This window comes from Hippoglossus hippoglossus, chromosome 15 (assembly GCF_009819705.1).
Source record: "Hippoglossus hippoglossus isolate fHipHip1 chromosome 15, fHipHip1.pri, whole genome shotgun sequence".
Taxonomy (NCBI): domain Eukaryota; kingdom Metazoa; phylum Chordata; class Actinopteri; order Pleuronectiformes; family Pleuronectidae; genus Hippoglossus; species Hippoglossus hippoglossus.
The window spans coordinates 12,319,447-12,459,405 of record NC_047165.1 but is presented as its reverse complement, the minus strand read 5'-3'; the positions used below and the strand labels follow the sequence as shown (position 1 = coordinate 12,459,405).

General features: G+C 43.0%; 12 protein-coding genes, 1 long non-coding RNA gene and 1 other non-coding gene across 18 annotated transcripts; 5 read left to right on the top strand and 9 right to left on the bottom strand.

The window, feature by feature from the left end:
- Nucleotides 1-8,417: 8,417 nt before the first annotated feature.
- Nucleotides 8,418-12,996, top strand: gdf10a (growth differentiation factor 10a). The gene is made up of 3 exons (XM_034609305.1): nt 8,418-8,970; nt 10,648-11,801; nt 11,922-12,996. Exons 1-3 carry the CDS (start codon nt 8,727-8,729, stop codon nt 12,111-12,113), a joined length of 1,590 nt encoding a protein of 529 aa, XP_034465196.1. The 5' UTR covers nt 8,418-8,726; the 3' UTR covers nt 12,114-12,996.
- Nucleotides 12,997-16,469: 3,473 nt separating this feature from the next.
- On the bottom strand, nt 16,470-19,876 carry prdm8 (PR domain containing 8). Its single transcript, XM_034609411.1, has 4 exons — nt 19,677-19,876; nt 18,747-18,966; nt 18,140-18,368; nt 16,470-18,008 (listed from the first exon to the last, which is right to left on the bottom strand). The coding sequence occupies exons 1-4, from the start codon at nt 19,685-19,687 to the stop codon at nt 16,918-16,920; spliced, it is 1,551 nt and encodes a 516-aa protein (XP_034465302.1). The 5' UTR covers nt 19,688-19,876; the 3' UTR covers nt 16,470-16,917.
- Nucleotides 19,877-21,617: 1,741 nt separating this feature from the next.
- On the top strand, nt 21,618-44,440 carry antxr1d (ANTXR cell adhesion molecule 1d). Its single transcript, XM_034608675.1, has 18 exons — nt 21,618-22,012; nt 26,357-26,428; nt 26,522-26,593; nt 26,933-27,014; nt 27,673-27,703; nt 27,786-27,859; nt 28,583-28,651; nt 28,747-28,827; nt 28,934-28,994; nt 33,419-33,517; nt 34,192-34,261; nt 37,601-37,679; nt 37,941-38,036; nt 38,523-38,561; nt 38,677-38,775; nt 38,852-39,016; nt 39,107-39,187; nt 43,294-44,440. The coding sequence occupies exons 1-18, from the start codon at nt 21,855-21,857 to the stop codon at nt 43,606-43,608; spliced, it is 1,743 nt and encodes a 580-aa protein (XP_034464566.1). The 5' UTR covers nt 21,618-21,854; the 3' UTR covers nt 43,609-44,440.
- Nucleotides 44,441-45,331: 891 nt separating this feature from the next.
- Nucleotides 45,332-55,878, bottom strand: rrp12 (ribosomal RNA processing 12 homolog). Its single transcript, XM_034609011.1, has 34 exons — nt 55,657-55,878; nt 54,527-54,756; nt 54,229-54,312; nt 54,035-54,111; nt 53,840-53,945; nt 53,298-53,414; nt 53,076-53,214; nt 52,849-52,976; nt 52,642-52,740; nt 52,466-52,557; nt 52,251-52,362; nt 51,443-51,543; nt 51,240-51,354; nt 51,007-51,149; nt 50,804-50,925; nt 50,653-50,717; nt 50,405-50,567; nt 49,951-50,105; nt 49,709-49,776; nt 49,508-49,601; nt 49,262-49,420; nt 49,069-49,149; nt 48,861-48,966; nt 48,660-48,767; nt 48,411-48,568; nt 48,234-48,325; nt 47,786-47,941; nt 47,529-47,692; nt 47,318-47,422; nt 47,185-47,231; nt 47,011-47,089; nt 46,491-46,558; nt 46,281-46,363; nt 45,332-45,887 (listed from the first exon to the last, which is right to left on the bottom strand). Exons 1-34 carry the CDS (start codon nt 55,793-55,795, stop codon nt 45,785-45,787), a joined length of 3,858 nt encoding a protein of 1,285 aa, XP_034464902.1. The 5' UTR covers nt 55,796-55,878; the 3' UTR covers nt 45,332-45,784.
- Nucleotides 55,879-56,831: 953 nt separating this feature from the next.
- Nucleotides 56,832-63,438, bottom strand: ubtd1a (ubiquitin domain containing 1a). The gene is made up of 5 exons (XM_034608499.1): nt 63,193-63,438; nt 62,744-62,830; nt 58,626-58,853; nt 57,974-58,159; nt 56,832-57,755 (listed from the first exon to the last, which is right to left on the bottom strand). The coding sequence occupies exons 1-5, from the start codon at nt 63,242-63,244 to the stop codon at nt 57,541-57,543; spliced, it is 768 nt and encodes a 255-aa protein (XP_034464390.1). The 5' UTR covers nt 63,245-63,438; the 3' UTR covers nt 56,832-57,540.
- A 1,264-nt stretch (nt 63,439-64,702) lies between these two features.
- Nucleotides 64,703-69,945, bottom strand: zdhhc16a (zinc finger DHHC-type palmitoyltransferase 16a). 3 transcript variants are annotated; one of them, XM_034608496.1, is made up of 11 exons: nt 69,784-69,945; nt 68,213-68,470; nt 67,916-68,110; nt 67,740-67,828; nt 67,389-67,417; nt 67,155-67,288; nt 66,872-66,955; nt 66,697-66,782; nt 65,713-65,836; nt 65,484-65,554; nt 64,703-65,373 (listed from the first exon to the last, which is right to left on the bottom strand). In XM_034608496.1, the coding sequence occupies exons 2-11, from the start codon at nt 68,444-68,446 to the stop codon at nt 65,271-65,273; spliced, it is 1,149 nt and encodes a 382-aa protein (XP_034464387.1). In that variant the 5' UTR covers nt 68,447-68,470; nt 69,784-69,945; the 3' UTR covers nt 64,703-65,270. The 3 variants fall into 3 exon arrangements, with proteins under 3 accessions (XP_034464387.1, XP_034464386.1, XP_034464388.1); XM_034608495.1 differs by lacking the exon at nt 69,784-69,945 and adding an exon at nt 69,236-69,389; XM_034608497.1 differs by lacking the exons at nt 66,872-66,955; nt 69,784-69,945 and adding an exon at nt 69,236-69,389.
- A 119-nt stretch (nt 69,946-70,064) lies between these two features.
- Nucleotides 70,065-73,470, top strand: mettl18 (methyltransferase like 18). Its single transcript, XM_034608498.1, has 2 exons — nt 70,065-70,376; nt 71,800-73,470. The coding sequence occupies exons 1-2, from the start codon at nt 70,272-70,274 to the stop codon at nt 72,766-72,768; spliced, it is 1,074 nt and encodes a 357-aa protein (XP_034464389.1). The 5' UTR covers nt 70,065-70,271; the 3' UTR covers nt 72,769-73,470.
- A 5,008-nt stretch (nt 73,471-78,478) lies between these two features.
- On the top strand, nt 78,479-86,818 carry sufu (suppressor of fused homolog (Drosophila)). Of its 2 annotated transcripts, none has more exons than XM_034608489.1 (12): nt 78,479-78,852; nt 79,199-79,333; nt 79,646-79,782; nt 81,015-81,157; nt 81,974-82,059; nt 82,496-82,568; nt 82,875-83,028; nt 83,170-83,272; nt 83,651-83,785; nt 84,914-85,052; nt 85,193-85,261; nt 85,355-86,818. In XM_034608489.1, the coding sequence occupies exons 1-12, from the start codon at nt 78,704-78,706 to the stop codon at nt 85,442-85,444; spliced, it is 1,413 nt and encodes a 470-aa protein (XP_034464380.1). In that variant the 5' UTR covers nt 78,479-78,703; the 3' UTR covers nt 85,445-86,818. The 2 variants fall into 2 exon arrangements, with proteins under 2 accessions (XP_034464380.1, XP_034464379.1); XM_034608488.1 differs by having other exon boundaries at nt 78,480-78,852; nt 82,872-83,028.
- LOC117775399 lies at nt 83,709-95,437 on the bottom strand. Its single transcript, XR_004616261.1, has 3 exons — nt 94,529-95,437; nt 93,191-93,424; nt 83,709-83,837 (listed from the first exon to the last, which is right to left on the bottom strand). It is a non-coding gene; the product is annotated as an uncharacterized LOC117775399 (long non-coding RNA).
- LOC117775391 (E3 ubiquitin-protein ligase TRIM8-like) lies at nt 88,028-99,217 on the top strand. The gene is made up of 7 exons (XM_034608487.1): nt 88,028-88,381; nt 90,977-91,576; nt 96,446-96,541; nt 96,977-97,210; nt 97,524-97,555; nt 98,077-98,192; nt 98,303-99,217. The coding sequence occupies exons 2-7, from the start codon at nt 91,007-91,009 to the stop codon at nt 98,851-98,853; spliced, it is 1,599 nt and encodes a 532-aa protein (XP_034464378.1). The 5' UTR covers nt 88,028-88,381; nt 90,977-91,006; the 3' UTR covers nt 98,854-99,217.
- Nucleotides 99,218-106,139: 6,922 nt separating this feature from the next.
- Nucleotides 106,140-109,238, bottom strand: npm3 (nucleophosmin/nucleoplasmin, 3). The gene is made up of 5 exons (XM_034608501.1): nt 109,043-109,238; nt 108,774-108,859; nt 108,184-108,303; nt 107,993-108,086; nt 106,140-106,577 (listed from the first exon to the last, which is right to left on the bottom strand). Exons 1-5 carry the CDS (start codon nt 109,110-109,112, stop codon nt 106,471-106,473), a joined length of 477 nt encoding a protein of 158 aa, XP_034464392.1. The 5' UTR covers nt 109,113-109,238; the 3' UTR covers nt 106,140-106,470.
- A 1,916-nt stretch (nt 109,239-111,154) lies between these two features.
- oga (O-GlcNAcase) lies at nt 111,155-124,825 on the bottom strand. Of its 2 annotated transcripts, none has more exons than XM_034608485.1 (18): nt 124,281-124,784; nt 123,218-123,269; nt 123,007-123,104; nt 122,686-122,816; nt 122,429-122,600; nt 122,229-122,327; nt 121,588-121,872; nt 121,314-121,472; nt 120,973-121,163; nt 120,444-120,704; nt 120,127-120,330; nt 119,490-119,664; nt 115,785-115,870; nt 114,593-114,697; nt 114,147-114,238; nt 113,287-113,479; nt 113,019-113,178; nt 111,155-112,375 (listed from the first exon to the last, which is right to left on the bottom strand). In XM_034608485.1, the coding sequence occupies exons 1-18, from the start codon at nt 124,444-124,446 to the stop codon at nt 112,239-112,241; spliced, it is 2,766 nt and encodes a 921-aa protein (XP_034464376.1). In that variant the 5' UTR covers nt 124,447-124,784; the 3' UTR covers nt 111,155-112,238. The 2 variants fall into 2 exon arrangements, with proteins under 2 accessions (XP_034464376.1, XP_034464375.1); XM_034608484.1 differs by having other exon boundaries at nt 111,157-112,375; nt 120,429-120,704; nt 124,281-124,825.
- Nucleotides 124,826-126,298: 1,473 nt separating this feature from the next.
- pprc1 (PPARG related coactivator 1) lies at nt 126,299-137,361 on the bottom strand. Its single transcript, XM_034608482.1, has 14 exons — nt 137,115-137,361; nt 134,385-134,480; nt 134,118-134,267; nt 133,808-133,888; nt 131,678-133,718; nt 131,060-131,113; nt 130,058-130,118; nt 129,679-129,746; nt 128,743-129,451; nt 128,464-128,667; nt 128,297-128,369; nt 128,081-128,202; nt 127,622-127,773; nt 126,299-126,778 (listed from the first exon to the last, which is right to left on the bottom strand). The coding sequence occupies exons 1-14, from the start codon at nt 137,193-137,195 to the stop codon at nt 126,678-126,680; spliced, it is 3,993 nt and encodes a 1,330-aa protein (XP_034464373.1). The 5' UTR covers nt 137,196-137,361; the 3' UTR covers nt 126,299-126,677.
- On the bottom strand, nt 127,842-127,977 carry LOC117776103. The gene has a single exon (XR_004616401.1). It is a non-coding gene; the product is annotated as a small nucleolar RNA SNORA50 (small nucleolar RNA).
- Nucleotides 137,362-139,959: the final 2,598 nt, after the last annotated feature.

Sequence of the window (139,959 nt, the reverse complement as noted above, 5' to 3'; positions counted from 1 at the left end):
ACAAAAAGAGAAGAGAAGTCAGAATGGGGGGAAAAGCTGAAGGGTTGCAGTTTGGGAAAAAAGAAAGTCAGTTGCAAAGAGATGAACTTTGTAGAAAGTAAGAGAAAGAGAGAGTGAAAGAAAAGGGAAGAGAAAAAGTTGACAGTCAAAATAAGGAAGGATAAAACATACATTTTGATTTGACGTATTGGATTTAATTTACTGCCTGAAAAAACTGAAAGTAAAGATTTTACTAATATTTTTCATAATGATTCGATTTGTTTAACAGCATCAGTAACTCTCCCCACACTTTCTAAAACTTCTTGGTGATCTCCTCAGTGTTGGATCTAGGATTTTTCTAAATCAGGGGCCATAAAGGGGCCATAGTTTCCAAAAGGGGGCCAATTATATGTCCAGCATTCATGCACAGTTTCTGATTCAGCAAAGTGCACATTTACTGTTAGCTCTATAGCTTTGAGCAAAGCCACACATCATTGAATCATTTTATATATTAAAAAAATTGTTCCTTGTTTATAGAATTGTATTCTCTATACTAAAGTATATATCTAAAAAAAAAACGTTCTTATTTAGCTGTGATATGTAAGTGACTTGTTTACTCAAAGAAAAAACTGACAGGACAGGGGGACTTCAGGAGCCAATAAAAATTCCGTTGGGGCCAGTGCCCCCCTGGCGCCACCACTGGATCTGCCCATGATTCTCATTATGTTTTTAGGCTGCTCCCTTGTATTCATTTTTTAAAAAAGTACTTCCTCTTGTCTTCTCATCTGATAAAAGCAATAATGTAGATAAAGCCGAGAGTTCACTCTGTTTAAAACCAGGAAGTTATCAACAAAGGGCCTTCACTGGTATTAGTTGAACCTGCGTTCCAGTGAGATTAGCTACCGCTGCTCTGGCCTTGACCTTTCAGCAGGCTCTGGCTGACAATGTGCACGGGTCTCACTCTCTCGTACTGTATATTTATTCTGCAGGCTGACCCGCCTGTAACATCAACAGATAACAATGGACCTCAGTGGATGAAATGTTTGTACATGTATCAACGGCTGCCAAAACCGTGAAACATCAAACTGATTCAACATGACTTGGAAATATAAAAACACGTTTCTTTTTCGATCTCCACTTTCCCGACTTTCACTAATCAGTCACTTAACCACTATTGGGCTTTTCGCTTCCTGAAAAGCGCCAACATGACATCACCGCAGCAACGGTCATGTCCAATTAGAGGCCAGAGAGTGACGGGAGGCCTCAACCCCCCACTAATGGGAAATAGATATTGTAGTTATTACTCTGCTAGGAGGGCAAATTTATTGGGAAGTATCACACACCGCCTCGCAAAATGATGGAGACAGAAGCTAATTAGAGCAAGGGTCAGTCTGACAGATCCATCAAGCTATGAAAAGGCGCCGCCATCATATTCCCAACACCAATTACATATCTGCTTTCTTTAGAGGGCCGGAGCTCTGGGATAACAGGCTGGAGGCTGTTGGGTAAAAGTCAGCCCAACAGAAACAAACCCCATGTAAATCTCAGCAGGATATTGTAACGAATGTGTGTGGGCATATCACGTTGTGGTGAAACACTCATGCATGCACGAAGAAAATTATCACATCCCACTGAAGAAATACACTTTGTCCATTCTTCCCACCTCAGGAGTCAAGTTAAAGAAAACACCAGAAAGGTGAAGTGAGGAGGAAGTGACAAATAAGTGCCCTTTGATTTGTTTTACAGTTAAAACACTCAAACTCATTCCCAAGTGTTTCGTCTCTGTTTTCTATCAATATTATGAAACCTGCTGCAATTCCCACATCTCAAATAAACCCTCAAATTTCATTTGAATTTCACAATATTTTTTTAAAGCGTGGCCTGTCAAGGAGGCGAAACATTCCCGTCTTTGTCCGACACAGTCAGCGAGCGAAGGCAAAGTCACTCAAGACTTTGCAAAATCCAAATAATTAAAGGATTTAGCCAATCAATCTCCTGCATGGTGCAATTTCCTCCATCCTGGCTCCGGCCCAATGGGGTTTAAGGAAAGCCTGTGGAGGTGAAGGTCACAGGCCAATGGGACTTGTTCAGGAAGTAGCAGCAGCACAGCGCGGCCTGTAATGAATATCTTGGGCGTCAGAGTAAACACACCACCACCAGTCACAGCTCAAATCACACTGTCTGCAAAATATTCTGCTCCCAGCTCACACTGCACACTCAGTTGCTGCAGCGTGTGAGCGCAGAGTCACTCACTCAGTAAAACACGTCAATCTGGAGACTGTATTGTATGAATGCATAAGTAATTGCTGACAAACAACCTTTTTATGGTACTAGTGCAGTGGCTGTTTTAAACCTGCCTGTTTGGAATGGGCTGTTTGCTTGACCTGTGTAAATTCTGCTACAGAATTATTCCTTGCCATTAGTGAGTCCTCCACAGTCCATGGTGCAGAGTGAAGTTAGAAAACGTTGTGTTCATCCTTCTTGGTTTATCTGCAATGAAGATTTATCAGTGTTTTACATCAAATGAAACTGAATTTGCTTTAACACTGTTCACATATATACAGAATAAAGCTCTGTAATTCAGCTCAATATAAAACTTGAGATACAGGGGAACGGCTGCTCACACAGGAGGTGCACACGAGCACAGAGGTGAGGGCCAGCAGGAGATGACAACGGAACGGAATTTTACTTTGTAGACAATTTGCAAATTGCAACATTAATGTTGTTGCCCCTGATGAACCTCCACAACACCCCTGAATGTCTGTATCAGTGCGATATGGTTAAATAAAAATAATCAAATCATCAAAATGATCTGGTGGGGATTTTGATCTGCGGTTTGACCCAGCTATCGACAGCTGTAGTTTATCAGAGGACCTGGAAGAAGACGTGTTCAACTTGGTCTGCAGACTGAAGGCCCACTGCACCGCCCCCACTGACTGCTATACAGAGCGCTTGTTTTATTCAGGTTTTATTAATATTATTGCATGGCCAACTTGCATCAGATTTAACACAGCACGTCATCTGCCTCTTAACGATACACCTGCCAAGTTTGAAGCTGATAAGTTGAACGGTTCGGGAGATATACGTTCCATATACAGACAGACAGACAGACAGACAGACAGAGGTTTGTGGAATCAGTAGGTAGATCAGAAAAAGGCTTTCTTGGAAGTAGTTAGAGTTGACATGATAATTGGTGTCTGCACAGAAACATACTCAGATAAAATGAATGTGAACCACAAAAACAATAATAAGCTATTAGCAATTACTCAAGGTGCATAGTACAAGCTTGATATTTCTGTCAGTGAATAACATGGGCATTGAGAGATGGAGAGACAGAACAAAAGCTGTATGTCAGACCTGGGAGACGACATCAATCCTGCAAGGACACAGACACACACATATTCCATTTATTTTCCTTAATCACCAATCAGCTCTCCTGTCAAGTGGTTAGAGCCGTGCTCAGAGAAAATACCCCGTCAGTCAGTAAAGTCTCTTGCACAATACATCTCTATATACCTCGCCACGGGCTGTGAAGACAGAAGTGAGCAAAATGAATCTGAATCAGTCAGACGTCTATTACACATGAAACAGTCGTCCCACAGAGGCCCGTTGTGCTGCGGGGATGGTTTTTCCACACAAGAGTCAAGATGTCACACGAGGTGAAATTGTGGGAAGTCGGGTTCTTGCCCCGCAAATTGTCAGCCTCAGGTACAACAAGATGTCCAGCTAACCCCATCCGAGCTCTGAGATCAAATGACCACCTGTGTGTTCAGGAGTCCTCTGTCAAAAACAAAGAGCCGGAGGAGAAAGAAAACCCCAAAACTCAAAAGTATTTATTGAGACAAATTCGGCGCAGGAAGAGAAATATTTGGTTAGCTCGGCAGCGCGCGGTCGGCAGCGTTGGAGCAGTCCACGGTTGAAGTGGGGGGGAACAGCCGGCCCTTTGTTTGCGGACAGAATGGTGCACTCCGAGGGGTCACTGCAGGAGGCCCAACATCACAGACACAGGGACACATATACACACATTCTCCCTCTTTCACACACATAAACGCATGCACACACACACACACACAAACGTTTGCCAGCACATGCATACACATGCACACAAAAACCATAACATTCCTCTGCTTCTATGAATGTTTTATTAACCATGTGAATGGGTCACAGAGTTACAACCCCTAGCATAGCTGTAGACTCCATAGTCGCACACACACACACACACACAAAAACGCTCCTGCTCTTTCTCATACTCACACACCTACCTACACACTCAAGTAGATGAAATTCACATGGAGGGATTTCTGATCATTACACTGAAACCTGTGTCCCTCTGGAAGGTCAGGCGCTCTGATTCGGGCCAAAAACCATGGCGCCCTTATTGTGGTGTTTTACTGGACACTTGGATCCTGTAATCTGGTGTCAGTCTTACTGCAGGGCTTTCTTTGCTGTAAATTACCAGCATTAGTTCATGTGCTTTCTCAATTGCCAATGGTGGTGACCAGCCATGCACATACTTTTGGTTGTTGTAGCTATTTGCTATTCACTGAGATTTCTGCTTCTCCTTGTTTGTGGTGATTACAACATTGTAACATTATATTAAAAAGAAATCAAATTTTTTTCCAGAGACACAAGAAATTGGGAAATATGCTAATTTGCTTTCTTTCTCAGATTTATAAACAAGGATCACGGTTATGTCTGCACACTAAACACGAAGCTATAGCCAGCAGGAAGTTAGCTTGATATAAGACATGTTTGAGTCAGTTGCTTGTCCGGAACATGTCCAAGTGAGCCCATGTGAGAATACAGCAGGAAAATGTTCGCAAACTTCGTACAGAATGAGGGGGGGGGGTGTTGGTGATGTTCCTACGTGATGGACGCAAAACAAAAAGAATACAAATATTACAAGATGAAAAGGACAGTGTAAAAGACGATTCAAGAGCTTACAGTGATAAGGGCCAACGCCAATGTGCTGCAAACGAAAACACATGATTTCCAGAGAATGTTCACGTTGTGTCATGCTGTACCAGGCCCCCCCCCCCCCCCCCCCCCCCCCCCAGCCCCCCTCGCCTGATGGTTCCACACGTTTGTTGTTGTTGTGAACACGTCCGACCTTGACAATCTCCTGTTGCAGTAACCAATCTTCCAGTTTTCAGGTCTGAAAAGGGTTTTAAAGTGTAAAATAAACTGCTTATTTTTTGCATTTTGTTTTATTGTAAAGATTGAACAAATGAAAAATTTAGATTTGAACACATACGCTGCCAGATGTTCCTCCAGCTAAACTAACTGCCAGGCTGACTAAAGCGCACAAATAAGAGAGAAGTATTGTTCCTCTCATTTAACTCTCACCAATAAACTCAGCAAATATTTCCCATAACTTTTTTACTCAGAATATAGGTGAACCGAGCCTGTAGTAAACAGCAGCCAAGGAACAGAGCCAAACAGAAAACTCCTAAAACAATGCAGTGATTTAGACGTAGCAGCAGCTCTCGCCTGCATGTTATTGTCTGTTTAACAGCATCCTAAAAATCATAAAACAGCCTTTAAAGTGACGTTGGCGCTTTTCACTCGAGTTCCTGCAAATCCCGAGTGACCTCTTGTATGTTAGAGTGTGACCTGTTGGTTCGTCCAGTCATAAAATAATCCAGAGGTTCACAGGAAATTCGCTTATAGCTGTAAACATCCTGGTCGATACGCAACATGCGCAACATTTGACTCCAACTTCCCCCTGTTTATTTTTATGAGCCGGAGCCATTGCCAGTTAGTGTGTCCTCCATGTACGTGCACAGCCCAGTCCCTTTTTAGCAAACCGTGACAACTACAGGACAACTGGCCAATAGTTGATCCATATTAAATCCCCTGTGCCTATCCATAAACATCTCTCAGACCCCCACTGCTAAGCTCCAAAACCAGAAAGTCTTAGCCAATACCCCGGAAAGGTGTTAAACTAGGAGCGTTTCCAGAACCAACCATGAGTCCTTGCGCCACACACAGACAAACACACGCGGGCATGTTAATTCCTCGCGCTCCTCCACACCCCCACCGAGAGCAGAACACGACCCCTGTTTGGTTTGCAGGGCCCTGCGAGGGGACCTCCATGTTGAACAAACTTTAAAACACCGCGGCCCTGTAACGCAGCCCGAGTGGTCACACACAACAAGTTTCCCAGTCCAGTGCTGCTGCAGGGATCAATGTGCAGTATGACTCACATATCAGACGTCACGGATTATATAACAGTCTTTCAAATCCTGCATGGACAATCCACATTGCATGCATCTGGTATATTACACTTTGAGTCCGTCTCTCAGCCCTGTGGTGCACTGATGGATGCTGTGTACCATGGCGGCTGTACGGTCTCAGTTGTCCTATCACTGTGATTTCTGATCCCAAGGATCACACTGCTGCATATCCACATTTGGCCCTGAAAGTGGCTGTCGTGCATCTGATGTGGTTTTTATTCATGAAAATCAAAATGTGTGAGATTGTGATCTCAGCGTGAGCCATGACTGCTTCCACATGTGGCTTTGAAGAGTAGCGACACAAGAAAAATCTAAATTCGACGCACTTTGACCTGTCACTTAATACATGCGTGTGCTTCAGGCTGAAACATAAAAGTCATAGAGAAATGACACGTGTAACCATATCCTTAGATTATGCGCCTGTTGAGCTCTCTTGAGAAACATTTACCAGTGGTTTTTCTCTCCCCTGCTGTTTTTCATCTCATTCGATCTAGTCACGATTATGATGCTGCTGTCCTCCACGGTCACAACGGACAGGGGAGCATTATCGTAGATAATGCCCAACATTAATCTCACACTGCCCTACATATTCAGGGTTAGAGGTCAAAGCCATTTCATGTTGTCGTCCTCACGCTTGAGGTATTGGGCTGTCTCCTCCCCAGGAGTATTTATTAGGACCCTAATGCTCATGGTTTCAGATATCACCTCGACTCACCCTCCCTCTCTCCCTGCTCACACATATGTTGGCTTCAAACTTTTTTAAGGCATTCCAATAAAAAACTTGTTGAATAGATGATTCAAGCTGCTCGGTCTGCAGTGCAAAGGACTCCTTGTGGGCAACAAGATACTCCCTTGTTGTCATAATGACAAAGGGTTTTTAATGGCTTGTTAATAACAGAGAACGACCGCTTACTGTTGTGCAAATACTGTTTGGTTTTCATTTCTTATTTCTTCAAAAGAAATAACCGTATATCTTTCAATATTTGTTTGTGTTGCCAGGAGGTTTTGATTTACAGGAGTGGTCATTCTCAAAATGCCACTTTCAATACTCACTTGATTTCTCACAGTGTTTTTCAAAGATGACTCTTAATCAAATGGAAAACAGCCATCACATGTGTTCAAATAAATAACCAAAGCAATTAATCATATTTAGTTTTGCAACGGAGCATAACTCAGCATGGTATGGGAAGAGGCGAAGCATTTATGTGTTTGTGTGAAATGACAAAACCATAAAGGATGCCATTCCAGCCAACTCCTTCATAATGCTCCCCCGTTGTCACACACACACACACACACATACACACACATTCAAACAGATCTCCAGAGAAGTCCAGATTTAAGACCTGTCGCTGGTGTGGAACATAGTGAAAAGGAGTATCCTGTGGGGCCCTTGAGGGCCAAAAATGTACTAAGTAGCTCTGTACGTGTGCTCGTGCATGTGTGCATGTGTGTGTATGTATGTGTGTGTGTGTGTGTGTGTGGAGGGGAAGAGTGTGACCCGAGAGGCCCAGCTAGTTATAGCCTCTCTGCTGGAGACCACCACTTCCACAAAACAAGCATTGTTGGTACAGAGCTCCAGACATCAGAGACACACACTGGAAACAACTCGCATGCACACATTCGTACAAATATACATGTACACACCACCAGAGACAAATCTGTGCCGAGTCTGAGCCCTGCCGTCCCAGTGGAGGCCATGAATAAAATCACAGACAGTCCCTCAAAAGTGTCATCTCACAGCCTCTCACTCCAAAACTCTCTCTCACACACACACACACACGCACGCACACACACACTACTGTACAAAATGTGGATCACTGTTGCTAACAATAGCCCTTGGGTGGTTGGTCAGACTATTATTGTAGGTGTTTCCATGCTAATTATGTGTGACTGAGAGCATGTCAGAAGCAGTTACTGGAAATAATGTGGTGAGATGGAAATTTTGAGGTGGAATTACTTGCAAAGAAAAAAAGAGGAGAAAAAAGCTTATTGAGGTTCAAACGTGGCTTTGTGTGAACAGTGCTAAAGAAACGACAATCATTGTTGTCACTGTACATGGATGCAAAACTTAGAACGACATCATCATCATCACGATCATGAGAGAGAAGGAGGAGGGAGAGGGGGCAGGTCAGCATCATGACCTAAACTCCTGGCTGTGTCCTCTGCAGAGACCTCGTTGGCTGACAGGAGTATACGTCAGCGCCTCTCACCGCTCCACTATAACCCTCCTCAAGCCTCTGGCGCCCACACAGACGCAGAAGTAAGAAGTAGCAGCTCAAACTCTTGCCCGGACTAACCCACTCAGCATCCACGAGTGTGACGGCTCAGCGCGCACGAAGCGGACAGTGAGAGCGGAGCATTGGAACATTTACGCACAGCCTTTTCTTTGCGTCTGGATTGTTTTGGCGCATCTTTAAGTCCTTATTGGAGAGTTTGGGACATTTCTCTGCATTCCTTCCCTCTTTTGGATTTTGTATTCATTTCAGCACGCACACGGCAGCTCCAAGTACGATGCCCTCGCACCTGCTCCTGTTGATGTTGAGCTGTTTCTTGGGTGCAGCGTCGGTTAGGGACATGAAGGGGGGCGCCTGGAGCTCACGGGACAGCGGCTCTCTCCGGTCCTCGTCGGACCCGTTCTCAGATGGCGTGGATCAGGACATGGTCTCCCAGCACATGTCCAAACTGTACGAGAAATACAACAGGGAAAACCGCCTCAAGGAGGGAAACACAGTCAGGAGTGTCAGAGCCAGCCAAGGTGCGTGAACACATTCATCAACCTGCACACAGTAAATGATAAATAGGCATCGCCTCCTGCAAAATTACTCAAGTGCATTCTGATTTTCTTTTTTGCCAAAACAAAAAAACATATAGCCTTGGGTGCTAGTGTCTAGAAAGCCCCTTGATATTTTCCATGCATGGTTATTAAAAGTGGAAGCGCTCAGTGGGGCTGCGTGTCTCGGTCAGACGCTCTAAATAGGTGTGATTGTTTTGGAACAGTCTGAGAATGCATTAAAATGATTTCGGGACGCTGTGGATGCACTGTTGGTGGAAACAGCTGTGCCTCCTCTTGCGCACAGGCTGACCAATTACCGCAGACAGACGCGCACTGTGCGCAAGAATGCCTGCGATTCCCTGAGAGCAAATGCCCGGGTTCAATACCTCAGCGGTGGGTTTGGCGCGCTGCAAAAAGGGCCATTGTCGTGGCTTTCATGTTCCTGTTATGGCTACGGGACGTATGTGACTCCACGTCCCGGAGTCAAGGGGCTTAAAGCACAGTCGTCCCTCTCTGTCTGATGCTGTTTTTATAAACACAACTCACAGACATTTATAGCCCACATAGTTCTCATATGGCATATCATAACACGTGAGTATTTTTACTGCAGTGGCCCAGTGTAATCCAAGGAGAGATGTAAGAGCGTTTTCACAACAATGTAAGATCTGTTAAAACAGTTGATTATGTCTTGGTGTCTGCAGCAGACAGTGCCGGCTGTATTAGGCTTAAGGGGAAGCTTTAAGAGAAACTGAGGTAAGCATTTCCATATGCAGGCTGAATCCGAGGTAATGTATATCTCTTGAGTCAGTCCATACTTCCGCTGAACTCTTGCACAATGAACAATAACTCTGCTGTTGAAGTTAATGTTCATCATGAATATGTAGCTCCCCGCATGCTGGCCCCCACCACCCTACCGCTGCCAGCCCGAGCTCCAGAGTCTGGTTCCTCTTAAGGGCACCTTCTGAAATCCTACCAAGGACCACGGAGCCTCGCAGCAGCCACACAGCTCTGTCATGTAACACAGAACAAGGAGAGGAGTTAAACACTAAGATAGTGTTTTCTGCCACTTGGTACCTTTTTTGAAAATGCCTTTACTGTAGAACGTTATCATCAAATCGTTTGCTTCTTATTCAGACAATGCTTAATACACATGATGAAAATCAGTGATGAATAGTGTAGAAATGCTCAAAGCTGTGCGTTCAGATAAGGTTTAGTTGCTTGTTGCTGGTGTTTACATTGGCAAATGGTTCTCTATAGAATTTGGCTTCTCAGTATATTTGTCCAAGAACAACCAAAAACAGATTTTGAAATAACACACTAAGAGCTGCAAAACATTCTAATTGTTACTATGTGGATTGATGTTTTAAGAGGCTGAGGCAAATGTTTCAGAAGAAGTTTTGGTTTTAGAAACATACACATTTCGCAATGTCAAAGAAAGTGAAAAAAAATCCTCACACACATATTCAGTGGGTCCCTCCCTGACCTTTACGACATCTTACCACCAAGTTTTGTGGTAATCAGTTAAGTAGTTTATGTGTAATCCTGATAACAAACAAACACAGATTAGAACATAACCTTCCTGGCAGAGGCAATGAGAGAAAAACAGTTGTCATTGTGTTGTTCACCTGACTGACACTGATTGATTGATTGTCTTTTCAGACTCCTCTGACCACAGGGCGGCGTATCGATTAAACCTCACAACCCTCCAGGATTCAGAGGTCATCCTTTCTGCCACATTCCACTTCCTGCTCGAGCGGCGCCCTCACCAAAAACCCTGGTTCTGTAAACGCTTTGAGAGCCCTTCCTGTCGATCCTCGGTCGTCAACCCTTCTCCGTCCATCAGCCTGCTCTTTCGCTCTGTCTCCTCTGGGTCAGAGGTCACATCTGGGTCAATGGGGTCACTTCTAGGCAACGTGACCTTCCACCCCCACAGGAGAGGGGTGTGGCAGATGAAAGATGTGACCCAGGTCATAAAGGAGGCGCGGGATAAGGGTCATCTCCTGGTGTCAGTGGAGTTGGACTTAGGGCAGCACCACCAAAGGAAATCAGAGGAAGTGCTGTCCGCCGGCAGCCTGCCCTACCTGTTAGTTTATGCCAATGACCAAGCCCTGGAGGAGCCCAACAGCGTGGCTGCAAGTCTTCAGAGATATGACCCTTCCAACGAGGGAGGAGAGCGCTCACATTCCTCTCAGCTGCCGCACAGGCCTAACTCCTCACCAGAGTCCAAAGGACGCGTGAGAAGGCAGGCGACTCTTCCCACTGACCCCATCCAGAACAATGTGCTACCTGAGGTTGACTACAGGCCCGATGGATACAGGAAAGAAGACCTCTGGGAGAGCACTTGGTACCTCAAACCCAAGCCTAAATCAGGAAGGAAGGAGGAGAAGAGAAAGAGCCAGGATGAAGAAGTGGAGGGAGGAGGAGCACATGACAGAGAAGAACCCCAGGTTCTCAAAGAAGAAGAAAGAACATCACATAATGGGCTCAAAGCTGATGACTCAACTGTGAAGATCGACAAAAACGGTCACACGCGGACTATCGGCGATGGACGAAAGCATGAGCGGAGAAATGAGGGAAAGGATGTAAAAAAGCACAGGGGGCGCTCTAATGCACAGTCGCCTGTCCTGAGTTTCGATGAACAGACAATGCGTAATGCCAGGAGGAGGCAGTGGGGCAACGGCCAGCACAGAGGCTGCTCCAGGAGGAACCTCAGAGTGGACTTTGCAGATATTGGCTGGAGCGAGTGGGTCATAGCTCCCAAGGCCTTTGAAGCCTACTACTGTGCTGGTACATGTGGATTTCCCATGCCCAAGGTAGGAGTACAAACACGTTACTCTATATCATATAATTTGGTTTATACACAGCATTAACAAGTTATATTGAGTAACTATAGTGTGTTGTTCTTCTCCTTCTATCTACTCAAACTCTCCCAGGTGGCGAGGCCGTCCAACCACGCCACCATCCAAAGCATAGTCCGAGCCGTTGGCATCATCCCTGGGGTTCCTGAGCCCTGCTGCGTCCCAGAAAAGATGAATCCCCTGGCCGTGCTCTACCAGGACGAGTCCAGGAACCCGGTGCTCAAGGTTTATCCCAACATGTCCATCCAGTCCTGCTCCTGCAGATAGGAGGGGGGAGGGGGACAAGCAGGGTGGATGTGGGGAGAAACGGAAAACAGGACTAACGGAGACACAGAACCATACATCTGTTTGTCGAGTGGTTTCTTGATCCTGGAGAAACAGCGTCACTTTGGCCGTCATTATTCCTCGAGGAACGTAGGCTGTAGAGAAATCACTTCCATCTCTTTTGTCCTGCGGTAGAAGACTTGAAGAGACACATTGTCTGGCATCTGCCTCGGCGAGAGGAACAGAGTCGCACATGTAGAGTCAGGGCTCCACATGTCCACGAAGCCCCGGTTGTTTTGATTCTGTTTGAGATAATATTGAGGATTTCATGGACAGGAGCATTTAGAGAATGTTTTCTCTTTTATCTCAGAATATATCGGTTTATCAAAAAGCTCGCCGTGAGTTTGTGTTCATGTTTTCTTTGGACACAAAAAGCTATAAATATGAGACTTTATCAATGTGTCATCGGGCAGCTTTACACTGCAACACACAGATGAGATATTAAGAGACGGATTTCGTCATTTTTACATACTGTGTCCAGCTGTTCTTACTTTGGAGCTAATCACACGCCACTGTGTACATACATGCAGCGCTTAATTTGTTTGCAAGACGGGAAGGTTATTGTACATTCTTGCTCTCGAGGAAGTATCCAGTGAATTGTGGAGAGCATCTGGAATCCATTTACACTCGCCACCCCTTCAAGAATATTATAATGAAAACAGAAGAATGTTTCTATTTCGAATGTGACACTTGGTTAAAGATAATTTGTCATGGTTACTAGGTTTTGTATTATTATATTCTAGATGAGATGCTGTACATGTGTATTGTTTAAATTATGAAAAGGTAGCCTTGTGTAAGTTAGAATAAAAAATGTAATTTAATCCAATGCCCTTGCTGGAATATTATTGTTTTATACACTTAATTTAAACTGTGTTTGATTTTTGGGGGGGGGGAAGCAAAAAGGGCACCAGTGTTCCAGGAAGGTTCCACTCAAAGATAACCAACATTCCCCTGCAGCCCCTTGAACTCATTATTACCCCCACACCAAAGGCTCAGACGTTTTGTTGTCCGGCAAATAATGTGAGTAATGCGGTTGCGGCGCATTACTGGTTGACGGAGGAAGCAGGCACGCACCTATTAGGACGTCAGCCACTTGAACATCAAAACACGGCGCACTTCCCCTTTTTCTACCCATCTGTCTCCCTCCATTCAAAAGCAGAGCATCTCCAAGTGCAGGATGTTCTCCTTAATAGCCCCCCCACCAAAAAAAAACAACATATACAGATGGTAACAGATAGATGATCTCAACCACTTGAACTGCAGCGCTTGTCACTTTTATTCCCAGGAGGAAGACGCTGACCCGCGCGGTGCCTAAACAGTGTGTCATACTGACAGTGAAATGACAGAGGGAGCCTTGTGATTATTAATCCATTCCTTTGTGGTTGCTTTTGCCTTGAGCGGGAAGGAGTCGACACTGAGCGCCACATCTGTTTACAGACATGCTTTGAAGTTTGCCAAGACTGGACAGTGATGGTGTCTCAAATACAAACAGAGACATTTAGCAGAATAGGAACAAAAGACTGAGCCCTTGTACTGTTTACTGCAGCTGAAAATATAAGTCATCTTACATGCAATTGTGCGCTTAGAGCTAAAAAAAAAGGGAACCGTCAGCCAGCTGTTATTGTCTCTAAAAACAAATTCGGCCTCTCCTGTTGTCTGCATTATTAGATATACAGAGACTATATATATAGTATTTCATGTTTTACTGTCAGCAATGAATCAAAGGGGATTTTATTTCGTTTTTGACACAGAAGGGAAAAAAGCTCTCGGTGTGATTTCTAAATGTCTGCTGTGGTGCAAGTTCAGCTCACTCAGCTCACTCGAGATCGTAGCATATACACGTTATCGTTTTGCTGATTTCAGTTCGTGCTGGATGTCGTCCTCAGCTAAACAATGCTATGCAACACCTGGACTACCGTGATCAGAACTGTAAATTTAGACCTGTGAATAGGTCGAGGGAAATAAAATGCAGTGAATGCTCCCACCAATCAGAAATATTTTGTTTAGCGCTGTCTGACCCACCCCCCCAAAGTTCCTGAACTTCTCAAAAGTACTACCCCCTGACCTGGGACTTTATTGAGACCCTGGTTCCTGCAGTGGAAACGCAAGAAGTTCCTGCAAGGATTCCTACTTCCTGTGGTCAAAACACAGCTTATGACACTGAGAATTTGGACCTTCAAGATACAGTTACACACTCTATGAACCAACTTCCTGCATATGACAGTGATGAATTTGGTAATTTCACAAACAGAAAAGAATTGATTCAATTTGTACAGGACAATAAACCACAAAAACTCTGGGATTGGTGGGTGTTTGGTAATTAAGCCAGTGAATATGACATAAAAAAACCCCGAAATCCTATATTTTAGTTTTGTAATAATACCTGGGATAAACACTATTTCCCCATTTGTTATAACGAGAGCTTAAAACTAATTTTTAATATTTTAGGATGAAAGCCAGAGACAGATGAGAGGAGTGAGAGAAAAGTCTCAAAAACCAAAAACCTGGTTCTGTTTTCTCCATTTTGAACGAGTGGAAATGTTCCGCAGCTCGAAACCTTTTTCACAAATGTACCTTTTAATGGGGTCTATAACCTCCGTTTAAATTACAATGATGACTGTAATTAGGGTTATTATGAATCATGTTTACATTAATAGATTTCTGAGCTTCAAAGTAGGCTGACCCAATTGTAACGTATACATCCAGGTTGGTTTTTTCTTTTTCCTCATTTCCTGACTGATCCCTTACACAGTCTGTACCCACAGTCTGCTATTAAAAAGTGAACCCTGTGTCAACCACAATCACAGTCACAGGAGAGTACTTACCACGGTCAGTTCCAGTGGAGAAAACCACAGTAGTCTTAGGTACGTGCACGGGGCCCAATGTGCCTAAAAGCCAAAACGAGGCAAGCTGGGGAACCAAGAACAATATTTGTTTTTCCACATGATGACTGTTCAATTAAAGGAGAGCAATACGGCCATTATTAGACAACAGAGGATTTTCTGTCTGGGCTGAATTGGCTCTGTCCTCACGAACTAATGGCTCATAGCTTTAAATAGAGTGACACTGGGCCTCTTTATCATTCATTTAATCACGCAGGCCACAGGGTATTTGATTCAGAAAAGTGAAATAAAATATTCTTTTAATGGTTATTCATTCAGCCGGGAAGTTCATTCTGAATACCTAAAACTGAATGATGTTTTAATACTCGCAGAAAGATTAGAAACATGTTTCAGTGCTCTCCTGGTTTGTTCTCCCAGTTTCCACGTCTTTTTTAGGCTGCAGTCCCACTAATAAAACATATGAGTAATGATCTCCACCCGATCATCATCACAAGAAAAACACCCATGACATAAACCTGTTATATTTTACAAAAAATGATAAATGAACCTCCCAGAAGGCACCTGTTGGAGTCTGATCAGCTGGCGGTTTTGCTTTTGCAGAGACTGAGGAGGATCAACTCTTTTACCCGAACAAAAGTAGATAACAGCAGCATGGGAGGGTTTTACAGCCGTGCTTACGTTACAGGGCGCCCAAGCAGGGTCGAGGCTTGACTTTCCCATGAACTTCATGCCTCCTTCCCGCCTCATTTACCTGCAACAGAGATGGCTATTTATGTCCGTGTGTCCGGAGCCTGACCCGAATGGGAGGTAAGTTGAACATCATTGGTGGAGGAAACATAAAATCAGCAATTCAAAGCAGGGGGCCTGTGTGTGGGCTCCATCCAAGTCTGGTAATGGAGTATGAAACTTTTTTAACTCCAAATTGATTTCAGCCTCTTGGTGTTTTCCTATATCATTTTTCCTTTTTCACATAGCACGTAGAAATGTTGGATGAAATATCTCGAACAACATACTGAAATTGTAGTGATGCACCTTGGATCATTCAGCACAGTCTAATCACAACCCAGACAGCAGACGGATGTGCATGGGCCACTTCAGGCAATAATGTGACACTTCTGGACTTCTTGTGGCCTGGAGAAAACGGATGTGAGCCTGAAGTCGCCCACTTCTAAAATAGCAAGTGTGGCCAAAATATCCCAAAACAAATGGCAAACATGCAGTGCTCTAGGCAAAGTGTAATCTAGAGGTGAACCTAAAGTTTTTAATATGGGCCAAGTAGTACAAAACAAACCAGGCCACCTTTGGCACCTTGGTTGAGAGGTATGTGTGCCAGATGACAGTGTGGACCAGATCTGGGCCAAAACTATTTAGCAATATTATAAAGCAAACATGTTTGATAGACAATTTTGGTCTCAGTTGCTGCCTACTGGGACACAAAAAAAACCTGACACCATTTCTGATTTTGGGGAAAAAAATACTCGAGACGTGTGTTTGATTTTCATCATTTTAGATTTCAAAACCAATGTGCAAATACACCCAATCCATGTGTTCTGTACCAATCAGAGCAGAGAAAAGCTGATGAATAAGAGGGCATGCGTCCGGATATTTATGACAATCATGATCTGTTCTCTGTCTTCCTCCCCTCCTGAGTTCCATAAGGCACAAAAATAACCATCAACCTAATCAACAGGGCTAAAGGACAGACAACACACTGCAGTGAGATCAACACGTACCTCTATCGTCATCTAGTGGACAGGCTGTGGAGGCCATGTCTGTCCGTCTGGCTATTTTCTTTATAGTTACCTACATTCACTGTTATACACCAAATCAGGGGTATAAACATGTTAAATACGAGCATTTTCTAGGAAATAAATAGAGTGTCTTTTTTTCATCCCCCTCTCGTCTCAGTTGTGTGAGGTCATGTGTCTGGACAGGTGGTGGCGCTCCCGGAAGTATTCGTGGCAGATCGGGCAGGTGAGTTTCTCCTCCCGGCGCCTCCTCACTTGGGACTCCACTGCAAACTCCTTCTTGTGGTGGGAGCGCATGTGGAAGACGAGGTCGGAGGTCATGCGGAAGGACAGGTTGCACTTGGCGCACCAGTTCTGCACCGACACGCCGAAGGAGGTGTACGTCGGCGGGAGGATGGTGAGGGAGGACGCCGTCTGCAGCTGTGCGCCGACGCTCCTGGACCAGTGCTCCGGTGCGTAATGGAAAGTGTTGTTCAGCGCCACCGGGGAGGGTCCGCTTTGTAAGTCCCCGCTCAGGACGCTGGACGCCATCAGGTTGTTGTATCCCAAAACGGCCCTGGGGGTGAAAACGTCCGGCAGCTCCTCTAGGCGGCTAGAGGGGGCTGTTGCCGCGCTGCTGAGATGCACCTGGGGGTCGATGGGAGAAGTTCTTTTGCTCGGTTTGCAGAAAGCGCTTTTCTGTTCGCCCTGAATGTTGGACCTGACCAGAGAAAACGCACTGCTGCTGCGTGAGTGCCCCTCGGAGCTCTCTGCCATCTCTCTGCCGTGCGTAAAGGTCTCTTTGGCTCCCACCACGTCAACATCCTCATCCTCATCATCATCAGCAACCTTACATCCCAAATGATCCGGTTTGATCTTATCGCCTTTCAGTTTCCCCGCAGAGGAGGACGCGTCTCCTGCTGCCTGGTCGTACCCTTTAACCAGCTGAGTAATGTTATCATCGTTTGAAATATTTGTCTTTTCTAATAGAACAGTTTTCCGGCCTTTGGGATAAAGCGTTTCCTCGTATTTCCTTCTCTTGGGATAAATCACTGCGTCCTCGTTGCCGCTGGATCTTTTGTGTTCCAGATCTCGGGCGATGTTGTGGAAATCTGTCACTCGGCGTTGCCTCTTTATTTCCACGTGCTTGTGCGCGTAAACCTCGCGGCTCCAGGGGTCACTCTTTACTTGTGTGCAGAGGAAACGGCAGTGGGCCAGGAAGGGATACTCGTTCTTGAAGACCTGGTTACATCTGCAACATCTGTACTCTATAACAGACAAAAAAGACAACATATGATTAGGAACGAATAAATCCATATTTTATGTGACATATATTGTGAAGTGTACATCATCACTCAGACATAATGACACGTTGAAATGTAACAGAGCTGCACCTCACCTTCCCCTGATCCTCTGCTCATGTCTGTGAAGCCCAGTAGGTGAGACAGCTCCTGGTCGTACCACACCAGCAGCTCCTCTTCCTGCCGGATGTCCCGGGTGGTCCGCACGTACAGCTGACCCGCTTTCAGAAAGGCCTCGGTGTTCTGCTCCTCTCCGTTGCGCGCAGCCTGCACGAGCCGCAGCCAGGACAGCACCAGGGCAGAATTACGCATGGCCTCAGGGTCCACCTGTTGACGACAGGAGTACCTGACATTTTTACACCAGCTTCCAAATTATCACATTTCAATCTATTTTGTTTCCTGGAAATTACTAAAATAATGAAAAGGCAAATTGTTAATCATTTTCTGCAGGTGGCACTTGTAAGTGACGTTATTTAAATCGTAGTCATTTTGTTATGGCAGCTTCGTGAACATTATAAATAAAGCCAAATAAAATATCAGGCAAATTAATGTGAACATTTAAAATGGAGCCTGGTGATGTCATGAAAATGATGGTCACGAAATCCCCAGGCTCCTGAAAATATGGAAAATTCCACCAACTAACCAAAGCAAATCTGTTCGGAGAGAAGTTCAAATGACAGCTGAACACAAAACTGTGCAACTCACCCGGAATACGTAGGGCTTCGCTCTCCTGTCAAAGGATTTCTGCGCTATGAAGGCGATGGTGTCATAGAAAGTGTTTTGGAGCACACATGGACCAAAGCACGTGCCCGCGGGGATGCTGCGCGTAACGATCACGCTGCTGTAGAGATCCGCTGGATGCTGGAGGAATTTACTGTCACTGGTCCAGATGGACCGAGGCAGGAAACTGTGATCCATCGTCAAACTGTAATAAAATGCAAAGGGGTTAATGTCAAAGATGGAATAAATATTGTTATTTCAAGATCAAGTTAAAATCACGAGGCCTGATTTAACAGAATAAAAAAAAAATCATGAGAAACGTAAGAATACATTTTCATACTTAAAGTTTGTTTTATTAGAAGGGAGAAATAAGGCTACATGATATTATTGGACTGATATTGTTGGATACAGATGCTCGAAACCAACTCTGAATTGTCTTGCGAGCAATATTGAAAATAATAATTTCTGCCTCAGTATGTGTGTTTTTTTTTCTCCTGCTACAAATTACGCGTCTCAACTGTGTCGCAGGCTCAGCCGGTACCGAGGCAAAATGATCTCTAACGTCCTTTGTCTCAGTTGTTTCACCCGGTTTCTCCTTTTGTCTCCCCATCTGCCGTGGAGACCAACTGCCTCCCGTGCGCCAGGATAACTTCAATACGTTTTCTCCTAATTTATGAACAACATTAACGCACGGAGATTACGAGACTATTGATCCAGACCTCTCTGCTCAATAAAAACTATCTGATCTTAAAGGGCTTTGTCTTTTTTAAATGTTGACAGCTGAACGAGGTTGAATGACCTGCAGGTGCCAATCTGAAGATTCCTGTTTTCCTATTAATAAATGACGTTTGATAAAAAAGACTGTGCGTCCCAGTGACCTGCAGCGGAGCATCAGTAGTATGTGCATGGACTCACCCGGCGGACATGGAGGAGGCTGTTGGTGCCGTGATGTGGCAGCAAGTTGCAGCTGGTGCAGTGGACCTCGCTAATGATGATGCGCTCGCGTTCCTTGGTGACGAGTTACTTATCCGACTGAATCCTCCTCCGTTCTGTCGTCCCCGCTCCTCTCCCACTCCCACTTATTCCCCTCAGAGAGCGCACTGGAGCGTTGCGCATTGATATAAACACGTGCGCGCTCACGCAATCACACACGCGCGTGCACACACGCTTTGAATTTTAGACCCTTGGCAAAAGCGACCTTGTCGGATTTACAGTCCTCTCCACGAAGATGAGAGATGTGGGCGTTGGTATGGAGGGAGCAGTGATCATTTAATGAATATTTTGGGGTGTGTGTATTAATGTGATTAATTACAATACAACAACCATGCAGCTGGCTGACGTGGACATGCTGTGCACCACATGTGAACAAGAGTAATACGGGATTTTCAGGTTTGTATCATCATGTGTCCAAGTCCCTGCTGCGTAATTACGCAATTTAAGGTAATGCGCTGAACTTCCTGACGCCAGGAACACAACCTGAGGCAGGAGACCTCACACAGGCCTTCAGCATAGGTCAAATAAAAAATCCTTATTATCTGTTAGTGGACACATTCACACATCTTATTATGTGCATTTTTAAAAACAAAAGCCACTCCACCTTGCGCATCATCCACTTTGCGCTTCAAGCTATGTGGGGAATCCAGAGACAGTTTTCGGTCACGACTCAGGAAACAATGAGTCCAGCCACACGAGACTTGCACGAGCCCTGGAAATGATCCTGGCTAATGTGGGCGAATAGGAAATTGTAAAATTGGCCTCCATTACAGAACACGATGCATGCTGCCACCGGGCAAATGCATTATTCATAAACTAAATGTTTCTGTCTAATGAGCATTTAATGGATTATTCTGCATCAAAGCTTTGGTTTGGTTAAATGTGCTGGTTGTTATCGAGCCAACTTTGAGAAAGCAACACACAACAGAATAAATAGGGGAATCCTCGGGTCTGGTTCAATGTGTAATCACACTATGGGATGAACAAATATATTGTTTCATGTGTGATAACATTTCCTCGACATCCACAGGAACACGTACTTTAGAAAACCTTTCAGCATCGCATCCTGTCATGGGTCGATTTACATTAAAGGCCCGTGATTAAATTGGGCCTGTCTGTGCAGTTCCTCTGTTCGACATGTGGGGGCGAAATGTCTCAGACTGTGGATGTGAATTATTTTCAAAATACTCATTGATTTACTAAATTATTGACTATTCAGAACAAATGATGGTGGATTTAAATTTAATATGACTTTAAATCATCAACCAAAACTGTTTTTATTATTTCAATTCTTAATAATGAAAAACAATAAAGCAAAAAAATATTGAAGAGATGAAACTTTGCATCAAACAAGCTGAGCTTGAGTTTAATCAGCCATTTGTGATAAATGTGATAAATGGCCTTATTCTGGTGTTTAAGAAAATTTAAAACAAAACAGACTCGATGATATTTTTCTCCATCCTATAAACGCACCATAGGCCACCTTGTTATGTTGGGTTCATCCATTACAGCTGCAGGTATAGCAAAGTATTTTCCTCATTATTTTTCTTCTATTGGAATCTTACTTTTACTTTTACTTTTAGCCACAATATTGCAGTTATATTGAGTTGTATTGAGTCTCATGGATATGATGATATATCGAGACCACCACAATACATTTCATTTCATTTCTGAGAAATCAACTTTTTATGTCAAACCAACCAGTTTCCTCCAACTTGTATGTGTATTGAACTTTTCTGGGCTCACTGCTAGGGGCTCAGTAGGTTTTTTTTTCTGATTTGAGAAGCAGCATTTTTTTCCCCTCTTTGTAAAAGTGGAGTTTTGAGTTTCTCCTCGGGTGTCGCTCCTCTCCTCCATCCTGCCCTGCTCCATGCAGTGCGTTTTTTTTCCCCCTCTCTCGGCCGAAAGAGAAAGACTTGGCAGCGCCCGGCTCCAACCGAACGAGGCTCCTGTTGGCTGAAAGCGCGCGACCTAAGAGGACAAAACACCGATGAACGACACGACAGACGCCCACAGCCGATTCAGAAACAGGCGGTAGAGAGAAAATGTGAAGATTTTTCGGTTGTCAGCGTTGGAGCAGTCAACAGTAAACCGGGAAAGATGGCGAGGACGCACACTCGCGTGTTCCTCGCCTTGGCTTTGCTGGGAACGTTCTTTCTCGAGGTGGCGGTGAAAGGAGAGCTGCAACAGGCGGAGGAGGAGGAGGAGGTGGAGATGTCCTGTCAGGGAGCCTTCGACCTCTATTTTGTCCTGGACAAGTGAGTGTCCCGTTTTATTTATGGCTTTGTTACTTTCCCATCGCTGCGCATTGCCATGCAACCGCCCCAGTGGTTCTGAAACGCGGTGCGCATCGGTCTTGGTGTTGTTGTAACGGTGCGAGAGAAAAAAAGTAACATACACGTTGTAACTTCGACCAGAAGTCCAGAAACCAGGAGTCCGGACTTTGTTTTTGTCACCTATCACATCATCGGTGCTAAATAAGACAGCAGTTTCATGTTTAATGGAATGATTGAGCACCCAAAACCATTTAACCCACATTGTTTATCTTATGAGTGCCTTTGAGCACCGGTATATGTGAAGTGTGGGGATAATACTCGGAGCATTAGGGGTTTTCTCTTAGCCCGGCGAGGCAGGAGATTTTACCCACGGGATGTGGGCAGGGCGAGCCGGATGGATGGATAGAGTTTCAGGCCGATGACGCCTGCAGCGGACACAGCTGCAGCCCCACACTGGTGCCGTGTGGCCCGGTGATCCTTCACACTGCTCCTGCCTCCATCCACCGTGAGACGACTGCATCCTATATCCGGACATTTAGTGACGTAGAAGCAGGGGCTATTCTTTATTGTTTTCCTGCAGTACTCAATCTGGTTAGGTTGATGTTTCCCGATGGAACAAAGAGATCCAAAACAACATGACATAGGCTATATATTGGTACCAGTACAAGACTTTATAGGAGCTTATAATGATGTAATGTATGATAAAATGAGATCTTAATTAACATTTTGGGGGTTATTTACCATTTGTAAGAACTTTTGGGTTGCTAAGTTATGAAATAGTGGATAGTGTGCGTCTTTCTCCATCATAACTTGCTTCGCCTTTTAGATTTGCTCTTTAATCCACCGGAAAGACGTCTTCCAGAAACAAGCAACAGGATATCTGAAGTAAAATGTGTTTATCTTACAATTAGGAGAGTATTTTGAAACCACATGTAAATTCACTAGATCTGGATTTTATTTGGATCTGCACCAAATTGTACACACTCATTAATGCCTGTCCCCTAAACAGGTAATAATGAGGCCTACAATTTACAACCCCTATTAAAGTACACCTTATAAACTGCTTCATATACAAGTGGTACTACTAGCCTATATATCTTTAAAAATCTATGCATGAACTTGATCTGGGACTGATGCTAAAACTTTGTTTGATAGAAGCCAGAGAGGGTTTACTGGAAATGAGACGTGACAGAGGAAGAATGTAAAACAAACCAGAGCCTGATTTAGATCCGAGATTCTAAGATAACTTAAAGCTCTTGGAGCTCTAGACTGGCAGCGAGCGCATCAACCTTTTTCTAACATTAAAACCAACTCTCGATTTCCCCCAGATCAGTCTTTGAATATCTTTGTGTCATTTTTAGATGTTAGATTAAGACGAGTGGCCAACTCGCAGCCGCAAACTATTTTGACTTATTAAATCTCATGATATTTTTTCTGGCTTCCTTGTCAGCGAGGGTGTTTTGACCATCTTTTTGGGCTGTGACTGTACGTGACCTCTCCAGCCTTACACTGTGTCGCTGTTTATGTCTGCACACACATTATAATTGACATTTTTTGCTTGAGCTGCAAGGGGAGATTATGTACGTGGACACAGAACAATCAAACATGTCGAAACATGCTATGTGAGCAGAGACTGACACTCAAAGATCATAAGGTAGCATTAGGCTGAATTTCCCTGCTGGAGTAGAGGAATGAGAGGATATAATGTCAAAATAATAGAATATTTTTTGAAAAGAATGACTGAGTGTGTATAACATTAGGTATAAAATGGCTTACTGTATGTCCTTGGTTGCCCTGGGCTCTCCACCTATGCGCTGTGAGGACGCGTTGAGTGACATTTTGCTTTGGTTTTAATACATTTGATGATCTTTCAGACGCAGCATCTGTCAGCCGCTCTTCAATCTTTACCCTTTTGCTTCAAAAAGTTTAGGAGTAGCCTCGGGAGCGTGGCAAAGTCACGCATGGCCAAGCCTGTGGTGCGCCTCAGTGTTGTTGGACTGTCTGGACCTGCATGCTCCAGCAGGCCTCCAGGAAGCTGCTGATCTTTCTCCTGCGATGGCACCGACTTGTCTGATCTTAAATGACCTAATCTGATGAGAAAATCCAAGAGCAAAACACACTAGGGATGTTGTTAAGTGTCTACAGCCCTTCACTGTTTGACTCTCTTACACATTGAGCTGTGGCCAGAGCGAGGCATGCTGGGTAAAGAATGTGTGTGCACTCCACTGGAAGCATCACAGTGGACACAGAGTGAAGATTAGAAAAACTAAACTACCATCAGTTCCCCACATTCCTACACTCTGTGTCTGACCCACACCGAATACCAGGCTGCATTTTTCCGCTTCATCTGGTTTGCCCACAAATAGAATAATAGGTGTTGTGTTTTATGGCTGAGTGAGGAAGAGAGCGATTTGTTTTCATGGATCGAAGCACTTTGCAGGGCAAATATTGCAGCTAAAAGAGACTCTGCCCTCATATTATGCAGACTGAGGAATGCAGGTAGACGGCTGGGGAATAATTGCTGCATTTGTTGAATGATGGCAGTGATTTATTCCATATTTTGCTTTTCGGGTTTCCTCCCATTTCCCTTTAGTGGGTATTAGTACAGGCAAAATGTCCAAGTTAAAAAGTTCAAAGTCCACAGCAGAAGGAGTCTTTCTCTCCCACAGAAAATACTGAAATACCTTGTTTGCATCTCTGGCTTTTTTCTACAACGTGTCAATGTCACTAATAACATGTAACATGCCTACTGTCGTTACCGTGGCTACAGCAGTTTAAAGCTGAACAGGAAGCCTTCGCTAAGTGGTACTAACATATTCAACACACGCTCTTAGCAGTCGACCAATCACAAAGGAACCAATCAGAGCTGACCAAATGACCACTATGTGGACACTGTCATAACAATGAAAACTTTCATCCATTCAATTTCAATCAATTAATCAACCAATCATTTACACACAGAGGAAATAACTAATAGTGGTTATCAAGGTCACCTCCTCCTCAGTCATTCATACGCATAATGTAAATATATATGGAAGATGAACAACACATCACATTTATGTCAAACAAGAAAACACAACATCAAATAAGAAAGCAAAATCACAAAACACAAATCACATTATTTTTTCAATGTTCTCTTGATTGCTGTTGTGTTGTCTCACTTGTGGTGTTTTGTGATTTGCCGATGTGATTTGCACCTCAGGGCCACCGTACAAAGGTAATCCAGTACCTGGCATAGAAAGAAAAACTTTTTTTTACCAAGAAGGAAAGTTGGTTCTGTAGACTCCTCATAGCACAACATGTAAAGCAAGTGACTGTTTAAATTAGAGGGACAAAAGAGCCATCATGAATCTAACCAGCCCACACTTTCACTCCATTTATTACCCTCTCTCACACACACACACACACACACACACACACACACACACACACACACACACACACACACACACACACACACACACACACACACACACACACACACACACACACACACACACACACACACACACACACAGGGTTTGGTGCATTAGCTGTTTGATGTTGTATCCTCAAATAGCCTTGACCCCCTGCTGAGTGTTACTCCAGCGTCTCTGTGTTGTTCATGTCGCAGCCTTTACACTCTGCGGACCCCCAACCTGTTGTCAGACTGGCTGTGCTCACTGGGACCATCTGTTCCCCTTCCCAGTCGCGCACACACACACACAGACACACACGCTCACACAAACACCGATACTACACACACACGGACACGGACACATGGGCCAGCTGCCTGCTGCATGGTCCCTGCTAGAGGCAGACTGCTACATCTGTCCCTGTCTAACCTCAGCCCTCTGGCCCAGCAGCAATTAGCCCCCATTAGCAGCCCCCTGGGACCGGCTTTCATTAAGGAGACTGCCAATGTCCTCAGCAGCATGTCGCAGGCTAACCAGCACCTCTCACCGCTGACAGGTTACAGTCAGAGGGACTGAGCGTAAAGAGGAATGTCCTGAGATCACGAGGACATAAACTCTTACTGTTGCTCCTGAAACATACATAACATACCACTTTAACATTCTAACACAAAATGTGCCCGCCATCGACAAGCCTCGAGCGTCGCTGATCGGATGGACACACTGTCCGCGTGATTTGTTGATGTGTTTTCCTGTCTGTTGTGCTTTCTTTTTTGTTGTGTTTTGTGATTTGCATGCTGACACTAGCTCATAAGGCACTAAACAGAAAGTAAACTTGAGGCTGATGGCCATGTGTTTGTGCTGCATTCAATATAATAGGATAATATTTATGATCATAATCATAATGGAATCTTTTTTCCCGTTGTATTTTCAGATCCGGCAGTGTGAAGAATCACTGGATAGAGATTTACTCCTTTGTAAAGCAGTTAGCAGAGAAGTTTATCAGGTACAAGCAGCATGAGTCATTCGGGTTTTTGGGAGGTTTTCTTTTCTTTTTCACTATTTTCACTGTTAATGTGAAACAACTGTGTGTTTTCAGCCCCATGCTGAGAATGTCCTTCATCGTCTTCTCCACACGAGGGACCATCATCATGAAACTGACCGAGAACAGGTAAGAGCCACAGCTGACCAACACCCTCACCTCCTGTGGATCTCTCTGTACCTGCACCAGCCTTGGACGTCATCTCTTCTCCAATTGATGTCGTTTTTTCTAACTCAAATTTAATTTCACACTAATTCCATCCAGCTTTTGGCAGCGTACCGATACAAAGCATTGCATGAGTCTACTGAGGACAACTTTGGCAGGGGACTAACACTTCTCTAGCCAACTCCAACTACTCCCTACACCCTCTTTGTATCTGCTTCAGTGGGAATCTTTCCCATTCTTTCTTTTTTTTTCTGAGCAGCTTTCTTCCGTTGTTTTTTATCAGGCTGTGTGTTTACCCCACAGGGAGGCCATTACTGGTGGCTTAAGGGATCTGAAGGGGGTTGTTCCTGGAGGAGACACATTTATGAACTTGGGCCTGGAGATGGTAAGGCGATGTTTAAAGACCCAACACATGTGCAGAACCAGCCCATCTTAGTCTTATAAAATGTCCACTGAGGATTGATTGAGTCTGGCAGCTGGAACGAGGATGAATTAGAGAGGTATGAGGAGCGGCTCGAATTATTTCTGCCTCTTGAAACTGCCAAGCTTTCTGGACACATATTAAAGCAAAGCAGTGTAAATTCCACACAGCGTGATTCCACGGGTCCTCGTGGTCTGGTTCTCATTTTTATTTCAATCAGAGATTTGGCAACATTTCTAGATGACATCTTAAAATCTAAAACAAACACCAGTGACACCCCTGTTTTCCAGCCAGGTCACGGAAGGGTTCGTGTCCTAAAAGAGCACGTAGCAATCTTCAGTCATGAGCTTTTTCAGACAGGAACTCTGGAAAATAGGATTCGGACGTTTCCTTTCACACATGAAAAACGCAGCGGGAGATTGTTCAGGTCGGACGCGTTCACCAAAACAGGAACATGTCTGGATTTCCAGTCTTAGGTGCATCAAAGCAGCTATAGAACGTAGCTGAACTAAAACAAGTCCCGTGCAAGCCACACTAATGTTTTATAACAATACCAACAATATTATTGTTATTTTCAGTTCTTTTCTCTCAGGACTAACGCACACCCTCTTTGCATTTGCAGGCTAATCAACAGATATATCAAGAGAGGCATGGTAAGCTCCGCATAATAAGACGTTTGCCTACATGTAGAACAGTGTTTCAGAGACTAATAGAGTTGATCTGTGTGTTCCTCAGGGACAGCCAGTGTTATCATCGCTCTGACTGATGGAGAACTGAATGACTGGCAGGTTGACACGGCTCAGCGAGAGGTAGGATGTGTTTGTAAAGTTAAGGTGTTGGGGGGGGGGGGGGGGGATTGATCCTGATTCTTCCAGTTGATGTTGTTGTCTGGTTCTATTGCTGCACTTTTCATAATGTTTTTGATTATTGCACCTGCAAGCTGGGCACAAATAACATGGCCTCTTTCATGCTCCATAAATCAATTTGTATTACTTTAAAGATTTTTTTATTGAGTTTTTAATTCCATTGATTATTTATAGTGCTCATTGTTAGATTCCTTGCAAAGCTGATGTGAATTCATATTGAACTAGAACAGCACTCAGTAGAGCACATACCATACATGCCTGATCTGTTTCATCTTGATCCATGAATTATTCCCTGGGGAATTGGTGAAAATGTCAAACATGTCCTCTCTCACAATTTTTAAGTAAGTGAAACAAGAGACCTGGATCTGCCCCCTGATCCGGATTCATGCCAAAAATGTATTTGTTCTTTCTTGGGTAATGGTCTAAGCCGCCACAAAACTTTTATGGAAATTGTTTTTTTTGTGTGATCCTGGTCACAAACGCAGATAAAAAAAGGAACAGAGGTAATAAATATGACCCACCTTTGTGGCAGTGTACTTCAAATTCAGAAAACGTCCTCTGTGTAGACTGAGAATACCAGATCTTTGGGACATGTATTGCTCCACATGCTCGACCAGAGTTTCTTTAACCTCATTACATGCTGGTTTATTTGTTCTTCTCCTGCAGGCACAGAGGGCCAGGTCTCTGGGAGCGATTGTTTACTGTGTCGGGGTCAAAGAATTCAACCAGACCCAGGTAGGATCTGCAGGAGGATATTGAAGATGTTGCAAATGCCTAAGAAAGCAAACAGAATTTATTTATTTATTTTTTGCGTCTGTATGTTTTTCTAGCTCGCAACTATTGCAGACACGGTGGATCATGTGTTTCCTGTGTGGGGAGGCTTCCAGGCCCTCAGGGGAATCATTGACTCGGTACGACACACACATGTATAGTCACACAAAGACCCACACAGAAAGACACACAAAATCATATTATGTCATTGAATTAACCCCGAAATGTTTTTCTTTTCTCTCTCAGATCATCAAGAAGTCCTGCATTGAGATTCTGGCAGCGGAGCCGTCCAGTGTGTGTGCAGGAGGTAAGAGGTGTGAGGAGGAGCAAGGGTTTCCCCTCCTTGTTGAGACACCGGCGCAGTCGCGGTGTGCAATTGTGTAAGATGACAATCATCTAAAGCCTCTGGAGAGGAACATGAGGCTAAGTAATCGCATGGACGCTTATGACTGCGGAGTGACAGAGAGCGTATTGTCAGTCACGGCCGGGGGAGAATTAGCATTGCCGCTTCGGCACAGCGTGTGTGCAGGAAAAGAAAGAGGAGGGGTGGCGGGTGTTGGTCAGAGGAATTAGCTTTGAATGTTTAAGCATGGCTGCTTCTCTGGCCTAGTTTGCCACATCGTATATGCTAAATAGTCATTTTGGCATTTTGAACCCGCTCCTCGATCTCACCTCCTCTCCCCATGTCCAGCTCCTCTGTAGTAAAAAGCAGAATAACAGCCAAGAACGATTGCGAGACAGAGAGAGAGACTTTATGTGTAGCCAGCTGGATGGATGGGCTCTGACATGACCTTATTAGGACTCACTTAAGAGAGTGCATTTAGAGCTGGGCTACCAGGACGACCAATGTAGATTAACATCCATTATGGGGTATGAAGGACGGGGAAGGATACGAGGAGAGCAGTAGCAGCAGCAGCAGCAGCAGCGTTTCCCTAAAAGGATAAAAAAATAAGGAAGAAATTCTCAAGAATTACAGTTGACAGAGTCACAACTGTGATTCACACACTCTTGCCGAAGCCTGAGTGTGACTGTCTCACTCGACATGTGGACAAATAACATCCAGCCTCATTTATTATTCGATTGATGAGCAGCATAATGGTCAGTGAACTAAGAAGCGAGGGAGCCACTTGAACCAAAGCCTGATTCTGGCCTAATTAATGAAGATTGTAATGTGCTGAACCTATGCGTATAGTGCTTTGTTTGCTTTAGTGGGTCATGACAGGCATGAATAATGTACAGCTCTTATCTTAGACATCCTAAATTGCTCTAAATTCCACTGTGGATAAATATACAGAAAGTATTTCCCTTACTCAAACTTATTTTTGCAGTATAATGTAGAATAATGTGATTGTCGGGCACAAACACAGGTTAAGCAGGAGATGCTTTTATTTTGACTTAACAAGACTGTGAAATAGATTGTCCAGATGTTTGACTATAACCATCTGCCAACATCTGTCCATCCTGATGCATTTATACACACATATTACATCCATTCTGACATTTTGCATAGGTGTTATGACAGTCTCTCTGTCTGTCCTCATCTCTGCCTGCGTGTAGTCACATAGCATACATGCTCTACAGCAACACACACATGCTCCTTAAACACACACACACACACACACACACACACACACACACACACACACACACACACACACACACACACACACACACACACACACACACACACACACACACACACACACACATCTTCAAGCACGTGTACACACATGTCCCTCAAACTGATGTGAAGTGACCAGACCGAGCTGCCTGCAAACAGGCCATCAGACTGGACAGTGAACGTTGGGCTGCACTATCAGACGTGACAGCACTGATTTTCCTCACACACACGTGCACGCGTACACTGAGAGGACAGCGTGAGTCGGGCCTCAGATCTAACATGACAGCAGAGATTGCTGCTTTCATTAACGTCTGACCCTTTTCTCCCTGTTGTCCCTTCCTCCTTTGCCCCTCCCTGCCCTTCACTGTCCCGTCGCACTAACGTGATTGAAGAGCCGCTGTTCGGACAAGCCGTACACCATTTTCTCCCACACACACACACACACACACACACACACAAGACACGCGTTCAGATGCATGTACATGTGTACGGTCACACACAGACAAGACATTCATACAAATGTAATCCTCCTCGTCAAACGTTCAGGTGTAGATGTAAGTGGACGTGTGGCCACAGCGGCAGGCAGAGAGCAGAGAGGCGAGGGCAGGAGCATATGTGTTGAGCATGTCAGCAGGGCACCACCAGTCCCTGCCCACCATGTGTCTGACAGCACTGACCTTTTAGTCCATCAAGCCTCAGTGTGTGTGCAGTGGGTCAGGGTGCTCAGATTGAGACTTATAGCTGAATGCTAGTACTGATTGATTAGGGTTAAAAAGTTCAAAATAAAATGTTAAATTTTGGACAAATCGTAAGTATTGTGTAATTCAATGCACTTCATAATTAATAGACCAATAAAGCAAAGCCAGTAACAATTTTTTATTTGAAAATTCTTACAATTAAAAGAGACAGACTAATTTATCAGTTGATTAAAAAATCAGCCGATATGAGCCTTTCATTGAAATATCAGTATTTATTTTTGCCCATATGAAAACTTTTATTTTAGAAAAAAATAAACAATGTAAAAAAAGGATATGCAATTATGTTTGCCTTTTACGTTTACAAAAACATGTATTTTCTTATTTCAAGTTCTATATACTTGCTGGTATAAGTGTTTTCTTTTTTATAGTTATTTAGAATAAGGGTGATAGTTAAACTGTTTTTACTCCCTCAAAGTGGCACTGACCTTCAAAAATCCATATTTGTCGGGCTCTAATAATCAGAGTAATATCTGCCATGTTCAGCATTCTGTGTGTGTGTGTGTGTGTGTGTGTGTGTGTGTGTGTGTGTGTGTGTGTGTGTGTGTGTGTGTGTGTGTCTGTGCACATGTGCCCTGCTCTTTGATGGTAACGTTGGGTGAAAGGGGGATGACTGCTAAAGCAGCCAAGGCACTGAGCATTAGGAATAATTAGTGTTGAGTCCTCTCATTAAGCCGAATGTTATTGTGGCTGCAAACAACATATACACGTCATTAGATTATGAGAAAATTGAATACAGCCCATTTTATTTGATATAAGGTTGTACAGCTAACATTTATGGTTGATTGTTGTGGTGGTGTTTTATATAGAAATTATGGCAGAGGGAAGGAGAAGACATGGGACATGGTGCACAGTAAATGAATAGGCTGTCTGTGATGAGATGAGTGGTTAATCGGGTGATTTATATATGTGTGTGTGTGTGTGTGTGTATATACACATGTAGAATCTCTCTTACTGACAAAATGACATGAGCAGTACTGACAAGTTGCAAGTCGTTGAACATCTGTAATAACTGTGAACCCACACATGCAGATAAGTTGCATGAGGTCACCTGTGTGCACAAGTGATACGTATAATCAAATAACTGCATCATACACAGTATATCACATATTCAACTAATTCCTGTTTGGTAAGAGCTCGATTTCAGTTTCCATCTGTCTTGTCCATCACCAGTTTTCCTCTTGGAACACAAATCCACACTCGTCCACATCCCTTGCAGCATCTGTAAACATGTGGAGATGTGCAGGCATCTGTTAAATGCTCCGTCTCTGTGTGTGTATTTGTATTTATGGCTTTTCATGGCAGCGTGTTTGACCTTTAAGGAAACACTGTCACGTATACACTCACACCCCGTGATGTTTTTATCCAGTGATCTTCACGCTGGAGCTTTAAATGTTAAAGGTGTGGCAAATGTTCACTTCTATTAGCGAGGATAGTGCTGGAGGAAACCTCCGTGCACAGCCAGGGACCACGCACGTGCACACACACACACATGTTCAAACAAATGCATGCATACTGTAGGCATACAGACGATTACACATTCCTCAGAAAAACACAACGCAGAATGCAGAATGTACAGGTTACACACATATCCTCACAGACACTTCCACATAAACACACACACACACACACACACACACACACACACACACACACACACACACACACACACACACACACACACACACACACACACGCCGTTGTGCCACAGGTAAGGTCAGACCTACTTTGACAGTGCTGTGCTGTTGTCAGCCCTGCAGCCATGTTTTTAAGCAAGTGTTTTTCCCCACTCTCTAACATATGCTGGGTAGCAGCCACATAGACACTGCAGCATATGCTGGCAAGCCTCTGTCAGTGCGCTTTAACAGAGCCTGAGGGAGACGAAAGGTCAAAGACACACACACACACACACACACACACGAACACACACACACACACACACACACACACACACACACACACACACACACACACACACACACACACACACACGAACACCTTCTGGCTACAGCAGAGTCTTAAGATATTTGTGAATAGCAACACTTTAAGCATTAGCACCACTGGAGCATATTATGGCCTTTCCACACATACACGCACAAGCACCCAGATATAAACAAGCAGTAATGAAGCATGAACACGTTTCTACCGCTAAAGCTGAGCGCGCCAGAGAAACAGGAAGGTTCTCAGCCATGATGGGACACTGGAAACTAGTTCAAACCAAAATTGGAGACCAGTTTTGTGCTTGTACAACTTTCACACGCTGAAAATATGTGTCTCACTGTTGTTGTGCACGAGCGTGTGCATGTGGCTCATCATCTCTGATGCTGCTCGTTCCCTTTGTGTTTTTTGTCTCAGAGCGTTTCCAGGTGGTGGTGAGAGGCAACGGTTTCCTCCACGCCAGAAACACTGATCACGTGCTGTGCAGCTTCAAACTCAATGATACGTACACAGTGGGTAAGTCTACCACCTTGTTTGTTTGTTTGTTTGTTTGTTTGTTTGTGTGTTTGTCGTAGAGGCCAGGGGAGAACCCATTAGATATTGGTTGAGGATCTGGATCAGGGGGCAGATTATCTTTAACGTTGTAAGCTGGGGCAATTTTTTTCCATTTTTTTTAATTATCTAAAGAAGACAAAGATGTTGATGTCAAAAACTTTTAGGGGACTGATATCTATAAGTGTGTGTGCCGCTTCATTGAATTTAAGAGGACAGTTTAGCCCTGAGAAAGGAATGTGCTCTCTGAGTGTTATTCTAGTGTTTCCATCTGCATTTGTTTGTTATTAAGCAGAATTACGCAAAAACTCCTCTTGATTTCTATGACATTTTTTGGAGGGGTGGGGCATGACCCAAGGAAACACATATCAAATTTTGTTACGGATCTGGATGAGTTGACGGATACATCGCTGTGGAATATACATCCAAAGTAAAAATTGTCTGATTTCTGATGGATTTATGTCTTTTGCATGCTTCCTATTACTGCAGACATGCTGTTATACATTAATGTGTGAACCTAAATGGATAATGGGAATCTGGTTTGGCTTTCACATCTAAGAAAAATGTGGGAAGTGTTTTCTACACAGCAGATGTTTAAATTTCGACTTAAAAAAATTTGATTTTTTTTTACTGTGCAGATGAGAGACCAGCTGGAGTGGAGGATACCTTCCTGCTCTGTCCTGCTCCTGTTGTGGAGGAGGTCGGCAGGTAAGCTGGATGTTTCTTTTCAGCTCTCACCACCTTTCCCCCCCGCGACCCCACCATTGGTCGGCCGTTACAGTTCCCCAAGCCTCCGTGTGCAGCTGTTACACCGTGAGCTACGTACCCTAGATACTTGCCAGCTACACGCAAGTTTGGTGTGGACACAGAAGTCCTTGAACAAATTAGGGCCAAAGTCATCGAGTGTCTGTGATCAATCAGTGTTTGTCACAGCTAACGAAGCCAGACACCAATCACGAGGGGACAACAGGAGTAGAGCCCAGGAACACGACTTAATGAGAGCCTGCTGGAGAGGACTTTCACAACCGCGTGCGTGTGTGTGTGATGTATCCCAATCTCAGTCTGACACTTTAGGAGAGAGAAAGTGTGAGCAGAGTCGGCCGGGCCGTGTAAAGTTTCCTCTGAGGGGCTTCCAGCTTTGCTCCTGGAGGTCCAGAGCAGAAGTTTCTCGCGGGGCGGACGCGGCGATGCTGGCGGGCCGAGCTCGGAGAGGACAGAGGCCCCGGCAGCCTTCCCTGTCCCCGCCGCCTGCAGTCCTGTGAATAATTATACACTTCCAGCCTGCGGCCTCAGACACCTCCCAGTCATCATCTGTCTTGTTGCTGTCATTCAGATTTCTAGCGTGATTTGAGCTTGTCTTGTCCGCCAGTGAAAAGTGCTCCTCAGAGATAAGGGAAAAAGGAAATTTGTTTTTACTCTGTGGCTACAAGAAGATTTACGAGTCTTCTGCGGCATCGTTTATTTTACTCGCACCTTATGACAAAAGTTGAAGATAATTGATAGATGAATGTTTGACATAATCACAACATAAAAGTCATTACACAGTCCATCAGGTATCCAGTGCTGAATGTGCCTTCATGTCAGTGTGGCTTTGTTTGGCTGCTCCACCTCAGAGCAGAGAGCATCATTACTCACCACAATGGTGCCTGAAGGAGACGTCTTCCGTGTAACAGAGGCCCATTAGAGCAGAGTCAGCGCTGCCTAACACCCTCAGTGCCGCTTAAGAGGAAGTCAGCTGTGAATGGCTGCAGGGCCCAAGAGGAGGCCAACAGCTGGCTGGTGAGTTCTGGGCTGTGGAGCGGTGACGTGCACATGGATGTGGAAATATGAAGGGAAGCGAGGGCGCCACTGTGCAGGTTGGACAGGTGTTGGTGGTACAAAAATATCACCATCACACAAACGTTCTCCTTCTCAATACCCAATATCACCCGATTTTATATTTGACACGACTTTAAACTATATTCACAACCAGTGGTGGGATGTAACAAGTGCTTTTACTTTATTACTGTACTTAAGTACATTTTGCATGTATCTGTACTCTACTTATGTAGATTTACTATATATTTTTTTGTTATTGTGTTACTTTTACTTAGGTGAAATGTTTGAGTACGTCCTCCACCACAGTTTATAAGCATAAATCAACATAATTAATACATAAACATTTACGCCACTTATTAAGCAAAAACACCAACATTTTATGAAATGTCTTCTCAAATGTAGTGTAAAACTAAACTAAACAAAGCTGATTTTTCACTTTTTTTCTCCCATTTTCCATAACAAACTTCATCAATAATCAGAATAACCATTAGCTGCTGCCCTGAGATTCACCCCGACCTGTCAGATCTCATTATGTGCCTCTGGTTTTGGGGTAGTAACGTCTGTACAGGGGGTCTCAGGGACTCCAGCTCCCAGCATCACCTCCTCGCCCAAACCCCAAAGATCCTCAATCACCTCCTGTTCCACCCGAGCCTTGTCGCATATAATGAAGTCATTGACGCTGCCGTCACACAAATCTGTGTTGACTGGGAACCTTCCGGATGCAGCTAACCCCCCCTCCCCCCCCCCACACACACACAGGGTGAAGACATACATAAATATATATAGGCTATAGTGGGCAGATTGATGATTGATAGGGGCTGAGATCTCTGTGTCAGAGAGAAGCTGATAGCCCTGTGTCTCCCCCCCCCCCCCCCGTCCGCCAAAGAGGAGGGCTAAGCGTATGATGGGGAAAGAAGAGGGGGGCAGAAAAGGGGAGGGAAGGAGAAGTAGAAAAAGATGAACGGCACCTGCGATGTCAATTTCCTACTCTGGAGTCGGTGTGAGTTATGAGTGGAGCTGCAGCGGTATGAGGAGGATGCAGGGTGGTGGGGGTGGGGAGGGACAGTGCTGAGGGGATGTAGAACAGGAAGGGCCCCTCCTCCTACCATCCCCCACGCTGTTTCCTCTCCTCTGTCCCCCCCACCCCACACACACACCCTGCAGTGACCTCCCCTTTGTCGCCCCTCTCCTCAAATCTAAACCCAGAGCTCAATGGCCCCCTTGTCTCTGCCCCCTCTCCCTACCCCAAGACCACAACCAGAAGCCTTTCTCCATTCTTTTCCAAAACCCAGAACTCCAATCCAGCGGCCAAAACCAAAGCCGGTATCTTATTTTTCCTCATATTTCTGAAGAACTTCATAATTAACCTGTCAACTAAGTGTCTCTTTCACCATAATCCCTGGGTACGCCAGTGTTTATCGCATCTTTGGCCATGCAGTCATCTTCCCCCTCATCTCTTTTCCTTCGCTGCCCTTCCTGCAGATATATCAGCAGCGAACACTGGAGGAGAAAAAAGTAATTTAGCTGTCTGTGGTTTCCGCATTAGAGGTCTGGGTTTGATCCAAACAGAAGAGATTCCTTCTGAGGGTGGAGAACTCCCTGACCTCTGCAAAGACATTTTTTTATGTCTGCGTCAGTGTGTTTTTGTTTTGCTTTTTTAAGGCAGCAAGTACGGACAGAATAGATTGAGGAATGTATGCGACACCTGGGGCGAGCTTACAGTAGCCGAAAACAAGGCCGGGACTGGAGCGCACGCGAAGCAGATGTGTGCACTGAAATGTGTGGTGTGACTGCAACTCGGGCTGCTGTCAGACATGCACCTCACTCCGGATGATCTCCTGAAATTCTCAGGAGGAGACGTGTGAGAATCCAAATGTCCCAAGTGAGACCCTTTGGACTTTCTCTGGATTTTCGCAGGCCAGCTCCCTCATAAAATTTTTAAATAAAGATAATATCCGAATGAGCACATGTCAAAAAAACAGCAAGCAGCACGAGATCCTCTGAAAAAAAACAAAAAGAAAAGAAATATCTCAGGATGAACAAGAGGTGCCTCACACGTAGGATGTCAGGAGAGCTTTCGGTGATAAGGGCCGATGCTGTGATCTCTGTACGTTCCATCCTCATGTGGGAAAGGCAAACTCTTGAGTCCGGACCCCATTGTGCAGACATCCTCCGAAATTCATGTCTGAAAACGACTTGTGTCTGAGGATCTGCGTCTGTGTTTTGCAGGGTGATCTACCTGCAGGTGAGCATGAACCAGGGCCTCTCCTACATCACCAGCTCCGTTCACATCACCACCACTGAATGTGTGAGTACACCCCGTGTTTCTGAAAGCCGCACACTGATTTTTCCTTCTTAGCATGCTGCCCCCTATTTGAATAATCTTTCTTTCCACCTTCCTATTTTCTCTCGGTTCTCCAGTCTTCTGTCCTTCCTCTCTGACGTCTCCTCTGTTGTGTCTGTCATCAGAGGAGGCTGTGAGTACTGTCACTTTTCCTTTTCACCTTTTTCTCGTCCCTTGACTTCCAGTTCGGTTTAATCTTCATCCCGTTATTCTGTGTGTGTGTAGTTCGACGGCACCATCGTGTTAGTATCGCTGCTGGTGGTGTTCCTGCTGTTGGCTCTGCTGCTGATGTGGTGGTTCTGGCCTCTCTGCTGCACTGTGGTAAGTTTCCCCCTCGACATGAATGTCTCAGCCTTGTAGTCAGATTAAATTGTCATTTCACATTGACCCTGTTCAGACCTGGAATTAAGATCTGTCCGAGTGAGCCGACAGATGTTCATACCAGTTCAGGTCTGAACAAACACAAATGCATCCTGAGTGTGAGATCCAATCATTCAGAGCACATTCGGAGGTCACTCTGGGAAGCATGTCGCCATGTTCTTTTCACTGTGTGAACACAAATGCCTTCTGGGCCACGTGTGACTCTGCTGACGTCCTCCACAGTTTCACAATGAATCAAACATATGATTTGTGCTTCTCAGTGACCACATGCTGATTTGTTTGTGGCCAACGCCACAATATCAACACTGACCGACACATAATAATAAGTGATAAGTCAGAGGTCAGGAGCCAGGCTGAAGTATTCGAGCTTTGTTTCATGTTTTATTTACCTCCTGACACTTATGTTTTTTTATTTCCAATATTCAGGTTATCAAAGAACCTCCACCACCCCCACCTCCAGAGCCTGTAAGTCACCAGCAACATTTTGTTTCTATCATTATAAATTGGATATCCATACAAAGATAAAGGGATTGTGACAGTAGTAGTATTAGTATTGATAAGACTGAGTTCTGCCTCACAGGAGTCGGATGATGAGGATGGGATGCCAAAGAAGAGGTGGCCCACAGTGGACGCATCTTACTACGGCGGAAGAGGAGTGGGTGGGATCAAACGCATGGAGGTACCCACACACAAACTCAACTTTTAACAACCTTTACACTCAGAGACTGCAGATTTTTAAATATTATCTTTCCTAGGTGCGATGGGGGGAGAAGGGCTCCACTGAGGAAGGAGCGAAGCTGGACAAACCTAAAAACGCAGTCGTGAAGATGCCAGAGCAGGAATTTGAACCGTATGAGCCCAAACCTCGAAAACCACCCCGCCGCCCCCCCCAGCAGAGGAGGTGGTACACACCCATTCAGGTAAGTTTTTATGTCACTGCTTTTAGAAGCTGAATGCATGTTTACGGTTGTGTTTTCTTGTTACTGTGACATCTTCTTGTCTTCTTCCAGGGGAAGCTGGACGCTCTGTGGGCTCTGTTCAGGAGAGGTTACGACCAGGTGTCTCTGATGAGGCCGCACCCCGGGGACAAGGTGAGGCCGCCGTCTCCACGCTACCGTGACATTTCCTGAAACACGTGTATAAAATCAGATGGAGCAGAAACAACAGGCATAATCAGTGACAGACAAACTATAATTGGGTAATTATGTGTAATTTGGGGGATGGCTCTGTGGGTAAGAACCACTTAAAAAGCTTTTGAATTGCAAGTCGCGATGGTACGGGGGGTTCTGGAAAGTGTTGTTTTGTCCCTGTCTCCTTGTCTGTGTCTGTCACACGGCGTGAAGACAACACGTGTCAGTCGGCAACATGTACGGCATGATCTCCAACACAGCAGCCTTTCTACACACACACACACACGCGCACACAGTGAGTCATTGAGCTATTGATACCGCGCGGTTCGTCAAAGCTGCCATTGTCCACACACAGGGAGGACTGTATCTTCTGTACTTCTTCCTGTGAATCCAAGAAAAATAACTGGGTTTCTATCTTCTTTCCACATGAATAGCATGTCACACGTCACTGTCTACTTTCAAGTGATGATTATAGGAAGAAAAGAAATGTCAGAAAGGTTATGTCTTATAGGTTTCATCTAAAATTCTTTAACGTGTCGTATCACTGGCTCCCGCTTCTGAAAAGTCCTAAATCGTGACATCACTGCGGTCCCTCCAAGTCTGCGTGACAGAACAAGAGACAGCGGAGAGCGGCCCCCTTATCTGACCTTGACCCTCTGCACGGCATCCCACAAACCCCACCGAGATGTTTTCATCATCGCGCTGGTTGTCATGGTGAAACATCTGGTCCGTTGTAAATGGTCTCATTGTCGCTTTTCATAGCCGAGGCCATATCGCTGCAAAATTTATTGATTTGTTCCTTGAGTGACATGATTCATCATCAGTATGAGTGTATTTGAGTCTCTACTGTATCTGCAGTCTATAAAAATGGTCATCGTCATTGGTTTTATCCCGTCTTTCCATCTTGGGCTCTTTTTTTTTTCTTCCTGAAGCTGAACAATTCGTCCCTGTCAGAGCAGAAGTTTTGAGAGTCTTTGTCAGTGGTTCACACTCAACAACGACCCCCACGACTCGCTTTACGCGCCATTAACTGGGGAAAATGGATCACTGCCTCTCACATTGTAAGAAATGAAGGCCAATAGAAATCCACTTTTTTTGTAAGCGATAATAGAAAACAGCCATATTGGACATGAGAGACGACAAAGGTTTCTCATCACTAACACAAAAACTGCCACAAATCTAAATTCTCTAGAGCGCGACGCTGCAGCTGGACGACAAACAGCACAACATCGCGTCACAACAAGCCCAACGAGGTGGCAAAAAGCACAGCGATACGCGTCGTGGATCAGACTTCTCCGTGTGGATTACTAACCAGCAGCTCAGGAGGAGCTCGTCCTGCTTTCTCCCCACATTACTCCCACTTCACTGCCTCTGCAAACGGTCATCAGCGGCCTGCCAGTTTCTGCCACACTTTGCATTTCCATCTCTCTCTGCTCTGTGTGTGTGTGTGTGTGTGTGTGTGTCTCACTGTAACGTGTGTGTCAGCTCTCCCGAGTTAGTGTCACACAAACAGATGGGGAGTTGAAAGGCCACGAGCCATATTGTGACAGAAGAGATTCCCTTCTTTAGTCCCCAGAGCTGATGGCACTGATGGCCCCGTCACACAGCACACACCAGACCAGAGGGCGGCCACCGTCCCTCCGTCCTCACACACACAGACGGCACAAATGAGCACAGCAGCGCCTCCCCTTCTACAAAACACCAATCAGTTCACGAAAAGGATCAATTCACCCAAATTACAAAGGACCACAGTACTTTCTGACCTATTTCTAGTCATATCCAGCCATGTAGATACGTTTAGTTTCACTGAAGTTGTGAGAAATCTCGAATTTCTTCCACAAACACAATACTGACTAAACTATGTCAACTCGTGATCCACTTAAATCACTCGAGCATATCACACGACTGAAAAAGGTGCATTTCAAACTGTGTTAGCGACATCCTTTTTTCCCCAAGGTTTCTTGGAACAGAATAGTTGCCAGGTGCTACAGGGGAAGACGGTGGCTACATGGCTAAGCTAACTTGAAAAAAACGACAAATGATGACTTGTTTAGTTTTTTTAAATCAAAATTTTTATGTTAAGGAAAGTAAACACCCAAAAAAACTATTTAGCAACAAGCTCAGAAGTTGAAATAGATTCTTGCTTCAAACTTCAAACATCAACTTTGTTTGGTAGATGCTTGTATGAAGCAAGATGTTGGAACAATTCTCATTAATTAAAAATATATTATAGAACCAGAACAGCCCAGTCTCTGATTCTGGAAAAATGTCACTATTACTACGCTCGTTTGTCCGGATCCACTACAAAATATAATGTGTTTTTCCCATAATCGTGAACTCTATGAACTCTATGAAATTTCAAGGAAATCGGTTTTGGTAGTTTTTCTGTAATCCTAAATCTGCATGGCTGGATACTGCCAGGTCTGTTAAGTATCCTGGGCAGAAGCATATGTTGTGTAGAAACTGTGTTAAATCTTGTGAGTACACATGGAGCATTTTTCCTTTTGTGAGTGGATCGCTGTAATGTCATGCGAGGTGACAGGCGGAGCTGTCAGGTCAGATGTGCGTCTCCGCTCTCGTCTTTCTCCCCTTTTCTTTACTATAAATGGTGACAAACGCGTGCTCACATGTAGACGGGCACACACTGCTTTATGTGAGTGTGTGTGTGTGTGTGCGTATGTGTGTGTGTTTTATAGGGAAGGGCAAAGTCTCGGGGCTCAGACGGAGGAACAGACAGGGAAGTGGTGTGAAGAGGGATGCTTGAGGTGTTTTAGGGTTTTGTTTTTCTCCCATAAAAAAAGGAGTTGAGAGATTGAAGTAAACAGTCGCCGGGAGGGGAAGTGAAACCGTAGAAGTCGTCACAGCCGAAGGGGCACACGGGGGTCTCTGATCGTCACAAGTGACTCATCCCTGACCTCTCACACGACTCATTTATGTACATATTGTCGGCTTTAAAGTGGAAATATCTCTTTCCGTCGTCCATCTCCGGCTCTTTTCAGCTCCGGCCTTGTGTTTTTGGTGGTCTCCTGCAGCCCCCTCCTCCTCTAACTTTCCTCCTTCCTCTGTTTCTGTTATTCATGAGGCCGAAGCTTCATTCAGGCCATATGTCCTGGTGGAGGCTTGCTTACAGCCACACACACACACACACACACACAGACAAACACACACATATTCATGAGCTTGTGTTCTCATTGTGTCCATATGCTCGCTCTGGTGTTGCTCTGCTGCTCTGCTGCTCTCAAACTGGCCTTTTCACTCTGACCCAAGGAGTCACTGCACCCCCCCCCCCCCCCCCCCCCCCCCCCCCCCTAAACCAGGCTTCCCCCCCCCAAATCAATTACGCGCCCCTCATATGCAAACCCACAATGGGCCCCCTTCTAAGTCACAAAGCTACTGCTGCAGGGGCCCTCTTAATGGCCCCTGTGTGACTTTAGGGCCTCTCTGTTTAATAAGGTGTAATCAGACCACCAAGGATCAGTGACACAGAGATCTACTGCTCCATCCTTCACACACTGCCCGAGCGAGTGTGTGTGTGTGTGTGTGTGTGTGTGTGTGTGTGCAGAGGGATGCTATACAGGGAACAGAGAGGGTGAAGAGAAGGAAAACCCCTCAATGAGAACAATAAGAGAAGCGTTCCATTCTCTCCCGACTTGTAAATTATGTTAAATGCCGAGGGGCCTCTGTTAACTATTGTGGCGATGTTGAAATCAGCCCCTTTTACATTCCAACAAGTCGAGCACATTAGAGACATGAACCACTTTCTGTTCTGCATCAAGAGGCCCCAGAGCCTCCGAGAAGAGGAGGGGAACTGGGGCAGGCTTAAGCGTATGTGTGTCTTTGCTCGCATCACAGCTATTGTGGTGCAGGTGTGGACAGAAGCAGCTCTGTGCGTCCTTTCGAGGCCCCAAACACACGCGCCTCTGTCGGCAGATCTGGGCACAGACTCAAACAAAACCACCGTGGTGGATCTGAGACGCTCATTGATTTCCGCACAAAGACGGACACAGCGTTTTAATCTTCATTGAAATGATGATGTGTGTGTGCTTTTCTCCTCGTGTGTCTCACAGGGCCGCTGTATTCGCTTCCAACGGGTCAAAGATGAGGAGATGAACCACCGGGCTCCTCCTCCTCGCGCACATCACTCTCCCTCGCCTCCGCCCCCTCCTCATCCTCCTGCGCCCGCCGAAGAGCAACCTCTGGTCTCCAATTCTGTCCCCCGCACAAAACCACCATCCAGAGGGCCCCGCACCACGCCGCCCTCCCGTGCACCCTCCCGTGCACCCCCTTCCGCGGTCCAGTCCCCTCCGGGTCCACCCCCTGCTCGCGCACCCCCGGGGCCTCCAGGACCCCCGCCATCTCGACCCCCACCCAGGCTCTCATGATAAAGAATGGGGCTTCCAACAAACCACTGATACGTCAACTCATTCTATAAAAAATACATGTCCTCCTTTCACCCCAAAGACTCTGAGAAAATCTGAAAAGCCTGGAGCTCTTCCATGCAGCTCTGTGCTTTGTTGCTGGACAGCAAAATATTTATCTGATAAGAAAATCAGCTACTGAGTTCCATCAAGATAACTTTCTTTACTATGAAACATAGAAAAATGCATGTAGTTCCTTGTATTTAGTAGAGTTCACGTTGACATAAAGGTGCGAGTAGGTGCAAGTGTTTCTGGAGATTCGGCAGAAAGGATTTATGTGTTGTTGAAAGTTGAGTACGAACGAATGGTGATGATAAACACACCTGTTTCCTGTGGTTTTGCAGAGAATAATGTTGAGCGATGGTGAGAAATAACAGCATGTAGTGATGGTGATGTTGCCTTGGTTTTTAAATGTACACTATATTAGGTTGCTACGAATCACATGGATGCATCGTTTTACCTTTTTTAACCAAATCTTTTTCTACATCCTAGTTAAAAAAAAAATTAAGTTAGGGGATCTTATTGCAACTGCAGGGCAGTTTCACCATTTTGTATTTATTTTAACACGGGCCCTATCTGCATCTGCTTTCTATTTAGTATCAGGTGGATTTCTGGGTCTTTGAGGAGGGGGAGTATGTTGGTGGACAGAGGGAAGCTTTGTATCTGTGGTCTTGCATTGAAAATAAGTATCGTCAGGATCCTCCTTCATTCTTCATTTTGTGACTGAAATGATCATTGCCATTATTTCTATACTAACTTTTCTTCAATAAACATGTTTTTTTTTTTCTACATGTGACCAGGCAGTGATTTTCTTTCCCTCTTGATTTAAAGTGTTAAAGTTTAAAATTTTCAAGATTACTTTATTTTTGCACCGTCATTATGAATCAGCTTACAAACACATTTGAGCTGACGTAGCTCTGAGGAGATGGGGGCTGACTCTGCGTGAACTAATGACATGTTTATTAGTCCATTGAATTTACTGCAGGAACATTCGGAAATGTTCTTTAATTAAACTAATTACAGTTCCGTTGCTGTCAGGGCTCTAATACTCTATCCCTGGCATTTATATAGCCGCTCTACAAAGTTAATGACCGGATTTTAAGATTATCAATGGTCCCCTCAAAGTCATATTTCTGGAACACGTCGCTCTGATGTAAATCTTTTTGACGCGTGTTTTCATTTAAACCACCAGTGCAGACTCCGTGGCTTTGGAACAGATTCAAAACACATTTCTTTCATTATGGGCAGTGTGCAGTAAACATAAGTAAATTTTATACACTCAAATTAAAATCCTAATACAATTAAGTGTGAAAAAGCTAAAGGGTGTTAAGGTTGTTATTTAAAGTATGTCCATACACATAGTATATTACTGCACTGCCGATGACGTGAGGTCTGAAAATGTCCTGAATCAGCATCTACATCATCTGCTCCCCTTCCTGAGAAACGCTGAGAGACACAGTGAGGCTCAGACACAAAGGATCATGGTCAGTTTGTCACTTCATGACTCATTTTACTGCAATCTCTCACAGGACATGAATCACACAAGGCTTTTACATCAGCCTGCACCACAAAAATATATATAGCTTCTCTCTCAATGTCTGGAAGGAGAAGAACTGAAGGCACATAAACAATAATTGCATCTGGAGGTAAATGTGTGTTGCTGAAATGAGAAACAGGATTTTTTTTCACTTTTCAGCTTGAAAACTGTTTTAATTAAGTACAAAAATTAACTGATTAAAGCATTAATAATTGCTGCTATTCACTGTTAATAATTCAGAAGTCTACAGCGCCCCCAAGAGCCCAAATAACGCAACAACAAAGGGACACGTTACTCTTCCCAAACAGTATTTAATTGGTTAATTTGTCTGAGGGGTTTATTTGACAATCAAATGATTTTCCGTTTGATCAGCCAATATCGATCGAGTCAGGGACAGCACATTCAACACAATATTTGTTTGTTTGTTTACTTACTCACTCACTGCAGGACGTCAACAGTTTAAAAACAAACTGGTTTCACTTTCCATGACAGAAACACACAGACACACACACATCCGAGGTGTATGTTCACATTTCAGTATGAGTGTATGAACAAGCAAACACACACATTTAGAGTCCATTGGATTTATATAAGATGTGCCCCTCAGGCTTTCCTCTTTTTCTTCTGCATTTTCTTTCCAGACAGCGCCCCCTTTTGGGCTCCTTTCACCATGCCCTTGAACTGGCCCTGTATTTTGGCTCGCTTCCTGTGGGCAAACAACAATAAAAGAGGTGTGTCAGTGCCCAACTTTTGAAAATAAAATCTGTTATGGAGATCTACAGAGACATGTTGAGATCTACAGAGACATGTTGAGATCTACAGAGACATGTTGAGATCCACAGACACATGTTGAGATCCACAGAGACATGTTGAGATCCACAGAGACATGTTGAGATCTACAGAGACATGTTGAGATCTACAGAGACATGTTGAGATCCACAGAGACATGTTGAGATCCACAGAGACATGTTGAGATCTACAGAGACATGTTGAGATCCACAGACACATGTTGAGATCTACAGAGACATGTTGAGATCCACAGAGACATGTTGAGATCTACAGAGACATGTTGAGATCCACAGAGACATGTTGCTCGTACCTGCGATTGAGCTGAGCTTTCTTCAGAGGGATGTAAGCATAAGGATCAGGTTTTCCTTGTTTCTTCACGTCTCCTTTTCCTTTCTGTGAGAGGAAAGAACAGAAGCTCAGACTTCATGGTTCCAACCAACAACTGCTGCATTGTGTGTGTGTGTGTGTGTGTGTGTGTGTGTGTGTGTGTGTGTGTGTACGTGCACGCTGTTAGACTCACCTTTGATTTGTAATCATCTCCAAAGTCTTGTCTGCCTCCGAGGGGTCTGTGGATACCTGAACCTCCAGCTGAGTGGGGGGAAAAAAACAGTGTTGCTTAGTCTGAAATCACAAATCTTCATGGACCAACATATCATCGAGTAGAGCCTGAGCGATATGGACTTTTGGGGGATGATGCCAATACTGAGTGTAAAAAAAATCTATTGGCCAATATATGTTTATTGTTTTAAAATGTTGATTGAAATTGAATGATTCAAAAGATGTCGTCTTCAAATCCTCATCACAAAGAAAGTTAATGACCATTAACTTTGTTATAAATAACTATAAATAAAAAGAACTTATGCAGCCTAACTTATAGAGGTTAAATAATCAAGAACAATTTATTGTAACCTAAAGAAAATCCTGGGGGGGGTTTCATACTGCTATACAAACAGTATACCGTTTCATAATTACATTACATTTCATTTAGTTGACGCTTTTATCCTAAGCGCCTTACAATAAGTGAGTGATAATGATCATACCTTTATATTTCAACTGGGGTTCGATGTCCATGTCATCATCAAAGTTGTCATCTTGAATCTTCCTTTTCTGTGACTTTTTCTGAAGGTGAGAAAAAAAAGATAATAAATAAAAAGCAGCAATACATATAGCAGCAAAATTATACAACTCCTGTATCACAGGTGTTAAGAACTCACACTCTTGACTCCAGCCTCTTCTAGAATATCTTTCATCTCTCCCTCATCTGTGGAAACAGTAACGGGTCAGTGTCACATCCTGTTTAGACATAAAGAAACACACGCACACACGACAGTAGTTTCTTCTTCTCACCGTTATCACCTTCCTCTTCATCCTCTTTAATGACCAGCCGTCCATCTGAAGTCACTTTAAAGCCATGGTCAACCTTGGTGCTCTTTTTCCGCGCTGGGTTGGTGGCTGAGAAAAAACACAAACACGTTTCATCTCTGTTTTCTTGGGAAATCGACACACAAGCTGGAAGCGATTAGAGAAATGAAAGTAAGGAGGGTCTGTAGTCTGTTACCTAAGACTCGCTGGGAAACCTTCGGGTCCAGGAAGTTGAGAGGTTCATCTTCCTCTCCTTCTTTGAGCCAGGCCCGTCCTTTCTGCCGTTTGCCTGGTTTCTTCTTAGCCTTTCCTTCGTCCTCTGACAAATCGCTATCCGACTGTGCGAGGATGTCCTCAATACTTAAAAAGAACAGGAGACAAGGTTACAAAAGAGAAAAAGGATGAATGTATAAGGGATGGCAGAGCCACATGCATGTGGAGCGTTGGTCTAACCTTTCGCATTTTGTTGTAGGTCCCTCCTCTTCGCTCTCGGAGTCGTCCTGACCCTCACTGGCCTGTTTGCGTCTCTTGGTGCGAGAATCAGCCTTGCGGATGTTTATCAGCACCTTGTGGTGTTCTGCAGGCAGCATGCTCTTCACCATCTCAAAACTAGAAACACACCAGATGATCAGACACATACACAAACACACATCACACAGACGTAATGTAACGAACAATGTAATAGATATTTGTAGATCCTATATATTATTTTTGAATTACTATCCTTCACTTCTGAAGATCAGGCCTGGAGGACGTCTCGAGGTGAAGGCATCATCTGACTCAGCTCTAATTTAGTGTTGGATAATGTGACCTCACCAGCAAGTATAAAACACTGATACTCACTTTCCCCTGAGCTCATTCTCGTGTCTCATGTATTTTTAAACGTATTTCAAACACTCACCCAAACTTCCTGATGAACTTGGTGAAGATGTTCTTCAGTTTTGTTCTGAAGTGCCTCCTCACGTCGTCATGAATGTTGCCGATGCCCTCCATCTGAACACAAGGGTGAAACCTCCGTTAAATCAGTGCACAAACGTCTTTACACTTAACTCCAGTATTGACAATGTGCAATTCATACCATGGCAGTGGCGTGTGAAGACAGCGTCTTAGGGTCCATGATGAAGAGGATGACCTTGATGAAGCCTAAGGCTGCTTTGACGATCTCTCTCGTGCGAGATGAGAGCAGCAGACAAATGTTGTGCAGCAGCTGCTCCATGACCGACACCTCGATGGAGTCTGGGAAAGAGAAGGTGCCGCACTGAGTCCCATCCGCAAATACAAGCATTTAAAATAGCAACAGCAAACAGCTTAAAGTCATCAGGTTTACCTTTATACTGGAACACTAATCGAGTTAGTGCCAACACTGTGCAGGTGATCATGGTGACGGAGCCTGCGAATCCTGCGTACACCAATACCAAATACTGCTCCATGGCATCTGGATCAGAGACAGATGTTTAAAACCTCACAGTCCACACACACCCACCCACCCACCCACCCATACCCACATAGATGAGAACAAGAGTGTTACCTTTTGTGTTCCCACAGAAACGGACAAAAGCATTTCCCATTTCCACCAGCAGGTTGAAGGCGTTCTTACGAGCTCCAACAGAAACTTCCTTCGTACATATAATCACCTGCCAGAGAGAACATCGTCATGAAAATGATACACATCAGAATTCCCTGTGCGTTTGACACCACTTGATTGTGTCCATGAGAGTGTGTGTGTGTGTGTGTACCTCTGGCAGCAGTGCGGCGATAAAGTCTTTGTGCTCTTCGCTGAGCCTCTTCACGATGTGGGCCAGACACTTGAGTCTCGGCTGAGAACAAGCAAAAAATACAGAGAGAGATTAAAATCAGACAGCTCTGTAAATCAAGACAGTCAAATCTGATTGTTTATTTATTTTATTGCTCTCGGCGCAGCGGTCTCACCCTCTTCGCTGGCGACGAGGCGTTCTTCAGAGTCTCGAGCAGGAGGACTTTGAGCGTTTCCAGATTTGCCAAAACAAACGATCTGCACTCATCTCGCTCTCCACCGCAAATCTCCTCCAGCACTCGGTACGCCTTCTTCTGCATGCCCTGGTCTTTGGTCTGAAAACAAACGCAACAGACACAAGTTTAACACGGAATATACTTCGGTTCAATTAGGTTCGAACTGAGAAGACTGTGTTCCAATACCTCCAGATATGGCCGAATCAGCTCAAAGGTTTTAGTCATGGTGACCTCATCTACAAAGGGAGCCATGGCAACTATAAGGTCCATCATTGACAGCCTGAAGAGTAGAAAAGGAGCAAAAATTAGACAAGAGTAACTATATTGACATCTACCATATTTAAAAATATATAAGATACATTTAAATAATCTGTTTTCATATCGTACCGCGTGAACTCGTTGGTCTCGGTGCTGCTCAGTCGGTCTGTGGCTTTTTGCAGGAAAGTGCAGGTCATCTGTGGATGATAGTTTTGATTAGTGATAGGAAATGGGGCCTAGTCAAGTCAACCAATCATCATTCCTGTGTGAAACATGTATCACAGTAATGGCTCGGTATGCAAGTTAAATAATCTTATCAAACATGGCTTCATCACTGTGCAAATGAATTAAGCTCATTGAGCTCGACTCACGTCTATTTCGGTGACAGTCAGGTAAACTTTGATGGTGTCCAGCACGGCCATCCTGTAGGTGCCGGACTCTCCGGCTGCAGGCTGCTGGCCGTACACGTTGAAAAGGATGGGCAGGAAGTTCTTAGAGAAGCGGCCCACTTCAGCCTTTTCTTCTTCTGCAGACATAAAGCAAACATGTTTTTTTAACCCTGTGTTTTTAAGCCTCCTGTGGGCAGACCCTAACTGCTTTTTGTACTTTTTACAATTTACAACACAATTTCAGTACATTTATTATAGCTTATTCATCTACATTAGCTTTTCTACAGATTTTAGAGATGTGATTTGAACATTCTCAAAGAAGTGACATCACAGTCAGCAAAAATACCAATGTAGGCACTGTTGGACCATTTCTATTCACACAGTTCACAGGGTTAATGTATTGTATCGTCTTTGTCTCTGAACATGTGCGTCCTACCTGTGGAGCAGCTCTTGTTGATGATGGTGCGTAGAGCCTGGCACACCGTGAGTCTCAGGTCTGGCTGTTCATTAATGGCTACACCAATTGTGCGGGCGAGGCCTTTGAAAGACACAAGCAGATCCACGGGACACGTGCAGAAGCCAGGGAGCATGGTCCAAATCTGAAAATAAGAAGAGCACAGACAAGTACGTCTTAATAAAGAATTTTACTCAGGATACTGAGCGGTGTCGTGTTAAGTCCATTACCTGAAGCTGTAAAGTCTGGTAGACTTTGGCCTCTAGTTTCTGTCCTGCCTGCTCCAACTCTTCAGCTGCAACACAAAGACAAAGTCATTAGAAAAAGACAATCCACCTTCCGGGTAACATCACGGTCAAGTGGAGCACACATGATCTTTACCTCTCTGTTTGAGCGTAGACGCCAGAGGCAGGAAGTAAGAATTGAAGAAACCAAGGTGAGTGTTCTTCACGTGATCCCGTAAGACCGGGACCAGCCAACTTCGTGGGAACTCCAAGTCATCGCTGGTGAAAAAAAGACGACACAGTCAGTTAAACCACAGGGAGACGAGAGGGCTGCTCCACTGTGCGTCTCTGGGCTCTTACTTGAAGCCAGTGATGTTGAGAGGCACAGCACCAAGCACAACTTCAGGTCCCATGCTCTCCACAGCGCCGCCTATAGCCAGGTCCAACTCTCCTCTGAAGGCAAACTGAGGAGTGGAGCGCAGGTCTGCCAGGGACTGCAGGGACTGTCACACAGGACACAAGACAAAGACTCAGACCAAATGTTTTCACCATCTTTACTCCACACGGTGATCGATGACGTTGTGTGACTATACCTTGGCCATGACGGGGTGAGCTTGTTTCCCAGCAACCCGATAGAAGCAGCCCAGGGTCTGCATCACAAATGGCCAGGAGGCATGGAAGCGATAAGACAATCCTTCCTCTACGATACTGGAACAAACACACATACACACTCATCAGGGTGAGCGTTTACATGTCGCCTCTTTAAAGAAAAGTGAAACTGGAATTTGGAATTTACCGAAACATTTTGCAGATATAAGAGGGATTTCCTGCAGAGGCTGTGGCACTGATGATGCCTATTCCATCCAAGTAAGGGCCAACACATTCAGTCAACAGAGTCTGAAAAAGATAAGAAAAAAAGATGAAGACTTGAAAATGAACGACAAAGAAATGAACCTCTAAACACACATGAGCATGAATGACCTCATTCAGACGTGGTATTAACATCCGTCCTGATTGATCACAAGTGGTCAGCACTAAAGAGTCTTGAGATCCATTCAGACCACATTCAGAGGTTCAAATTCTTTTTGCTGTGTGAACATAAATGGATCCTGGGCCACATGTGAAGGACCACCTACTCAGCGGAGGTCCTCTGACCTACTACCGTTTCTTAATCAAGTATCTTACCACTTCTCAGTGTTTATACGTTGATTTGTTTGTGGCAGCCACCAAAATATCATCACTGACATGATCGATTTTTCAATGAGTAATTTATATATACTTTGATGGGTTATTCCATAGTTGAGCTACCTTCAGTGCATTGATTCACTCAGCCCCTCCTGACTACACGTTGTATATCTCACTGACACACATACAAATTGACATCGGATACATCTTTATCTCAGACTGGGTTAACACAGTATCTGTTCTTCACAAACACAGATAACGTACATGTTTATTTGCATACAGAGCAGGGAAGTGAGATCTGATCACATGTGGTCCCATTCAGGACGAAAGGCGAGCTCAGAGCCGTCAGCTTGTGATTGGATCTCTCAGGATGGATGTTAATACCAGGTCTGAACCTATCTGGAAGAGGATTCCGTTACCTTTAGTGTGTTGGCGGCTGCAGAAGCCACCTGCGTGTGAGGCGATAAGAGACAGGACATGGCAGCGGAGAACAGGCGAGGGAGATGACCGAAACTCAGAGAACTCTGCAAGCTGGACAAAGAGACAGTTGACACAATGAACTTAACTTGTCTGACCAAAAAACACAAACAAGCATCCTTACAAGATAACAGTGTTGCTGTTGTGAGTTTATTACCTTGCCAAGTGAATGTGTGCTTTCTCCATGACGGCGAGCCAGGCGAGCAGAGGCTGCAGGTCGTTCTCACTGGGCAGGTAATCGTACAGAGCCTGGAGATGAGAGATGACAAGTTTTCACACCATATTCTTTAAAGATGACTTTGGCACATTTCTTTTTTGTTTGTATTCCCTCACCGTGATGATCTGAGCGTTGAGTTCCGGCGAGAGGGTTAAAGTGTTCGGCTTCCCGCTGAACAGCTTATGGAAGGCCTGCATGGCACTCGCAGTCACCAGCTGCAACCGGAAACACAGCCGGCAAATTAAACAACAACTACGTTCGAGTGACCGTGTAGATGAACAAAGGGCATTTGGCTGCAACTATGCGTTTTTCTGAGTTCTCACCACATGGCTGAGTGTCATCACTCGCAGCAGAGTCTCACAACAGGGCTTGACGGCTCCCTGAGGAAACGTCCCAATCAGCTCCTTTAGAAGACCCAGCATGTGAAGTGTGGTGGTGTCCTCCTTGCTGCCTGAGGGGTTAGAGAAAAACAGACAGAGTAGAATCTTCCATTTGTTCACAGACAAAAATAATCTGTCAGTAAATTGTGTCAATAATCCTGGTGCTTTACCTCCTGCCTGGTCCATTTCTTTGATGCAGAACTTGGCCGTGGTCACTGCAGCAGGGTGATGGGCGGGGGCGTTTTCTGTGAACAGGAAATCACTTCCTCTGATGATGGAGCAAACACCTTGCTGTGCTGATTTACGAACCTGAAGAGGAAAAGTGGATGATGTTAGCATCTTATTCGATATTGGATTTAACACATGTTACTTCCGAGGAGGGTGAGACTGACCTTAGGTTTGCTGTGCACCGTGAAGCTGAGCAGGCCGTGGTAAACCTGAAGAGTGGACGGATAAGTCCACACAGACGCATCCTGCTTCCGTAACAAAGTGGCCAAGCATGACAGGATCTATAGCAAACAGTAAAGTAGAATTACCTCCCTGCGGGTGTATCCCTCCAGTGCAGCTCCAGTCTACATCCAGTTTGTCCAAGACTCATGTGAAGTCACTATGACCTTTGACCTCCAAAATCTAATTAGTTTATCACTAAGTTCAAGTGAGAGCTGGTCCATATTTGGATTCCCAATGAGTAGACATGAGATATCATGTTCAAGATGTTTTGTGAGGCTACTGTGACCTCAAACTTTTGACCACCCAAATCTAATCTGTTAATCGTTGGCCAAAACTGAACGGACAATCCCAAAACATAATCCCTCTGAACACTGGCTGTCACCAGCGCAGAGGCATTAAAAACTATATATATATATATTTGCTACAGTTTTACAGAAATGGCCAAAAAAAAGAGACAAACTGGTGCAGAAACAAATCTACTTACCCATCTGAGAGCTGAGCCCATCTCAGACGTGGCCTGTTTAGTCATGACGTCCATCAGAGCCTTGGTGGTGTCCGAGAACTTGGATATGAGCACCGGAGTAGGAACCCTGGGGAACACAATACACCAGTCACACATCTGAGGACATCACTGGAGGTTATTGCTTTGGGAGAAAAAAAAAGAGGTGAATAATCCAACCGTTTCATGACAAGGTTGAGGAGATACGCCACTGCAGCCTGCGACTCTGCTGAATCCACAACCTCCAGGGTGGTCATCTAGAAAAAACACACAAACATGCTTCATTTTCATACACCTCCTCTGACTAACACTTTTCAGCACAAAACAAGATGTTCATTATCTTAATGAATATCTAGAAAAAAGGCAGCACTCACCAAAGCAGCAAAGTACTCTGTTTCAGTCTCTTTCCCTCCTTGACCACGGATCACCTCGGTAACAGCTGCCAACACTGCACAAATCTGTGAGGGATTATATTTGCAATCAAAAATGTGTTAGTGGGGTTTATATCCTTGCATCAACTTTAAATCTCTCTTTTCGGTGCTACACGCAAATATGATGCCAACACATCAAAACTAGAGTCTGCAAACATGACACACACCCCACAATATCTCATAAATCTATTCATGAATGGGGTGCTGTAAATACATGATCTACCTTTGCTGTAATTCCTACCTCTTTGTGAGCTGCTGAGTTGGACTCCCAGTAGCGCTGCACCTTTCGGAAGGTGAGGTTGGAGCAGTCCGACAGGCCGCTGAGGAAGGTGCCCGAGGTTCTTTCCGAAAACGCCTCATCCGGCTCCTGTTCCATGAAGGCGTCTTTGCTGCGGCCTGCACCGAGCTCCAGCGGACCCGTCTGCAGGTCATTGTGAAGCTTGAGGGCATCGACTGTTAGATCACTCTTTTCTGCGGAGGAAAAAGACCATGACAAGTTGGTTTTTTTAAACTTTTTAAATTTACCTTTACAATGTTTTAGGATGAAGCTCAATGATTTCATTGTATTCTAATCTGGCCTGGAATCAATTTAAAGATTAACAGAGACCGACGTGGGAGAAGCAACTACTGCTGACCAGTCCATGGACACAGTCTACCTTCGTGGTTATGGCTTTGTTTCACCAAATCAGATTTTATAATAATTTCCTACACTGCTCATCCAGTGAAACACTCTGAAATTGTTTATTTCCTGGTTCAGTTTTCCGGAAAACTATTCATGAAACGATTAAACTGCAAAACCACAGTGATACCTGTGATTGGACAAACTATTATTACATTGTATATTAAAAAGGACAAACAAATTGAATTTTAGCCAAATATTTCACGACGTGTTTTGACCACAGATACTACTTTAAAAAAATCCATCCCTTATTCATGTTTGTTAACTTTTAGTAATTTTCTGCTTTATTCTATTGAATCTTTTGCACTGTTATAAATAATTGTCGGTTCAAGGATTAAAGTGTTTTATTGTTACACTTATTGTTGTATTTCCATTTCAGTTTAATTCAGGGTGTAACCCAATTGGACATCAGTGTTCATTTAAAGAGGACAAACTGAGGTGTCTCTCACACAAACACAGACACACTGCAGTGATGATCAAATGAAAACAGTCGGATTCAGGCTGTTCAAACAGACTGAAGGAGAAGTTAGGAAGACGTGAAGTTATTTCCCACTGACATCCTGACTGGTTTCACTGACACACACTGAATGGCGCAGCACACACACTTCCCCCGTGCTGCTAAAAGTTAAATGGTTAGCTTGTAGCTAAGTTTAGCCACTAGCCACAGACCCACGTGTAATGGGGAGTCTCACCGGTGGGTCGGCTGAAGAAGCGGCTTTTAGCAGCCTGCCGGAAGCGACTGGTCTCCGGGTTGGAGTCGCTGCTGTGTCCCTTCTTCCACCGTTTCAGTTTCGACCCCGTCCCGGACCGAAGTTTCCCCGATTTCACCATTTTCTGGGTTTAAAATAACAATCTGGTCCGATGCCCGAGCTGCTGCAGGCGGCTCTGTCGCTCAGGAGTGACGTCACAGGCCCTCTCACGTGTCTGGGGTGTATATCTGAGCTGTACATGGTGTTATTCTGCCGTTAGAGGGCGCTATCCACAGCACACAAACAAACTAGAAGTCAACCCAACAGTCCCCTGAAATAAAGCTGCACCAAATTCCACACATTCATAGATATCAGTTCAAATGTGCCTGATTTATTTCATCATTTTATTCTCTGGGAAAAAAGACAAACGTTGAAAAATACCCAGAGAAATGTCACCGATAAGAGAAAAATCTTCCTGGATCCACATTAAAGTTTGATGGCCTCTCCCCTGACTCGTACTGCATCCATCCACCTATTTTTCTGGATTTCCGTCCTGTTGTGTTTGTGTAATCTTCCTTAAAAACAAACAGACAGAGGTTTAAAGGTTCAGTTTGTAGAATTTAGTGAAATCTAGTGGTGGATTTGCATGTTGCAGCTGAATGCCCCCCCACCTCACCCTCCCCTTCAGTTGTCGTAAAAACTCAAAAAGTGTAAAAAACATGGCAGCCTCCGTAGAGAGGACCCGCTCCCGATGTAAATATAAAGTATTTAAATATAAAGTGCTCATTCTAGGGTAAAGCAAAAAACAATTCATACAGTTTAGATGATTACGCATTGGTGAAAACATCACTAGGATTATTTTAGATTTAATATCTGCCAATAGATCCCTTTCACCTGAATCTTACACCTTGGACCTTCAAAGATAACCACAATTTCTGCAAATTATGGCCGTAGTATGATCATGATCTGAAAGCAGTCGGTGGAGATGTCAGTAATATTTAGATACACTAGACACTAGGGAAAAAAGGGAAAACTGAAAAACTTTTGAATATTTTAAATTGTGCATCGCAGAAACATACTGTACCAATATTGCTTTAACATAGTTCCAACTTTTTCCTTTCTGTGGAGACATACATGTGGTGCTTAAGAGTCAGAAAAGTACATAATGACTTACACTTAACAATATTTATTGATAAGTTATCGAAGTACAGTGGAGCATCGTATTGTAAATAAAAATACAGTATCTTGTTTGGAGTGATGAGAATGATAAACAAAACTGATCATTCATTGCATTCCGTGACCTCATTATGAATAAAAGAGTGTGAATTGAAAATGTAGTGTGCATATAGTTGCAAGACCAAACAGCACGTGTGGGAAACTGATATTTACATGTTTCTTTTTCTATCATCTTCAGCCTGTTTCTTAAATTGCATGACCGAAATCTTGAAAAAAAAAAAAAAAAAAAAGAAATAATAGGAGAATGGATTTTTCCTTCTGTGGATCCCAGAGATGATTTAACAGATTTAGTTTATGAATAAGCACAAGTAAACACACGTGACACGGGGGGGGGGGGGGGTCCATGTAAACAACTAGTTAATGGTCAACACAAACACACAGACACACAGACAGACATTTGGACGCACATCTTAGGACTCTACTTTTTCTCTAAAGTGTTTCAGTGCTTTTCAATATTCTTACTTCATTTGGAAAAAAGGAAAATACAAAAAGGAGCAATATAAAAGCAATAATTTATTATATAAAAATGTACAGAAAATTCCACTGCAGTACCAAATGGAAAGTGATTTCAGGCCCTACTCCTCTCCCTGCAGCCCCCTGTGGCACCTCCTTCATCCCTTTCAGTGCTTCACAGCCCCCCTGTCTCCCCCCTCAGTTCGGTATGACTGAAGGGTTCACGTTCACAATCACTTGGACGACAAAGTCCTTCTGGATCTTGGTGTCCTGAAGTCGAGTCTTGTCGGTCAGGAGCTTCCCGGAGAAGAACCACCTCTGGCGAATCACATCGATCTCTTCCTGCTCCTCCAGCTGTTTCTTCAGCTCGGCGATGGAGTCCGCCATGCTGGCTGTCAGACGCACGTCATTCCCTGAGGGAAACCACAAGGCAAAAAATAAGAGTTGACACAGATTCATGAACAAGCTGCGAGACACTGAAAGGCTATAAATTATAAATCAGTCTCCAGCTGAGAAGAGACTATGTGATATTGTATATGCATGAGGAAAACTGCACAACATGTTGTTCTTTACATTTAAATGTCATTTTGTACGTGCAAGTATGTCACAGGTCATGGAGGGTATTTCTTACCTGTTGACAACCGCACCCGCAGCTGGAACTCTTGTCTGCACGGAGGGGGCTGGGCCTGTTTATGGGTGGATTCAGAGGTTTTGCTCGGGCTGGACGTTTCAGAGATGAGGTTGACAGGCGGGGCTAAAGTGTACGCCGGGAGCTGGTAGCGGTTTCCCAGTTCATCGTAACTCTCTGTCAGGGAGCCTGCGGAAGGAGGTAGGATTCACATCAGAAACCTGTTTCCCAAAACCTTCCAACCCCGACACATTAACCCTTCCTCTCCTCCAAAACCCAGGTCTGTCAACCAGGGGAAGTACGAGGCCATACATTTACATTATATTTACTTACAACACATTTACATTAACAACACTATTGAAAGTAGAAAGCACGAACACAGTGCATGAACACTGTCATGGCTCTGTGTGCACCAGGCCTCTCACAGCGGTCACGCAGCACTTTGACTATTATGTAACTACCACAGTAGTAATCTCTGAACAACTGATGCATGGGGATTGTGCAGAGTGTCCTTTGACAATTTCTGAATTATTACAGTGCATTTCTGCTGGAGGTTCCCACAACATTTACAGCTTACAATTCACATCTGGCTGAAGCACATTGCAATATCTGAGTGTGCGCGTTGGTGAGCATGTGCCTGTGGGTGTGGTCGTACCATGTGGCACAGTAATGCAGGCTCCGTCCACGATGGCCTGTGCTAGCTCCAGGTCATTGCACTCCGCAGCCAGAGCTGCAGCTCTGAGTGCATCCCAGATCTCTTTCCGTCCATCGAAGGCCGGAGCCGTGTCCCAAAACTCATCCCTCTTACTCCTCAGCTGGCCCTCCGTCATTGGGTATTCACTCTTCCACTTTGGACGCTCCTTCTTGAGGGGCTCGTTACGTCCTTGAAAGAAAAAAAATAAAAGGCAACAAAAGCATGAAAGACAGGTGGAAGACATGCAGCAAAGGCCTCCTCAGGCCTCTGTACACGGGGTGACCCCCCCCAACAAGGTGATCCACCGGGTGCCCCAACTTTTAAATCTTAAAAAGGTTCTAGATTTGCATTAACTTTTTGTAGTTTTTTTTATGACACAGGTAAAACAATGAGAAACCGGCCCAGTTTGTAGATGGTTGATTTGTTGGCTCAGGCCTTTATCACTTTATCTTGACCTTGGGACATGTGTGAATAACAGTAAATCATTAATTTAAATGTCTTGTCCCTGAGCAGAGTTATCAAGCTGAGGATGAATTAACTATGAAAAAAAATATTATGACAACAACAAATATTCCACAATCATATAAACTAAAATAAATGAAATACACAGTAGAAAAGTTACATTTTTGAAATGTACTCTCACTTGTTTCGGTCCCATACTAAAGTCTTTAGTAAAATCCTTGAGAAGAAGCTGTGTACATCCCCTGACATCTGTGATATCTTCAACTTCTTCATTTGCTACATGAGCTAAGCACAAGCCAATTACCACAATGCACGGAACTGCTCTTTGCCAGAAGTCCAACAGCAGACGGACAAAGTAACTTCACACACCTACTGAAGGTGTTTCCAAGGTGGAACATGCCGTCATATCCACTGTGACCACGTACCAAGAAAGTAAATTTGGTTTACAGGGAGAGGGAAATCAAAGTGATTATTTATAGTGCTGCAGATTACTGCAGTGGCTAGTAACACATAACATGTGCACTGACATGCACACGCACAAACACACACACACATACACACACTGCGGAAGATTATAGGCAGTAATCAGGTTCCACATAACAGGATTTATCTGCCCCTATCCCATAAGGCATTGGTTGGAGAGATGAGCACCCTTTGGCCAATGAAAGGCAGCGAAAACACATAAGTCTTCCAGCAGCAAGCACAACAACATCACAAACACAAATCCACTACACTTCACGTCATCATATGGTTTCGAATTGTAGAACTTTTCCAAACATGTACATAATTTAATCAAATGTACACTTTCAAAGCAATATAATAACAAGATGACCGGAGTCTGGAGACTATAAAAATATATTCAGTATTCCTTTTATCAATCCTATGCCAGTGATTATTCATTATGATTGTGCATAATCAATGTTAAAATATTCATTTGATTTCTCTTGCACAAAGATAGTTCTTCAGGGTTCATATCTGCTTTTGTTATTGTGTGTGTGCAGCTGCAAAGTCGCAATTGTGCGCATGAACATGTAAACCAAACAAATGCAAAAGTATTTCACGTCTGAGGATCCTAGAACAGACTCACGTAAGTGGAATATAAGTTATGTGTTGAAGGTTTAAAGGGTTTTAGTAAAGAGGTTTTGAGTGAATGAACAATGGGCAACAGCACAACAACACACACCTTTCCCTGGTTGTACATACTGTAATATAATATTGTAATGTAACCTTTTGGCTCTGTGTTTTCTAGAATGAAGCGAATGTCATCAGTGATGACAACCTGGATTATGTGACGATGGTTTTACCCACGTCACTGAGCCTGATTGTTTGTGTACACTGTGGATGCACAAGGTCAACTTTGCCCGTGTGTCATGAGCTGTGAGCCATATGTACCTGGAATCTGAGCTTAGCAATTTCTATTGAAGTCGGTGGCTCAAGCTTTTCACAGTGGATGGAAAAACTAAACCTGCACCTGAAAAGGAACTGACAAAAAATCCTTAATTTTTGGGCACCCATTAATGTTGCACCATTTCTTTATGCTATTTTGAAAACTGTTGTAGTAATAGTTCAGTGTTCTGCACTGCACTGTTTTCAACCTATGATACTGGAAAATACATTAACTCAGAAATATTGACATACAAGCAAGTAAGTCCTGTATCGGCTTTGCAACAATAACATCTTTAAAACTGATTTATAATCCATCAAAGTGATGCAAGTTTCCATGCAAGTTTAAAGAGGCAGCACTGTGGAAAAATATCAATAATTACGCATTATAATTATGTATATTATTAAATAAATTAAAGCTATAACCCCCTTAGAACAATAGTAACAACAGCACAGACGATCTTGAACTCTACACAAAACCCTTTGAGACAAGACATGGCACAACAAAGAGAGACACACAAACATGAAAACAGCAAACATGAAAGTATTTCTCTCACCCCAGACAAAAAAAAAAATCTATACTTACTTTTCAACAAAATCCTAAAGGGTGTATTCGGAGCATGGTAGTAGTTGTACTCTCTGGAGTTCGGCACTCCCATAGCTGCTCTTTCTCTGAGGTTCGAGTCCGAGTTGAACTACTGCACATCAAAAGTCTGCAATAATGAGCTACAGAGCCGGGGGCCTGAGGAGGAAGAGCACAACGCCAGCTGTGTGCAACCAGCTTGCTCCGCAAACACGCAGTGCAGTTGACGAGACAACCCCACCTGATCTGGATGGCCACTGCTTCGCCGATTTAAAGCTCAGCTAATGGTCGTGACACTCGCCCAGTTGACTTCAAATTACCACTATCCCTCCACTCCATTCTAATATCCATCACCCCCCAAAAATACCACAGGAATCGGTTCATGGAAGAAGGTGCAATTAATGGGGAGAGTAATTTGAGTGTCCGGGCCAGAAGAAGCCTTAATCCTATCAGCTGTATTTAGCGGCAGGATAGAAATACCCAAAGGCAACATGTTAAACCTATTAACAGACAATAAACCCTTGTCAAACTCTTATGGCATGTTTGAAGGAGAAGCTACGGTACTTCTGTGACCTCTCATGCAACAGGTGATGTTTTCCACATGAACACGTGCAAATATATCTTTTCAGATTTGCAAGTAGAGGTTTTGTGTGTTTGCATCTCACAAAAGTACAAGTGCTGAGGACGTGAGCTGAGAGTTGAGGTACATCATCTCTTCCTGCACCAAGTGGGTCAACGTCTGATGTGAAACCACCCTGTGCTGCTGCTGCTGCTGCTGCTGCTGCTCAATACATAATGCATGACAACCCGGTGCCTCTCTGTCACACAAGGAATGAAGTGAAAAGAGTTTAAACACCGGCCTTATCAGCGCAAGTTGCTCGGCACAGATTAGACACATGACTAAGCCGTGGCGCCTGGAATGTTTGAGCACCTGAGTCAGTAAGCCTGCAGACTGAGGCAGACGTCTACGCTGCAGCTACAGGAATCATTTTATCATGAAATGCCTGAATCTCTGAGGCTGCATCCTGTTGCCTATCTGCCTGCTGCTAAGTGAGCCAATCAGTTGCATAAATAGTTGGGAAAGTGCGTCCTGAAATAATTATTTCGTGTCTGCTGTGTCACAGAAGCAATTTCCACTTGACGGTAATGGAATAACGTTTTAATGGAACAGTGCAAGGCCTGCAGAAATTATTTGTAGCCTCTCTCAGGCTGAGACACTCTCTGCCTCCCGAAAGGGGCGTGGAGAGGGTCATCCACCAACCAGAAGGTCGGTGGTTCGATCCCCATGACCTTCAGTCTGTAGACTCCTTGGGCAAGATACTGATCCCCTGGCTGTGTCGACAGTGTATAAATAGTGTCTCATGGAAAGTGGTGGGTGAATGGGTGAATATGATTTGTGCTGTAAAGTGCATTGAGTGGTCGATGACACTGGAAAACCACCATATGAATACACTTAAACATTTACCGTATTGTCTAATCTGACTTCTAACAGCACCCTCTGCAAAAGCCAAGGCACAGAAACCACCTCACCCCCCACTTCCTGATTGAAGGACATCATCTCTTAAATCTTGAAGCACTTCTCTTGTGCATTCACTCAAACATGGTGCATGTAAACATGGAGTCACTTCGACGTGTGTCTCACAATCCTCACCTCCACGTTTCTTGCTCCTCGTGGAGCTCCGGGCACTCCCTGGTCCCTCCGTCCTACTCCTCCCCACACAGCCTCCCATCACGGCCCCTGCATCACCGCAGCCAGGAGACAGAAAACATCAGTGTCCGCATCACATCCTCCAGCTACACGTTCTTCAAAATGCATATGTGATGATAACGATGGTGTGAAAAGCGATGGAGGAATAATGACAGCTCAGCACTCCTTGTTCCTGTGAGGTCAGACGAGCCGCGATGTTTACGTCACGTGTACTGCCAGCTGACGGGCACACGCGCCTGAGCCACTGCCAGCCTCTCTCCAACGTCAGTCACGTTAATGCCACATTACACTTTATCTGACGCATGGTTTTAAATACACACATTCACGTGAGATGTCATTGATTTCACTTTCTACATATTTGAGAAATGTGTTTATTTATTTTTTTGCCATACCAGAAATCCAGTGCGCTAAGTTATGCATCCGTCTGCAGTTTGCCTGCCACATCCGAACTTGCTTCCACGGTGAAGTTGAATCTCTGGATCCTGACGCGACGATCAGCAGATGAGAGTCAGCAGCGGGTTGACAGGGGATCAGTAAGTGTGTGTGTGTGTGTGTGTGTGTGTGTGTGTGTGTGTGTGTGTGTGTGTGTGTGTGTGCGTGTGTGTGTGTGTGTGTGTGTGTGCGTGTGTGTGAGCTGCACAACCTCCAGCAAATCTCAACTGTTTCTCATCAAAATAAAATAAAAGCCGAAATCAATATCCAGATTCACCCCGAACCATGATGAACGAGACTTCACGCGCACGGACCCGTTGGTACCGAGGCTGGAATTAAATCCTGTTCAGTCTGCACGCATGCGCACTTCAGATAAATCTGCTCACCAGAATAAGAGCAGGAGCTGAGATAGGACTCCTTCACAATAAGAGGTCTGCTTGTGTTTAATTAAACCGTTTGCCAAAAAAAGTCAGAGGTCCAGATTGTTAAAAACATCATTTATTGTGATGAACTTGGGGAAAAAAGAAAGTAAAAAAAACACATAAGGGGCTATTGTGTAATAAATATTTGTGTTTCTGAACGAGGGCTTTAGTTTGAAATACAGGGCGGAAGTTGTTTTTATAGTCATTTTTATTATCTAATTAATATTAACAATAATAATAATAATGACAACAATAAGAATGGTCGTATATAAACAATATACATTATTACTATTTTCGCAATTAAGACACCAGCTGATGATCCTTGAGAGAGAGAGAGAGAGAGAGAGAGAGAGAGAGAGAGATTGAAGTTTCATTACTATTTAAATAGTTTTTCCCTATTTATCAGAATAAGTAATTACATCTAATAAAATTCTTCCAAAAACTGCAGGATTCCTTTCCCTTTTTCTGAGTTATTATAAATTATCCAAAGCTGATCTGCCCAAACCTGACATGTTGAACAGTGACACCTGCTGGAAGGATAAATATTGACACATGTTCTTGTCTGTTTCAGTCAGAGTGGGTGGGTGTAATGAGCAGTGAGCAGCGCAAGAGGGTTGGATTCAAACTGAAATCTGTTTTCATCCCTTAATCTCTTCTCTCTACCTCACAATAACTTTCTTTCACATTCCCCCATTTTAACCAACGCCACCAGGACCCATTCTCTCTTATGTTTTCATTTCACTGATGTGTCGACCTTTTTCTGCTATAATATATTCATGTGTATGTGCAGATCAAATCTGGCGTGCATCTAAATTAATCCACCTCCAGTGGCTGCATGTCTCTGAGTCTGTCTGTGTAAACAACCCTGTGACATAACACTGGAGATGGAGTTTGTCAGAATATTATGAAATGATCCTGGAGGAAAACAACTTAACACAGATATGAAGGCATAGAAGCCTACCAGAGTAAAAATGCATCTTTTTAAGGTTGCTGTACAATAATAAAATCTGTGTATGTGTAATAATAACAATACACTTCTTCAGTATTAGGTAAACACTGACAGTGTCAATGTTTTTAAATAAAAACAGATTTATTAACTTAACAGGTACAAAATACAGATAAATAACTCATTGTGATGGCACTGCAGTTTTGCTTGAATGTTCAAATCAAATGATAATATTGGACTGGGGTGCATGATACGGGGAGGAGGAGGTATTAAGATGAACCATTTTGTTCTAAAGATCATCTGTTTCAGAAAAATATATATATTATTTAACAAGTACTTCAGTCCAATGATATGTCAGTCAGTACGTGTCTTTTAAAAATATCAAATGATAATTTTCACAATGCTCATATTCGAGTAATATCCGTTTGTGAGTAAAACCCAGTCAAGTATTCCTGACACTTTGCTTTTCCACTGCTGAAAAACGTAGGCTGTCGAACCATGAGCAATGCCACAGAAAGTTTTTGAGGTATTGGAGGTTGACACGACCCCATTTCTTCCTTGTATGGAGCTGCCATGCACATATCCTTAAAGCCAACCACATTGAATGACCAGAGGGGGCTGGACACAGAAAAGACAACAATAAGCTACAAGTATTCCCAGGCAGGGTCTGTCATACAGGCATCAGGTCCTTTTTAAATGGTAAGATGTCCCACGTCAACCCATCACAAAGTGGAGGATGTCCAGATGGAAGGATAACACGGGTAAGCCAGTGACTAGGGACAAAAGATGGAGCAAATCACAGGTAAGAATAACTTGTATATTGTTCATAGATCATTTCAGGCAACATCAACAGAAAACCTCTACAAACATCAGAGAAACACACCTTCTCTTCTCCACGCCGAGGAAGACTTTCCAGTTATTCAGTCTGCCGTAGTTGAAAGGGTTTTTGTAAACCTGGAAGAGCCGTTAAGAGAAAACAATATGAGTAATTAAAACCTCATCATGTTTTACATTCAACATAAAACAAAAACTAATTTCCTTTAATTGAGGGTTGAGACCCCAGGTTATCACAACAAGAACGATTTCAAAATGTAATTATCGAACATAATTACCCTTCCCCGTTTTGCCAATCGCTTCGTTTCTTTGCTGTTGATGTGTTTTTCGATGCTGGTCTCTCCTCTGGATATGAGAACTGCATGCCAAAATGTCAGAGCTCCTAGGGCCACTCCCACTGTGCTGCGAGAACACAAGACACTTCATTTGATCCGCTGCCAAGGTAATAAAAGCAACAACCCTGTCCCACTTCCACACCCCTGTACTGACAGTCAACAGGATGTGATTTATGGGACACTGTGTAGAGTTAACATGGGACAAGTCAAAGCACTTCACAGTTTAGTAAGTACAGGAGGGGATAAGTTCTAATGGCTGACTAGAAGGATTTCACCCGTTATACTTGACAAAGAGGAACTCAAATGTTTTTTCAAAGGCTTGATAATAACCCTGCATGCTAGTGTACAACTACAGCACAGACACAAGCTAAAGCTCATTATAAATTAAAGAATAATTTATGATCATATGGTAGGGATGCTGTCATGATGTCACTGTGAAGTAGGAACTTTAGCAACCAATAAGAATAGAGACACGAACAACAGCTTACTTACATTAACCAATCATTTGTCATCATACGAATATTGTCATGATGACATCATTAAGAAATGGCTTTACAGTGACAAAACAATATTAATAAAGTAAGCCTAGCCTGATTGGGGTATATACTTGTTATACAGACCCCAACACAAATATAACCAAATATATAGACCTTGAATTAAGAAAATAAACAAATACATTTTAAGTAAAATATAAACATAAATGCAGATATTTTGTAGCATATTTCTTTGCGTAAATTATACATTTATAAATGTAAAAACTGATTAAAAAAGCTTTGCCGTTTCCTTGGTGGAATATGTTGTCACAAAAGCGTCCTGTTTTTTATCTACTAAACACATGAAACCTGCTGAGCTTGTTTTATGTATTAGGTAACATTGGGTGGCAAGGTTCTATACACTGCAAGTGACAACTTGAAATGTAGATTTTACCTGGTGAGGACCCACATGTAGATGATGCTCTTATTAATCATCTTTTCCTTAAAGGTGTAGTGTGGTGCAGGCGTCTGATAGTTGGTCTTGATCAAAATGAAAAGAAGAAATGTTAGACAGTGATAATAAACAAAGACAACAGTGATTGTATTGTGTGATTATTTAGAGACTGTACCTGGCCAGGGGGAAGCAGCCCTATGAGAGGACCCATCCCTGTTACTGGTACCCCTGGCTTATCCATATCCAAATGTTTAAAGTGCTAATGGAACAGCCCGAATAAACCCAAGAGTTGAAGACAGAAACATGAGATGTTAGTCAGTAAGGTAACATTTAAGCCCCACAGAGAGAGACACCTGACACGGAGGAAATGTAACCGAAAAAAACAGTCGAGAACAACATTAGAGCAGTCCTGCAGCCGATATCTGTCTAACAGTGGGCTGTCAGTCTGAGCCACTCACCTCAATAGCATTGTAAGCCTCCAGGAACAGGTTCCTGCCACTGATGCTACAGTAAACACAGCCCAAAGTCATGGAGAGACAGAAGGAGAAGAAGTAACGGTGGTTAAAATGACCCACACAGTTATTTAACCACGCTGAGACGCTGACATTAAGGCAAACCACCGTCTATTTTTTTTCACTGTCAAGTTATATGATTTCTGATACATCAAAAATGATGATAAGCACAAAGGATACGACAATGATGGTCCATTTTCAGAATGCACCTACAAAGGGAAGAGATAATTTTCAGTTTGATACTTATATAGACAGTGTTTTTTCCCTCCTCTCTTAACAGACAACATATAACTATAGTACCCTAAATGCATGTAACACCAGAAGGATCTTGCTAACCAGGCCTGGCCCCAGTAAGTCCGTTTTTCTACTAAGCTATTGTGAGTATAGGATCGTTTATCTTTGACAGTCAAAATAAGACACGGAGTCCATTTGAGATACATAGACATACAGTATATAGACCATACATCGGAATCTCCAAGGAAAAATCTCTCCCCAATAATGAGATTATAGAAGAGGAGAAGAATGACTCACCTGTTACAGATACCACAGTGGTGTGTTCTTGCTGGTTTGGGCATGATGCACTTTTTGCAGACTGCCACAAATGGACTGTCGTTTTTTACCTGGTAAAAAGGTAAATGTAAGTTCAGTTTAAGCCCATTTAGAAAAGTTATTTGTGCTCCGGCTGAAAAGGGAAGTTGAAGGCTTACAGTGGGGGGATACCCGGGTGAGGTCCTGGCAGATTTGTAGTAGTGGAAAACAATCATGACGAGATTCCAATGTCCATAACAAATGTGCCAAGCGATCCATGGAGGGGAGTACGTGTTGAGGACCAGAGGCAGTAGAATAATATAGACTATCGCCAGGATGGAGCTGGTCAGTATCACCACCAGACAAACAAACACCTTCCAGACAGAGACAGTGGTTACCCACAGAGATCATTCTCCAGATAGAAACAAAACTTGCTGTAACTAATTATATGAGCACACAGACAAACACAAACTCACTGTGCCAAACCAGCGGGTGACGTAGTCCACAGTCCAAAAAACTGGTTCAAAGACTGAGTCGAACACCACATCTGAGTCAGTGAGAGAGTTAAAGCAAAGTGACTGCACCAGCAGTAGTATGTACGCCCATGTTTCCCTGATCCACGGAGGCAGCCGGCTCTTTCCTCTCCTGGTGCAGGAGCGGGACCGTACACAGCGCAGCAGGTGCAGCACAGAGCTGGGACACCACCGCATCCTGCATCTGGGACCAAACTGCACCTGCAAGAAAAATAGAGAAAGAGTCAACTAAAGACTCTCACAGCAAAGTTGAAAGACATGCAACTTTGCAAATAGTAGTAGTAGTAGTAATAGTAGTTCTGTTTTAGTTAACTGTAAATCTGTCAAGACTAATTACTTTATTGTCAAATCAATAAGGAAATATGTCTCTGCGAGCCCAAACAAACATAAACATGGAAATACACACACACACTCTAAATACACCATAGAGTATGAAACAGAATATTAAAATATGAGCCCTTAAAATGAATGGAATAATAAATCCTAAAACCAATGTTAGAATGAATAAAACGTTCAAATAAATCAAACCATGACATATAAAATGTATAGATGAGACACTGGAACCGGTTGGGCAATAATCAGCAACACTTATAGGCAGCAGCAAACTGTTCACACCCCTTTGTTAAAAACTCAAAAACTCAAAATCTAATCTCATGGATAGTACAGCCATTTGCAACAAAATGGTCAAAGAAAATAAATTATATTAACAATCCAGAGTATGTGTGCTTTCACATTAAATTTGTTTCGGTCAATAAAAGATAGAAAATAGTAAAAATGCAAAGTTCTGTCAAGGTGTGTTTTTTCTTTATCTTGGATATTTAAATAACCCTTTTCAGATACAGAAAACCCAACAGAACATCCCCATTGATGGATACGTGTAAACATTGGCAAGAATTATAATAGCATCGCATATAATAGATAGATTAATCCTTTCACCTGCAACCCAGTACTTTAGATGAAACTTACCATATGAGGGTCAGTCAATTTGGATTTTTTTCTTTTTTATTAGTTAGTTAAGTTGTTCTCTCCATGATCAGCCAACACTTAAACTCCTCGAGGTACTTTTACAGTTTAGCAGACACACACAAAGAAGCCTGATGGTAAAACAGTAATACATAGAGGTGGTGTGTTCTGTATCCTGTCTCTCTACATTCCGGACAGGGTGGAGTCTGGGCGGAGGCAGGTGAGATACCTCAGGGTGGGTCCTTGAGGCAGAGCTCCGGAGGGTACTGGACTTCTTGGGAGCACCAGCAGCGTCTGGCTTCCCTCCATCCGACACTGACCGGTTCACAGACGCGTGGAGAACAGTTAGCTGTGGCTGCAGCTCCATGAAAGCCGTGACATGTAATGCAGCCATCCCACCCAGAGCTGTGGACAGTCCCCGCTGCACCGCTGCACCGCTGCCCTCCTAAATCTCTTTTGTTTGGATGTCATCCGAGGTTTTAAACATCTGACGCTGCGGCTCATTTCTTGACATTTGACTGGATTTCAGGGTTATTTCAGAAAATACTCACTGTTCTATAGAAGCCAGAAACCCGCCGACACCAACCCTCCGGTCGACATTTCCAAAAGGAGGTAAAAACCGGATTTATTCCCACATTTTAGCGAAGAACAGCAGAACCCGAGCTGCTTTGACAGTTAACTGGATCCTGATCCCTGAGGTGGTGCGCATGCGCGGGGGCGAGAGGCGCAAGGCATCATGGTATTCCGAGTCAGGAAACGATTCCAAACAATCAGTGATTAGTTTCTCGATTATCTACCCTCATTTTACATTGTAATAAATATCTACACTTAATTTTACACAAAATGTATTGTGTTGTCTACCTTTATTCATTTTGAATTACTTTAATAACCTGGTGTTGGGGACTCTGGCTCTAGGAATTGTGGGACTTGTAGTTCCACCACATAGCGGCTGTGCTAGCTTCACTCGCTCGGCGGTGTGCTCGCCATGTGGATACTGAAGTAAACAGCTACAACCTGAAGCTACTCGTGTTCTGTCATCATGTCATTTTGTTTTAACTTCGACGTCCCGACACAAAGTGTGAACTCGGACGAAGCGCGTGGACCCGAATCGCAAAACAGCAAGAAAGTCAATGCTGCTCCAACTGTAAGTAATGTTAGTCCAGTGATTTAATGTAGTTTAATAATGAGTAACTCAATATACTCGAAACTGTCAGGTAGTGACGTCAGATCGCAGTTTTCAGACTAATGCTAAGTTGGAAAAATTCTGCACAGACAGTGGCGTGTATAGCTTCGTGAGGTCTGGGGGCTGGAAGAGGAGGAACAGGACCCTCAGTATGTCTGTGGTGGGTTTTTCCACTGGAACAGCTTTATGATTGTAGAACCAACAAAGACAAATATCAATCAACAAGTCAGATGAGGAGAGCAGAAAAAAACCCACCCAAATAATAATATAATTTTACATAAATAAGTGCATAAAATATGAGATGAATAGTAGACAAAATAAATATTGTCTTTGTGGTCTCGGCTATAAATATATAAACTAGCTTTATCCTATCTAATGGTATAGAAATAAACCATGGTGCAAAGTAAAATTAACTTGATATGGCAGGTGTGTTGGTGAGAAAACCCTAGAAATAAAAGTAATTACTAAATTCAGTGATAAAGTAGGTTTTGGTATTTTCAACTTATATTAATTAATAATTCATTTTTTAGACAAAAGTCTAGAATACGTTTTTCTTTATCCAACTCTAAACACAGACCTGTGTTCTGGTCAAAACTTTTTGTGTCGTCTCTCAAATGGAGCACAGAGAAAATCCACAGGGGCGCACCCCCTCACTAATACGCACACACACACACACTCGTCATATATGCAGGTCATCTTATAAATTTCCCCTGTGAGTAATTTCATCTCTGTTTGTCAACACTGAAAATTCTCCTGTTCATTTAACCACTAGAGAGCGTAGGTTGACAGGCATTGACATCCCAGAGCACCTTCGTGTCAATACAGTCATTGTGGAAATCATGTCCACATTGATGGTGTATGACTGTATGACTGTATGAGCTGTTATTGTACGTCCGACCGCAAAGTACATAGGGATGTGATAAATTAGTCATTTGACATTTGTATCTATACTGTCGGGGTCCGTTATGGAGGTATGGGGAAATGAAGTAACTAGTAAATACATATAACAAAGTAAGGTAGATTGTCTGTAGAAGCTTTAAAGCAAGTAACAGTTCAGGTCTACATGGTTATATTTTGTTTGACCTCACAACTTTCATTTACTTGAAATATGAATTTGGAACCCTTTTTACTAATTTATTATGTAACGCAGCAAACACACAGCATTCTTAAAACATCCACATTTCATTACTAAATCCCAATGTTGGTCCAAAGGCACAATGATAGTATTATCCCAAAATGTTTTTGCCTCAACCCATTGTACTGTCAGCTTGAAACCAGTGTAGCTCCCATGTTGCACAGTCATACATTTGCACAGAGACGTCAAGCACGTACATAACCACAGGAGAAGTCTTTGTTCCCTAACCCACGATACTGTATTTTTCAGAACCAGGACAATACCAAACCAGCAGAGCCAGTAAAAGAGGCCAAAGAGCACCTTCTACCAGCTGACCCTCAGTTCCTCCTTGTGGACGCTGTCCCTGAAACAGTCACTATCGGAAGTCTTCCTCCCCTCCACTTCCTCAACGAGACAGTTTTCGAGAAGACGGCCTCGGAACGAAAGGATGATGAGAATATCCTCTCTCATACTTCAGAGCAGATGTCTGATCTCATCTCCGGTGTGTACGAGGGAGGGCTGAAGGTGTGGGAGTGCACTTATGACCTTCTGGAGCTCATGGAGAGAGACGGAGAGACATTTGGGGAGAAGGCAGTTTTAGATCTGGGCTGTGGTGCGGGGCTGTTGGGGATACTAGCTCTGAAGAGAGGAGCCAGTCACATCCACTTTCAGGATTATAACAGCACAGTTATTGAACAGCTGACAGTACCTAATGTAATACTAAACTGCCAGGAGGATGATGACATAGAGAGTGAAGATGACAAAGAAGGGAGGGGCGACGGAAAGTTACAAGAGGAAGAAAGTTGTCGAAAGACATTGAAAGAGAAAGAAGCGTTGAAAGATGGCAGCACGCCTCCAAAGAAACAAGCCATAGACTTATCCCAGCACCCGCTTTTATCGAAGTGTCGTTTTTTCTCTGGTGACTGGAGTACGTTTCTTGATTTGGTTCTAAAGGCGAGCTCACAACCCAAATATGATATTATATTCACCTCAGAGACAATCTACAACACCGCTTACTACCCCAGCCTCCACGAGACCCTCCACAAACTGCTGGCACCAGATGGACTCGTCTACCTCGCCACCAAATCCCACTACTTTGGTGTAGGCGGCGGACTCCACCTGTTTGAGACATTTGTGGAGCAGAGGGGGACTTTCTCTGTGGATCACCTGTGGGAGGGGGAGGAAGGACTTCAGAGACACGTAGTAGTCCTACGTTTTAAAAAAACAAACGCTACTTGAATAAGGTGTTTGAGAACCTTATGGGTTCTGTTAACCCATTAAAACCAAAGCATTGTTTGAAATCCACCACCTAAAATCGGAGGAGCTGACAGGATTACAAATGTCTACGAAAACCTATTTCTCAGGCTTTGAAGCAGATAGAGACATGAAGTAAAAAACATTTGACAGCTTAAACATTTGGCTTTCATTGCAAACCATTGTCCTTTCCCTAAACTTTGTGAACATGTTTTGAAAAACCAATAAAGTAGGCAAACTCGCCGAGCTAGCCCATTTTGTTTGTCCTCCTCCTCATACATGTCTCTTACTGACTGAGCCTTGGTCAGTGGATCACAAGTAACGTCTACTTTAATATTTGTTTGCCGGCTCACAGCGCAAACAAACGTAATTACATTTCGACCCTCCCATGAGTATTTCAGCGAATTATGTCTTTCATCAGGCACATGTCTTACACAATGGCATTGTGGATGAGATCCACGCAAGAGAGACGTACCCAAATGGTCTTAAAGGTATGTACACGCATATATTGCATTTGGTCTAAATGGGTTAATGGATTTATTGCTGCAGAGTTTAATAATTTGAATAAGAGCTTAATAAAACAGTCAGCATTGTTTTCCAGTCCTCAATTTAATGCTTGTATGTTTTATGTTACAGCAACATTGTCAGAACATGGAATAGCTGTAATAAAAACAATTCAGTTTCATCTCTCTGGTTACCTCCACCTTCTTTCACTTCCTATATAGACATTTGAATATCTCTGCTAGTAACTGAAGTGCAGTTGAAAGGGGCTGTTACAGGTCTTTAGATGCACAGGGAGGAAAGAAAGGAAATGGGCTCAGTGACCTTTTGCGAGTGATTTCCCCAGTGTTCAAACAGCAGCATGAAAGCCAGGCTTGTTTCTGAAGTCTGGCGCAAAATGTCAATTGCAACTTATCCCACCAGCCCAAGGATGGAGTTTGAAAGTGGATTCTGGAGTAAGTGCACATCAATGGTGGGACTCTATGGGGTCTCTGTATCTTCTTATTTTTAGTCCTCTTGATCCTTTCGGTTTCTACCTACAGTTAAATTTAGTACGTCATCTTAAGCGTTGCAACACATAAAGTCATGACATGGATGTACACGTCCTGGAAATATGCACATTCACATACCAGAAGAACTATGCTGTAATTATTCCAACACTGGTGAATCTCCATTTCAAGGAAATCTATTGAATTATTCTAACTGGGATTTTTTGGGAGGAAGTATGAATAAATTCCAGGGGAGTTTACTGTACTTTAACTGACTAGTCAAAGGGAATGAGGAAATCCTGTTTTTTTTATGTGGTCACCGAACAGTTAAATTGTTTGAATATTACTGTGTGCTGCCTTGTTTAAAAGCAGTGGTTTTACCCTGCTGACCCAGTCCTGCCACGTCCATGTGAGTGAACAAGATCAGTGTCACATCCCTGTCACGTTGGACTATGAACACAGGACAAATAAAGTTATTTTAGGAAGGTTTTGTTTACGATAAAACACTCTTATCAGACCTGAGTAATGACGACTGCAACCACAAAAAATATTCTTATTAATCAGTCTCCTCCTAAATGTGCCCATGACGCAAGTGGTGCCCTTTTGATAAATATTATTTAACAAAGATAAAACAGTTTTCTAGGAAACACTGTCACCAGCTCAAACATGACTCTACATTTCAACACCCGCAGCGTGGGGACAGAATTTCCTGTTACAGGTTATGTAAATATACTGTTAAGTGTTACTTATTTCACTGTTGGGTACATACAAAGCACCTAACACAGTTTCTGTTTGCATATGCTCGCCCGGCAAACTTCCAATGTGTCTGCTTCGTCATCGCCTCTCATCTCGACAGCTGTTCATGGCCTGTAGGGGAATTCCTGATTCTTCGAGAAGACGCAGCCTTTCCCCCACTTACTTTATGGGAACAGGGGGCAGGGCCAGTCAGATGGTTTTCCTCAGAAACTATTATGTGTTGATTCATTGTGAGGGGGTGTGCTGCTCACTCCCACTGTTTCCTTGTTACTGGGAAGTGACACTCGGGCTTACCGTACAGAGGGAGTGCATAAAAAACAGAGGAGGGAGGGAGGCTGATGGGCGATATGAAAGGTGCTGGTATTTAAGGTTCTTTTGCTCTGAATGTCAGACAGTGTGCTGTATCCTTACCCGGGAGCTGGAGGACGTAGGACAGTGAGCTGAACATGCAGGTGAACTGGGGAGGGGTGTCTTCATTCAGCTTGGAAAGATTGATTCTTCTGATTCAACACTGAAACTGCGTTTTTGCTGAGATGGGACTGCTGAGGTGTGTTTAAAGTTTGAATCCGCTACAGCACAGACCTAGGAGGCCTTTATGATGAAATGGATGAGTGGTAAATCCAAGATCTGGAAACTCTTAAATGAATGACAAGGGTATGTATATAGGCGGGAACTCTCTCAAACTGGTCAAATCATGCTGACATTTTTGAAATTATTGATGTAAATAATTACTAAATTGTCTGATATGCTGACACAAAACTACAATTTATACATTTTTAACTTGTTTTAAGATGTGATTTTTTTTTGGTGTCTGCCAGTCTGCTGTTTAATTCAGTGCAGGCTGAAATACATGGCTAATGTCCTCATTCTCGTAAGCAAGAGTCTGTAGAACTGGTTGTTTCCAATTCCAACGGCCGGAAAGATAGTTTCCTGAATGTGTTCAGGTGTGGCCTTCATCAGAAAGTTCATTGTCCTGAATTGCATGTGTCCTAAAAGAATGTACTCTCCAACTGAGTCAACCAGTGACTGAGATAACATTGAGGAAGTATCTCTCCCTCTCTCTCTCTCTCTCCCTCTTTCTCTCTCCCTCTCTATGCATATATATGTATATACTGTCACGATAAGAGACCTTGAATGAGGGTTTTTTATCTGAGAAGACCGTAGAGATCCTGTAATTCAGTGGATGTTGGTTAATATCAAACTTAGGAGGGCTTGGGGGCGATTCGTTGACTAAAAGTATTTCAGCAATTACACGTCCCAAAGTTCTTTTCCTGGGAGTGTACTGTGATAACTGATGACTCATTTCATGCCTTGATCAGAGCACTATCAGCACCATGATCTGCTTCAGTGCTGCTTGCATCAGCCTGGTGGACAGACTTTCATTTCAGTGGTTGTGAAGCATTTCCAGGAATACTTGGATTAAGAAGACCGTGGAGCTCCTCAGATGACCCCGAGAAACCCTCCTCAGACTCTTTCTATAACCACAGAGCTGGATCCACAAATCACAACTGCAGTCTGGAGGTTTGTTTTTCCACATTAGTTTTGTTTCACATAGAATAAAACGCCTCTCAATTTGTAGCCAATTTCAGAAAATGTAGATTTTTTTTAATTGAAATATCCGCTGTAGTTAGTAATGGCCTTCTGCTCAATCATCTTAAGATAGAAAAAAGTAGTGCTGATGACATCATCTCATCATCTGAATTTCTTGAGAAATAGGGATGGTTTCATCAGTTACGCATCATATATCTTTAACCCGCATTTGTTTTTAATCACCATAGATTTTATGTTTCCTTATTTTATATAGATTACTTTAATTGTGTATTGTTCCATTATTACATAGACAAAGAGCTGAGTTGAGAAATATACACTAAATGAACGATGGGTTGTGTTCAAGAGATTAAGATATTTTTGGATTAAGAGTTTCCCGGGGACCACATATTGATAAGTGCTCTACTATGAGAACTGAATTCCATAGATGGGGGCATCTTCAGGTGTCATCTATGGGCTTAGTTCTTTTGGTAGGGTACTGGTTTGTCAGCCTAACTGCACGGCATCACGGATTGTTCACTTCATTGTTGTGTTCAAATGACGCATGATAAGTTAAATTGAAATTGTTTATAATATTACTATTTGGCAGTAAGTTTGTCAACGTTCATGTTAATCATGTTGTATGTTGTTAATAAAGCTAATCAAAATCATTTTGTTCCTCTGTAATTGATTAACTTTCACATTTTATTTTAAATGTTGCTACATTAACATTGCAGCAAGAAATAGAAGCTACCATGCTACATACTGAAGCCACATGCACATCTCATCTTTATGTAGTTTCATAACATCCTTAGCCATGGTGACGGCAAGTTGTTGGGTTATCTATAAACAATATATGATCAAATATGAAAATCATCATCCTTTCCTTTTAAAACATAATGGTAATCTGACAAAATTCCAAGCTACATCAACTTTTAAATGTTGTTATAAGGACTTTTATGAGAATATATCTCTGGTTAAAAGCAGTTATTTTGAGGTACCTGTGACACCACAGGTAAAAAGTCATTTGTGTAATGTACCCAGGACCCTCCTGTCCCCCTCTGTTAGCTCTACAACTGGATTAGACTCTGTCCAATCTACCCTAACACTGTTTGCCCTCAGTCCAAACCCCGTTCTGGGACTGCAGCCACGAGGACAAAGGTGCTTTGGTTTATTCAGTTTATACACTACTACGACATGGGTTAAAGTATAGCACTGGAGGAGGCCCATAGTGGTTAAATTCTTCACCATCATGGTTGAATGCTAATTATTTGGTAAAGCCAAAAAAGCTTGTATTGAACCATTGCCCTGTTCTAGTATATAAGAAAGTAATATGTGTAAGAAAATCCAGTTATGAAGACACCCTGATGCCTGACAGTTAGGATTAAATTATCCTTTCCATGCACAAAACCATAGGCTAATAAAAAAAAGGGTGTGATTACATGCTGTGCTCCACTTGTGAAAGATGCCATGACATGCCATGTTATCTCTTATCAGGGAAGTAATGATTAAAAGATCCACCCTGAAGGTCCTTACCTTTTTAAATCTCATGATAAGGGTCTGCTGACTCATATTCAATTTGTCCGTAATAAATTCTTTGAAAAACACTCATGTGGGATACAATAAGGCCTTTGCAATGTGACCCAATTATTACAGTATCCAGGCAGCAGGAAAACGGATGAAAATAAATCCTCCTTATGTTTGATGAATATACTCAAATGCCGACATTAAAGATGTTCTAATGTGTACATCTCTATAATATAATGTAAGACTACTATATATAAATAATTAAGTAACTCATAATGTTACATTGGCTTCTTGGCTATCACATTAAGTAATAATGATTCTCAAGCAGAGTTTGATTACAATCTTTCACTCTATATGAAATGTTATTCACTTTATGCGGAGGTTAGGCCCTTGCAACACTTTTTGAAGATATGTTTACTTGCAACTTGCGACACTAATAGTTGTTCACACGTTCATGAAAACACGAGTTTATGAAACTATGACAAATATGACAAAATAATTACTTGATAGAAAATCTACAAAAATATGATTTTGATTGCAGTGGTAGAAATTAGTTGCTGGTAAAATAGGCCTGATACTTACAATTGAAGTAGAAAACATGTAATACAGGACTTTTAGCGTATTTTTTACATTACGTTGTGTTAATTATACTTAATTAGATACTTTTAATACTTCTTCAACAACTACTTTGGCTACTCGATCTTTTCTTTGAAGTTCCATCTGGCTCCAGAAAATCTCACAAGTCGCGACTCTGGAATTACATCCGCCTTCTGTTTGATTGACAGCGTGTGGGCCAATCAGAATGATCTAGAAATCCACACAAACCTTAGCTTCCTTGTTCATTGGCTGACAGGAGCCGTCGGTCAGTGACGCAATAAGCTCCGTCCAACCAATGGTAGTGGATGGGTGGGTTTTGTAGAGGATGAGCAACAGGCTGGCTCCTGCAGAGTGAAGCACAACGAGCTAAGTTAAAGTTGTTTACCGTCCGGCGGCAGCGCCACCGTGGAGCCCGCATGGTTTGATTCCCTCTCCTGCTAGTTTTGACTGGGAGCGGACAGCGGAAGATCGCTGCCTCCGCGGTGTTTTTAAAGAGAATAAGCGGATTTGTTCGAGACCGTGGCATGGATGAGGCACGGCCTACCAGTGGTGCTCCAGCCCACGGGCTGGTGCCGCTGTTTCCCCCCGGACTGCAGGCTATCTACGGGGAGTGCCGGCGACTTTACCCCGAGCAAGCGAACCCGCTCCAAGTAACAGCCATCGTCAAATACTGGTAGGTACAGCCCAAGTTGTTGCTAGTCCGCCATTTCTGTCGCTGAGGAGTTAGGGGAACTAGTTTTTGTAGTAATGGCTAAACGTTTAGCCAACTGTTAGCTTAGCCGCCTTGCTAACGTTTCAGCCAAATAAAGGCAGGAGCCACATCGTTTTCTGGGGTCGGGGGGCCCAGCACCAGCGTCATAACAACTTAATATGAGTGTACTTACTAGTTGTGTAAAAGTGTATGCCTCCTTGATCAATCGCAGATCTGTACATCATGTGTACTGAGGTGTGAGTGCAGAAACAGTAAAACACGTTGATCTTTGGTCCGGCTGATGGTTTTCCTGTCTTGCTCCTCACAGGTTAGGGGGACCTGACCCGTTAGACTACATCAGTATGTACAGGAACTCGGGCTGTTCAGCTCAGGACATCCAGGAGCACTGGCACTATGTCAGCTTTGGACTGAGTGACCTGTACGGGGACAACAGGGTTCACGAGTGAGTACTCTGCTGCAAATACTCCACTACCTGTTGCTCAGACAGCTTCAGGGATCCTTTTCATTGAATTCATTATACATTGTGAAAAACTGTGGACATTGGGACATTATATTGCCTAAGTCAGAATTCGTTAACATACCATGAACTTCTAACTAACACTGGACCTCTATGACCCTCTCTTGTTGTTATTCTTTCACAGCATGTTCAGTGTGTTGATCTTTTCAAGCAGTGGGACTATCACAATCCCCATGTATATAAAAGAGAGTAAAGTGTGTGTGTGTGTGTGTGTGTGTGTGTGTGTGTGTGTGTCAGATTCACAGCTGCAGATGGACCCAGCGGGTTTGGCTTTGAGCTCACCTTTAGGCTCAAAAGAGAAGTTGGAGAGACGGCACCCCCGACCTGGCCAGCTGAACTCATGCAAGGCTTGGCTCGCTACGTGTTCCAGTCAGGTAAGAGCACAACACAGAGTGGTATTTATGTTTTCTACCAATGCTTGGATTAAACACCAAGATCCCATCATTTAATCTCATACGCAATATTTAAAGAAATCTATTAATTAATTGTAACAACTTAATTATGGCCAGCAACAAATATGAAGAAGGGTGCTATTTTATTACATAAAAAAAAACAAAGATTTGGTTTTAGTTTAATTTTTAACCATTGATCTAACTGAACAAGCAGTTTTGAGACATGAATTTGGCCTCTGGAAATGTCATTTATCCCTTTATACTCTTTTAGACATTTTAAGAAGGAACCTATTAAGGTTTTAATTAATAAAACTCAAAGGGTTATGAAAGACATTTGTACAGCTCCTCATTCTTCAGACTTCGCTTGGACACCTTTTGATTTGTGTTAATCATTTAGTCAAAGTTTGTTAATAGTTTAGTAAATGATTTATCTGCGCTGGTTTTGATATAACAATTTCCGAATGTATTCTTTGTAAAGGTAGTGTATAATTCCACTGATACAAGTTTTGAATACACTATTTGTGTTTGTTGGAGCGCTCTGTTTTTAGGGGAGGTCTATTTTCAAATTTTTTCCTTAAGCATTAAGCAAGGCTTGTTTTTTTAATGGATGACATGACAAATAAGATCATTGTTGTTGTGTGCGAATGTGTATCATGAGTAAGATAAATAAGTATACACTATTCTGCTACATTCTTTAAATACTTCAGTTGTGTATATAATGTTCACAATGGTTGAGAACAGAGGGGGCATTTAAAAGCCACGCAGAAAGAGAAGAAGGCTATTCTCTCTCCTCTCCTCTCCAACCCTTCTCTTCTCTCCAGCTGGGGTCAATTTGCGCGTGGGTGGGCTGGGCCCTTGAGCTAAATGAATGCTGATTCCTGGCCATCTTCCCCCTCACTTTTCTCCTACAGTAAATCTAGACTGGGTGGATGTTACCTCCCAAGCAGATTCCTCAGATTGAAGTGTAGTTTTTATGTTCTTCATATGGCATTTGGGGCTTGATTTCTCTCGCTCACTTGCATTCTCTCACCGATCTGTGTCCCCTCTTTTGCTGTTCCTGCACGTTTCCCTCAGCAACTCTGTGTTATCAAACTATTAAAAGAAGTAGTAAGTGAATACTTCTTACGGCTGCTTTACTTATTGTAGACGCATTAAAACAGCATCCCTTTTCATCCTTTAAAATTTATATTTCCTTTTTAATCTTTCTTCTCCAGAAAACACATTTTGTAGTGGCGACCATGTATCGTGGCACAATCCACTGGACAACAGTGAATCTCGTATCCAGCACATGTTGCTCACAGACGACCCACAGATACAACCAATTCAAACACCTTTTGGCACAGTGAGCTTTCTCCAGGTGAGTTCAAAATATGTATAAATAGCTTTACATAATGCACTTTTGGGACATTACTGTAGTAACCTGATATCATAATATCAATGATGTTAATTCAGGACACATACTTTTATTAAAATTTAGTTAATAATTTAACAATGTAGGAAAAACCTTTGAGCAAATTAGTTAAAAGTTATATTTTATTGTTCAGTAGATAAATAAATCTTGGAAGCCCAACAGTGTTTGTATTTGTTCTTTAAGTTTAAGAAAAGTAAGTTCAATAATTATTAGGGATACGGCTGTACACCATTTTTTTCCCAATACCACGATTTAAAAACTGATGGTTACCAAACTTACATATGTACATGGCTGGTATTCGAAAAAAACATGCAACCTAACAGAACATCTCATCGGTGTGTGTGCATCTCCCCCTCTAAGTAGAGAAAATTAACTAGAGAGAACTAAGACTGATGTCACCAGTCTTCTTCCCCCAGAAAAGAAATTAAAAGCAACTTTTGATATCCAAAAAACAAATGTGGTGTTGTCCTCGAGGACCAATATCTGGTTTGCTGGCATGTGTTTTTACTGTTACTGACACACACACACACTCAATCAAACACTTCCTGGCTCTCCTGCACTTTAATTCTCTTTAATGGTGACTCTGGGGGGCAGAGCTTTACACACACTTACACAAAGAGGATGTCTACGTATCATTGCTGCTGCCCAACAAGAGAGAGTTGAAGTCAGTATGATAGGTTGTAAGTAGCGGTTGTAAGAAGGACTTAGAAACTAAGATGATTGAAGACCACACTCCTCATGCTCTTTCTTTGTCTCGTTCAGATTGTGGGTGTGTGTACAGAGGAGCTACAGGCGGCCCAACAGTGGAACGGCCAAGGGATTCTGGAACTGATGCGTGGAGTCCGAGTGTGAGTGGACCTGTGTTGGCTTGGATAGATTAGAGTCTTGTTTTAGGTTTTTAAGTCGTATTTTACATAAAAGACTATGCTATTTCTCAATGGTTTGGTTTTTGCTTATTTTTGTTTCACAACTGAAATGATAGGTTAGGGTTGTTTCATAATTTAGGATTGCTACGTCTGTATAAATGTCACAAAGAGAGAAACTCATCATTTAGATTGGCTTTAATGTTTCAAGTCGTTATGTGGCTTTTGTAGATGCATTTGTGTCGTTGAACTGAAATTGAAAGACTATCATCGGTGCCACTGAAAAATACCGGAGTTCGGTCAACACATTATGAGCAGCAGATTGAAGAATGTAGTTACTGTTTAATTTATTAACTGTCTGTGTGTTTAACCTGTGGTTAATGTTGTGCTGGACTAATGCTAATGATTTCCCTGTGTACAGAGCTGGTGGCCCTTGGCTAATCACAGATATGAGGAGAGGGGAGACCATTTTTGACATTGATCCACACCTACAAGTATGGCTTTATTATTTATTATACTCCACAGCTGCTAGCTACATGCACTACATAACTACATACAAAAAAGTGAAATAGCAGAACTAGTAGAAATACAAAGAGTAATTTTATGAAATGGCCCTTGATGGGTTCCCCACCCCTGTTTGACAACAACTTGTCCATTATTTTTGCTCTTTCGCTGTATTTAGTGCCCCCTGTTGGTACATCATTGTGCAGTGTCCACGTATTTCTGAATATGTTTAGCTTAGGTGAGTTTTATTTGAGTTAGTGTTAATGATTGCGTATATTTCTTGCTCTTCTAAGCAGGAGAGAGTGGACCAGGGAATCGAGTCAGAGGGCTCTAACCTAAGTGGGGTCAGCGCCAAGTGTGTGTGGGACGATCTAAGTCGACCGCCAGAGGACGAGGAGGACAGCCGATCCATCTGCATAGGATCACAGCCACGCAGGCTCTCCGACAAAGGTTTGCCAAGTCCCAAAGGAAAGAAAAGAGTAGATCCTCTAATTAAGACTGAGCAGACCCAAGAATGCTTAACCATTCTCTCCGCGTGCTGTCAGGAATGCATGGTGGGATAATTCCACGCTGATCTTTGTGTGTTGACAGACACAGAGCAGATCAGGGAGACCCTGAGAAAAGGACTGGAGTTTAATAGTAAGGCAGCACTACCACCAATCAGCAGCCAGAGACAGAGCCATGAGAGGCCCCAGTAAGTGTTCCTCCCACACACCAACACACACACTAACATGGGTTCAGCTCAGCACAGAGGTTGCACCAGGATAACTCCCTCCACCATGTGCAGTGACTCAGAGCATTTGACATTTGAACTGTTACCAGCTTTGTTTCTTAGCTACCAGCATGATGTTGTGGTTTGTCACTATCCTGTTGCTATTTTTCTCGGGAAGTGTTTGCGTCTTCTGCAGAGTCAAGTAACGCTTCACGGACACAGTCCAAGGAGCGGCAGTTTCCTTCACAGTAGCTGTTTTTCCACAGACACTCATCCTATAATTGCTGAATGTACTATTTCAGACTTCCTCACTTTAATTTTCCTTCTACCTTTCTTTTCTCTTCTTCGTCTGTTTCTCAGGAGTCGGAAGGACAGTTTGGAGAGTGAGAGTTCGGCGGCCATCGTTCCACATGAGTTGGTCCGAACACGTCAGTTGGAGAGCGTCCATCTGAAATTCAACCAAGAGGCAGGCACGCTGCTGCCCCTCTGCCTGCGGTACGACACCGTTCTCCTGCACCCACATACAACATCTACAGCTTTGGAATCTCTGCAGGAAATAGAACAAATAAAAGACCAAACAGAGTTTAAATAAACACGAGAACAAAAACACCAGTAAAATTACGATGCTGGATAATTATTAAAATGTCCAGTGCTATTTTTAAGAAAGTAAAAGTTCAGACTAAATATAACCTGTCACATGAATAAGAACATTATGCATCTATTATTGGATTCTGGGTCGACTGTATATCATTGACTGATATTGATGATTGAATCACTAGAGGCAACAGCTCATACACAGGCACGTGTTTTTTTTTCTTTATATTCTCCTTATCTTGTGGAATTGACACATGTGGCTGATAACCACCTGGGCTTGGTGTTCGTCTCTATCTGGAAGATTATTTAGATGTTATTTGAAATGTGTTTTTTCAGACCAAATATAAACTAAGCGATAACTAAACAACACAAACTGTTATTTTTCAAAATTTTGCTCTGCACACGCAGGAGACAAAGAGGTTTGTGTGAGAGAGGGAAAGACGTGTGGAGAGTTAAGAGTGAGAAAACGGTGTAAAGGGATGATTATGTGATATTGGCATTGAGTGTGACTATGACTAATGTTACTTACATTTGCAAATGTTTTCCACTTGAAACTTTTATTATCCCCAAAAGATGTGGAATTAAATGATAGTTTCACACCATGCAACAGACCCAGCTAGACCTTACTGAAGATGTGTCTGTCATACTAAAGTACGACAGAATGTGTTGTATGAATTGGTATGTGTCGCAATTTTCATTGTAATTTAGGGGAATTTGTTATACGTTTTGTTTTATTTTACTTTATATTATTTAATAATACATTTTTATTTGATGGAAAATTAAGTCTATAAAATCAAATGTGGAAAGATTGATCATGAATTTTAATTCTGATGATAATAATATAGAAGCATATTTGTTCTTATATTGCCTTTGCAACAGAGAACTCTTTAAACGTTTTCAAAAGCTTGCTAGTAGTTTTCATATGGAACGAGAAATATTCTGTTATGGCCAAAATAACTGATATTACATCCTCATGCACTTGTAATTACCCTTTGTGGCTCATACTGTGCTGTATTCAACCCTTTGTAGGGGTCGGTTGCTCCATGGAAGACATTTCACTTACAAAAGTATCAATGGAGACACAGCCATAACGTTTGTGTCTACGGGAGTTGAAGGAGCTTTTGCTACTGAAGAGCATCCATATGCAGCCCACGGCCCCTGGCTTCAGGTACACACACGCACACGCACGCACACACACACACACACACACACACACACACACACACACACACACACAGAAACTCACAGTTTCCATGTAGCACTTGCATATTGAATGCATATATTGGAATTTCTGTTTTCCCTGTCTAGATACTGTTGACCGAAGAGTTTGTAGAGCAAATGCTTGGCGATTTACAGGAACTGAACACTCGTGAGGAGGTAAGTAAAAGCCCCTGTTTAACTTTTGTTTTCAGTTTTGTTTTGTTCAACTGCTTGCCTGTTTAAACTCATGTACCCTTTCTCTTTGTATAGACAAAGTTACCAAAGGAGTACAGTTGGCCAGAGAAGAAGCTGACGATCTCTGTCCTACCAGATTCTGTGTTTGATAATCCACTGCAATGAGGCAGAGACATTTAATCACTAGAAAATACCATCGGAAAATACCTGCAATCACACATTTCCAGAGTGGACCATCATGAACTGGAGGCCTCCCAGAACATGCAGCGACCCCCAAGCTGCTGGGGCGCACAGATGTGTTGTTCCTGCAGTGGAGAGCCTGAGACTGTTTCATCCCAGAGGACTATCTGAAGACTTTTGACTGTTACTGCATTCTCAGACTAACCCCAGTGTTAACAACATGAATGCCTCTAAAAATGTCAAATCCAGCCTGTCCAGATGTTAAAACAATCATTATAGGTGACACACTAGCTGACGGGCAAAACCGGATGCCCATTCCTCCAGTAAGGCCAGGTCTGACATATATGTCACAAATGTAGTTGAGGATGAATCCTGCAGACATGAGGTCCCAAGCAACGACTGAGTCACAGTTCTCATAAACTAGTTCTATTTATTCCAGTGGCCTTAGAAAAAGGCTGAATAGTCACATGTTGAACCATTTTTGTCACTATTGTTTTCAACTGAGCTAACGTGTATAGTATTTACAAATGCTGGACATTTTTCTTATGTTTGTGGTCATACCAAAGTTATAACTGTTGGAGGTTCCCTGCCAGAACTTTCCGTGTCTTAAAAGTGTCATGATTCTGTAATACGACATGACAGGTTGAACTATCATTAACTACCATTCACTGCCTGTTTGTCTGGGAAAACCAAACGAGCATCTCAAATCTTTTGTAGATATTTGTCAAGCGCTACAGGTAGAACCACCTCTATCCCCTGTGCCAAGAACACAACTCCTCTATTGAGTAATAGTTTTTTGAATGTGTCGTTTTTCAGTTTTCTCATGCTCGACTCTGCATGTGTTAGTTATGAAAGTAAATCTATCAACTCTGTACATTTTCAACAACTAGGAATATGTGTTCAGCGTCCTCTCTCAAGTGTCCTCCCCAGTGGCCGATGAAATGTAAAATGTGTATTTTGATAAGTAGGACCTGCTTGGAGTGAAATTCCACAGTGCCTTGTATTGACAAGTTCCACATACTCGCTGTCGACTCTTGCCTTCAGCTCTTGGATTGTTGAGAAACATCACTTTGATTCAAGGCTGCTGCGTTCGCTGTCTTTTTCTGATACCGTCAGTGCATTCCATGTTAACGCCAAAACTAAGTAAAGTCTACTTTTACTACCGTGTCTCCTTTAAAATTATACTCTTATACAATCTTTTTTTTTTTTTTTAACTCAAGAGTGTAAAATGTAACGTTTAGACGTTGTTGATATGGCATTTTGTAATTTCTATCTTATTGACTGAACTGGCTGATTGTAATCCCAAGTGCATTAAAGAGTGTAGATATTTACACAAATAAAGCTGGTGCACTAATGCAGTATTAAAGAGGAACTTAATCCTTTAAAAGCCTTTTTATGTGAATACAAGTCAATATTTACATGTATACTTGATTCCTTATAAAACAATGTACATGTGAATAACCGGGAACCTTTTATTGTGACTCTATAATGCAGAAGCATTGCTAATGGGTAATAAATCGCATACTAATGCTTCACACATCTATTAGAAGCCATTAATAAAATCAAGCTTTGTTTGCACACATTAATGTCTAAAACTGACCGTTGGCTGTAGCTGACTCATTCAAGGTTATAAAGCTTGTCGCACTTTCTAATTCACCATCATGTCAGCGATTATAAATAATTGTCGGTTCTTGATTAATAAGGGTCGTGGGGTTATCACTTTATTTTAAGAAAGCATTCAGCCTTAAGTTGTTGATCAATAGATTATACTTCAGATACAATACAAAACTGCTGAATCATTAAAGGGCCCCATGTTCACTGCATTTTGTTGTTTTTTGTAAGTTGATTGGGTTGGATTTAGGTTTGGGTTCTTATTAAAGGTCCAGTGTGTAAGATGAAGGTAAAATGGATCTATTGGCAGATATTTAATATAAAAATCCTAGTGATGTTTTCACTAGTGAGTTTCATCTAATTTGTACGAACTGTTGAACTTTACCCTAGAATGGGCCCTTTATATTTAAATACTTGATATATCAGGAGCAGATCCTCTCTACGGAGGCCGCCATGCTTTTTACAGTAGCTAAAACTGGACAAACTAAACCCCTTTTGAGTTTTTACGACAACTGAAGGATAACACAGGTTCTCTTTCGTGTTTGGAAGGGGAGGGTGAGGTGAGGGGAATCAGCTGCAACATGCAACTTTACCACTAGATGTCACTAAATTCTATACACTGAACCTTTAATTGATTGTCATGTATTTATAAGCATTAGTACCTTATTGAACCTTAGACAAAACTGCATAGAGTATTGGTTACATTAAAAAAAAAAGGCTGTCTCATTTAGAAGAGGTACCAACTCTGCACACAACATTAAGATGAAGTGTATCGACATCTTTCTGTGTGTGATTCAGTGTTTCACTGCCCCAGGAAGCCAGGACCCCACTTTGGGTGTCACATATGTGCAAAAGGCTGTCAGGGACCACAGTCAGGGACACACTGTTGTTTTCCAGCCATGCACATGTGCAGTCTCTCCGGTAGAGTTTGCTGTGTGGCCGCTGCTCCTCCGGCCTCCTCCGGGCTCCTCCCCCGTCTGTGTATCAACTCTGTGACGGGTCACGTTATCTCAGAGGAGGGGGAGCGAGGGGAGAGAGGGGGAGTCGGTGTGTGGAAGCACTAAGCTCCCTTCCGACGAGTCACAAGCTGCCTGCACTTATCATCAGATATTAGTCAGAGTTCACGGGAAAGCGGAACCAGCCGAATAACAGCCGGGAACCGTGTCAAACCTTCCCCCCGGCACCGAGCGATGTATGTCGGACACCCTGCTCCGATCTCACGGCAGGAGCTGGATCAGACCGCGGGCTGGATGCGATAAGCTCCGAGGGCATTAGAGGTGCACCGACGACATGGGCAGGAATAAATAGTTGGTAACGTAGCCTTTCTTCCTTCAATGATGCTTCCAATGTGTCTCAGTGGACTGTAATAAGGCTTTTTCACAGAAATCCGATGTCACTGTGACATGTTGTTAGTCCCAGCTCCGGAAAAACCTGCTTCAAACAACCTTTAAACCAAGTATTGAATCGACGTTGACACCGGAGCCAGATTGAAATGATGTTTTACGTTGAACGAACGCAGGGTTTTCGACCATTACTGAGACTAAATCAATGTTGATTCATCCACCTTCTAAAAACTCAATCCGCAGCAGGATGGGGAACTGTTATTAAAACAACATTGACTCATCCATCATTTAAAAGACTGTCTACATTACAGTTCATTAAAAAGTGAAACAATATTGACATATACATATTTTTTACTGCTTTTAAATATTCTGCTCGATATATAATAAACATATTAATGGTTTAAGAAATACTAAGACCTTTACAAAAAGTTGATGTTTTGCCTTTAAAAAATTAATCTGAACACACTTTTGAAATACAATTACAGCATCCTCAGAATACTGTTCTGTATATGAAGTGCTCCAAACTTGTAAATATTGTTTAAAATGGCATTATTCATTTGTTCAAAATTATATTTGGATACATTTCAATATGAATTTAGAACAATGTTTCAGAAATTGGACCTAAAACCTTGTAATAATTATAACATTTTGATTTAATGTTGAAAGTGTCCAAATTCCTTATTGTAATATCACAAGGCACTTTTATTATTTTGTGCTGAGGGCAGGTGGAACAACTCTTGGTCAAAACAGAACATTTACACACTGAACTGCTTAGTCTGCTTAACCTGTGATGTCACACCTATTGTGTAAAGGTGAGTGGCAATCAGCCTTTGTATGCATGTCCCGTCATTATGGACCATTATCATTACAAAATGTAGACAACTGCAATGCAGGTCATTGATGTATATCAGTAAGAAGTGAAACAAATGTGCCAACGAATCAAGTGAGCATCTTCCAAAATAACACTAGTAAAATGAGACGTACATTGAGTGGATTTAAGTTTGTCATGCTCCCATAGCATTTGCTTACCAATATATTGGTTCTGTTATGGATGTCTGTACGTCTCAGTGGCCAAAAGTCACCTGACTCCTGTCACTCTCATCCTGTGGCATAATTACTTATCTGACAATCTAACATTATTCACACTTCACTCTTTTTGAGCACGTCGTCTGTGACAGCCGCATTTCTCGCCAATTTCATTTCTGCAGGAAAGACGCAGAAAGAGTCATGAGCTCTTGATAAATTAGTTTCAGACAGTAGAATATAGCAGCCTTCAGAAACACCTTTTAAAGCTTATTAACTGTGAACAACTCACGCCACAACACCTGCTAGCTTAGCAATATTAAACAACCCATAATTTAACTCTGTAAAAGACCTTATTTACATATGGTAGTCGCTACATTCAGAAATAATGAATTGTCTTGAAATATCAGACAACCTCAATTTTAAAACCTATGTTTTAGAAAACTGTATTTGTATTTATTTTTGTTCATTCAGTTTAGTCTTATAATGGTATAGAAAATCCTAGGGCTCTAGGCATTGGCATTTTTTTACTCAACTGGGCTTGATAGATTAGTAAAAATGTCCATGCTAAACCCCATTAGTAAATAGTTCAATGTTAGCAGCATCATGTTTAAGCTAACGTGATCTTACCTCCACATTAGTTCAGCAATGTTTGCATTAGCCTCTACTACATTAAAAAAGTTAGTTAAATGCATTACATTTAAACTAATATTAACATGGTCAAAGACTTGATATGGATGTATCTATAATAATATAGCTTTCATACCACACTTTTCTTCCTCTGCATAAGTAATATTATGAGTAATGAATAATCACAGATAATAGGCTTATGTAAAACTTAAGATCATTAAAGCTGCAGTTGATTGGTTTTTGAAAATAAAGTAGAAAGTACAAGTACAACTTCCAGGCCCCTCCCTCTCATTTCCAAAACCGTCTCCAAAGCCCCTGCCCACATCACAGAGCAGGCTGCGGCACATGCACAGTATAGTAAGTACAGCAGCAGAAGAGGCTATAAAAAACAACATGGAGACCACAACTTTGAAAATGCAATAACATGATGCAAACAACCAGCAACAGTTATAATTGTAAACAAGCTAACATTAGCCCAACTGCTTCATCACAGTATCATGAGAGCTGCTGCTAACTGGGCTAATCGCCTTTGGAGCATCGATGTGGCTAACTCATGCTACGCAGTAAACCATAATTGCAAGCACAAACTTAAAAATAAATATCAGGACAAACACCAAACTGGCAACACAGCTAACTACGCACTTCACAACTTTCAAATAAAAAGATGCTGACCAGAAGCCTTCATCAGAAACAAGCTAAAATTAGCCGGATCACAACATAACAGTCATATAAGATCGGCTGCTGGCAGGGGGATTGCCTGTTTGTGTAAAGAGTTAATTTCCCTGCTTAGATCTTTCTGTTCCATTTCAGACAAGATAGAAGTGGCAACACTCGAAGGCTTAACTGTCACAAGGGTATTTTGTTTTCATATGTCAATCTGATCTCTCTTTCTCGCTTTTGACCCTTGTAGAAACACATCAGTTTGGATCCAGCCTAAGTCATGGATGCAAGCTGGAAAAACAGCTTGGAAGAGGAGCTCCTCTGTCCAATTTGCCTGAATGTTTTTGTTGAGCCCATCCAGCTGCCATGCAAGCACAACTTCTGCAAGGATTGTATCTCGGAGGCCTGGGCCAAAGACAATGCTGCAGTGCGCTGCCCTGAGTGCAACCACAACTATAACCAGAAACCAGCACTGGAGAAGAACTTCAAGCTTGCCAATATTGTCAAGCGGTTCAATGCCTTGAACACTGAGAAAGCCCCGGTTGTCTTACAGTGTGTCCTCTGTCGACGAGGCCCGCCACTGCCTGTGCGGAAGGTCTGCCTGCGCTGCAAGGAGCCCTGCTGCCAAGTTCATATCCAGACGCACCTACAGCAGCCTTGTGCAGCCCCGGGACACCTGTTAGTTGACGCTGACGAGCTGAGCGCTTGGACCTGTCCCACACATGAGGAGTACAGGCTGCTCCACTGTGAGGAAGAGCATGTGGCTCTATGTCCCTTCTGCTGCATCTCGCACTGCACGAGCCAAAGACATACAGTCTGCGATGTGGATATGCAACGCATACAAATGCAGGTAGATTAATCACACACACACACTCCTACTCACCAATTCACTTTAAACTGTCAACTGAAACGCAGGTGACAGTCAAAAAATGTGACAGGTGAGCTTTCTTTCATTGGTTTTTGTTTGAATTTCATGGAGTCAAATATTCCTCTCAGCTCACTAGTCTGTGGCTTCCTTTCTTTGTCGCTCCCTTTAATCTCATGTGATGTGAATGGACTGGACAGGTGAAAAGCCACCACTCGGGGAAGATGATAGGCACACACGCACAGACATGTAGGCATATGTCACACACTGCTTTTAACCTTGATCATAGCACTGCACAAAACCACGCCTACACACCGCCACTCCACACATAAGCCACCCTGTGCCCTCGGGTAAGTGCTGTGATGCAAGCTGCATCCACCAGAAATGATAAACCCTGTGCAGTGGGGGGCGGACCCACATGTACTTTGTTTAACTGCTTGGTTAGCTACCCTGATCAGTTTCAGCATTTGCTCATGGGGGAAACACACACTGGCGAGGCTTTGGAGGCTGATAAATGAACTGACCTGCGGTTTTTTAGAATAGAAATGTGATGATTTATGAGACAGTTCACAAACCAGAAAGATTATTATTATTACAATTTCAAGCATTTGCAGTTGTTGAAAAGTGATTCTAGTGAAATTTCTCATAAGAAAGAAGAACATAGATTCTACTTTTGTTCATCTACCTGACAAGAAGTGAATCATGATCTAGCTTGGCAGGGTTGACCTCAGGAGGTGAAGGTATGCGTCTCGCTTAAGGCCTGTGTGTCATGGCTCTGTGCACCTCTGTATTTTCCTCATTTCTACAATTTTTTTTAAGTCTGATGTAAGAAAAAACAACCAATTGCACTGCCTTACGTATATACGGATTGCTGTTGTAGAATGACTGAGAGGGAGAATAAGATCAATTTGGCATCTTCCATGTCTTGTTGATATGCTTGATAATTGCATTATTCCAGTTGGGAATGTTACAGACACATTTTTTTTCCAGTGTGTAGATCACTAAGTTCTAAATGGGTAGAAGTCTTTGGTCCAATCTGTTGCTCTGGTTCAGAGCTATTATTGGGACAAAAGATGTCTGTTCAGCCCTTTCCAAAGCTGCTCTCTCTCTACACACATGCACACACCCACCCATTTTTCTCTTCTTTCACAACTGTATGTTTGCAGGGTAAAGAGTTCCTGGCTCTTCTCAAATTAACACTCTCCATGCTTAGGCCTTTAGACTGAGTGCACATCAATGGTGATGAATGTGACAAAACCCCCAAAGTAAGACTTCTTCTTGGATGCTGGGTCATTTTGTTAAAGTAGTTTTAGGCAGGAGTTGCTTCTCATCATTTCTTTCTGAGCGTTTGTCCTTCTTTACTGAGCTGTGGTCTATTTTGGTAAGAGGATTTTCAATCCCCCTGGCAGCACTATTGTTGGTTTTTGGATAAACAATGTAGCTGTGTTCATATCTTTAGTTACTTTGGCTCTCAAAGGAAACTTTAACAGTAACCCTTTGCAGGTGTGTGGGTAATTTTGGGACGAGAAAGGAAGAGTAATATAATAGTAATGTCATTCCTGGGACAGGCGGAGGAGGAGTCCTCCCACACAACCTCACCTTGGTTTTCTCAGGCATCTCAGCAGGAAACCATCGCTCATGGGAGCTCTTCAGTTTGCAGTTTCTTGTATCTGGGCTGGTGTGAGTCAGTTCCCCAGAATGCTGAGGGCAGTCCATTGACATCAGACGTGGGGAATAGTTGTCAGTTGATTGTGAAAGAGGCTCTCTGTTCATTGAGCCTGAGGCTCCTCATTTAAACATGAGCTTCCTGGCAACCCGCGGGTGTCTGAATGCCTAAATAGGACAGTAGGGAAAGTGATCATTGGCGGGTTTAATCTTGATAAAGGTAGGCATTCAAACTGTAACAGAGAGATCAGCAGATCAGTTCTTTCCTGTCCCCAAAAAGGGAATTGGTGGAAACATGGCAAAATGAGGAAGACAAGGTTGTTGAGCAGAAGCATCTAGGCAGAAAGAAACGATACTATAATGTGAAACCAACTCACACAGAGATGCTCATGCAATGTTTACCATTGCAATAACCCAGGAAGTGTTCTTCCCTGATTTTGTCTATGGGCACCACTGAGCTGTGCTATGTTATGACAGTGATTATTAATGTGAGTGTACTGTCTGAAAGGTTTTAAACACACTGTACCTAGAAAAACTGGATTTAACAAGAAACTGTGCCAACGAACTAGGCACCATGTGAGTTTGCAGGGCAGAGTCAGTTATCAGATTGTTTGAAAAGAGCTGGTTAACTGAAAGTGCCTCTTGTATAACAACATGTGGTGTGGGGATGTAGTTCAGGTGTGGGATGCTGATTTCCAACAAGAATGCTGCTAGTGGAAAACCTTCCCTCATGTGCATGTGTCTCTAGAGTGGGCCACCACCCTTTTAGATGCACAACAGTTATGCATGTAATGTTAGCTAGATGCTAACAGTTAGTTAGTCTAAACAGGGCCTACTTGTTTCAATCTTGAAAGCCTGACAAATATGTTAAATGCGTGAAAAGATATGGCCCCAGTGCACAATTTACACGAGTTTCTTTTACACATATCAGTATACATCTTAGAGGTATTTATTTAACCCTGCAAGTAAAATGCACTAGATTTAACCACATCAATTTTCTCAATTAATGGCTCTTTTCATCCACCCTCAGAATTGCTCTGGTAGTAGGTAGGGCATTTAGCATTACAATTTTTAATCCAGTGCTTTTTACCCTCAGGTTTAAATAAATGTGTCCACATATTGATATTGATTGATTGATTGATATTATTGATATTTCAGAAATAAAACAACCGTCCCATCATATCATTAAACAGCATCAAACCAAAGTGGCTGAATGCTAACTTTAGCTGTTGTCTAACAGTAGCTTATGAGCTAGCAAATATATTGTTTTACCTTGAAACATGATCCGATGTTCGTCCAAATGTTCACCATCCATTGTCTCTTCAGTTGCAGTTATCAGTCAAGGAGCAGTGAATGATAACAGATTGTCAGATTCCTTACGGGTTTATTGCAACCTGATCTTTAACCTGTTGCTAATAGCATTTTAGCTTCCCACCCTGAGTGTGACATCAGAAGAAAATGGCCGCCGTGTGAATATGGTGCGTTTTCTTCTCAGCACTTAAACTGCGTTGATCAATATTTCTGAGGATCATTGTATGTCGTGGATTCATTCATCGAGACCACCCCACAGACAAATATCTGTAGGCTACTTCCCATTTAGTTCTATGGAGCCTTTTAGCCGGTTTCAGTTCATTGTTTTGGTTTCATGGCCTTGTGAGTTTTATCTAAGTTAGCTAAAAGTTGGAGACTTGCTAGCATTGAGTAGCATTAAGCAGTTAAGACTGCAGACAGGAGATGGTGAAGACCAAAACAGAGCTAAAAGACTGAATATTGGACCTAAAATGGATGTGTGGTGAAAAACATAAATACTAATATTGGTCTGTATCTGCAGGATGTGTAATTAGGCTAAATATTGCTAACACTACAGCAACTGTAACTTGCTAATGTTGGGTTTACAAAATGGTCCTGCTCTAAAACTCAATTAAAATGCTACTTGTGCCCTTTCTGTTTATCAGTGTATCTAATGCCAGAAGCCATCATCCAAATCATCTTAAATAGTGAAACCTGTTTCCCAGGTGATAAAATTGTCAGCTGTTGAAAGGATAGCTTAAAAGAAAAAGCAAACTAAAGGATCTAATATTGGCCAGTGTTTTATGTCATTTAGAGTCGTTTTACAGTTTTGTTTTAGGAGCTAGATGGACGAGGTGCACCATAGTGGCCAGCCAGTTGTCGTGCATAAGACTCCATGAGTGTTGTAAGCAGCTGAAGAGGCCTGTTGCTGTGATACCACAATGCAGATACCCTGAAACCCGCTCACTAGAGACCGCAGGAATGTCCTCATTCTCTCTTCTGCGCTTCAAACTTTCCCTCTGTTGGTTTCACTCTCCACTCTCTTCTTTTTTTTTTTGTATGTCTTTCTCCCTTTCCTTTCTGTCCGTTGTTGGCATGTGCAAGCGGAGCCCACGGCCCTTCGCCTTTCCTCCCGTTCCCTTTCTCCCATGCACACTCATGCGGAGGGAGAGAGCAGAGCCCAGCGCTGTGCACACAGACGCGACAGTCTGTCACTGACACAGAGGCCAATGCAAACAACGGGAGCAATGCATGTGGCAAAAAACGAGAAGGCAGAGAAGGGGGTAGTGAAACGCCCCCGACTTTTAACTCCCCCACAAACACGGTACACATTAGCTGTCACTTATAAATACAGGTGAGGTTTCGTTGCCATGACAGTGGGCAGGGTGCCTTTCCCCATTCAGAAGCAGTTCATTAAAAAAAGGTACCTGCCCTCCCCTCTTTGCAGTCGGCCTGTGACTGTAGATTGATTAGCATCTTGTGCTGTAAATGGAGAAGGATTATGTTTACCGGCTCTTTTAATGGCCTGTGGCTCTTTCTGCACTATGCCTCAGCCCACAGAGGAAGTCGGCAGGTCCCAACAATGGGCTCCATGTGATGCAGCAGGATCCCTGATAAACTTAGAGGCAATCAGAGATGGATTTGTGTTGTTGCGTTGGCCTTTGCTGGTGATCTCCTAATGGATAAATGCATGTGGTTGTCGCTGGCAGCTGTCGTTTCCTCCGTCTAATCAGGATTGTGGAGGAGGTTGTCTCAGTGAGTCATGAATAGCAGCCAGTGTTTGCTGATGGCCGCAGCAGAGTTTTTAAGAAACTTTCCCAACATGTATTTTTCTGTTTTCAAAGACTCTGGTCCGGGTTCCTCTGTCTTATCCATCTCTTGTTTGTCATCTCCCTGCAGGCCACGTTAATGAGGCAGCAAGACCGACTGGAGGGTCGTGTCCAGAACATTGATGAGCAGCTCGCCAAGCTGGAGGCTGACAAGACACTGATGAAGGTACAGTACAACACACACAATGCATGAGACACAGATCTGACCACTACCAGCACGGCTTTATTCGTCTTCATGTAGATTGAGAATGTCTTTATTTCTGTTCTGTTGGAGACTATTTTGCTATAGTTTAGTAGCTTCTGCTGGGAAATTCAAGAAAACACAACACAAAAGGCCAAATTGTCTGTTTAAATTGGCATTCCAGCAATTTAATATTGTACTTTCAAGAGACAAAATGTTCAGACTTAATAAAATTAAACTATTTTCCTGAGCCACCAAAAACATTGAATAACCACTTTCTGAATAACCACTTTCACCAGTAAAGTAGTACTTTCCATTGCAAGGAAATAATTTTGACTTGTAAAATACAGCTGTTTTATATGCCTGTAGAATTTGTGTGTTTTGTAAATCCACCCGTCCTCTCTCTCTCTCTCTCTGCAGGACACAGTGTCTGACCTGAAGGAGCGTGTGAGAGCCCAGTATCAGAGGATGCACAGGCTGCTGGAAGAGAACCAGTCTGACACCATGCAGATGCTGGAGAGCACCTGCTCCGTGTACGGGAGGAAACAATCCCAGCAGGTGCTGCAGCTCAACGAGAGGCGTCAGGAAGCAGAGAAACTCCTGAGCTCAGTGCAAACGTTTCTTCAAAAAGCCGACAACATAAACTTCATGAAGGTCAGAACAAAACAAATCTACGCAACATCTCTCCACATGGAATTTGTCTGTACAGCCACACAGACGCATGCAATACACACACCAGCAGAAGTTGTTTTACAGTATGTGATTCCAGCCGTTCCACCGAATTAAATGTTGGATTTTAAAGAACACAAAAAGCATTGTCGCCCACAGATCTCATGTGTAACCCACACTGATGCGTGTAAACAAGACAGACGACAACATTGTCTATGTTTTCTTTTGTTCTCTTAGCAGCCGTTAGCGAAGCAAATGTTGCATCTGAATACCTCTTGTGTCTTGTTGTCTTCTTCAGAATACAAAACCATACCAGATGCTGATGGACAGGTGAGCCTCGTTACTTCTATTCTATTTCATTTCACAGTACATGATGGTTTTGAGTATTCATCATGATTTATACAATCACAATGAGAAGAAACCTGATGCAGGAGAACTTTGTGCCTGGAATCCTTCTCAAAAGCAAAATGACAGTAATTATGGTATTAATGATTTGTTAGGTATTGTGTTCATCTAGTATTCCTGTGCCCTTTTAAGTCTTAATGCTAATAACTTCTTTAAAATACATCTACGATGCTTTCCTGCACACGTTTTGGTGCAGTGACACATAATCTGATGTCATCACTGTTTATTTTTCATAAAAACTGTGCAATTCTTCCCCTGTGTTTTTTAAATCAAGTGAATTGTCTTGATGGAAGTTTGCACATCAGTTGATTTGCAAACTATCCTTGTAGTCTTTGAAAATTTAACCCAAATCTCAAGGTCCAGAATGCGTCTCAAGCTAATGTCTTACCGAGTCTGGTTCTCATGGTTTTACGTGTGTGTGTATTTCGGTCTGTGTCTTTTTCCAGGTCAACCTCTCACCTGATTAGTGCCATGCCTCCACTCGGACTGGGCCAGCTCAACTCTGATCATTTGCTATCTGAACTCTCAGCGAGAGAGAAGAACCTGCGGAAAATGCTGGAAGGTAAGAAAGAAATGCGACGAGTGGATGTGCTGATTATAAAATATTTAACTATTTCTGGGAAATGATCAAAATGAACTGTTATCTCATCCTCCTCTACTTTCCATTTTCAGAGCCGTTGAACGAGTCAGCCATTGTTGAGATCGTCCAGTCTCGCGGCGGCTCTGCTGGCTCCCAAATGGGGACGAGTTCAGCACCACAGAAGAGGAAGTACAGCATGGCTTTCATGGGAAGTAAAACAGAGAACTCCACCTCCCAGAATCCTCACACTAGTTCCAGCCATATTCGGCTCCTTGACTCTCCAGCCCATCACATTATGGGTGTAGGCTCCAGCTCTAGCCACCACTCAGGGACTATATTCCCCTCCTCCCACTTCCCCAGTGGAGGTGCCTCGCAACAAGCCATGTACGAAGGGAGGAAAGTTCTTATGTGCACTCTGAACAACTGCTGCTGCTCCAGGGCCCCCGCCGCTCGCGCCCGGCCTCCGTACCCGCCGTCGGGCTCCTTCGCCCCCATGACCTCTCAGGAGTTTCCCCCACATGCGAGCCAGCCGCTGCAGCATTTCCCAATCGGTGGACTGATGGTGGGCTCGCAGGCGGCCCGGCACCCTGACTTCTACGAGCTGTACGGCCAGCCTTCAACCAAGCATTATGGGACCAAATAGTGAAGCAGAGTCACTCTGTTCTATTTTTTATGCAGACTTGGAATCAGCATTTCCATATTTCCTTTTTATTTTATTGAATTTCCACCTTGCATCAGTGATATGTCGTCAACGTTGTGTCTCACTAGATTATTGTACGTGGAATAAATTAATGGACGCACACATACAGACTCACACATCTTCATGAATTATTTTGACATTTACTTGACCATATTATGGGAAACCATGTCCTGTTCACTTTCCGAATCACATATACAGCAGTGATGCTCTAATTTTAAAGCATTCTGTACTTGTATTTATTTTCTGTTTTATTTTCGACTGGAAGTGCTAATGTGAACAACATAGTCTTAAATCCAGTCAAGCAGTGAACTAAAAGAAATGACATATCCTTCATTATGGGTTTCCAGAGACTTCAGTGCCTAAAAAGACTGTTAACTCGCTCTTAATGTACTTGCAAGTTCCGAGCTCTTGATTATTTCCTGTTTGCGGCTGAAAGCATGCAGGGAGCCTCCCTGTGCACTCCAAAGTCCATGTGGCTTTACAAACACACTGGGCTACATTTGCTTGTCAGGTTTTTCATGGATTTTTTAATATATACGATTATGAATAAACCAAAAAGATGTGGAAAATATTGAATAAACAAGCATATTAAATCACATCTTGTTGTATTTCAAGCTTCACTTAAATGGAATCTTGTGGGCTTTTAACACTCCAAGCTAGGTGAGACATTTATTATTTTTTAAATGTTTTATTATAGCTTTGGGTCTGTTTATACTGAAAAGCACACTTTATGATTTGTTTGGATGAAGAGGTTTCACTGACTCTCTGGGTTACAGTTGAAATGTCAGAGCTTCCTGTAGCTTCCAGTGCAGCCCACCCTGCAGCTCGGCCTCAGTCTATTCATAGGCTCAGGCTTGCAGATGGAAAAGGGAGACACTGGATCGCCACATGTTTGCTGCATTCAGAGGAATCCCAGAATATGATGGAGGAAAATGATTTGTTAAAGAGCGGGCGGCAGCAGTCGGGACGCTTATGTTCCGTTTTAGGGACAGTTCACTCCCCTTGTCAGCATCCCGGTCTCCTGGCAAAGTCTGCGTCTCATCCCTCTTTGTCTCATTATTGGAGCTGGTTGTCAAGTTGGGTCAGAGAACAGGAATAACTGATGAGCAGCACCTCCCTCCCCTCTCTCTCCTCCTCTTCCTCTCCCGGGGTATCATTTGCCAGGTCCTGATGCAGAGCAGGAGGAGGACGAGGAGGAGGGCCGCTTGACAGAAGCGCAGAGTTTTAATGAGGGCTGGGACAGTGCAGTCATCTACTTATCTGTCACTCATACCCCTTTCATTGTTCCCCTCCCCCCTCCCCTGTGCAATACGGTGAGATAGGGGGAGCGGGCCGAGGGGGCGGAGTGGAGGACGGAGAGGGAGGAAGAATGGTTAGGGGGGTGGGGTGATGGGCGGAGAGATGCGGGGAGCAAGTGAGGCACATCACTTATTTATGGGTGATAAAATGTTCTGCCCTCCTGTCTCATTCTCCCTTTCTCTCTATTATTTTATTTTTTACTTCAACTGAATTCAGGAAGGTGAATACTCAAATGTCTGATATCTCAAGAACCCAGTTTTCATTAGAAGCTAATCTAATACATGAGGCAGCGGAGGAGGAGGAGCTGAGGTTTAGTTACAGTGTGGCATCAATTTGACATTTATTGTGTGTGTGTGTGCACCTATTAGCATTCCCCTTGTGCACCGTTCCGTCTGTGTGTGTGTTATTAATAAAACATACAGTATATATAAAAGGGACCGTACTATTAATTGAATCCATATAAATAACTTAATTTATAGCTGCGTATTCATATCAACCAACCATTTTTAGAGCTGTAAGGCATTTAAATGGGGAATTAAAAAATAAATAATGAAAAGGACAAAACAGTGGAAATAACAGCAAAACTGTTTAAACTTAAAAATCCAAATGTTAAAAAAATATTGAAATGTGTCACATTCTATCGTTTGTAGATTCTGTGTGTGTTTTCCTCTTTGAATGCCAGTGCAGATCAATATGCTGCCCAGTGGTGATTTGATCAATCTTACAGCATTAGCACCAACATTAAGCTTGAGAAGAAGGTGCGTGGCTTTGTGAGTGTGTTTGCTGTGTGCTGCCTCGTGTGCAGACTTGGAGAGCATCGAATCCTGTTGTGCAACTGAATGTGTGCTCAGGTGTCAGCGGACAATCAGCCAGTCGGTGTGTTTCCTCATATGTGTGCAGAAGTAGACTCAGGGTGTGCGTGTGTATGTGTGCGTGTGTGTGAGGTTGAGGTTACATATAGGGTGAAGGGTGATGCACTTGACAGCTGTGCTCTGTTGTGGCAGGTGTGTTGGAGCTGTATATGTATGATTACAACACGCCCTTGCCTGCAGCAGGATTGTTGGCCTGCTTTGAGTTTGTGTGAGTGTGTGTGTGTGTGTGTGTTTAATGCATGGGGAACTGTCAGCTGTTGTGCAGCTGTTGTTTGTGTGCTTTATCCAGTGGCTAGTGGCTTGAGGTACTGTCCGAGAGTGGGAGTGAGAGTGGGCACTATCTCTGATTCACACACAGTTTCTTACCCATTATTTACTAAACTATCTTCCTTCAGATATATTTTATTTAAAAACATTAACTGTAATGATTCAATGGGATAGTTCACCCAAAAATGAAAATTCACTCTATCTACTCACCATTATGGCGATGGAGGGGTGGGTGACTTGTTTTAGTCCACTAAACACTTTTGGAGTCTCAGGGGTAAACAGTGTTGCAGCCAAATCCAACACAATTTAGGTAACTAGTGACTCCTTCTTCAGACTTAATAAAACAGAAAAAAAAACATGAAATCCCTCCATACTGCTCCTGTGGTGTCATAGACATTTAGGTTAAAAACAGGACGATGACGCCATTTCGATTCGAATTACGTTTTGTTGTTTTATTATGTCTGAAGAATCGGTCACCATTTAAATCAATATATCAACACTGTTTACCCCTTAAACTCCAAAAGTGTTTTGTGGACTCAAACACTTCACCCACCCCTCCATCGGCACAGTGGTGAGTAGATAAAGAGTGAATTTCCATATTTGGGTGAACTAACTAAAGGAGAAATTCATCCTAAACACTTAAGATTTTAGTGTCAGTCCCTGGAATTTAAAGAAAGGGGCTTCGTAGATGAATCGTTTTGCAGAATTAAATAAAAATACATATACTAGTGAGTATTCTTTCTCTATAGCTCAGGCCTTTGATAAACATTATTGATGTAAATCCCAGTACATTTACAGCTTGTGTTTCTGTCCCATCAGTTCAGCAGTGCATGTGAGAGGTGGCCGGCATGGCAACACTCAAGTATTACACACACACACACACACACACACACACACACACACAGTCACACTGACAGGAACATGGACATATACAGCATAATGCATACAGAGCAGTTATTCGTCAACCATGCAGAATGCTAACCTTCATCTGATAAGGCCTTTGAAATCTGTGCCAAAACTGCAATCCAGGGTAACAAACACACACACACACACACATCAAAGACAAAGATCCATGGCTGATGTTTATTGATCCTCAGATCTATTTCTGCGGTTGGAAATGGTCGTAACATAAACCAGCCCTCTGCCAAGTTTGAGCTGCAGGGAAACAGGCGACATTAAAACAATGTATATGAGTGAAATGAGCAGAGACGGGAAGGGTGTGTGCAGGTGAGCCGTACCAGTGGAGCTGTGTGTGTGTGTGTGTATGAACATGTCAGCTCATAATTAAAGGGCATTTCAGAATCCCACTGTGGAGAATAGCTGTATCCGAGTGAGAATACAAAGTGCTTCAGCTGTTGCCATAGTAACTTTGGGCCATAGAGTGACACATGTCAGAAGTGTCTTTACTGAAGTACAGCACTTTAAAACTTTTTTTTAAACTTTAAACTTCAGAGAGAAGATTTACTTTTACTCCACAACATTTCAGAGAACCATATTTTTACTGCACTGCCTTTCTCCATAAGTGGCACTTTTTAAAAGTAGAACAGTTTTGCCTACGTGACAATTAGTTCTGCTACTTGTGCCTCTGTTGTCTGCCACATGGACCAGCTCCTGCGTCGCTGTGGGCCAGATGAAGCTGACAGAATGTGAGCACAGTGTCTCAGTGAGCGCAGAGGGAGCGTGTTGCAGCAGAGAACTCAGACAGACACCGTCAAAATCTCCAGTCAGCTGTCATTGAGACTTATTGCTCAGGCACCGGAAAATCCACCAGCTTTGTCTCCTCTGGAGTTCAGTTTGGAGACACAATGTTTCTCCTTCTGTTTTAAATAACTGTAACTTTCTAAAATCGTCTTTATATCAACACTTACAAATCAACTGGATGGATGAACAGCATATGCATGTTAAAAAATGCTTGTTTTTATATCTAGAGAGTTCAAACATATACTCTTAGTATTTTTGTTTGAAATCATACTGTTTATAAAGATGGACGACGCATCTCTACTTCCTCCCGCTGTCCAGAAATGAAGCTAAAAGATCCCAGATACAAACGTTGACATTTTGTGCATGGACTGGTGAGTCTGCCTGGTGGTAATGGGGGATTGAACCGTGGTAACAGGGTCCCGTTGATACACGCTTTCGACCAATCACGAGTAGGTCTCAGCTGTCAATCATGACGGTTCACCCCGTCTTCATAATTTTGAATAACAAACTAAAGCCAAACTTACACTTGAACGAACAACTGCCTAAAATGACAGGAACCATCTTTAAGAAAAATGTATTTGACCTGTACTTTGACTTTTTAGTTTGGTGCCAGCCATAAACATGGAGGAGGCAGGGTTTATGAGCTTTACTGCAGCCAGCCACCAGGTGGCTTCGGCTTCACTTTTCGGAGCGGTCATGTCGTCCATCTTTATTTACAGTCTATGTTTGGGAACTAGGCCACTTCTCTTATAGCTGTGTTATGCGTCTTTTGATGAATGTTTTATAGCCAAGAGTGTTGACTATAGATTTACCAATATGCATAAGCATATTCACAATTGTGTTATTGTTTTTAGTAGTTAAAAACATAACTAATCTTTCCCCAGTGTATTTCATGTTGTATGTTAGGGAGTTGAGATATTGTGCTGCTGATTTCGTGTTTCAGGCCACAATAGGCAACATTATGTAGCGACCGGCAATGAATCTGCCCATTTTTCTCCTGTTTGTCGCTACAGTGGATTTAACAATGAACCTAAGCTGCTTTGACAATGCCTCTCCCCAATGGATCAGAGTTTAGTGACGAGCTGACTGGAACACGTGGACATCCCCGGCTGTCGTACTGACCTAACGCCACCAGGACCAGGTCAGAGAGAAGCTTTTCTGTTATTTAATGAGCCAAAATAAAAGAGAGACTCAGCATCAGCCATATTTGTGAAGAGCCACCCTCTGGTAAAGATGCTGCTCATACTTGACTACACTCACTGTGCTGCATGGTACTTTTCAATCATCAGTCAATTGTATTAAAGCTGAGATGAATAATCAGGCAATGTGTGCTCCCACAGATCAGCAGTTCTAACCCCTCTCTTAATGTACTGAAATTAATGAGGCCATCTTTTTCTTTTACAGATAATAAAACTTGGAAATTTGGTCACAACCCAAAAGCACTGTGGCAAAAAAATAAATTCACCTCATATATTTGATCGGTAAACGCTGTAATGGGAGATTTTATCCTCATTTAAAGAGGTTAAATTGCGATGCACTCGCTGTCACGAGCAGAAATATAGGACATGGAAGTAAAGAATGAAATTTATAAAACACGTCGTTATAAATATAGATTTTTACTCTGCAAAGGAGGATATGTTTTTATCACTGTTTGTTTTGTTAATTAGCAGCAGTACACAACAACTACCAGACGGATACGACACTTGGTGAAAGATGATTTAAAAGTCAAAACACTAAGGATTCAATTTTGGAGCAGATCCAGATCAGACTAATATCTATAAGTGTGTGGAATTTGGTGCAGCTTGATTAGATCTACTGCCTTTCAAGAAGTGTGCTCTCTACTGAGTTCCATTCTAGTTATCCATTACATATACAGTGTACAGAAAATGACTGGAATTTAAAGCTAAATTATGCACAAAGCAAATATAAAGCTCCAAAATGTCACAGAAATCAGTGCAAACTCCTCCTATACAACAATGTTTTACTTGGTGATCACTGCTTCGATTTCAACCCGCGTCCCCATGTTGCTGCTTATGCTACAGACTGGAGCATCTGCTCTGGACACATCTGTCACCTCCACACCAAGGTCACACAGACACTGTACCATAAAACCCTTATACCCAATAAAAGTTGTGTAAAGGTTCACAAACTCCCACTCAGCACACAGCAGATGGATGTGCTTTATGAGTCAGAAAATAAGAAGCAGCGGCACCTGCTCTCAGCGGCATTAACTGTTGGTGGGATTGTTGCGCGTTGATTTGCTGACTGGTCACGTGACGCTTTCAGGGGTTTAAACAGTGCGGCACTGTGGGATACAATGAATCGTATTCCCCCGGAAGAGGCGAGCTACTCCAACACCATCACAGTCCAGAGGAGGTGAAGCGATGGGTTTGTTGTTTCCCTCTCGTCGCCCTCCCCTCACAGTTGACATTCCCGTCGCAATAACAACGCCCAACTGAGGCACTCGAGGCTTTAAAGAGAGCTAAAAAAAAAAAAATCCCTGATAATGCACCATCATTTATTTAAGCTTCCTCTGATGAAAGCATCCCTGCCCTCCTCGTCTTGGAGCCTCCTCCCTCAGTCCCGTCTCCTCGTTAGCACAAAGCTGCCGTCAAGTGCAACACACAGGTGGTGAGTGCATTCCTCGCGTTGCCATGGCAGCACCCGGCATGACCAAGTTGTCTGGTTGTTTGTCCCTACGTACGTCCCAAATTGTCAAGAACACACTGTGGTCATAAATTTATTTAGGTGATTTTGATTTCTTCTTCTAGTCTTTTAAATTACAACCTATCTACTTCACTGTGTCCTATGAAAACTTGCACTTAACTTAAGTCACCATGTGGATACATACATTTTACTTTAATAGGCAAAAATTTTTTTTATTTGTGTGATTTCAAAAAGGGAGATAAAATGAAAACAAGCTGATGCGTCCACTACGTGTACAAAGTTTTCACATTTATGTCACATAGGAAAACCGTTTTGAAAATACAAACAACTGGAAATGGAGAGATTCTTGTGAAACATTTAATAAAACTGTACGAATGTAAACTGCACCATTCAGCTGAAACAACATCATCCGGAAACTCTTCAAGCACAGGTGCAGTAAATCCATGCATCATATACAGTATAAAACACCGGGTGTCATTTGATATTAGAAAAAAACAGTTCTTCTATAAGCGAATGTCTTAAAACGCAGTTAATTACACTGCTCAGACTGAGAGGAGAGGCGAGAACACCCGAACCCGTCGTGATGCTCCTTCCTCCCACAGCGTGTGTAGCTGCCGCCACGCTGAGCGGTCACGTGACTGTGTGGAAGAAGTAGCAGCTCTGCAGAGTGAGTCCGTCTGGTACAAAAATCTGTGGCGTCTCTTAAAAGTGACCAGAGAGTGTGTGAGTGAGAATCAGCCACCTCTCTCTCTGCCTACTGCTTCTGCTGCTTCTTCTTTGCTGGCTTAATGGGGATGATCTCCTCCTCCTCGTCATCTTCACTCTCCTCCTCGGACAGATCAGAGTCGTCAACCTCTGAGGCTGCACAGGAACAGAAGACAAAGTTAAGCCCCCTAAAATTTAATGGAACTGCAACAAGTCCATCATGTTCATTTGGACAAAGTTATTAAACTGTTGAGCAAACATATAAACTGATGATTCCTGTTGATTAATCCACATTGTCTCAGCTACAGTTTGTGGCTCTATTTGTTAGGCCCCGGTCACACTTTTCGCAAATATATCAGGGGTGAACCTCCCGTTCACTTTCAACCTCTGTGAGCGACAAGGCAAATAAAACATTTGCTTCCTGTGGAGTTTAACTTTGATGAACTTTGACCAATGATATTCTCTTCCATTCGCGTAGGTGTGACCGTGCCCTCGCCGGACAGCAGCTGGAAAAAGCCTGCGCCCTATGAAATCACTTTTAAACCCTCTAGATACATATTTTTATCAAATAGCACACACTCATAAATATCAGTCACCTAAACATGCCTGTTTTTTTCCCCATCGAGTTCCATGAATAATTGTGAGAAATCTGTAAAATTGTCAAAAGATTCTCTCCCACAATTTCCTTGATCTTCCCTTGGAAGTTCTGTGGAAATCTGTTCTTTAGTTTTTGCGTAATACTGCTGACAAACATACAAACCAATCAACCAAGGGACCAAGAGGTGAAAACATAACCTCCTTGGCAGAGGCAACAACTGTCTTCGTGTGAATCTGAGTTAAAGATCAGTGAGGCCGCTTCATTTAATCTGCCCCATCAAGTGACTGCATGTTAGTGACGGTTGTTAGTGACGGTTGCACACGTTCATTCCAACCAGCAGTGGGTTTAAAAGAACAGGTCTGGTCCTGATCACGGAGCTTTTCCCTGCAGTGATAACTGCATATTTCACACAGCTTCAGTCGACTTTAAAAAACTCATTCGCCTCAAACGTGTCAACGGTCTTCAATTTCATTTCAAGGTGAATCTGACATTTTATTTCCCTCAGATATGTTTAACTTTTTATGCCGTCGGGTCAAATCCAAGGGAAACTGAATAAAGAAGAAAAGTTTTTCAATATTTCAGATTCTGAAGAATCACAGCAGTTGCTTAGCGACTGCTTTCTCATCCACATGCAAAGGATTGATTTATCTGCTGATGATTTTCTTGATTTATTGATTGACCAAATTATTTTTTATGTTGTTGGACCAGTGTTACATAGTGAATTTAAGAGGTATTACCTTCATTTATTAGAATGTTTGTTGGTTGGTTTGTTTGTCAACAGGATTACAGAAAAACTATAGCACGGATTACTACGAATTTTAGTGGGAGGATGTGATATGGGTCAAAAAGGAAGGATCACATTTTGCATCATGGTGCAGCTTGACTAAGAAGTTAGATGCAAAAACCGAGATATTGGCAGTGTGGTGCATTAGTGGTTTGAAAGTACTGGGAGAGTTGAAATGATTTTTGTTACCAATAAGGTGCAGCCCGCTGACACTAACCGGCCCTGACCCGGCCTTGAGTCGGATCGTCACTGGGGCTTTGAGCTCAAACTCCCCCAGACTCACCTGAGGAGAAGAGGAAAGATAAAACAAGGAGATGTAAAACTCAGGCCTCTGCTGCCTCATCTGATCTGTAGAATTTAAGCACAACAGTGCACGGTACCATGGGTAGACAGCTGATGTGGAGGTTGGCGATGGGCACTGAGGTGGTCTTTCCCTGGTGGTTCATGGCCGTCACCTCCACCACGTTGCTCTCCTCCTTGGCGCCTTCTCCCAGACAAATCTGCGGGAATCAGATGAATTTAGATTAAGGTGTTTTAAAACGGTCGTTCTCCGCATCAGAGTACGACCCTGTTCAGACCTGGTGTCTACATCCATCCTGAGAGAGCCAATCACAAGTGGACAGTCAGTCTGTTCACACCCAGTGTTAAAATGTGTCCAGAATGAGTTGCATGTGTGACTTGTCCCCTAAACACCTGAACTCATCACGAAACAGAACTTTGATTCAGTTGAGATGTGAAAAGGCTTAAGATCAGTCGTTGTGGTCCAGGATGTGACTGGTGTGAGAAATATAAATGGCCCCTCTCTGTGACATGTGGCCCCTGATTTAAAAAAATCCTACATCCGCCACTGCTCCATGCTGTTACCACATCAAAAATTAGGACACAAAACTGCAATTAATGGATCTGAGGAGTGTGATCGCCTCAGTTAACTGTGATGTGGACTTCTTGTCGCACGCCTTCAGGTACATACCGTTCTGAGCTCGAGGAAGTGCTCCAGGTCTTCCTCTTCGTCCGCCTGGAAAGTGTAGAAAGGGACTTTGGAGGACAACTCGCAGGCTGCAACACAAACACCACAACCAGGGTTAAACACCTCACACTTTCTTTTCCTTCACGTGAATCCGTGCAGTGTTTCACAGCCTGGAACACACAGGCTCGTGTCTTCTGTTACCACGGGGCTCCGGAGGGAACCCACGTGTGCCCGCACGGAGCGGTGGAACGCTGAATGAAAACGTGTCTTACTGAACAGGAAGCTCTCCAGCTTGGATTGGCCTCGCAGGTCGTGGTCGGAGCACTCTTCGTGACAAGACATTTTGTTGAGCCGATGGAATAAAAGTGTGTTTAACTGGAAACACGTTTCAGCCGAATGAGCTCCTCACGAAAAATAACAAGCGCGTCGCAGAGTGTGATCCGGGCTGACGCGTCATCACCGTGCGACCGACGCTCGCTCATGTATGTTGTTTCCGACCATGGATCAAAACTATTATATTAGATATTAATTACTAAATAACTTTTGGAGGACATTATATTAATTGCTTTTCTTTGTTTTATCATGATTCGTTTTTATTTTGTTTAATATTGACAATTATATTCATTACAATTTATTCTTTTCTTTATTCTTATATATAATGTATTTTATTTACGTCATATTTCGTTATTATGCCTTAAGTTTCTATTTTTATTCACTTGCTTTTAAGCATTTTATTGTTGATTAAATTATTTAAAAATATATAGAATTATTATATCATGATATATTAGTCGTGTTATATTATATAATCTTCTATTACTACAACTTCAGTATTGCCGAAGACCTGAGGATCCTCTGGCCCAGCTGAAGAATATCTGTGTGCACAGGCGTAACCTTTGCTTTCTTTGTCAAAACTAAAAACAAGTAGTAGATTTAAAACACCTTGTGAAGCGACACAGAAAACACAAAGCAGCAAAGTAACATATCATGGTTTATTACTTTTTAATCTTATGTATCTTACATACAAATTTTACATTGGTAAACTGACACTTTTATGATACCCCAAACTCAGGAAAGGAAAATGTACAATTGGAGCCCTTTCTCTCAGTCACAGCCCATTTTCTATCAAACCTGGTTGCCAGAGGAGAAAGCTCGAGCATCGGCAAAGACTGCAAAATTTAAAACAAGAATGAACGTTCTGCTGTCGTTTAAGGAGACGAACATCAGATCTGTAATTGAGTTTCACATCTTCCAGAAAAGAAAAAAAAGAGAAGCCAGTTAGGACGGATGTACAAAACATTGTGATGTAACAAGTTCCTTCAAGAAAAACAAAATGTCAGCCACAGTCCCTATAAGGATATACAAAATAATAACACTTTATGATTGACAGTGTCAACAGACTGTCTATATTCTACAGTATTATGCTCTTAGAGGTGAATGGCATGCTTCTTCCTCTTTGTAGCGTAAGATGAGGTCAATCTAATGCCACAGCAAATCCAATACACCTCATGCACATGATGAATGTACACAGTATAAAACATCACATTGGCAGGCAGCTACTTAAGAGCAACTGATGATCCTCAGGTAACCAACAGAACACTCCTATCTATAGTCAAAGTGCTTTTTTAATTTAATCAACTATATAAGATTTACAAAAAACAAAATGGGAAATGAGTCAGAATATGAAACATTCAACGGACACGTCTTAGAAGGCCCAGGAATTTCTGCTTCATACTCCCATAGCTACATTTCAACAGTGCGGGAGCCAGTGCCACTTTGGTGACAAGATTTAAGAACCTCGGTGAGGGTTGCGCTCGCCGAGGCTCGACTGAGGACATTCATTTGAGAATGTGCGATGTTGGAAACAAAGCAGGGAGGGAAGACGGATGACACACAACAGTGTAAACTGATCATAAATGATAATTAATGGTGATCTAGAAACTGCAGATTTAGTGGTTATGAAGACGTGAGCTGCTTTAGGACAGTAGGAGCTTAAAGCTTCTGTATTTTTTAAATTCCTTTTATTATTTAACCTGATGTAAGTAAACTGTGGAAAATGTTTTTTAATAGATTAAAATATCAGGATTTTGGTCACACTGGGTACTGCTATCAGGAAATGTCGATTTTCTCAAGCAGAAGAGGAACGCAGATGAACTAAATATACAAGTAAACAAGTAAATCTTAACTACTTACACTTATGAAAGACAAAACTTAAAAATTGTACATATAGTAAATGCATAATTTTACATTAGTTAACGAGACTATGCTCGTCAGAGCTTCCTCTGCCAGTATAAACCTTGTCAGTCAGCTTAGGTTTACTGGAGGATGTCTGTGACCGAGTTTGGGATCTGGTGAGACAAAACTAAGACAAGTGACTGTCAGTGTCGGGCTGTGTCTCTTGAATTTGAGCAACAACAAGCCTGATGTCCAAACTAAACCTTGTGTTTGACAGCCCTCCACAGAAGACACCGGAGGTCTGCAATATAAACCGAAAATCCAAAGGCAATGAACCAAAAGGCAATAATAGCTCAAAGGGGAAATAAGCAATAAACAGCTGAATGATAAAATACAAAAACTATTGGCCGAAAGCAAAGCGCTGAACAAAAACAGGCCGAGAACCAGGTCTGTAAACTTGTAGAAGCTTTTATATTGTTTTCCAAATGTCTACTACTACTAGAAAGCAAATTCAGAGGGTGTCCCAGCTGAGTATTTCACAGTCTCAACAAATACTTTACTGGTCTGTAACGATTTTTTATCACAAACCCCCAAAACTACAAGTCTCCACCCTTCATGTGTGCAGACTCTGCATCACCATGTTTGGTTAGAAATAAGCCACTAATAGGCTTTGCTGGAGGAATTGGAAATATCATGATGTGTTGATGAAAGAAGGCAAAGTCTCACATAGCACCTCACATTCTGTATAAAGGTGTCCTACTTATATCGACAGCTGTGCTATTCTCTGCGTCAAAGCTGGGAAAGCAGGACGTGGGGGTAGTGAGACACTACCTGAGATACAGGCTGCCCTCATTTCACAGCTCTGCCTCCATTTCAGATACAGACTCTTTGCGTCCGAGCACACGGGCGATATCCATGTAATGGCGACTAGATGAAATCAGAAAAAAAGGCTTACAGTTATCGCCTTCTGCCTCCTGGAGGTCTATGAGAGGTGAGACCCCAGAAATCTATGCTAGAGCCCCACTCTTCTATGTCGGCTCAAATCAACTGACTACAGATCACTCCTCAACCTTTTGGCTTCTTTTCTGCTGAATCCAGCATCTGAGGGCAGCACAGGGGAATTTGTGTGCGACTGCTGTGCTTCTGTACACAAATCCTAAAAAGAGGTCTCCCGGGGATCGCCCAGATGGTAATGTAGTATAAAATCATCATGGAAGTTTTTCTCACGAAGGTAGCAAACATGTTTCAGCCACGTTGACTTGCTCTCTCTGTCTTTTACTGGAGCAGGGTGACTCTTCATAAGCTGCGTCCCATGATGATGATGTCTTTGGGAAAGCCCTCCATTTTAGCCACTTCAAAGCATCCCAGCTTACTATAGAAGTCCAACATTCTCTTGTCAGTCTGGCGGACCTGACAGAAAGCACCCTGGGACCCTGGGAGTCGAACAAAAGAAAACAAGTCAGACAAAAACAAGTTTGGGCAAACATGGTGTTCAGCTGACAATAATCTCCTGTGTCCCTGACCAGTAATGAACCTGTGCCAATGTCACAGGGAAGAGAAGGTTATTTTCGTCCGTGCTTTGAAGGTTTCGGGTTCATTTTTGTACTTTGCTTTCAATTACTTGCTCCATGAACATTATTTATTATTTCTATGGGATAAATTGTTGCCCAAATATAATGTTATGCTATGTTTATGTTTTTACTGCATGTTAAATGTAGCCATTGAGACACATAATTAGCATTTTCAGTTCATTGGGTTCATGATACAAACAGAATGTCTAAACATATGGTCTTAAATAGAAGCTTCTTACCATAACATGGATTAACTATGTGCTATGAAAACTCAGCTCAGTAAAAGGCTTGTTGTTTTGGACTCTGGTCTCATTTTCACGGTTCAACTAGATAAAGATCTGTGAGCTTCTTTTAAACTTCAGCTGCAGTGACACTGAGTAAACGTTTTGGGGTTAAATTTAATATTTTTAAACCGTGTTCCTAATGAAACTAATACAATATGTTCTTTCTGTAGTTAATACAAGTAACACCACAGACCATTGTTGTCAAAACTTCAGACACCTACCATTGGCTTTAAGAGAAGATAGAAGACACGCCATCATGCTTTTGGCCACACTGGGGTCTGTCACCTTGGCGTGAATGTCAACCTTGATGAGAGAGGGGAAGTTGGAGAGGAAAGAGTCTGGAAGACCCTCCTCCTCTTCGTGGAAACTCAACATCATCTTCTGCAGCGACATCAGAGAGAATAAAGGTGGTTAAGTCAAATTCAACAATAGGAGACACTGCACCTGGAGTGGATTAACGATACTAGGAGAGATGGATTGAGATCCTACCTCGGCCTCTGTGAGGTCCTTCTGGCAGTCAGGTTTGTGGTATTTATCTTGCATGAAGGGAATCCAGTTCAACTGGCATGTCTTGATAAAGGGCTGGACATCCACTGTACCGAGAGCGTAGCCACAGATCCCTTCATCGTCCTCGAGCACAAAGCCGTAGTCTGAACTCAGGCTCAGGAGACCTCCCACTAACCTGTGAGGAAACAGTAAAGCTGCTTTCAGACATGCACTCTGTATTTGGGTGTTTGTGTGAGTGAGGCCAATGTCAGAGTGAGGCGCTCCGCCTGGCCTCCTATCGTAATGTCAGTAGAAGTCGAGGAGGAGTCGATGTGAGAACAAAGCATCGAAGAGAACAAAGAATCCTGCTGGATTCCCCACAAGCGAGCGGGGGGGTTGATTATGCTTCTAACAGGTGACAGACGCAAAAATGAAAAACAAAAACAAAAACAAAACAAATATCTCCTGGTTGAAAAGCGGTGACACACACACACACACCCACACACACCCAGATGTCAAGAGTTTGTGTTGATAAGAGCCGACAATGGTGTCTGTCTGTTGTCAAGTAAATCACGTGATCTCCGCAGCGGAGCTAATACGTCGCTTCCTGCCTCTGTCTGCTGCATCCGGCTGCACCACCTCTCGCCTGAATAATGCGGACGATTTGTTGCCGTTTTTAAACACGCCTGTGCAGAAAATCTCCCACTGTGTTGTTCATGTGTGAAAAGCACACTGCGGGTAAACTCCGTAGCCAATCCTCTTTTCAGACAGGACATTTCTGAAAAGAGAATTGTCAGCCATGTTGATTTGTATTCAGTAGTTGGTCATGGCTGATTTTAAACAAATACATCTCCATGTGTTACCTGTCTCCTATGAGGTCTGGATCGTCATCCGAGAAAGGAGCCTCCTCCGTCCCTTCAGAGTACATTTCTTTACAGATTTTATAAACAGCACCCTGTCAAAAAAAAAAAAAAACGACCAATATAGCCGTTATTGTGGTGGACGAGTTGAACCAAAAAATGTCAAAGAGAAACTCAATATGCATAAAGAAACCGTTAAAAGTAAACATTCTGAAGCTGTCTTTACATTCAGCACATATATTCATTAACTGCAGTGGCGGATAACATTGTGGGACTCAGCATTCCCAGCTTTAACTAGGCCAGGCCTGCTGGGAATACTTGTAACTAGCCAACATAATTTCCGCTGCCATACATTCATAAACATTATTAATGTGCAGTAATTGTTGGCACTTAAGGACGAAATACCTCAAGGTGCATGAGGACATGCCTAAAATGCACAAACATCTTACCTCATCTTTGGGAAAGTAGGGCCTTAAGGAATAGATTTTGGAGGTTGGTATTGAAGGTGGTGGTTGGTAGAAAAGATCGTTTGCCCCATCTATTGGCAACAATCTCTGTGGGCATCAAAAGAAACAGGTTCAGTTTCACTGAGACCAGGTGGGGGGCTGCTTGGGCTGAATGCCTCACTGTGCATTTGCTGCAGCTGAGCCACTGTCAAACCAAAAGGAACTATAGAAGAGAGCAAAGCACTCTGGAGCGGCATGTATTAAAACAAAAAAAATCATAATTATGTAAACTGATGTTCCTTGTTGATCTGACAGTAGACAACGAGAGCAAACATCACGTCTTTCTCAATTTGCTAAAGGAACATAGCACAACAAGTACAGACATTATTGGCTTTTCAAATATAATAAGACAAGGGTGGTATTTTGGTCTGACTAAGGTTTTACTGGCTGAAGGAGATGCTTCTTTTCCTTTTGTAAGGCATCGCAATATTTCGCTGCGCGGGACCCTCCTGTTGAGAAAAATAATGATGCTGGCGCAGAGAGGCAGAGAGAACTCCAGGAAAAAAACCAGAGGGGCAAATTAAATGTGAGCTAACTGAGTCATTCAGTAGCAGATCAGTTGCTATCATGAGTGTTGCTACTCTCCAAGTATGGAGGTTTGACTTTGAGACTGGACAGCTGCGTTTGATCATGGAGTTTTCCCGTTGCAAACAGGCTTGCGTACTCGCTGGCGCTGCGATGCTGGCGCGTGCGCTTGCAAAGGGTTGGCTTGGTAAATTGTGAGCTGTGCTTTCCTGCAAAGAAATGAGATGTCATGAAAATAAAAACCTAGCCATGCTCGCTTGCGCTGCGTGCGCTAGGGAAAAGCAGCATCTCCTTGGGCAGTTGCTGAAAGAAACTGAAATGATGTCAATCAGAAAAGGCCAAACCGACTGTAACCTGTTTTTGTCAGGACGGGTATCAGGGCACCAATTCCCCTCACACTCACTGACAATATCCCAAAGTAAAACAAGGACATGAATGTGTTTGGAGAACAAGTGAAAGGGAAGGAACCTCGTTGTTATGAAGCCCGACCCGTTCTTATCAGCTCACCTTCGACAGACCAAAGCCCTTCATACCTCCGCACATATTACCATCGCCTTCTTTGCCCACAACACTCTTTTTTCCATAGCTGTACATTCAGTGCATTAGATACCTGGAACTCTCCTGCTAGACCTCCCCTAAAGGCCCAGGGCTCTTGGTCTCCTCTAAGGAATTGTGCTGAGGACTGACTACGACACCCTGTTAGGAGCAGAGCCAAGCGGACATTGTTACCACAAGATGGGGCTCTCTGACACAGATGAAGGGAGCAGGGAGATGGGGTCATATGTGTCTAATAGCATGATCCATATAAATAAATCTATTTTGGTTTACTCATTAAAAAATAAAAAGGGCCTAATTTTGGAATTTTATTCAGAGGAAATATATTTGATAAAATAGGGGCTCCAGCAACTAAAGCTTACTTGTTTTCAAGGCGGAATCGGATTCGAGATATAAGTTATTTTTTAAAAACTCGACAAATTAAGACCTTCGCTGTGTCAATACAACTATTCAAACTGTTCCACAGAACGCGGTATGCAGGTCTTTAGAGATAAGTTCTTTCATGCACGCACACTCTCCAAAAACTGGAAAGAGAACAGAATTGAGTGCAGTTCAGCCCACTTGGTGTTATACTTATTTGATAAGATGACAGGCTTCATAAATATTATATTGACCTTCAGAAACAAAACCCACACTCCCTATAGACTACAAAGGTAAGCTTCAGCTGCCGTCACCCCACTGATCCTAGCACCCCGTGTGAAGTCACATTCTCATTTTATCTGCCTCGTCATATGACGGAGTCGTCGAACCAGGGAGACGGAGCGAGAGGGGATGATTGTGTGAGCAGTCCCTGAGTTAAAAGGCCTCTTGGCTTTCTGTTAAAAGCCACAGAGAAACCAAACATCATGGAATATGTAGAAGGGACAAAGCATATAAATAGCAGTATATATATAAAAGCACTCAGGGCTCATAGAGGTCGTATACAGTTTTGATGCTGCTCTAACCCTGGTTGACGAGGACTCCTGTCATGTGACCAGACACATGCAGCGCGCGGGCAGGACATCCACTGCCTCACATATGAACTTCACTATATCGCTAAAACAATTCCTCTGTCGACCTGACGCAGTCCAGCACGCAGATGCACCCACAGGAGGGAACTGTGAACTTGCTCACCCCAAAGTGAAAACCACAAAATGGACAAAAGAATGATCTCTAAGTGGTTTACATCCACCCGAACGATCTATTCAGTCGGCATTGTTTTAACACAATCACAGCTCTGCAGAAAACATGCAACTCTACCTGTTGCACGGTCCAATCCTGCATGTATGTGAACACACAGACTGTAGCTACACAGTCAGAAATATATCCCTGTGTAGTTTGAGGATCATGTGCCCCGATTAGATTTTAAAAGCCAAGTGTAAATTCCCTTGAGTATGTGCATCGGGCTGGTCTGCGCCATTTCTATGGGCCTACTGACAGAAACAAAAAAACAAGTTAGAGAGAAGCTGCCAAAGGGAGAAATTTGGGAGTTAACACTTCAAAGCTAAAAATCGCTGCCCAAAATGTGACTTCATCCGGAGGGCTGCTTCCTTTCCTCCAAATCAAATCTTTTTACATTTAAAGAAAAAAAATTATAAAATAAATTTGCTAACACAAACAAAAGGAAGGGACAACGCCTGCACTGTGCAGACATCGGCTACTGTCGATCCAATAGCAGTAGAAACTTGTACTGTGGATTCTTCCATCTGTACATGGTGAAGGGAGAAAACAGTAGAAAATAGTTATTAGTAAGTATTCTCAATACAATAACCAGGGAGGTTGTGACTAATTGCCGGCTGCACAGCTTCTATAAAGGGGAAAACATGTGGACTGATGCAAAAACCTGCTAATGGCAACAACAGAAGTCAGCAGTTAGGTACTTAACAATACTCCACTTGTTAATAAGAATATGACTTTTTATTTATACACTCAATTTACTGATGTTTTTATCCAGTAGTGTGGGTCTTTCATGTGGTTATGCCAGTGTGGGTATGCTGCCTGCTGTGTACTGTGAGCTACAGTCCTCAGCTTTACCATAGTTGGACAGAAACCTGTGAATGAAATTGGGTTACGGGGAGTAACCTACAGGCCATGCTGGTGCTTCGGACTAGTCAAAACAACACTCCAGGAATAAGATGGAGATGTGATCACAGGGCTGATTGTCACTCAAACTGCATCACTGTGCACCATCGAATAGAGGGAAAGAAAGAGGGAGGTGAAGGGAGAAGGAGAAAGTGAGAGACCCCGTTCAGACCTGGTATTAACACTCGTCCTGAGTGATCCAATCACAAGTGGTCAGCGCAAAGTAAAGGTGTGAATGCACCCAAAGGTGGTGGTCTGGGACGCATGTGGCCACATTCCTCTCACTGTGTGAACACAAATGCGTCCTGGGCCACATATGAAGGACAGCCGACTATAGCTGATGTCATCGGACCCTACGTTGATTTGATTGTAGCCACCGATACACTATCTACTGCTACCACTGACCAGCACTGCTTGATACTTTTCTTAAAATAAATCCAAATTTCTTCATAGATGTACACATTAATTCATTAATTCAGTCCCTTCTGACCCGGCTTTCTCTCTTTCTCACTCGCACCGACACACAAACATTTTCCTGGGACACATCGGGAAAAAAAACTGGATAAAAACAACATTATTTGGTGTTTGAGAACACAAATGTATGTGTTTATTTGAATATAGAGCGGGGGAAGTGAGATTTGATCACAACGCTGTCCACTTGTGATTGGATCTCTAGGGAAAGATGTCAATACCACGTCTGAACAAGGAAACAATATCCTTGTTTTTATAAGGTGATGGATCACATCCTGATACAGTTTGAGCGAATGATTCAGCAGATATTATTTAAATTATTCCACAGCCTCATTTTAGAGAAAACTTAGTGAGGCAACAACACAATATATATATATATATATATATATATACACTATATATATATATATGGATATATTACAGTCTCCTGTAATATATCCATATGGATTGTGTTAAAACCAGCTGAAAAGACAAATTCAGACACTTCAGTTTATGCACCAGAATGGCCTTCCACAGTCAGTCAGTCAACTTGCTTTCCAAGCTCGCGTGCGCACTAGGGCATGGAGGAGGGGGGCGCCCCCCCTGGCGCCCATCCCCACAGACAGAGGGATGGAAGCAAGTGTTGTCTGTGTGGGAATGCAGCAGTGATGTTACTGGATACACAGCAAGCAGCAGTAACCCTGCTGGGATGTTTGCCACAGAGACCCAGTTTAGATATCGCTAACATGGAGCAGCTTGTTATGGAGTGAATCAGGACGAGGCTGGCAGTGCAAGCGGCATTCAGTCAGACAAAAGAAAAAAGAAAAAGAAAAAACAATCGAAATGTTCTAAATAGAACCATAACTATTAAGGTAGCGATGCATTTGCCCGTAGGTGTCTATTAGCCACTACTTGGATTCTCACCCTGTTGGCCAAAATCACTAACAGCCGTATTTCTCTACGTCTTTCATCTGTAGTATTATCATCCGTTAACAGACTGTGCAACATGTGCGTGTTATTAATTTGCCTTGCATTACTACATAGCACTGGACTGCAACACAATCCATGCAGCTAAATAATCAATCATAAGTGTTTTCCTTTTTAATAATTTGAAATGTCTTTAAAAATATGATTGTGAGTAAGTATGTTTTTAAAATTGTAAAAGTCAGGATTCCCTGACTTAAGATCAGACTACTGCTATGCTACTGTGTTCTAAAAGTAAGCACTTTATGGTTGACCTCATACATACCTAACCACTGGACAAAAGACTTGACCATAGAAATGATGCTCTTGATGTCCCAGATGTAAGGGTAGAGGTCGTACAGGATGGTGTGGTTGGCGGAATTGGACAGACGTGTGAACATCTGGATGACGGAGCAGCACATCTCCTCAAACGTCTCTGCTCTTGTCTGCCATTCTTCTACCTGTCACACAGCGATTGGAAATGTAAACAGATAATGTTGACAAAAGCACAACACTAACTCATTTTGGTTTGTAATATTTGTTTTTGTACAGCAGACATTTTCACAAAAAGCACAGGTGTGCCATAGTTCGGTTTTATTTAAGTAGGCCAGGTTGTGATGACAATTGTGACGTGACATCTATAATTTTATTGTTAACATCTGAACTTCTGACTTTGACCAGCAAATATATCTTTAGAGAAAGGGCTCTATAAGGGAAGCATAGAACACCATGATCTGTGGTGCCAGCACACTCCATCTCCTGTCATAACCACACCACCCAATGGGCAGTATGGGTAGTACACATCCACCATTTTGTTTTCAGCAAACATCACAAGCAAGTTCAGTTAATGATGAACTAGTCTTCACAGATAAGACTCCCGCCTCTTACTCAGTTCAAGTGTTAACATCAACGTATTAACCCACCTTTTCACTTTCCGTCCCCTTACAGTTCACACTGACGACGCTGCTGTTGGCTCGCAGCCAGTCGAACTCCTTCAACATCTGCATGGCCTTGGATCCGTGTTCGTAAGGCAAGTAGAAGAGCTCTGCCAGCAAGCTCAGGTCCTCAATTGTGAGGGGCTCTGCTGTGAACAAGGGCGTCTCGTTGGGCCCAGGCACAAACACATCCTGAGGACACATGCAGTCAGCGTTAATATAACTTTGTAGGGAATTCTAACTTGATTTTGTCTTCAATTTCAGACAAGTGAAGAAAAAAAGAAACTCACAAATGGTAGTGGCACCTGTTTGAGCTGGTCGTCTGTCTGCATAGGGGCAATATCACTTCCACAGTCTTCCTGGAGAGACTCTTCAGGGGATTTTGACTCTGACAGACTCTCCTTGTCTGTATCCATGGGCTTCAGGTCCTCGGCCATCTTGTCGGCCAAAATAGGACCAACATGCTTCTCCTCAGCGTCTGCTTCAGCTTCTGGCTCCGGCTCATCCTGCTTCTCAACCACCATCTCCATGGGCTCCTCATCTGAGTCCTTCTTCTCCACCTCCACCTGCACAAGTGAAGTTGAAAAATAATTGTAAAACCAAATACAGACGTTGTCCTCCCCAATAAACAAATCTGTGAAGATAGGAAGTGAATTTAAAATCACAAAGCTAAAAACAAGCACAAGAACTTGATCAGAGAGAATGAAATCCTTTTAACTTCATGAATGAGACTTAATCCACATAAACAAGAAGCCTTATTCATAAAGGAAGCTTGCAAGTATATGGGTAATACAAGCGCTACAGTTTTCTAATGGTAACAATAATCCTCCTTACTTCCTCTTCATCCTGAGGTCTTTTGGCCAAGGGATGTGAGAGCGAATCCAGACAGAGAGGCGGCATGGCTGGAGACATGATGGGTTGCTGGAACACAGTTGTGACTGTAGTGGAGGAACAGAGAGACGGCGCAGCCATGGAGGACACGTCTATAACTGTGCTTTTGGCACCACTCTGAGGCACCTGTCTGCCTGAAGGAGACAGAGAACAAATTCACTGCATTGTTCTCTTCAGTCCAACAAATAGATATATATATCAAATTTGAGGCTACAAGCATATTTCAACTTGTACAGCTAGACAAAGGCATTGAGTATATAATATAATAATGAGACTGCTCATACTGTTGTATTGATGAGGCACACCAAATTCCCCGAGCCATTCTGTTAGAGCCAGTTTAAGAGCGAGCTGTGGACTGTAGAGCATGTCTGTCTCCAGTTCTTCATCGCTGCCTTCATTCTCTAACTTGATCTGGATGGACACTGTGCTGTCCTCACTGTCAGCTGGTGAACGGCAAGATGGAGAAACAAACACAGAAATGATGAATGACCTGCATTCCAACATATGAACACCACACAGAGACATCACACTTTAGTACATGTATGGGCTCATACTTACTCATGACCACATCCTTGCGCACCCCGTTCATGTTAGACTTGTACCAGGTGGCCAGCGTGTGGATCGCTATAAAGTTGGACTCGAACTCGCAGTTGGGATTGGTGAGTACTCCTTTCAGTCTGGGGATGAGCTCTGTGGAGCGGCCCTTGTATGGACCCAAGAAAAGCCTCTTCTGGTCATAGTCATTGGCGTGAATGTTGTCCCAGATCACTGGGGCCCTTTTGAGGATTTTTGACACCTCCTCAATTGATTCCACTGTGATATCTTTGGACACAACCTTGGGGCCTTCGGAAAACAAAACATATCTCAGTTAGACATTTTATCTACTTCAGTAATGTGTGTTACGGTTTGCTCAACAGAAGTAATGGTGTTAGTCAGCTGACAGGAAACTGTGTTTAGCCTGGTCTATATGCCCCCATCAGATCATGGTTAATAAAAGTGTTTACAGTAGCTTTTTGGAATGTACTGCAATAGAGAAAAGAGAGAAGACGTCAAAGGAGGTGGTGTGTATACTAATTGATCTGATGAGAAGGACGATGAGTTTTGTTGAGTGCATTTCTAGGAATGCTGTATGGTACACGGCTAAGCCATACCTATGGTGTTCATTCAGTGAAGAAGTACAAACTGCCCCCCAGACTCACCTGTCCACAGGACATCAATACCAGGCAGTAGCTTCTCTCCTACTGTGTGGAGGTAGGGGGATTGAGGGACATTTGGGTAGCAGAAAGTTCCACAGTATTCTGTATTCCGAGGCACAAAAGCAAACAAAGCATGAATAAACACGTGGATCAAAACAGGTTTTTGACATAAGTGCAGGATTTAGAGCTAAATTGTGAAGTACCTGTGGGACAGAATAGAAAGGATTCGGGCTCTCCCAGGTACTGGTAGATTTCGTTGGTAATGGAAACCTGAGCGTGTGCAAATGAGCTGAACACTTCTTTGTCAGCGGGGCACATGTTGTGGTCGATATCATCGAAAAGTAAGGCAAATGACTTGCAGCCAAAGTGAGTAACCTGCGGAGGGGAAGGGGAAGGGAAAGGGTAAGATACACTGAACTCTTGAGGTTATTAAGAAGAGTTGTTACACATGTTGCATTACCTGATCAAGCTTCCTTTTGAGAGCAGTAACCTCTTTCTGACTGGAGAAGGTGATGTCCAGTCCAGGAGAAATGGCATAGATGAACTCTATCCCATGCTCCTTAGCAGCACCAATTAAAGTCATGAGTTGCTCTACAAGACAGTTGGGGAGAGTCACTCACTCAGTGCCTTCTTGTGCTTTAACCTATCTTAAAGTTTTATGTCACATTTTAAAATATGGAATATACTGACTGTTCTTTAACTTAAGATAACCAGGCAGTTTTTTTTTTTTTCTTTGCCACACAACAGCTGATGCAAAGATTGTTGTGATGTGAACACCCACCTGCTTCTTCCACTGAGTACAGCTCTCTCCAGAACATCCTGTGTTTGTAGTCATCTTTGGGTGCATATAGGTATGTGTTCAGTCCCCATTTCTGCTGCCTGTGAAATGCATTGTTGAAGAAGCAAATATAACAACTCAAAACATCTACATATAACATCATTAATTTCAACATCACTGCATCACTCAATAAGGCCAACATGTTTCACCATACCTTCTGAACAACTCTTTCCTCTGTTCCATCGTCCATGGTCGACCATAAAAGCCTGCATCAGGAAACAATACATTCAGTATTATATGCAGTATACAGTGCTGACAATCAACAACCATTTCCTGTGCATACTGAGCTGTTTTAGTGCTATAACTAACACTTTGACCCTAGGTTTGGGCTGGAGGTGTCATATGGTGACATGGTATTTTTACTTATTTAAAAAAAAAACTTTAAATGTATGACAAACGACCATAATAAGCTTCACTCTACCTCTGTAACAACTTGTCTGCACTTGTCACTTTGGTTTTACACTTACTACTTGGGCTTTCCCATTAGCATCCTCACACTCATATGTATATAGTATCGTATTTGACTTATATTGAGATCTATTTAATTTTCTACCATGGCATTGCTCCTATTGCTGAGCTGACCTGTTCCTCTCATCCAACACTTTTCATTGTACATGGGACAGATAAAATTGGCACATGACTAGAGAAGATATTTTTTAGTCCTTGTTTTAAACCTGACCCAAAGCCATACATACAAACTAATTAGAAAAATGACATTGGCAAATACAAACTATTCTTTGTGTTAATGCAGATGTTACCTAAAAATGTTTGGTGTTTTTATTTGTCTCCTGATATCTGCCCACCTTAAATATGAATTCAATGTAAAAACTACCGATTATAATTTGCATGCACAATTTACTTGACAGAATTGCAGTGGGTATCTATAATTGTCACAATAATCATTTCATTTAGCTGTAAAGACAGAGTTTTGCGCCTGAGTGAAGGTTGTGGTTTCAAACTCTTCTATATGAGCAGAGAATGAGAAACACTTAATAAACAGCTAAATACTTTACTAATTAATCATAGAATTGCTATTGATGTAAATTAGAATGTATTGATCTACTGCCCCTTTATCATTAATGTGCTTTTACACAGGATACTTGCAGCTGAATCCAATGATCACCATCCTTTCCCACAGGATCACTGCAGTGTCTCGTTGCCTTATGGCTGCAGAACATGAACCTTTGTTTGCATTAGCTCGACACTGTCACATTTACCTTCCACGACCCCGCTTATGAATTTCCTGTGGCCCGTGGACTCGACTCCGATGCCGGACTCCTCCACCGGGCCGGGGGCCTCGGCGCAAGCCTCTCCGGAGACAGGGCTGGGGCTCGGCTCCGCGTCCACCGGAGGCGCCTCCAGCGTCGTCTCTTTCTGCACCATTGCTTTCGAACACGCTCGGTGTGAAGCCACCGAATTGCACAGAGACAACGGAGCTGTGTTTTGAACGGCGGGTGAAGCCGGACACAACCTGGAGGAGATAAATCGCGTCGCTGTCTGCTCGGCGTTAGCTCGCGTGCGGTATCGGCGAGTCTATCTAAAAATGTCCAAACTTTAGCGGCTGCTTCTGGGAAACGCGAACAGAATTGCAGTGAGCGAGCGCGTGGCAAAACATGTCGTAGTTAATATTTCGAGAAAAAGTAAACGCTGGTAGTTTCCCCTGCGATCATCGTCTCCTCGGGCTCCTAGGTTCGTCCTGTCGCGTCTTCCTGTTTACACCCAGTGCGCATGCGCAGGAGACCAGCTCAAACCAGTCAGAACTGGACCCGCGTGACAAAACACTACAAAGATGTCAGCGCGCGTAAAAGATGGACAACACCGCCAGACAGAGCTCCACATGTCAGCCTCTGGGTAAAGTTAGGAGAAATACAAACACGTGTTTTCATAACCATATATAAGCTGCAAACAGCTGATTGATCTCTTATCCTATATGACAGCATTTACACCTGTATACAGCCTGGATAAGGAAGGAGACATGCGATTAAAACACTAAAGAGTAGAAAAACTTTGGTTTATTTCCGGTAAATAAGATTAATAATATGCGTTAACTTAAAGACATACTAATGCTTGTTCATTCATTTGATTTTCTTGCAGCACCTCAGATAACTCGCTGCTCAGTGGTTCTGTGTTGAACATCTCCTTTGCTTTCTAATATCTTGGGATTCTAGTCCATGTTAGTTATGCAGCCGAGCTCCAGCCCCACATTCAACAGAGGGGAGGAGCTTCGCCTCTGTTGTTGTGACCCGGGTCTTTGTCTCTCTGTCAGAAAGGTGGGCATGCTGTGTTCTCAACAACCAGGAAGTATATACAGTTATACTTGGGCAGGATTCCTCCATACCTTCCAGTAAAGTGATCAGCTGCCCAGTAGAAAGTCAGTGTGCTTCGGTGGATGGAAGCTGGTGCTTTGTTTGGCTCCTCACAGCAGGAGAGCAAAGGTGAAATAATGAGTGCATTCCTTTTAGGTGAGCTACTCACAGCCACCTGGAATTTTTGCATGTCAGCCAACCGTCATCGCATACTGGAACACTCAGAAAAACAAGCTATTGTCCATGAAATGCGCTTCACTTGTACCAGCATTGTATTTTATTACCAGCATTTTACTTGTATTTTTGCTATTTCACACATTTCAAGTCCTAGTCCTTAAACTTATTTCTGCACATAACCTTGAATCCACCTGAGTATGAAATGTGCTTTATAAATAAAACGGTTGGCTCGTTTCCTGCTATGATTTGTCAAAGTTTGCCATGAGAGAACATAACACTTTCAGAACCCTGAAACCAAACACCCAAATTCAGCCATCGTTTTCTCCACCTATGAGGTTATGTTTCACCCCAATTCATTTGTACATAGGTTGGTTTATTTGTTAACAAGATTCCACAAAAACAACTGAACAGATTTCCAGAAAATTTGGAACGATGTGGTATGGGCCAGAAAAGAAATTTAATGTTGAGGTAGATCCAGGAAGTTTTTTCTCTAATGCTGAGATAGCTGCCCCCCCCCCCCAACATTTTCACTATTATCCCAGGGAATAATTTGTAGACCTTGATGAAAAGAGTCAGGCACATTTAGGGTAAATAATATCAATGCGTGTGTGAAATTTCATGCAGAATGATTCAATACAAGAGACGGTTGATCCTTGGGTATGTGCCGAGTGCCATTCAAGTTTATGCCTGTTCTCTTGTGAAATTCATTAGTCTTTCTTCTAAAAGACGTTAAACAAAAAACCCACAACATGTTTCATTTTCTCATTTTTTAATTAAGGTTTGTAGTACATGTCGATGTATTACATCCTTTCCCAGGAACCAGGTAGCTCCATCCACTTATTTTCACCCTTTTTTAAAAACCATCATCTGTCCATACAATTCAAATCTGATTTTACATTTAAATAAAATTTAAAAAAAATTATTTGATTTCACGTAGTTATTTTTTTGAACTTCTTTTCCTACTTTTCTTTACAAATCTTCACTTCAATAGAAGGTGTTAGCTTGCAGAAACAAAAACAAAACAAAATAGAAACTAAAGCAACAACTAAAATGTAAAGACAGTGTTGCAGGTGAGGAGCCAGCTGTTGGCTCTGAGGTAAGTGTCAGCTGCTTCCTGCTGCAGGCCTCCTGCTACCTCTTCTGATTCTGCTTGGCCTGCTTCAGTAAAGTGTCAAAGTCTAGTGCATGAAACTTGCCTTTCACAGGCAATGGATCGTACTCTCTACTCGAATCTGAAAAGAGAAAGACAGAAAGTCAGTATCGCGTTCAAATAAAGGGACAAAGGACAAATAAAGGAATATCCGGGCGGTGGCGTGTAAATAGCCATGAATGACTTAGTACTTATTGTTTTGGGGGTTTTTTTTACATCTTGGGGAAACTACAGAACAGAGATTTTCTTTGTATCATGCAAAATGCAGCAATGAAAAGACAACGAGGTGAGAACTTCTGTTTCATTTGTGACATCGACCATGACTCACCAGGGGGAAAAAAAACTCCTCTACTGGCAATGGGAAAGGAGTTGATATCTTTGAGTGGGTTTAAAAAACTAGCCAATGCCAATATTTTCTTTGTAAAACAGTTAATTGGTAAAAAAAAAAAAAATTGTCACTATCTAATGATCCAAGTCAAATGTGGCTGTGATATATCATCAGAATCAACAGTTAAAAACCATGTGTAGTGTGTGCTGTGAACGGTCGGGTCAATAAAACCTCCACATTAAGCAAGACAAACAAAATAAGTCTCTTGAGTAGCATAAGCTCTACGCCCTGCTTTAATAGCCATGAAAAACAGACTTTGTAGTAAAGTCAAACAACAATCTGCCTTCTTCCCGTCGTGTGATGGTCCAACAGCGACCATGTGATCTGCCAAGTTTTAGAATTATTGGCAGCACTTCACAAAGTACCACGGTTCTCAGTGGCATTTAGTTTGTGGTGAAAACACAATCAGGATGAACGGCAGCCAATAACTTTAATCTTCTGCAAACCACATCGACACTGTTTGAATGGATTAACATGGCTCTGGGAAGGAGCTACAGGAACTTCTCTGGTGTCTGTCGATTTGATGCCGTGCCTCACCCAAGTCAGCATAGTTGCTTTTGCAGAACTGTCTCCTTCCGCCAAAACACAGATCGAATGGCAGCTCGTCAGGTTTGCGCAGCTTGCTCCCATTTTCAATGGCCGTGAAAGCATGCTTGGTATCATAGTAAGTCACAAAGCCATAATTGTCCCTGTGAAAGATACAAAATATTAGTCCATTTGTCCAGTGAAAACCATGAAGAAGCCTTGTTCAGTCTTGAGCTGTCACTTGCTTTTAAAAGAGCAACCTGGAGGTGTTGCCAGGAGGCCCCAGTTATAAACAAGTCTTTGCTTTAGCACTGAAGCTTTGCCCAAGAGGTCACAGATGAGACCAATAAGGTTCAAAGACCGTGCAATTAGCTCATATTATATCCTTGTGAAAATTACAACAGTAACCCCTGATAAATGCTTTAGAGAAATGTATAATTAATGTCCAATTGTCATGGTTTATCTTCGTACCCGTGGTCTCTAAAGTGCAAGGTGCAGTCTTCGATCTCGCCAAAGTAAGAGAAGCGCTCTTTAAGTTCTTTTTGGGTCATCGTACCACGGATTCGTCCAACGTAAACAACCCGTCGCTCCTCCTGAGAGAAAAAAAACAAAGTAAATCAGATAATCTAATTTAACAATACTAGAATTTGCTTATACATGCGTGTACTCAGGTTAATATTAACTTACAATGGCTTTTTCCTTGCATCTCTTCACCGGCTCCTCCATTTCGCTGTGACCATAGCTAGGTGCATATGAGGGACTGAGGAAGACAAGATGAAGTCATTTTTTAACTTCATGTCAAAAGTATTTGTATGAGGACTATCCCCTAGAAGAGCATGATATATAAACTGTACCTGCACCATGGCTTGCTCCTACTCCACTGTGCTTGTCTCTGAGGGGATCGAGACCGCGACCTGGAACAACTCCATGAGCCAGAATGAGACGAGGAATACGAATACCTCCTCCTCCTGGGAGGGGAGCGGGACGCAGAGCAAGAGGACCGTGATGATGAACGGGATGAGGAGCTGGAACTGCTCTCAGAGTTACGGGGACAATACCTAAATGAAGAAAAAGGAAGTGAGGAAACTTGCACCTTCTAGAAATCAACCAGATGTATTGACTGGGGGACAAACCTTTTCTTAGCTGGACTACGTGATCTAGACCGAGATCTAGAGGAATGAGAGTCTGACTCTGAACCACTGGACATAGGGCTGGGAGAACGGCGGGATCTTCTCTTTCTGGACCGGCCTCCGGTCCTTTCTTTGGGGCTAAATGTGGGGCTGGGTGTGCGAGAGTCTGCATGACGACGGTAGGTCCTGCCGAATGGCCCTCCCCTGGGGCTTCCTTCTTTAACAGAGGAATCGGTCTCCTGCCGAGCAGGAGAAGCATCAGGAGTTTCCAGAACGGAGCTGTGATCCAGGTCATCCGTCAGTGGGAAATCTTGAGTTTTGGTTGTGAACTCAGGGTTCGTAGTAGACGGGACAGAATGTGCCAGGACAGCTGGCGTTGTCTGTGCGATGACTGTAGTGGGTTGCATGATGGGTTTAATAGTGATGAATGATTGCGGTTTGACATTCCAGCGTCTGCCTGGCTCTCCAGCAGAAGTGCCTTTGTTGGGGAGGCAATAGTCGTGGTCCATGCACGCCAGGTCGGGGTCGACAGTGGCGGCAGCGGGAGTGGGTTTACTGCGCGACTTGAATGAGGGCAGAGGCCGAGCCTCTATCTGGATAATCTTGGAGGGGCTGGACTTGCAGGCTTCAGCCGCTTTGCTCTTCCCCAGCAGGGCCACAGGGGCCAGAGGTTTCCACATCTGGTGGGGAGGAGTGGCTGGAGGAGTAAGAGCTGGGGCAAAGGAGAAAGAAAGTGCACCACAATTATACCAAACACATGTGCAAAGGGCCCTTTGTGTCTTATCAAGATTTACAGTTTCTAATGACTGTGCGTATTTAATACTGGAAGCGCAGAGAGAACAGAATCCATACAAGGGCAGAACAAAAGGAAATGCGTCTATTTGAATGATTAGACTTAATGGACTCATTCTGAAGCCAAATGATAACATGCTGAATTACCTGCAGTACTTAAGAGGTCATTTGCTCTCACTCGCTCCACAACCTTTTTCTCTGGAGCCAACTCAAAACTGCAAAGTAAGCACAGGAGCGTGTTAGAACATCGCTAGTAAACAGTGCAGCGCTCACCTCGGTTGGTCCAGTCTAGGCACAAAAATACAAGCTTAATAGGTTGCAAAAATTCAGACCTGAGTAGACCATCACTGTGGGCAGAACAGTTGGGGTTTTACGGTAGGTCTTGGCAAAAAAGTGGGCATTTGTCACCTCCACACACTCTCACACAAACACACTGCAAACAGGTTTCACATCCCCTGGGTGTTTCCAGAGAAACCATTGCCCCATCAGTCACACAGAGCAGCTTGAGGGCTGTAGGGTAACTCACCTTGAGTTTCCTACAGCTGCTGCTCTACCAGAGACCTCCGGCAAACATTGCTCCTCTTTGGCTGAAGAGAGAGGGGACAGTGAATAAATAACAGAGGACAGGGAGCGTGTAACACCAACAACTCACAAACTTGATACTGTGTGGATATGTGAATATCACATTTATTTCAGTGTATTTACAAAAGAATTTCATTAAATGGTCAGTGTATTAAGTTATTGTGTTTCATAAACGCATCTGACACGAGCGATGGAACAGGAAGTACAAGCACTTGTTCGAGTTGGGGCTTGTACATCAGCCCAAACAAAGACAGCAGGGTGAGAGTTAAATGGATTTGCGGACAGGGCAAAATTCCAGCAGCTGAGCAGGCAGGAGCACAAAGCAGCTTCTCCGCCCCACACACAGCAGCCAGCTCTTAAAAACGGGAAATGTTGCAGTAGACCAAAAAGAAATGTGCCGTTATGAAGTGCCCTACTATCGTGTTAAACACACCTCTCCAGGTGGGTCAGATAAGCTTTGAGTCAATAAGAACATCCTGACATAAGTATCTTTACTGTAGGGCACTTTTGTCGGACTATAAACTCTGAGGCAGACCTTGCACATGCTATTCGCTAATGATCTAAATTCACTGATGATGGCTCTTACAAATATGCTCAACATCAGTATATTTGTTGTGACCAGTAAAGCTCTTTAATTAATCTCCGAGTATCGTGTAAAATCAAACTCATTCTACCCACCAACCCACAGCTGTTAACCAAAGGTAGTGCTGCTGTCTTGTATTCCACTTCCTGCGGTTACAAAACCATGAAAACGGATAGTGCGACTGCATTTAGCTTGTTACAACACTATCTGAGCTACTAAGCAATTGGCAAGAAGAACCACCCTAAAGCCAGAAACTAGGCATGACAAAATAATACAAAGTGGAACATTGTCAAACATGATCTAAACAGAGCGCTTCCGTAATCACAGCAAAAAAAATAAAAAAAATCAGCCATTATTGATTACCTTGGGTTTCCTCAAACTGCTCCAGTAAGCTGGTCAGATCAGCAGCTTCAATTCCTACACAAAGATCATTACATTATGAATTATAACACAAAACACACCCATACACACAAATGTGTTACAGTCACGCTGCAACAGACCAAAGACATAAATAAGATCGATAGTAAACGGTACAGGTTCAATTACAGTGGTGTCAGACTGGTGTAGGATGACTTCAGAGAACATTCTTGAAAATGGACAAGCCAAGTGAAATGATTTTTACACTATCACCACTGTACATTATACATATTATACTGCACTAACAGCAGGTACAGCATTTCCTACATTTGCACATCAGCACACTACTGGATCAGATGAAGTGAGGGCTAGAGCTCCAGAGAGGACACCATTATGGCAATTTAATTATGCATGTCACTTGAGCCATTTTCAGACATGCACTGAACTTTGGACATTTCCGGAAATTATCAGGAGAGGCTGTATGTGAGAATGCAAATGTCCAAATATTTGATATCTATCCACATGAAGATGTAACACGGCTAACCTAAAAAAACAGATGTAAAATGGTAAATACTATCAGCCAATGTTTTATCAATCAAGACAAGCAGTCATCTTTATGCTCACCTATCTCACTGGTGAAAGACTCAATCAGCTCCTGTGTTGGGTTCTTCACCTTTTGGGGCTTCACTGCTGTAGTGGGCTTCTCTTTTGTTATAAGCAGAACAGGTTTTGCCTTTAGACTCTGAGAGTCTGAAGGATGTGCAGCTGGAGAAGAGCAGAGCTGGGTGCCACACTCCGTTGGTCTGGAGGATTTAATATCAGCTGTGATGGGGCGGTTGAATGTGGTGGCATTGGTTACGTCAGGCAACTTTTGGAAAACAACAGTGGTTTTCTGGGGGACACTGGGGGCAGTGGTGGGTTTGATTGGCTCTGTAGTGGTTTTAGTGAGCTCAACAGACTTTCGAGACTCAAGCTGAGTTTGGGACTTTTCATCGACTTCACTATTTCCTAATGAAAGCGCAGGAGAACATTTTCCATCTGCTGATGACATGAGCCCATTGGCCTGATTTAAAGATGCTGGAGACCGAGAACTTTGAGGTGCTGCCGGTTGAGCAACAGTACTTTGATGTGTGGGTAAATCCTTCACTGAAGGAACTGGGGGCTGTTCGGGTAGAGAAGGTTTGGGTTTAGGAACTGGAGTAGCAGTGGAAACTCTGCTGGATGAAGCAATCATGTAGGCTGGTGGCACCAGCAGTGCCTCAGGGGTGGGCGGTGCAGCCGGTCCCCGTGGCTGCCATGCAGGTTTGACCTCCTCCACTTCCTTCTTGCCTGCTTGGGGGTTGGGGCGTCGAGGATCCTTGGGGGTGGGGTCGGGCAGGCAGGGAATTGGGGGAAGCTCTTTCGGAAGCTCTGGGAGGCTGGGCCACTTGGTGCTGTTGTCGTCTCTCTTTTCCATCGGCGCTGGTTTCTTCTGCTGTCGGAGCCGCCGATACTCCGCTAGGCTAAGTGATTTGGGTTTCGGCTCTGGGACTGCGGTGGCCACAAGAGGGAGGGCTTCACAAACAGGTCCTATCATCTCAGGTGTTGTGGGACTAGGAGCAGCTGCTGGGCTCTCTGAGGACAGAGTGACAGGGACAGCAGAGGGAACTGCTGATGAGACTTCCAGCTTCTCGGGGGATGGGGCCAGCTGTTCGGGGGATCCATCGGGCTGCTGGGAGCTCACTGCTGTGGGTAAACAGCTTGGCCGACTCGTTCCTGGGCCATCCCTTAACAGAGCCTGTTTGGGTGATGCATATGAGGGAACTTGCACCCTACGTTTAGGCAATAGTGTTGTAGTGGTGATATATGTTTTTGTTTCAGTTTTGCATGGGCTTAGTTTCTTAGGTTTCACAGAGGAAGAAGAAGCTGGAGTCGAGGCAACAGGAACCTTTGAGACTTTGCATTTCTTCTCTTTGACTGATCTTTTCTCAGGCTTTCGTGGTACCTCCTGTGCCGTTTTTCTCAATGTACCACTCCTGAGAACTCTTACTTCCACAGGCTCTGGTTGGCTTTCTTTCTTAGATTTCTTCTTCTTTTTTCTCCTGGAAGAGCTTCTCTCTCTAACCTCTTCCTTCTGTCTCTCTACGATTGTCTCATCTTTAACATCTGTACACAGGCCTGGTGTTGCAGCGGCTGCAACTTTCACTGGAGCCTCGCTGACAATTATATCTTCATCATCATCATCAACGACTATATGCTCCGAACTGTCAGAGTCCACCTCTTCCGCAAGTTTCTGCTCATTTTCTGAAAACTGCTCTATAAGTGGCAAAGATACCGGGAGCTCCATGTCTGGGATGGCCAGTATGGGTTCACCATTTTCCCCCTGATCCACAACCTCGAATAAGATGCCTCCTTCGGGCAACATCTGTTCCCCGTCGTCATCCTCGACACAAATGGCCATACAGTACGGGTGCATGTGTCTGACCAAGTCCGCAAGGCTAACTGAAACACCATCTTCCCCGTCCTGTTCAAACATTACAGGAAGTGGGAGGGTAGCACCTCCCCAGTCTAACAAGTCATTGTCAGGAGATGAAGCATGTCCCAATGGGCTCAGACTGAGGGAGCCATCGTCTTCTTCCTCGCCATCACTCCTCTGGAGAGAGTCTGCCAGTATCCTGGGGAGGCTCTGGGTGCAGAAAAGAAAGGAAAATGTCAAACTCTGAGTCCTTTCTCTTATTCAAGTTTACACACCAACTGATTATTGTGCCAATGTACCTTTCCAGTTGATGTGGGTCTTCCGCTACAAAATGCATCTTTTTCAGGAGGGGAACGGGACAGACACAGCAGCCTCCTGAGCTGGAAAGTCAAATAAAGCAAAAAGCATGAGGACATTTATTACTTATTGACTTTAGGGGTAAATTGTACATTTACAAAGTAAACAAGAAGTATATTTATATCCACAGAAGTCAGCAGATTGTCCTTCTACCCCACTTCACTCTCTCTGTCCTGAACTCAGAGGCCAGAAGGGTGATGTCTAGAGCAGAACTCAGTGAGACAGAGTTATGTACGACAGCTGGACACTAACCGGAGAGTGTTCCCTGCCCTTCTGACCTGACAGCAGGTCTGAGTCAGGGAGTGTGTCAAACGGCGACAGGTTCTCATCGTCAACATTGTCGAGGATCTCCGTCAGCGCAGTTAGCAGCGTGGCTTCACTCTCCTCGTCCAGTCCTTTGGTCTAAATAAAAACATCAAAATGAGATCAAAGCCAGAACCTCGGGGAGTGTAAACATACAACTGAACAGGGCTTAAACATCATATGTCTCTTAGTTTGCTGTAATACTGAAGTTCATGCCTCTATTGTTGGTGTGTCCTCAAAGATGGAAAGGATGGAGGGGTCTAAGCAGCTTTGAAGGGCTTCCATCGTTTCTTCAGAGCTCAGCCCTGCAGTCTGGAGGAGAAAGAGAGAGAGAAAAAAAAAAAAAAAGAACAGTGAAAATATGATTCAGGCAAAAACTATCTGCAGGAAGCCACCCACGAGTACATGATTGTGGCAAGCAAAGTTTAATGACCACATCATTAGAGACAGCTAACAGACTTTCACAAAAGCATCCGAGAGCAGCCCACTGCTTTAATCGTATGTGCACATTTTAAACAACTTAAACCTATAGGAATTATTTATTGAGTTACAAGCAGCTTTATAGTTTCTATGTTTTTTTCCCCCTGTTAATAGTTTTTTTTGGTAGTTTTTCCTTATTGTTGAGAGTTAAGGACAAAGGATGTGGAACCTTGTTAATCCCTATGAGACAAACTGTGATTTGTGACTATGGGCTATACAAATAAAACGTTATTGATAAATTAGATTTTATTTGATAGAAAGTGTAATTTCACAGACAGTTTTTTGAAAGTAATTTTGAGTATGGTCCACAGGTTGAACATCATTGTAGTACCACACATCAACCACTGGGCTGCATTTTCAATACAAGTTTGACTTATTTTCCCTTTTAAAAGAGCATGTCCAGGTGCCTTTGACTTCGTTTTCCTAGATGTTATTCTACTGACGACCTTAATGAACATTGACGGTTTACATTAATATCAAAGGACGTGGATGATAGAAGGCACTATAATACGATTTATGAGTTTAATTGATTTATGAAAAGGGAAATCAAAAAATGTATGGCCATCTGTATTTATGTAAAATATATTTTGGGGGCGATTCATGAGATTTCTTATTCCTGCTCCCTTTTTGTTCATGGAATGTGTATAAGTGTAGGTGTATCTTTTTGTAAAATTGTTTTTTGGGTTACACTGAAAATAAAATAAATTGAAGGATATTTCTAGGTTAAGCCAGACATCAACAAATAAATGTAAACTAAATCACTATTGCAAATCTTTGAAGGTAAAGTCAACTTTCAAAACTGACATTTTATTAGAAAACGTCCTTTCAGACATTAAATCTAACTTTGTGCAAAAGTCTGACAATCATAGGGCAACCTCACTTTTCTATTTGGTGGTTGGAACAAAGAATAAGTGTCCGGGCCTTGAAAATGAGAATCAGGAAAGGAAACCCCACAGGGCAGCAGAGAGCACACGCTTTGAGTTGAAGCTTGAAGAAGAAAACAAAATTCCAGAGGCATTTACAGAAACATACAAGAACATCAGAGAATGTATGTTCTGGACCTTCTCCAATACACTGTCTTACTTTATATAATTATACATTCTATATAACGTAAAATACACACCATCACATAATCTTGGAATATAGGCAAGTCTTAACTAGTTTAATAAATAATAAACATTAAACAGCTGTAGTCTCTTTCCAAAAACTACAAGTCGAATATACACACACAGCACTAGCTCAAGCATAGAAAACCATTATAAAATAAGTGATAACATTTTGTTATTTGCTTTAAAAACGCAGAGGCCTTTCACAGTGACCCACGTGTGGCTGTCTATGCGCAGACATGTTTGATCCTGGCCTCACCCCGTCCACTGGGAGGCCACCTTGCCCACGTGTTGTACTACAACAAACACCAGCAGGGTCCTCATCCCCCACCACATCTCCCATGCATTTTTTTTACAATCACAAACCAAAGAGACCCCGATTTTTAAATCCACAGCGATGACACTAAAAGTTAGAACAACAAAACATAACGAAGCCTACTTATAAACCCCAGTGAGGAAGTGCATGTGCAGTGATTAAACGGCGTCTCTGCTGCGCATGCGTGAGGGAATCCAACATGTGATCCACCACGACTCAACCACATGTGGACACAGGTTTTGAATGAAAAGTTGACATGGTGCTGCAGAGCGATAGTGACACAAGTGTGTTTGTGTGTGAATGCAATAGTTGTGTAGATATAAAATAGCAGGAGGACTGAATGTGTGCTACACCACTGATAAACTGATGTCACAGTACTGCAACGTGCTGGCATGGAGCCTACAAGCTACCCCATGGCTAAACATATTACGCAGAAGCCCCTAAAAACTGTGAAGCACAGTAAAGAAGTACTCATCCGCATTTAAGTATTGACTGATGGAGGACTAGCATGTTGCAGTGTTGGTTACCACGTGTTATGAATGAGTTGATGGCTCGGACACAGCGTGCTTTATAGCACATACACGCACCGATACAGCTTAAATGAGCGTTGCACACACCGATCACACAACTGGTGCACATGCCACATCGACCAACAGTAAATATACACAACTGTCACTTCATTAGCTTTAATGGTGGATGTTTTAAAAAGGGAGGAAACCTGCATCGCCGGTTGAGTCTAGCTACACTGAGTCACCAGCTAGCATTAACACACTGCTACAAAAACACCATGCTTTATACTGTAGCTTTATCTGTTGTGTTACAATACACAACAATACACAACAAGAGAGTTGTGCGGCTGTTGGCACACAAAACAGTGTGCACTTTTACTATAAGTTTCACCCGTGAGACCACGGTTGCATCCACGTGTCACTTTTCCACGCGTACACACAACACGCGCTGCCCTGCTACTTAAAAAATACACACACACAGTTGCTAACAGTGGGTTTACATTGTAGAGAAGAAACTCCACAACTCGTCATTTACCTCGTCTAGTATGTCCATGGAGAAAAACTCCACATTGCACGCAGTTAAGATCTCCTCGCCTGCTCCCCACCGCGCCGCCATCTTGCTAGTGTACTCCTCTGCCCCGGTTCCGCTGCTTTCAGAATGAACAGTGACGACGACACGCACACACTCTCACACTCACATACACACAGTGGACACACACTGCGCCGGCACGAGGAAACGTGGATCCCACATTCCCGGCAAAATGACGCAGAGTGACGCAGCGAGGGTGAAAGGTTGCGCAGGCCACGTTTGTTTGTAGTTCTGTTGAGTGAGAGGAGACGGCGCCACACTGCGCTGTGGTGGTCTCATAGGTCTCATACACTGTATATAAAGTTCTCATATTGTAAGTGAAGGTCTCATAGACTGTATATAAAGTTCTCATATTGTAAGTGAAGGTCTCATAGACTGTATATGAAGGTCTCATAGACTGTATATAAAGTTCTCATAGACTGTATATAAAGTTCTCATAGACTGTATATAAAGTTCTCATAGACTGTATATAAAGTTCTCATATTGTAAGTGAAGGTCTCATAGACTGTATATGAAGTTCTCATAGACTGTATGTAATGTTCTCATAGACTGTATGTAAAGGGTGGTCTCCTGTGTGTATCTGAGTTAATTACACTCCAGGATTAAAAACACTCTACACACGACTTTTACTGTTGTTTTTAAACATTATATTTCATTTTGTCTTGACTTTAATGGAAACTGTGGCTGAAACAACTCTGCAGGTGGGTCAAATGTTAAAGGCTTTTTAAGGTTGAAACTAGTAGAGCTCGTTTTTTTTAAATCTTTTTTGTTAGAGCTTTAATCTACTTTAGCTAACATTTATCTATGCATTACCTCAGCTTTACCTTATCTGTCCTTTACCTTAGCTCTGAATTATCTATACCTTACCTTAGCCACACCTTATCTAATACCTTAGCTAAACAGTATCCATACATTACATTAACTTAGCTTTAATTTAGCCTTTCCGTACCTTTGCTATATGTCACCTGATTTTAGCCACACCTAACCTTGCCTTAGTTTAACTCTCCCTTAGCCACACCTTAGCTTAACCTTACCTCTCCTTAGCTTAGTCAATCAGTGACAATTGTATCATTGTTAAGGTAAGATATGGTTTTTAACACTGTTGATTTGTTTGATATTGTTGTGAATGGAGTATTGTTTGGATATTTGAAGGTGCGATCTTGAACTTTGGAAACGTGTGAGGGGCATTTTTACATGATTTTCTGACATTTTATTATATATTAAGATGAATCAATCGGTCAAAAACTAGAAGGGCACTCAGAAGAGTGCATACCTCCGCCATGTCCTAACGGTCCCATTGTGAAACCACAGAGGTAAATGTCTCCCCTTACAGTAGGTTCACCTGTTGTCATGTGACATAGGTCCAATACTTAGGTCACATGATTACAAAGGAAAAAGCCAGTAAGTGGACGCTGAGGTAAGATTATTTTATCTTCAGGTTTGGACCGATGTAATGGTATAATCCCTTTAGAATCAGTACAAAATTTAATTTGCACAAGGGAATACCACTATGAAAATATTTATTCCCCTCAGAGCTGTGGAGGTAAATTAAATAAAGGATGGTGGTGGATGTCTGTTTAGCACTGAGTGTAATACATGAAGGAAAGGTATGACGGGTGAACAAGAACATAGGCTGTGAAACTCAGAGGTGGGGATGAAATTGGGTCAAAGACAAAAGTGGGGGCAACGCGTTCCTCATTAGGATCAGTACAGCATGGCACAGAAAAGCCATAGGCAATTCCCATTGTCCCATAGGCAGAAATGGATTAGAGGTGAGCCCACACACAGACACACTCTGTGGTCCTCCATTGTGGTTTACCACTCTGTCTGTGTCTCTGTTTTACATTTGTCATCTATTCTCTGCTCTGTGAAAAATAAAACTGCCGTGTTCTCCCACAAGTATTAAAAATGCTTCCACATTCCCTGACAGCTTCCTCACTGTAGCAGAGCTCTTCGGTAAACTTGTGCAAGCACCGCACACGCATATCTGAGAAAGCATCCTTGTTGCCAAGCAGTGTCAAAAAACAACAGACGCCACCAGGTTACAGACCCACTGCAGTGGAGCTCTGTCTCGGCTGTGCTCTATCTTTCCTGGCGTCGATCCAGGAGTCCCTACGGCAACAATTACGAGTCTCGCTGATCGGTTGTGTCCCTTGCTGCATTTCCATTTCGAAGAACATGAATTCTCGATAAAGAATGAGACCATTTTAGGCGTGTGTCCGGCTCCTCCTGTCGAAATGTTGAAGCATCATTGAGCAACACATGAACCCCCAAAATTGCCTCGGATGAGTGTGGGAATAAGTATGAATGAACAATGCACTAAATGGCTTCAACGGTGTCCCATTAATCTCTGCATATGCATAATTAGTTTGAGGATCTAGTTTCAGCTCCACACAGACGCAATTATAATTTTTTTTAACTCAAGTTGTAATCCGTGTGTTTGCAGCAATCCACATAATCCCTGCTCTAATGTGCTGTGGTGAGGGGACCCAAAGTTAAATAAATTCACATTTAAAGTTACTTATTCCATTACTTGATGCTTGTTCTTGCTCTACATTTACAGTGGTTTCCCATGAGACACAACAACAGGCCCAAATGTTCTGCCTCTCATCACCTGTCATGTCCGAAACAACCCACTGTTGCTCACATTTTCTCCCCCTGTTTTCTGAGAGGAGAAGGAGAAGGAGAGGAGCACCACTGTGCCCCAACCCACTCCCTCACCGCTACCTACCGCTGCTCTGCCGTTGCCATGGATACAGTGCCCTCTCTCCCCCTCTCCTCTCTCCTCTCG

Bases quoted from the DNA above. Each gene is read 5' to 3' on its own strand.
- gdf10a (XM_034609305.1), top strand. From the start codon at position 8,727: ATGCCCTCGCACCTGCTCCTGTTGATGTTGAGCTGTTTCTTGGGTGCA. The intron at 8,971-10,647 runs GTGCGTGAACAC...TTGTCTTTTCAG, and splicing joins GAGTGTCAGAGCCAGCCAAG to ACTCCTCTGACCACAGGGCG. The intron at 11,802-11,921 runs GTAGGAGTACAA...AAACTCTCCCAG, and splicing joins GTGGATTTCCCATGCCCAAG to GTGGCGAGGCCGTCCAACCA.
- prdm8 (XM_034609411.1), bottom strand. The intron at 18,369-18,746 runs GTGAGTTGCACA...TGTCGTCAACAG, and splicing joins CGAAGCCCTACGTATTCCGG to GTGGACCCTGAGGCCATGCG. The intron at 18,009-18,139 runs GTGAGGTGCAGC...TGTCTGTTATAG, and splicing joins GAGCAGAGGATCAGGGGAAG to AGTACAGATGTTGCAGATGT.
- antxr1d (XM_034608675.1), top strand. From the start codon at position 21,855: ATGGCGAGGACGCACACTCGCGTGTTCCTCGCCTTGGCTTTGCTGGGA. The intron at 26,429-26,521 runs GTACAAGCAGCA...GTGTGTTTTCAG, and splicing joins TTAGCAGAGAAGTTTATCAG to CCCCATGCTGAGAATGTCCT. The intron at 26,594-26,932 runs GTAAGAGCCACA...TTTACCCCACAG, and splicing joins ATGAAACTGACCGAGAACAG to GGAGGCCATTACTGGTGGCT.
- rrp12 (XM_034609011.1), bottom strand. From the start codon at position 55,795: ATGGTGAAATCGGGGAAACTTCGGTCCGGGACGGGGTCGAAACTGAAA. The intron at 52,741-52,848 runs GTGAGAACTCAG...TTCCGGTTGCAG, and splicing joins TGATGACACTCAGCCATGTG to CTGGTGACTGCGAGTGCCAT. The intron at 49,150-49,261 runs GTGAGACCGCTG...GCTTGTTCTCAG, and splicing joins CCTCGTCGCCAGCGAAGAGG to CCGAGACTCAAGTGTCTGGC.
- ubtd1a (XM_034608499.1), bottom strand. From the start codon at position 63,244: ATGTGGCAGGCAAACTGCAGACGGATGCATAACTTAGCGCACTGGATT. The intron at 62,831-63,192 runs GTATGGCAAAAA...GCGGTGATGCAG, and splicing joins CTTAGCGCACTGGATTTCTG to GGGCCGTGATGGGAGGCTGT. The intron at 58,854-62,743 runs GTGAGGATTGTG...TTTTCTTTCAAG, and splicing joins GAGGAGCAAGAAACGTGGAG to GACGTAACGAGCCCCTCAAG.
- zdhhc16a (XM_034608495.1), bottom strand. The intron at 68,111-68,212 runs GTGAGTTTGTGT...TCTGTCTGGAAG, and splicing joins TCACCCGCTGGTTTGGCACA to GTGTTTGTTTGTCTGGTGGT. The intron at 65,837-66,696 runs GTAAAATCTACA...GTGTTCTCGCAG, and splicing joins TACATGTGGGTCCTCACCAG to CACAGTGGGAGTGGCCCTAG.
- mettl18 (XM_034608498.1), top strand. From the start codon at position 70,272: ATGTCATTTTGTTTTAACTTCGACGTCCCGACACAAAGTGTGAACTCG. The intron at 70,377-71,799 runs GTAAGTAATGTT...TGTATTTTTCAG, and splicing joins AAGTCAATGCTGCTCCAACT to AACCAGGACAATACCAAACC.
- sufu (XM_034608488.1), top strand. From the start codon at position 78,704: ATGGATGAGGCACGGCCTACCAGTGGTGCTCCAGCCCACGGGCTGGTG. The intron at 78,853-79,198 runs GTAGGTACAGCC...TGCTCCTCACAG, and splicing joins ACAGCCATCGTCAAATACTG to GTTAGGGGGACCTGACCCGT. The intron at 85,053-85,192 runs GTACACACACGC...TTCCCTGTCTAG, and splicing joins CCCACGGCCCCTGGCTTCAG to ATACTGTTGACCGAAGAGTT.
- LOC117775391 (XM_034608487.1), top strand. From the start codon at position 91,007: ATGGATGCAAGCTGGAAAAACAGCTTGGAAGAGGAGCTCCTCTGTCCA. The intron at 97,211-97,523 runs GTCAGAACAAAA...TGTCTTCTTCAG, and splicing joins ACAACATAAACTTCATGAAG to AATACAAAACCATACCAGAT. The intron at 97,556-98,076 runs GTGAGCCTCGTT...GTCTTTTTCCAG, and splicing joins TACCAGATGCTGATGGACAG to GTCAACCTCTCACCTGATTA.
- npm3 (XM_034608501.1), bottom strand. From the start codon at position 109,112: ATGTCTTGTCACGAAGAGTGCTCCGACCACGACCTGCGAGGCCAATCC. The intron at 108,860-109,042 runs GTAAGACACGTT...TTTGTGTTGCAG, and splicing joins GCTGGAGAGCTTCCTGTTCA to CCTGCGAGTTGTCCTCCAAA. The intron at 106,578-107,992 runs GTAACAAAAATC...GTTCCTGTGCAG, and splicing joins CAGCGGGCTGCACCTTATTG to CCTCAGAGGTTGACGACTCT.
- oga (XM_034608484.1), bottom strand. From the start codon at position 124,446: ATGGTGCAGAAAGAGACGACGCTGGAGGCGCCTCCGGTGGACGCGGAG. The intron at 123,105-123,217 runs GTATGGTGAAAC...TGCATTTCACAG, and splicing joins AGGAAAGAGTTGTTCAGAAG to GCAGCAGAAATGGGGACTGA. The intron at 121,164-121,313 runs GTATGAGCAGTC...TGTCTCCTTCAG, and splicing joins TGTGCCTCATCAATACAACA to GCAGACAGGTGCCTCAGAGT.
- pprc1 (XM_034608482.1), bottom strand. From the start codon at position 137,195: ATGGCGGCGCGGTGGGGAGCAGGCGAGGAGATCTTAACTGCGTGCAAT. The intron at 128,203-128,296 runs GTAAGTTAATAT...TTTTTCTCTCAG, and splicing joins GATGCAAGGAAAAAGCCATT to GAGGAGCGACGGGTTGTTTA. The intron at 126,779-127,621 runs GTGAGGCACGGC...TTCTCTTTTCAG, and splicing joins AAGCAACTATGCTGACTTGG to ATTCGAGTAGAGAGTACGAT.